The sequence below is a fragment of the Telmatherina bonti genome (genome assembly GCF_933228915.1).
Source record: "Telmatherina bonti genome assembly, chromosome: 4".
Lineage (NCBI taxonomy): Eukaryota > Metazoa > Chordata > Actinopteri > Atheriniformes > Telmatherinidae > Telmatherina > Telmatherina bonti.
The window spans coordinates 14,723,100-14,867,278 of NC_136622.1; the positions used below are offsets into that span (position 1 = coordinate 14,723,100).

Below are 144,179 nucleotides of genomic sequence, written 5' to 3' on the forward strand. Positions count from 1 at the left end.
TGTCCTTCACCAACAATTTGAGCAACTAAGTAAAACTGTATGTGCGGGAGCAAGATTACGTGCCTGCTGCGAGGAACCCTGAGGACTTTCATATACTGGTACCTGCAGAGATCTAAGCATAAGATCTAAACTTGTCCAGGTGGAAATGTATACACTCATTAATCCAACGGGTGTGATGACAGCTATGTGCTGAAAATCTGATATGGTGTTGGAGAACTTTAAGCTCTGATCCAGGATTTTAGTTGGCCAAAGGTCTGTTATGTTTGTGCCCTTGTTTTTGTGTCAATATTACTGAAACTTTTTTCTACTGAAATTCCGAGATCTGGGATAAGAACAACATGCGGGTATAGCCTCTTTTTCTAAGCAGTACTCCACTGTACTCCCCTGCAAAATAGGTAATATATATATATATATATATATATATATATATATATATAGCATAACATGGGTGTTGTGAGCATAAAAGTCCAAGTGGCAGAACTGTTTTTTGGGAGTCTTGTTTCTGGCCGTCAGACATTCTTTTTTTTTTTTTTTTTTTTTTTTTTTTTTGTCTTGTCCAGCATTTAAGCAAGCAGACTGATGTTCTGGATGCTGTGTTCTGCTGAGCAAATTTATTTTGCCAAGGGGAACTTTTGTAGATGTAATGATCCCCTTGTATTTCTTGATTCTTATTTTATTTTTCAATTTGTTTTGGATAATAGCTTGTATTACAGAGTTTATGCTGCTGGACCCGACCGGAAAGGACAGGAAAGGGGCAGAAAGAGAACAGAAAAGAGAACATAAAAAAACAAAAAAAAAACAAAAGAAAGAGATCAATGCATACATGTATATGCACATACATACCCACCTACATATATATGTATATACACTCGCACATACATTATATATATACATATATACATACATACATACATATACACATACATACACATGCATACACACACATGTACACATACATGCATACATAAAGATAGATATACATACATACATATACACATACATACACACATATATATATATATATATATATATATATATATATATATATATACATATATACACATATACATACTCACATACATACACATACATATACACATACACATACACACACATACACATACACTCACACATATGCATACATATATACATATCCATACACATACATACATACACATACACATACACATAAGTACACACACATACCCACCCACACACATAAATATATACACCCACACAAGCCAACTCTAGATTCGTGGAGAACAAAACCGTTGACAATCATGAGGACCAGAAACTAGCAAGTTAAGTCAAAAAGACAGAAAGAGAGGTACCTGCTGTTAGTGAATAAACTTGCTGGATGACTCAGTGACTGTGACACATGCAGAACATTCATGCAGAACATTCAGAGTGGAACGTGTTTAGAGAAGAGTGATCATGCCAATGTGACCCCGCCCGCCTACAGCTAGAGGAAGGCCAGGAGAACCCAGAGACCCGGGTAACCGACAGTCACCCCCAGGTACAGATCCCAACCCCCCCACTCCAGAGCCAGCCATGCATCTGCCCAGGAGGTGGCGAAGGAGGTGCCCAACCAGAGTCCCCCGCAGTCAGGGGGAACAGGCCCCAGCAGGCCCAGGCCGGCAAGGGCCGATCCCGCCGGGCACCAGCCACCTAGGGCAGACAGAGCGCAGGCCCCAGGGCCCCAAGAGCCCGTGAGCAGCCCCCCGCCCCCGCAGGCAGAGGGCACAGCCCACACCGACGGAGGACCAGGATCCCCAGACCGCCACCCAGCGGCAGCCAGGTCGCACCCCAGCGCACCAGCCGCGCCCCCGGGTACAGGACACCACCCCCCCACCACCAAACCACACACACATATACATGCATACCCCCCCCCCCCCCCCCCCCCCCCAACACGCACTCCCCTCACACATATACATGCATACCCCCCCCCAACACGCACTCCCCTCTCAACCCCCATCCACACAACCCTCTGCAATCCATGCACATCATCCATCACATATACAACCCCACCCCACCTCTACTCACTCACCCATACCAAGTCACACGAACCCCAATCGCCCCCGCCCCCACACACGCTCACCCCCCCCCCCCACACACGCTCACACCCCGCCACCCCATCCCTCTACTTCTACCCAACCACACATGCCCCACCAAACACCCCTCCACCACCCATAGCCCCCCTCCAAACTTCACCCTCACTCACACATCCCATTCCGCATATACACCCCCCCTACACACACACACACACACACACACACACACACACACACACACCCTCACTCCTCCAACACAGGCACACCCCAATACAACCCACGCGCCAACATACCCCTCCACACACACATCTACTCATCCTCACACATCCCTATCCCCTACCCACCTATATCCCCAACCCTAATCCCCCCCCCAGCCATCCCACCATCCATCTGTAACCCCATACACCCACTCCCACACATCCTCACCTCACCCCTCCATCATGTCCCATGTGAGATACCTCAGAGGGGGCAGAGGACAGGATGGCCCCGATCAGGGCCCCCATAATTACCGCCCACCACTCCCAGCGTCCCCCCCACCACCCCACAGATGCAGCCGACCCAGCACCCCCCCAGGGCCAGCGACAACCCTCCTACAGCCAGGCCAGCCCAGACTTAGGCCTAATGGACGGCACTCTTCCCCCACCCGTACCCCCCCCCCCAGTAAAGCCCCGAGAGCAGGGGCATGAGAAGACCCTATCGTCCCTGCCTCCCCCCCGCTTATGACTGATTGTGAAGTATGTATTAGTTGCAATTAAAACTGAGGGAAGTGCCACGCGGTGTTGGGAGAGGGACCACCTAAGCAGCCCCGCCCACCATACACCGCATGCTCTTCCCCCTGATCATGTGAGTCGTCAGTGTTTTGGTGTTTGGTGTCTAAGTGTAATTAAAACTGGGAGGTGAGCCGAGGCTGGGTGCAGCGATCAAGACCACCTTGATGGCCTTTCTCACCACCCAGCGCCACGTGCACACCTCCCAATACCCTGCCTGTGTGTGATGGGGAGCGGGGAGGAAGAGGGGTTGAGGGATTTAAGTCTGGAGGAAAGTGAGCTTTCCTCCAGAAGGTGAGCCGCCCGCAGCACTGGGCATGCCCCCTACTCCCAGGGCCCCCCAAGGACCAGGACAAGCCGGGGACAGCCATCCCCGTAACCAGAGCCTTCGGCGACTCTAACCAGAGAGTCATCACCGACCCAAGAGGGGACCAACTCACCACATGCAGAAGGGGGGCACGAGGACAAAGAGGAGGCGGGGCGGCAGAGGGGGAATCCCAGACCGATTGTCCACCGCCCCCTCACTCACAGAGGACACCCCCACCTGGGGACATGAAGTCCCCCCTTGTCCACACATCGGCACTTCACACTGTCTCAGCACACACCTACAGCCACACACACACGCCGTCAGACATTCTTTGTGTCACATCTAACTAAATCCGACGGTGAACTCTGCCTTGGAGCAAGCTACTTCTGTAGCATTGGTTACCATGGAAACTGAGAATAGATGCACATTGAGGAAAAGTAACTGACTCAGACAAGTTAGACTTTTAAAAATATGCAAGGCTTTTTCTCTGAGTTCTCAGAAACTGTGGAGCCCAGACAGCTGCTGATTGTCTAAAAAGGACCAAGCTGGAGGGAGGCTTTGTGTGTGAGTGTGCTGCATGATGATGCAAGTTGGAATTATAAAGTGACTCTGAGCAAAGCAGCAGAAAAATTGGAACTATACTGAGGAAGCTTTTGAGTAACACAGAGTAGTAAGCCAGGTGTATCCAGGTGTAAAGCGAGCAGTAGGCAGGACTAACAGGAATCAACCATACTCAGGAAATGAAGCACAAACCGTAAACACAACACACAAAAAAACCTGACATCTCAAATCCATTGTAACACAAACACAACCAAATCCCCATAACAGAAATCCACACATACCTCAGCAGGAGCAAATTTGTAGAATATCAGATTTACCAGAAAACAGAAAATAAAACAAATAAAAACAATAAAATAAGGATAAAGAACAATGTGTGTAAAATTGATATAGATGAAAGACAGATGTCTGGCCTTCTAGCAACATAACCATGAAGACCTGGAAAGAAGACAGACTACACAAACCCCCAAAAGGCCGATATGAAGGACACATGGCAGATAAATAGGAGACAAAATAAGTGGTGAAACTGAGGACAAACTTCCAAATTCAATAATATGAGATGGAACCAACAGACAGAAAATAACAGGTTTAAAATAAGATAGGAGGGTTATTCTGGTGTAGAAGCCTGAGTGGAAAAGGGATATCAGAAAAAGAAAGGAGAAATTGTTTTTAAAAAGATGCATGAATTCAGCTTGAATTTATTCCTTTCTGTACTGTTGTGGTGTACTAAACACACAAAAAGAAAGGTTTCATATATTCCAAATGTATACATTGGAAGCTAAAATAGTTCATTTTAGAGGTTGTTCTTTCTTTCTTTCCTCTTTCTTTCTTTCTTTCTTTCGGGTTTAAACTCTTTTACCCTAGCTTGTTTTGCTTTGCAAATGACTAATTGAATATTGTGGCTAAGGTCTTGAAACTGCATTTCTGTTTTCACTCCAGCAGCAGCAGAGGCTGAAAAGTGGGTTTTGAAGCTTTTGAAAGTACTAAAGTGCAACAGCTTGCCAAGCAATGGGCTGAGTCACTGGTATTGATCTATGCTTTCAACCCTCAGATATATTATTTTCATCTTGCACTATCAAGTAGAAACCCTTTTAAAATGGTCACATTATCCATTATAACTTAAAATGCTGCCCCCAAAAGATGAGGGCAGCATTGACTCATCCTCAACAGGTATTACAGATCAATATGCTAGAAAATGACTCTTCTTTTTTTTTAAACAGTATATTCAGATAGAATAACTAAACTGTACATGTACTAGTTCTGCATCATGTTGCTTGCTTTCCCCTAATGAATTGAATAACTTTTAATACTTCAAACTTTAAAAGACGACATTAATCCAGACTCAGTCTCTATAAAGTCTTAAAGTTTTCATTTTAAAGTAGCTGCTCAGTCATTCACCTTTCGGTTTCAACTGAATCTCACCCACGGTGTCCTGAACAAGCTTGCACATGTTTTGCCAACCTCCAGTCTTTACTTTAGATTCTTTCTTTTTCTTACTCGTGTTGTTTTTTATTTAGGGATTATAACAAATATACAAATGTATTCTTAAGAATTCCAATGTACTGTGTATGAGGGCTCCACGTAGAAAGGTTAGGGATTATAGAGATTTGCTGCAACATCTTTGGTTGTATATTTTGGGGTAATAATTGGATAATAAACCAACAATCAATGTGCATCAAGTCTTACATGTTTTTGTCCATCCTGTAAGTGTGAAAGTCCTGCTGTGGGCTGGCGTGATTCATACATTTTTGGCAATATGCAGTAATTATTCATGACAAGTAACACCTACTATGTGTGGGAGGGAGAAAAACGAGTCATGTTGACATGTTTCAGCAAGCAAGCCGTCAGAGGATTTACATGGAAGCTCATGATCTGAACATGATTGTGTTCCAAGTTATTTCCCACACAGAAGATGGGACTTCCTGTGATTAAATATTCTCCTGCAAAACATGATCATACGCTGCATGGCCAATAGGACACGTGGAAACTGTAAATGACATATTGTAGTTTAAAAAATTATTTATTACCAGAAGCGCTGTTGAAATTCTATCGCAAGAATAAAACCGGAATTTGTGTGATTTCCCCTTCGAAATAAATTCACTACATGGTTATAGTGATTAAAATGTGTTTTTAAAAGACAATTATTAACAGAAATGTACAGATAGTTTATTAGTTGAGTGTACTTGAACGAAAATGTACGTTAAAAGGTTACGTAAGACGTACGTCAACGTCGAAAGTTTTGTTTACAGAGCACACTACAGTGACTACACGTTACAGCTATATGTTTGTTTTATTAACATGTCTAATCGAGGTTTAGCTGACTTTGGTGGAAAAATCTGGTGAGTGTTGGGAAGCCAGTGTTTCCAGTAAAATGCTGATTATTAGCTGTCATTAATGTAAATTTATCATTTTTAACAAACGGCCGGAAATTATTTTTAAATTTGCAAACCGGAAGTAGATTGTAACATGTCGCACTAGAACGGTGTTGCGCTTCACTCTCTTAGCGAGTGACAGGCGAACAGTTGGAGGGAGGGGGGGAGAAGTTTTCTGTAGCTTCGCCTGCTCCTCTGCATCATGGAGGCTCAGACACATTTCTCCCGTGAGGAAATCAACAAGACGGTGTGGGAAGTCCCGGAGAAATATTCTCGGCTCAGACAGATAGGTACCGGGGCGTACGGCTCGGTGTGGTGAGTGAGTCTTCTTCTACGCTGCATGGAGCGCGTGTGCTTGTTGGGACTAAGCTGTTTGTAAACGGAGCTCTAGATCTGAGCCCAGCATTCATCAACGTCATGCATGCAGTCTGTGGTGGGCCTAGGAGAAACTGCAAAACAACACATTGTCAACACTAACGACACAGCCAGGAACAAATCATTTAAACTAATTATCATATTCGACCACATCCTTCCATTATTTGCCATTTTTAGCCTGCTTAGCTCGAAGACTACAGATTTCATAATATGTACAGTACCTGTGCGTTCAGCTGTATGACAGTACAGTGGAGAGGATACGGCTGTAACATATATATTTTGATGTATTTACAGGTAGGCCAATAAATGTCAGGTCGAGGGCTAAGAAATAATAGGTTTTGTAAACAACTTGATAAATCTTACTGAGTAAGCATATTGTTTATATACCTGCCATTGTGATCAGTATGCAAGTTTACAATATATATTTTTTACGTTTATATGTTTTGTCCTGAAAAACCTAACAATGTTATTTCTTTGATTAAAATGTTTGGAAGTTGCTGCTCTTAATGTAACCAATTGGTGTCGATCTGATCTTATAGATGAGAGACATGATGTGCTTAGTTGAACTTCTGTTGATGTTGGCTTTCCTAATGCAAGTCAGTAGAGGGACACACAGTGTTTCCACTCTGAGAGTTTGGTATTATGTTATTATTGTTGTTATTATTATTAGTCTTAGAATTTAACTTTGTTTAAATGAAACATTAAATGGGTTTATGTGTGAAAGAGCACAATATTTTATCTTAATTTATTTTAATGCACCTAGCTGGTACAATGTTTTTCTTAAGCCATTCATAATAACTATAAAATTAAGCCATGTGCAACAAGTGAAATATTCAATGACATCACCGCGATGTGAATTATGCAAGAAAGTTGATAATTATATATGAACAAGGAATAAAACTGTATAAGAACTGTATATTAACAATTGCATTGTTTGAACTATTTTTTGTTGTTGAAACGTTTCACACTTTATTTCCTAATTTGTAAACAAATAATTTTTCCCTTGGGATTGCCAGCTAGTACAATTAAGTTGCTTCAACACATGGTTTTCTCATGTAGAAAAAAAACTGTTTTTGCTGGAAGTGATATTGCACGTACACTTGACATGTCATCCTTTCTTGTTAAATTCCTCAACTAAAAAAGCCATTTGCACAAATATTGCTAGAGATATGTAGAATTTACAAATACACATACTTTATTCTGTTGTGGCCACTAGGTAAACCACAGACTGTGTACATTGATAAGTAGTGAAAATTAAGAAAAAAGTATGCTTACCATGGTGTTAAACATCATAGTGTGAGAGTTAAAATCTGTATAAGCTTAAGGTAGGTGACCTTTAAAAGAGGCATCATCTTATGAACATGGAGACCTTTATAATGTCATTAAATTGTACTTCTCCTATAATATGTCACGTGGGAAAGAGGAATACAGGAGCACAATGAAAATACTGAACAAAGGTATTATGTTGTTGTTTTATGTTCTGCAGACTTTGTAAGTGTTTAGTATGAATGATCTGCTGTATACAGCAATGTGAAAAATGAAATCGCAGCTTATTTCAGCTAAAATGACATTGTCTTTACTAGACCCTGACATTAGGTAAACCTAAGATGAACAACAACACATAATATAAGGCAATGTCATTATTTATCTAAGTTTTACTTAGATAAGTTTTATCTATGTCATTATTTATCTGAGTTTTACTTAGATAAATAATGCCAAAAACTAAGCCAAAAAGCAGAAGCACAGTGTTACTGATTCCATAGGAATGAAGAGGATAAGTAGGTGCTCCTCGTCATATGCACAAGTAATTAATCAGCTGGTTCAAGCGCCTCTATAAAACATTAGTTTTGGCATTTAACTGGTTTGAAGTATTCATTTGACTGTGTTAACAGAATGTCAGGAAGGAAAGTCATCAGCAATTTTAGAGATGCAACTGTTGCTACCAATCAATTTGGGAGATATTCCATCAATCTTCAGTCCATCGTTCTACAGGGAGAAAGTTTTAAAAACACTTGGAGTATCAGCACAAACACTTCACACCAACTGTCACCACAGCGGTGGAGGGCTGGTTATTTGGGCTTGTTTTTCAGCCAAAAGACCTAGACACCTTGTAGTGATTAAGTCGGCCACATACTCCTCCGTATACCAACGTATTCTAGAGTCAAGTGTGATACCATCTGTCTCACAGCTAGTGTTTCCCTGAAACTGCCCATTCAACTAGATCATGTTCCCAAGCACAGCAAAAAATACACAAAAAGATGAATGAAAAAAAATTAATCAGATTGGTGCTCTGGACCAGTCAAATCCAGACCTCAATCTGGTTTACATGCTGACTGTCCCTAAATTAATCCTGCAAATGCAAATGAACTAAAGCAACATTGGAAAGAAAATTGAGCCACTGATAACGAACAATGTACGAAAAAATTGAAAGAGGGTTACTTTTTCTTTTTTTACATAACTCCATGTTACCAACTAAAATATCCTACTGCATCAGTGTCAAAAGCACTAGACACAAGTGATTTGTAAAATATGTGTTGGTGGATGTGCCTCCAAATAGTCTAACAAGCCTTTCCTCCCACATATTGGTACCCTGCAGATCACTGCAAGCATGCACATCAAGAGTTACCCAACAATCACGTGTCAAGCCTGAGAAACAACAGATTACCATTCAGTTTGAGCCCACTGTCTACTCTAATGCATCTCCTGCATCTTTGTTACTGCACGCAAACCTCTTGATAAAATCAGAATGAAATTGTGATTGAAAAGAAAGGCATATATTTAATAAGATGAGTTGTTCCAGCATGTTTAATGTCTTGCTACAGCTCAGCAGTAAATGAAAAGACTAAAGAGAAAGTGGCTATCAAGAAGCTCCACAGGCCCTTCCAGTCAGAGATCTTTGCAAAGAGGGCCTACAGAGAGCTTCGACTGCTCAAACACATGAAGCATGAAAACGTGAGTTAAAGCCCATTTCATTTCCTGTCTGTTTCAGTGGACTGTAGATTTTACATGTGTTTATGGACTTTAAATAGATTTTTTGTTCATGTTGGAAGTGGTAAATCATGTCTTTGTTGTAACCATGCTTCTTTGCAATGAATCTTATTCCGTTGTAAAGTCTGTTTAAATGGTGACATGTGTAAGGAGAATGCATTTGTGGGAGGAGCGGGAGAGTGAACCATGTAGGATAGGCCAGTTTAAAAATGTGCCCAATCTCAGTTCATTCTACTATTGACTTTAGTTTGGTGTTTTTGAAACAAGATATATTGGCAATTTAACTATTTATGCATTTTACAAACAGGGGTCTCAATACCATCTGGAAGAACCACATACAGCCACAACAGTCTACCACATTCTCATGCTCTTCACCAGCACTACTGGGCACAATTTGGCTATTGTTGTGTCGGTCATTCTGCCACAAAAGGGTCAGAACTTCAGTCTGCTCATTCCATGCTCTATATTCTCGAAGTGGTCTCTGATAAACCCCACTCTGTAGATCTGAACACTGTCATCTTAGTAGATGGTGATTTTTGGTGGATGCAGTGTAATGGTGTGGAGCAGCATCTTTGTCACATGGAAGAACAAGACTTGTCATTACTGGAGGCAATATCAGTGGAAAAAGATGAGATTCTGCAACCAGTGGCAATCCCATACTTCCACAGTCAGGGGTGATATATCCTCAAAGATAGCATGTCCAGCAGCAAAAGCTGTTTGGCATTGGCAGAGAAGATCTGGCAAGTTTTTTGTGGCTGCACCCCACATACCCAACTCTGTTGCTTGTCCAACAAATATATTTTCCCTACAAGTGCGGCACCATTTAAAAAAAAGTAATAAACCAGCTTTCCAATTGCCAAGAAGCACTCTTACAACATAGAAATAATCAAACAACAAAATCAAATTTCCTATTTTGCCCCAACGTTTCTGGATTGTTTGGTCTGTCTCTTATTCCATATAGGTAATAGGACTTTTGGATGTGTTTACACCTGCCTCCACTCTGGATGACTTCCAAGACTTGTGAGTATGTTTGACGTATAATTAAGCCCTCCAGCAAATAAAGATATGAACACTTATGTTCTGTAGGTTGAGCACACACCTGTAGTCATGCTTCTGGCATATGCGTCTGACAAACATCTTCTTTGTGACTATTCTTTTTGCAGAATTATATTGGATTATTTTGTTTGATATGTTATAACAGAGTGCCATAGCAACTGAAGAGCCTGGAAAAGCATTTGGTCTTTTGCTTTTTAGGAAAAGTGTTGGCATGCATTTAAAAGAGCATTCTCCTAAAAGCCTCAGATATCTCAGTGTACTGTATTTTCACTGGATTTGAGGTCTAAACAATGACTAACAGGTACAGACAGATATGGATTGGTACCGAATTGGTCAAAAAGGAACATTTTAAGCCTAATTGTAAAGATGGAGAGGGTGTCCTGAACCCTAACTAAGAGCTGGCAGCAGCAACTCTGGGTGAGGCCTGATGTGTACTGATCCAACATTAAGTTCGCAAAATAACTGTGTAATAGATATTATGAAATTACACTTAAATCTTTCATTTTAATATGGAAATGCAGTACTTCTCAAAAGTATAGGCACATTTTCCCATTAAATCTAACAGGAAAGTGTGTCCAAATTTTTGCCTGGTGTTGTATATCACTAGAGGTGATTTTCAATGAACACAGTGACAACATACACAAACACCCTAACCTTCTTGTTAAAAATATAAAAAGACATGGATTACAACATTGTGAAGGGGTACAAACAAGCAGCAACCTCCAGCGGTTAAAAGTGAAGCCTATCCAAAAAAAAAAAAAAAAAAAAAAAAAAAAGTGAAGCCTAAGCAGAAGTGCATAAAACTGCAGTTCTCCCTTCATCCACTCTGCAAAACAGAGCAAATCCCCATAGACTCCCATGTTAAAAAGGCCAACTTCACAGCAGACAAACATGTTTACAGCCTGGTTCAAAAATCCATTTTCGGTTTAATAGGTCAGGTTTACCTTCATGACAACTCTGGGGGAGTGAATTTTTTTCAAACTCGCCCGTTTAAAAGTAATCTCGAAATTCAGCATATTTAGGGGCGTGTCTTTTTGATTGACCGGTACCCGATCTCCCGCTTCAAGAAGAATGCAGAACAACCGCGGTTTTTAGCCGGTTAACATCGTGACTTAGCTTTTAGCTACAGAAAGCCCGGAGTTTGCCCGATGTCAATCATCCACCATGACACTCACAGCTCCCCTCTCAGCTCCACCTCTTTGCCCATATTTGTATTTTCCGGGCGAGACAACACACACATGCCCCTGCTAAGATGGCAATGGTAGGAACCGCCCACTGAGCTTCAATTCAGCTCTTCAGAAACCTATGGGTGACGTCACGGAGTGCTCTGTCCATCTTTTTATATACAGTCTATGGGTGCAAATTTGCACGGAATCTTACTCTTCCTCTCCACTGTTGTCTTCCTCTGCCTCTCAGCTATCTCGTGATGCCATACATGTTTACTGACCTGTCAAAGGTGCGAGGTCATCTCTCTGAAGACAAAGTCCAGTTTCTTGTCTACCAGATGCTCTGTGGGCTGAGGGTGAGATTCTCCCCAAATTTCTCAATTTTTATTCGAGCATCATAGTTACATTAGAAAAGTGAATTGAAGCACTAACTTGTTATGGGTTGATATACTGTAGAGTACATTGGTATTACACGTTTAATGCACTTCCGAAAAGTAAAATGCGTCAACGTGCAATATTCTCTGAGGGAAAGTGCTGAAAGTTCTCTCAACTTTCAGTGGAACCAGATGTGCATATTAAACTTTGTATGTAGGCTGATTAAAAACATGCAACATGCCATAAATTTTAGTTGTGCAATTAAAATGTTTTCATCCTGCTCTGTTTGTCCCTTTGCAGTACATTCACAAGGCAGGAATCATCCACAGGGTGAGTACAAGTCAGTGTGTCATTGTAGACAGCTGAATTTAAAAAATATATACAGCTTAGGAGCATCTTTAATGATTTGTCTTTATTTGGCTTAAAAAAAATTAACGCGTGTGTGCTTAATGGTGCAGAGTGTGTTTTAAAGTGCAGACAGGCATTTCTTCTTGTACTTTAGGAATGTTTATTTTAATTAGTCATTGTCATATCAATCCCTGCCCCAGCAGGTAAGAGGAGATGACTACTTTGATGTATGTACGGCATGTCTAGAGATGTTAGTACACACCCTTTAGCTCCGGGGCTGAGCCTTATGAGTGTGTGTAGAGCAGTGAAACAATAATGCTACACCAACATTTCTGTTGGTTTAGTTTCAGTTGTTCCATACTCCTTAAGACTTCCCCAAACATCTAGGTCATCCATCTTTGTGACAAAGTGACAAAAAGTCTCTAGGGTTTTCGTAAGAAGTTATAAAAGAAAACTGTCCCCTGTAAAAGTCTAGAATTAGACTGATACACCCCTTTTCCAGAATTCTCCTGATTCAGAAAAAACAACTTCAAACAGGATAAAGAAGTGCTCGTGATGTTGAGGCGGTGTGAAAACGTAGCTGCCCCAACGTTCTAATGCTATAAATAAGCATACTACAATGCACAAGCCAGCTTTGCCATTTAGTTGTGAATCTGACTATCTCTCTAACTCTACTGACTGTTAGTGAGTATTGGCTGTCCTTAAAGTCGCTAAAAGTAGCTAAATGATGCCATTATCTAATTTGCATAATCAAACTGGTACATAGCTGTAATGTATAATGCCACAGAGAAGAATAATTTTGTGGGAGGTTACCACCCTAAATATGTTTAAAACCTAAAAACCTTATGTTTTTTGCTTTATTAAGTATAGTTTGGTTTCAATTTGGAGTCTGCAACATGTCCAGCATGTGGACTGAGCCTCTTCTGGGTGCTTTTGGATGTGAGAAGGGCATGCACAGCAATGCTGCTCATTGGAAGTGAATAAAAGATACTGGCTTTCACGTCACTCTCCAAAACTCTCCAATAGCATCAGAAAAAGTCACTAGATTTGTTGATAGTCTCTTTTTGGGAAAAAAAAAAAAGTCACAAGTGGAATCTAAGCACTCGCTAAATGTTGTAACGAAGTCGCTAAGTTGGGAGCACTGGTTGTTTCATGGAGGTACAGCTTCATTGGATGCCAGAATTTGGGGTGACTACTTAAATTACGAGAAATAACAAAATGAGCAAAGTTTATAAGCAAGAGTGCAGATGTTGGAGAGGCCACACCGCAACGCAAATGATCAGTCTTGTGCTGAAGGGCCAAGTTGGTGATTTCCTTCCAGGATTGTTTAGGGACTGTTTTGCATATATACTAAAAGAGGTGCACACTGTGGATGAACTTTTTCAAGAGTAAATTCACAATAGTTAGAGGGCTCTGCACCCTGACAAACAACTTAAATGTGCAGCATGTAACAAAATCAAAGTCAATGACAGAAAAGTTAAAATATAATTTAAAAATTTTGGTATCTAATCACTTTCCTAAAAAGAACTTGTGTTTTTTCTCCTACATTGAATCTACATTGTACTTGCTGTAGGTCCACATGAAAATAGGTTTATATCTGGAAGTGTATTGGCCACTGACTGAGATGTCCATTCATAGGCATTTGAAGTCATTTCAATGCCCATCTTCACCACTCGGTGTCAGTAATTCTTACACACTGTGTCTTTAAGTTGGATCAGTGAAGACTTGGTGGATTAATTTTGTGATTGAGATGAGGATCACTGCCAGCAAAAGCCTTGTATTTACAAAGAGTTTTCATTACCAGTGTAAAATTGGATTAACAAGCCCCCATCAGCAATCATTTTACAACATCAGAGTAAATCATATTTCTAACCTCCAACCAATTGAAGCCATCAAGACCTTTAAAAACATAGATAGTAATTATATGTAAGAAGTTTTATGTTTAGAAAAGATATTGATGTGGAAATTTATATCTTACATACATTTTCTTTCATGTTTTTGAGTAAACAACAATTGAAAATATGAATTATAAAATTGTGTAATCATCTTGTGGAAACTGCTTCCAGTTGTTTACTTTTATTTTTTAATTGATGGAAGTGCCATAAAACCTATTTAGTTAACTACTGTGTAAAAGACAAATATTTTGTGCTTTCTGAAATGGTATTTTTAGATATGCAAATTCTTTATAACCTCACCAGATTGCATGGATTTGTATGCTAAGGTGAACATGTTTCCACTCTTTAAAATAACCCTGTTCCTGACTTCTAAGATCAGATAATTAAAAGATTTTTTTTAAAGATTCAAGCTATTTAATGTTTTCTTCATTGATCAGACTTGCATTTATCACAAAGCAATCATAACATTTTTGACAGATACTGAATCCAAATATTCTCACTGAGTTAGACTTCAGAAGTGGAAGATGTAGTTTTCTTGTTTTAATTATGACATTAAAAGAATTCATTCAAGATTGATATTCATTGTTTTACTTTTATTCTGTTAGTGTTTATTGAATGACTTACATGATCCCTTTGATTCAGTATGTTTAGTTATATCTAAAAAACGAGTGTCTGTTGGAGTGTGAGCATTTGTTTGCCATCTTTTTTGGTGCTTGTGTTTGTAGCGTAGAAAATTGTGTTACCTCGTTATTAATCTGTTTCTTTTTACCAAACAGTTATGGTGTTAAAACTCACTGACAGTTTCACAGTGATCACACATTGTGTCAGAATTTGTTTGCAGAAATGCAGCAGTGTTCTTAATGACGGGCTTGTAGCTGAGTCACTTTACTGAATTAATTAATAAGATAAAGAATAAAAGAAACTCACTTTGCTTTTGCATTTAGACAAAGAGCTGAGCAATGCTAATGGGAACTTAATTCTTAAACCGGCTCTTATAAGAGTTTTTGGTCTAATTACTGTAATTTCTTGTTAATTAATGAGTGCACCAAATAACCCTTACTTAACTTATTTCCTTTAACAGGATCTTAAGCCTGGGAACTTGGCAATTAACCAGGACTGTGAACTGAAGGTTTGCACATCTGACACCTCGGCACTTACATAATAAGGTTGAGGTTAGGGTATATTTGGATATCTGATCAATATGGCAGACAAATATTCAGATAAATAAGATAAGATAAGATAAGATAAGATTAGATCAGCTTGATTTGCATAAACAAGCATCTTATAAATGCAGTGCTTATGATCCAGACTGTGATCAGATTTTTTGATGCTGATGCAGATCCTGGACTTTGGGCTGGCTCGCAGTGCTGATGCAGAGATGACAGGCTACGTGGTGACCCGTTGGTACAGGGCGCCTGAGGTCATTCTGAACTGGATGCACTACACCCAGACTGGCAAGACAATAGTAGTTGTTACATATTCTTACCTTGCTGTTGGCTTCTCAGTGATGTAGCTGTTTGATGTCTGTCATGTGAAAACATCTAATTTTAATTGAAGTTTGCATGATACTTTGTGAGTCAGCAACTTTTCTGAACCTTTTGTCAGTTCCTAAAGTGCATCTGAGGATTCACGATATCATTCTGAAATTAGATTTTTTTTTTTCCTTCACCTAAATCTGTTAGCGGTTGGAACAAAAAAGCTTGACAGCAGCCTGATTGTGCTGAGACTCTGACAGAATTGTCAGTGCAGTAAGACCATTACTCCCAGGATTTATTGTTCTGTAGGAGATGGTGGTTTTTCATTTTGTAAACAACTTCTCCAGAGATAAACGAAGCACAGAAAGCAGGCTTATATCCTTCACAGGGAAATATTATATACCAAACATTCCCCAATGTTATCAGCACAACAGATTCAGCTGACTCTAGTGAGTAAAAACTGAGCTGTGACATTAAATGCTGATTTCCTCATTTCTACTGCACTGGCTAAGCTTAACACACCGGTGTGTATTATATACTCTGGTTCTCACGGATGTTTCTCTGCTTTGCTATTTCTTCTAGTGGACATCTGGTCTGTGGGCTGTATCATGGCAGAAATGATCAATGGAAAACCCCTTTTCAAAGGAAAAGACTGTATCTTTTCAAGTTGCTTGTGCATTTCTATGCCTGTGTAATGTCGAATAATGTCTTTCATTAAACGCACTGTAGGATTTTCGACTAACTATTGAGCTTTTTAAATCATCTTATTAAATGTTTGTTGTAATAAAAGATAAAAGCCTACTGCTATCATTTTGATGAACACTCTAATTTTGACGCAAAATGGAACACAAAAAGTAATTACTGTAAATTACATGCAGAAAAAGCAACACATTCCCTGAGGCAGACTCTAATTCCACTCATGCTTCACTATAATACAATTATATTTTGCACCTGATCCACATTCCAATCCAATCCAATCCAACTTTATTTGTAAAGCACTTTAAAACAACCACAGTGGACCAAAGTGCTGTACAGAAGAATAAGACATAAAACAGCTATACAATTAAAACAATAAACAAAAACAAAACCAAAAAAAAAAAAAAAATAATAATAAAAATAAAATAAAAATAATAGTACATTCAACATCTCACATGGTGTCAAAAGCCAAGGAGAAAAGATGGGTTTTAAGATGAGATTTAAAAACAGACAGAGAGGAGGCCTGTCTGATGTGGAGAGGCAGATCATTCCATAGTTTAGGAGCTGCCACAGCAAAGGCACGGTCACCTCTCAGCTTGCGCTTCGTTTTAGGTACACTCAGGAGCAGTTGATCAGCTGACCTGAGAGAGCGGGGGGGTGTATAAGGCTGCAGCAGCTCGGAAAGGTAGAGCGGGGCAAGACCATTGAGGGATTTAAAAGTAAATAAAAGAATTTTGAAACTGATCCTAAAACGTATGGGCAGCCAGTGAAGTGAGGCTAAAATGGGGGAAATGTGCTCGTGTTTACGTGTGCCAGTTAAAAGACGTGCAGCAGCATTTTGCACATTACTGATCTATTGAGCCTGTAAGCAACAGAAACACAACTTAATCCACTTTTCCTCCGGTAGTGTCTTTACTTTATATTCATTGTTTTGTTGTTTTTGTTTGAGGCTCTCTGGAAGCCATTCTTATTTCACAGCTTCTTTGTGAAGATTTACTTATTAAACCAGGTTATAAAATCTTAACTGTAACCCTTTTACTCCCAGACATGGACCAGCTGACTCAGATCATGAAAGTGACTGGAGTCCCTGGACCAGAGTTTATCCAGAAGCTGGACAGTCCAGAGGTAGGACTAATTCCAGTGTGTGTGTGTGTGTCATGAATATATAAATATGCAGATATGAAACAAACGCTGCCTGATGTTCAACACAGAAGTCAAATCACGTCACGGTTTCTAGATTTAGTCTGACATTGTATTCATTACAACTGATTTCCTGGAGAAGGCGTGCAAATCACTTCAGAGAAGCAACACAATTTCTGTAATGGTCCAAATTGAGCACAAGTGCACATTTTGTTGAGTGTCAGTGCATCAGGACTGACAACAATGTGCACTAAAAATGCATTTATGGCACCCTACTTGCTTTTTTTCTTTTAAGAAAGTGATGGTTTGTGTCACATTTCTATTCTTCTCATTTTTTAGTTTTGATTTTCTAAGTTTCTTTTTCATTTAAACAAAATAACATTGAAATGTATACGATTAAGTGCATATTTTAGTGGGTAATTCAGTAGGTCATCCTTAATTGCATTTTGTTTTAACAATGTGAGGTTACAAGAACATCAGGACAAGATTCCATAATTAGCTTTACTCATAATCTGATATTAATCAACTGATATGCAATGACTATACAATGACTTATTGTTATGTTCATTTTTAAAAGGATCACTGGTTCCCAACTGCTTGCTTACTTGGGATGCATCTTCTCTTTGGAAGATTTACAAAAAGGTTAACAAAGCTTGACAATGGACTTGCTAAAGCTAACGTTTTTTGTCTGTACAAAAGAGTCTAAAACAGCAGAAATCTGAGGAAAAAGATCAGTGTGTTCAGTGTGCTCACTGACCACCCTCCTGTACGCCTGTAAGTCATGGGTCACCTACTTAAGTGGCTCCATCAGAGCTGCCTACACTCAATAATCCACTGGAGTGACTTTGCCACTAGTGTTCAGGTCCTCTAACAGTCAGAGATCACAAGCCATGCTGTTAGTGTCATCGCTATGGTGGGAAAAAGTAATGTCTCCAGAATGAACAATCATCACCTGCCCAAGATCACCTGTTTAGTGGTGAACTTTCCTCTGGTAGTCATGGCATTGGAGCACCAAAGTAGATGCACAAGGACTCTCTGAAAAATATCCTTGCATTATTGTCACATTAACCACAACCAGTGGTCTGTCCTTGCTCAAAACCACATCTACACAGTACAGCCTTCTCCTCCTTCGATGCTACTCACAGGGCCAGACTTCAGGAGAAAAGAAGGAGGTGAAGGGAACTATAACAGAACAGCACCCAGCAGAATCAGGCCTCTCCTTCAGGCTCAACACTAATAGTTTCGCCCTGGTTTATGTTAAAATGTTTAGCAGTTTTCTTCACAGTGAAATCGCCACATGTATTAGGTCTCATTCCAACTTCACTTTTTAAAACATTGTATGGATCTTTCAGGGAAGATGCTCTGGAACGTCATGAATTATTCTCTTCTCTGCTGCCTTCAAAACAGCTGGTGAAGCCCCTGCTGAAGAAGAGCAATCTGGATTTTGATGACTTTAACAATTACAGACCTGTACCCAACCTGCCATTCTTAAGCAAAATAATAATTGGAAAAAAAAAAACAGTTTTTAAATAACCATCGTGTTTTAGACAGGTTTTATTATGGATTTATTTTAAGATCCTAATATATTATACACAAATATATAATATTGGTGTAATGCAGATTCATGGAAACTAAGTCTTGGGGCTACTTAATGGGCTATTCTTGGCACTCTTTTTAACATCTGTAAAGCCCTACATTTTATTGTATGAAAGGTGCTTCATAAATAAAATTTGATTTGATTAGAAAAATAATGCACTTCACTGTTACATGTCTGCATCTTTTTGTCTCTAAAACAGGCAAAAAGTTATGTTAAGGCCCTTCCTTGCTATCCCAGAAAAGACTTCTCAACGTTATTTCCTAGAGCCAGTGTAAATGGTAAGTTTAACTGGAAACTTTTCCTGCCAATACTTATTTTTTCACTTTCAATAAATATAGCCTGCTGTTGTGTAAAGTACTGGTCCACTGCTGCAGGCTCCAGTCAAAGATTTTTGTTTATTATGATGGAAATAAACCATTATGCTGCAAGTTCATGAAATTGTTTTCTCTTGTTCTGAATACTTGCAACATGCTAGTCAGCAACAGATTAAATTCCCCAAGTGATACATTTTATGTCCCTGGCATAAAAGAACAGTGTAATTACTTCTTTTTATGCTCTTGTGTGAGTGTGTGTGTGTGTGTGTGTGCGTGTGTCATTATGTGACATTAAATTGGTACAAAAACAAACTGCATAATGAAACTGTCAGATTTATTTTTGCCTGCTGCAAATGTTGCCAGACAGCAAACAACAACGAATCTCTCATAAATGGTCTAAAATGTCAAATCTGCTTTAATTGATGAGTAAATGTCTTTATTCCTACTTTGACCAATTTGCTGCATTTGCAGGTATTGACCTGCTGGAAAAGATGCTGGTTCTGGATGGAGATGAGAGGCCAACAGCTGAATTGGCTCTAGAGCACCCATACTTTGACAGCTTGCAAGACCAGGATGACTTTACGGAGGCAACGCCATATGATGACAGTCATGATAATGCCACGTTGACCCTGGATGAGTGGAAGCGTAAGTAAAGAAAAACTAAAAAGCAGAGAGAAAGAATATAAAATGGATTTATAGCAATGCATTTTTTAATGGATAGCCTGTGACATGTACATTACCTGTCAAAATTAGGACACACTTCCCCATTAAGTGTAATGGGAAACTGTGCCTAAACCTTTAACTGGTACGGTTTGAAGCTCTTAGGATTTATGTTTTTAATGAGTATCAAATATTGGTCACAAATGCTTGTTCTTACAGTAAATGGTTTGAAAAGTAATAAAGTAATTCCACCATGCTTTGCTACTGCATCAAGTGTTTTATTTTCATAGCAACAACTACAAATACTGCTGTCCTGTACAGTTTGATATCTAAATGAATCTAAAGCAATAAAAAAAAAAACAAATAGTTTCTTCTTTTTTATTTTTCTTTTAATCTCAGGGTTATGTTTCAAAGAGGTGAAAAGCTTTGTGCCATTCCCACGACGGGATTCCAAGAGAAAAAACACTCTTACTATGTCTCCATGATCTGTTGAATGCGACGTCACTCCTGGTGCCCCAGCCTTCGCAGCATACAGCCGATGGTGCCCGTGTATATTCCAGCCCTGGACACTATTTCTTTTACTTTTGAAGTATTTAGATTTTAAATCAGTGTTCAAAAAAGTGATTATTTTAAAGTTATCCCTCTTTTTTTTTTTTGTAATGTGAAATGTTTTCCTAAATGTAGATTGTTACACGTTCCCCTTCAGTGAAAACTGTGTTGCAAAGTAATTGTGATTAAATGCTATGGGGTTTCATGTAAGATTTACTGTAATATTGGTTTCCAATTAAAGAATTACAAAAGATGTGTGATGTCATTTTTTAAAAATAATCTTTTCTTTTTTTTTTAAATAATTTTTTGCATTAGTTTTACAATATACAAAAAAAGAAAATTAAATAATAATCTTTTTTTTTTTTTTTTTTTAAAGTAGTCCTATGAAGGCGTTTTAACACACTTACATACATCAGCATCTGTATTATATTTTACAATCTCGCATTTATCTCCTGATATATAAATATTTTTCCCACTAAAAAAGACAAAGAACAAGTAAATCAGATAACAATTCCCAGCAAAATAGCCTTATAAAATTAAAAAGAAAAAAGAGAGGCCCCTTCATAAATAACCATTATAAACAGGTTAACTGTTGATAATTGGTGGTTTTAATAATTTCTTTAATAATTTCTTCCCATCATTTATAATAGATTTTGCCCTAAACATGTTATTTATGCACACAACTGTAATTTTCCAGTATTATTGTATTGTATCCAGTATTGTAATTGTCCCAAATGACTGACATTCATAAAACAAACAAGCTGCTATAATAAGCTTGTTTCCTTTTCTCATAGTGAATTTATACAGATCATTTCATGAGCATGTGTTGTGCACATTTACTGTAAAAAAATAAAAAATAAAAAAAAGTGACTCCACCTGAGTGAGATATGGCCAAATATTGTTCAAAATTTTTATTTAAAGACAATGGTTTGAATTTAAACACTAAACATAAGTGAATAATGCTATTCAAGGTCCATTTTCTAACTTATCTGGCTAGACCCTGTCAACAGGCTTGCGCGCGAAAATCGTGCTCTGATTACATCAAGGGGGCAGGCTGTAGTTACTGAACTTTTGCGAATCTGTTGTTATCAATTCAACCTACGGGCTACCATCAAACGGAAGTGATTCATCCCGCCTTCAAAATAAACGTTAGCATTTATTTTTTTTCAGTCGACATGAAGATAGTTTAAAGTAAAATATAACTTTTAAATTATTTTCAGATTGAAATATAGACATAATATAATGAAGTAATTGGAAAAAAATTTGAAAATAAAGCTAGCTATATCAATATGAAACATTTAGTAACTGATAGTAAGCTATAGAAGTGTGTGTGTGTGTGTGTGTGTGCATTTATAAATGCAGACAGTCTTTAGACTTTCTGTTCACACAGAAAGCCAATCTGTTTTGATGGCGAGGAAATAGAGAATGTGAAGACCTAGAGATACCTGGGGGTGGTTCTGGACCAGAGGTTAGAATAGTAGGCCAATACAGACTCCACGAACAGGAAGAAACAGAGTCGCCTTTTCTTTCTTTGATGTCTGCAGAGACCTGCTGCATGTGTTCTTTCACAGTCATTGCAAGTCATGGGGGGGCAGCATTACAAACAAGGCCTGCAAACGTGTGGACAAACTGGTCAGGAAGGTTATTTTTGTCCTAAGCAGAAGTCTGGACCCTATCAGAGCTGTGGTGGAGCAGAGGAGAAAACTTCAGGGTATTATGGATATTAAAAGACAACCCCTCCATGATACCCTGGCAGGACAGAGGAGCAGTTGCAGTAAGAGACTGAGAGGTTCAGAAGCTCCTTCATTCCAGCTGCATTTAGACTTTATTCTTTAATTCAGGGGTGACTAAGTCCAGTCCTCGAGAGCTTTAGATGCAACCTCTGTCCAGCACAGCTGAGTCAAATAGCTGAATTCCTCTTCTGCATGTCATTCAGCGAGCCACTTTTTTTATTCAGGTGTGTTGGAGAAGGGTTGCACCTAAAAACAGCAGGATGGTAGATCTCGAGGACTGGACTTGGGCAATCAATTTATCTTTTTTTTTTTTTTTTTTTTTTTTAAGGAACTGAATTTTCCCCCTGGGGATGAATAAAGTATCTATCTATCTATCTATCTATCTATCTATCTATGTGTGTGTGTGTGTGTGTGTGAGACGTGAATGCAAATACAATAATCACATATACATACAGACTTAAAAATTTCGTCAGTTTACTGTTAAACGCGTACAGAAAAAGAAATACTAGTACTTTGTAATGCATTTCACAATTTATATCACTTAAGTTGACAATATACTCATAACAGCTGTTAGATGTGTGTCCCAGTTCATATCTACATCAAGTCTTCTCTTTTGTATAAATTATTGAAAACTTGTGGGTTTGGTCTAATGTCAGATATGCTTTAATATTGTCAACAGTACACGTTGTCATATTTTCAAATATAAAGGTTAAAATAAAATAAGAATATCTTGAAATCACAGACCGGAAATCGTTTGCCTCTACTATGGCTGGATTCGCTTTAGCGTCTACTCAGGACTCCAAACAGCTAGCCAACTAGCCGAAAGAGGCTAGTATGTTAACCTTATAGCATAAGCTGTCTCTCAGCTTATTAGTGCAGATTTAGAATTTTTGCTTTCACTTTGTCTTGAAAATTGCTTTCAAGTCTCCCAAATGTCGTCACGTGAAGAAAGGGAGGCGTTTTAAGATATAGAAGTAAACGGGTGTATCGCAAACTGATTGCTATAAGCCTCGGCAGTGTAGCAAGCGAGACGTCCGGCTAGGCAACCATTACAGCAAAGCCGCCGGCAGTCGAGGACTCCTGTCATTATAGGTAAGATATCTTAAAATTGGTATCCTATTGTCCTTTCTACAGTGTTGGGACGACATTCACCTTTATTTCTATTTAATCTTGGGGCGGTTTAGTATCTTACTTTGAATGTGTAATAAAAATAAACTAGCTAATGTTAGTATTGCCCATCTTTTAAAGTTAGCAGGCTAGCTAGTTATTTTTACTTCTCACGGCACTTTATGTCAGAGAACGGTCACATTACCATGACATTCTTATCCCAAATTAACATAAAAAGCACCTAATCTTATTTAATTTCACAACTGTTAATATGTAAACAACATTGAAGCGTTTAATAATGTTTTAAAACTGTAAATATGGCTGACATTTTACTCCTGAAATAAGGGCAGTGATGTGCTGAGGCTGTGGTATTTTTTGAAGCTGATTGGCTATACGGTTACTTAGTCAACTCTTTCTGAAAGCTGATTGGCTGTATGGCTACTCAGGCAACTCTTCCTGAAAGCTGATTGGATATATCCGTAGCGTTGAAGCAAACACACTGATCGCAAAACATTTTCGAGATAAAGTCGAGAAAATAAGCGACTAATCTTTTAGTTTTACAGTCTGCATGCATTTTTATAGTAACCACTACCCCTCGCTTGACAGTCAGCGAACTGTCACTGTATTGTTTGATTCATTTAGATAGTTTGATTGACTAAAGTTTAGTGTGTGAAGCAATGGTTACAGGTCATGCTGCTAATTAATATTAATAGTACTACAGTAATCTACAGCAAAAAAGTTTTTGATTGATTTAACATGTCAAGATATTTATCTTCTGTTGCCTTGAATTTGGGTGTTGCTGTGGTGAAATTTCACATTTAGTCTGCTGTTTTAAACAGATAAGAAAAAGGTAGTTGCCCTACATTTATATGAAGGCCAAGTAAAAAACATTAATAGAAAGGGGCATATTCTGTATTAACAGCATAGAGACAGGGATTATGCTGTGGCATCATAAACAGCTTTGAACATTTTTATTTATTTATTTATTTATTACTATCTTCACTGATTCTCTTGCATAACAATTCTCTAATTCTTACTTCTTTTTTTTCTTTTTTTCTTTTTAACTAACAGGAGGGAAAGTGTGACTAGTGGCCTATGAGGAAGCCATGTCGAAAAGGCCAGGGGGCCGGAGGAGGGAGAGTAGATGTCAAAAAGTCCAATGGGACAGTTGGCGGGCGTGGAGGTGCCCGTCAGCGATCTCCATCCCCTTACAGCCTTAAGGCATCTCCAACCAGAGAAACGCTTACCTATGCCCAGTCTCAGAAGGTGGTTGAAGTTGAACTGGATGGCAGGCTTCACCGCATTTCCATCTTGGAGCCTTTGGAGGTCATTACAGAGGATGAAATGATGGCTCAAGATATCAGTGAGTGTAACAGCAACAAAGAAAACAGTGAAAAGTCATCCTCCGTGACCAGCAGTACCCAAACAGCCCGTAAACCCGTCACACCAAGAGGCCGCAGGAAAGACTCCAAATGCTCTTCTGTCAAATCCTCGCAGCCTTCCAAGAACCATCGGGCGAATTCTCATCCCCAATCACCTGAGAAACTTAACACCTCACACCATCATCACATGACTCTCCCTGAACCTAAGTTTTGTGTCCTGGAAACCTTCTCACCAGTTGAAGCCCCTCCTCTGCCCGCAGCATATTACCGCTACATTGAACGTTCAGCTGAGGAGCATGAGACTGAGGCAGAATACGACATGGACGAAGAGGACGCTGCCTGGCTGGAGATGGTAAACACTGACCGGACATCGGAGGGTTTCTCAGCTGTCTCATCAGACACTTTTGAGCTTTTAGTTGACCGATTGGAAGAGGAGGCATATAGAGAAGCCCGCAGTCGGGCACCTTCACAAAGCACTATTGACGACGATGCCTTCTGCTGTGTGTGCCTGGATGACGAATGCCTCAACAGCAATGTCATCCTTTTCTGTGATTCTTGCAACCTAGCTGTGCACCAGGAGTGTTATGGGGTGCCCTACGTCCCTGAAGGCCAGTGGCTATGCCGCTGCTGCCTCCAGTCTCCTCAGAAACCCGTTGACTGTGTTCTGTGTCCAAATCGCGGTGGAGCTTTCAAACAAACGAGTGATGGCCGCTGGGCACATGTGGTCTGTGCTATATGGATCCCTGAAGTTTGCTTTGCAAACACTGTGTTTCTGGAACCAGTGGAAGGGGTCAGTAACATTCCCCCAGCACGCTGGAAACTAACTTGCTACTTGTGCAAGCAAAAGGGCCGCGGTGCATCTATTCAGTGCCACAAGGCTAACTGTTACACCGCTTTTCATGTCACTTGTGCTCAACGTGCTGGTTTGTTCATGAAGATTGATCCTGTCCGGGAAACAAACGTGAATGGCACGACGTTCTCCGTAAAGAAAACAGCATTCTGTGAGGCACACTCTCCGCCAGGACAAGAGACATCAGACTATGAGAGTGAAGGACGAGTGGTGGGCAGCAGGGGGAGGGCTAGTAGAGGACAGAGTGCTTACACAGAGGGTCCAACTTCTCCAAAAAAAGGCAGAAAGTCTGAAAATGATACCAAGACAGATAAAAAGAAAGGGAAAAAGAATACAGAGTCAACAGCACAGCAAACTGGTTCCCCTCAGGTGATTGTTCCTCGGATACCCACAAGCAGGTAACTGTATCTCTTATGTCGAATAAATATTTTAATATGTTTTTAGAAATACTTGGAAAGTTGTTTTTCCTGTCCAACATTTATCCAATATCTTTTTTCCTTTCTTTTTTTTTTCTTTTCTTTTCATAAAATCGTCATGTCATTTAGCCTAAGATGAAAACAATCATTTTAAAATCATATATTTGATAAGAATTTTGTTTTAAGTCAAAAATCAAATCAAATCCAAACTTTATTTATATATCACTTTTCATACAGATGCATATCAAAATGCTTAACAACATAAAAACAGTTTCACATTTGCACACACGCACGCAACCGCACACACAGCCCAAACATACACCCCAACCCTTCCCCTGACCCTTTATGCCAAAATAAAAAAAACTACTATAGACTACTATCTATCTCTGTATCTGGCTTGTCAGTTATATTGACAGTAAGATAAACCTGTGTCTCTCTCTGTTTTCCAGGCTGAATATTATTTGCAAAGGAGTCATCCTCCAAAGGAAAAGCCAGTTTATGCAGAGATTGCATAGTTACTGGTTATTGAAGCGTCAGTCGAGGAACGGTGTGCCGCTGGTCCGGCGTTTGCATTGTCACGTTCAATCCCAAAGGAATACAGAACAGGTCAGGAAAAGAAAAGTGTCTGAACTACTTCTCTTGTAATGACGACACTTATACATACATTTGTAAAACAGTGTTTTGGCTTGTTCTAAACTTTTGTAGCCTGAAGTGGATGAGAAGATTTCTGCGGCAAGAGAAGCTCTGAGATATTGGCAGAAGCTTCGGCATGATCTGGAAAAAGCCAGACTGCTGGTAGAGCTCATACGCAAGAGAGAAAAGTTCAAAAGAGAGCAGGTAACACACTGTTGATGGATAAATCATATTCACAGGCTGGGATGCTTCATGTTCAATCTATCTGATTCAGAGTTTCCATCTTCTGAAGGAAGTTTGAACGTTTACAAATTACTCTTAAAAAAAAAATGTTGCTTAGAAAATAAACAAGTGATAGGCAACCCTGGACCTCCAGGCATTTATCCTGCATATATTAGATGTTTCCCTGCTGCAACAAACCTGATTCTAATTAAATGGATATCTGGCAAGCTCTGCACAGGTCTGCTATTGATCCATTAATTTGAGTCAGGCGTGTTGAAGCAGGGAAGCATTGAAAGTTGGCAATCACTGCCATACCGTTATTACATAGAGCTTCTAATGGTTCTCTGTAATTTGGAGTTGTCGTGAGAGAATAAATGGTGTTACTGGTTCTCATTGCCTCAACTAGCATGAACCTTTTGTAGTCTGTTAAATATACTGTTTTCTTGACATTACATGCATTTCTCTTGCAGGTCAAAGTTCACCAGGCAGCTCTAGAGATGCAATTGACTCCAATGCTCGTGCTGCTACGCTCCACTCTAGACCAACTTCAGGAGAAGGACACAGCCCAGATTTTTGCTCAGCCTGTTGACATAAAAGAGGTCAGACATTCGTTCTGTTTGTGGTTAATATAGTACAGATAATAAGAGACATTTACACACGGGTTTTGCTTTGTCAGGGAACTTGGAGGCCCTTCTGGTTGTGGAAAAGTGGCTTTTTCTGTTTTTTTACTACAAATATGTCTTTGATAATGTGACACCAAGCGATGTAATGATGTATGTACAGTGTATTTCCCAAACATTAGGTTGCTGTGCTCACACTTAGCCGGAAAACACACAGTACAAAGGCCAATAAACGCAGTGGGGGACCAAAGTTCTTGATGTTTTTGGGGGTTTCAGAAGGTTAGCTACAGCATTAGCCATGCTAGCTGAACTTATGTTACACTGCTGTCAATCACAAACTATGAAATTAAAATGCTTTATCTATCCCCAGAGGGAAATTGTAAAGTTCAAGTAGTTTTTATTATTATTATTGTTATTATAATTAATTGACAGTCTTTAACTGACAAGATATGTTTGTTTTTCCACTAAAGCTTCCAAAATTGCAACATCATGCATGCCGAGTCACTTAAAAGAGCATTTATGGATTAGAAAAAAGTCTGTCTGGAAATGAAATTCTTCTCCCTGAAGTTTTCAAGCAGACACTTTGCAGAATTAGTCTGCAGTAGTTTAATTCACCAACATCGTATGTTATGTTTTATAATGTCCACTGAAGTACTGCTAGTATTATTTTGGTCCCATGAGACATTGTTGGTATTGAGTATTAGTTCATAAACTACAGTTTTTGTCAACAGGTAGAATCTATAACTTAATGCTTTTTTTGCTCAGATAAACTGAAATCATTCAGAGACTGAGACCTCAATTATGAGGCATGTATGGAATGGAAATTTTGGGATACTATTACACCCCTATTAATGATATAATGGAGCCTTGTAGTATTTACTTGCAAATATCAACTGAAATCAATGTAGGTTAGAGAACTTAATGGGACTTTCATCATCCATTTGCCCAAAATAACAAATTTCAGATCACATCTCTGTAGGATGCAAAGAAAACAGCTGTTGAAATACGCCACCTTTCCTCACAGCTTATTCTTTTCCCCTGGTCCTACCTTCTGGTTGGTCATAGTGGGACTTATACCAAACATCAGGGGCTAAAAAAAAAAAAAAAGAAGCTGTCTTATCAGACACCAGATCTCAACGAATGGCTTATTAATGTACTGTACTCATACAAAGTGGTCTTTCTCTTTCATTGTACAGTATGTTTTACACATGGACACATTTTATGTCTTGTCTTCAGGTACCAGACTACCTGGACTTTATTAGCCAGCCAATGGACTTCTCAACTATGCGCTCTAAGCTTGAAAATCACACCTATCGCTCAGTGGCTGACCTGGAGGCAGACTTTAATCTCATGGTATCCAACTGCATCCTCTACAATGCCAAAGACACGGTCTTCCACAGGGCAGCACTGCGTCTTCGGGACTTAGGGGGAGCAATACTGCGCCATGCCCAGCGACAAGCCACAAACACCGGACTGGACCTGGATTCTGGCATGCACCTCCCAGAGTCACCCCAGAAAAAAGACTTTTACAGCTGCACCTGGGAGGATGGTAAGTCACAATGCTGTTACTGTAAACGCTGTTGTGTTTACTTTTTTTTATTTAGTTTATTATTTTTTCCTCCTCTGTTCAGTAACCTTGCTTTTCTGACTCTTGCATCAATTTACTGTGTCATTGCTTCAGAATCTGCCTGCTGAAGATGATACTTAGTTTTTCATTTAATTACAGTAAATTTTATAAACTACGTTTGTAGACCTTACATTTATCTGTGGTAAACCAGCACCCACTGTATAAAAGTAATGGTCCACCTGTTGAGTAGAATTTACTTTGCATGTTAAACATGATTATATTTACATACTGTGGTAGAAGATGACAGATCCAAATGATTGTACATTACCATCAACCGTCCACACCAGCTTCACTGTTGGAGTAAAACCTTGCCATGTTCAGTTGACAGCGTGCTGGATCCAGACAATCGACTCCATATGACAGTGGAAGAACAACTGAAGGAGCTGCTAGAAAAGCTGGACTTTGTGACATCCATGCGTTGCAGCGGTGCCCGAACTCGCCGCATCCGCCTCCTCCGTCGTGAGATCAACTACATCCGCTACAGGCAGGGTCAACACCCCCGCAACAGCATCCACAATGGACATCTTAAAGAAGATGACGAGGATGACGAGGAAGACAGCGGCAAAGAAACTAAGGCAGACGATGGCCTTTCTTCTTCAGATAAAGGTGGGTGACGAAAAGCACTGGTGTGCCAGCAGTCTGAAATTGCCAGTGCATGAACCTGTGAAAGCCACTTATTTTGCAATGAGACCAGTTGTGAACATGAGCTAACGGAACATTGTCCTCAGGTAATTGAGCCAGGGTCCCCCCCACGCACCAACCCCAACCACCCCACTGTCTCCAGTCTAGTAAGTAGGGGCCCACAGAGTCTCGTTAGCCATGGCTGCCTCACAACTCCTCTCTCCCAGTGCACTCTGTGTCTGCACCTCCTCTGTACATCACTCTCATGGACTCACCACTCTCCATTGGCCATGTACAATCATGCCATATCATCCCACTTCTGACTACAGACTAGTCCAGTTGAACAGTCTATGCCAGCATACAGGTCGACAGCAAAACTCCTGTGGTTTTAGTCAGGAAAAACCTCCATGCTACCATGTTGCTGGTGTACAGTTGTGAGAGCAACGTTATTTCTCCACTTGTGTTGATAAGGTCTTCCATATTAAACTGAACACTTCAACTCTTTTTGGGCTGTTTTTAAAGTGTAAGAATGGAAAAAATGAATCATGAAGTGACACCATTTTCCAATGTGAATAACACACCACCGCATCACACTACATACAACATCGACGTTCAGTCAAGTTAAATGCTGAGTAAGATTAAATTTGATTTGTCTGCTTAATATTTCAGAAGACCTTAAATCCACTTCTCCTCCAACACTGGAACCTACAGGGCCAGCTCCTCCTCCGCGACAGGGGGATGCACTTCTGGAACCTCCCACTCTGCGACCAATCACAAGGGAGCCCCAGTCCCCCAGCTGGCCCTGCAAGCGCCTTAAGATGGACAGTGACCTCCAAACCAGCGCCACGGAGAACATTAATTGCACTAAAGCACAGGAGCGGTCCGCAACACCGCCTCCCACTTTGCACAGTGAAGGACATGTGATGGCCAGTGGCCTGCCAGGGCTCAGTGTCCCCCCACGGTCCACCACCGGGGGAGTTGGACGACGGACCTCTGTATTGTTTAAGAAAGCAAAAAATGGAGCCAAGCTTTTCAGAGAGAGGGACAACACTTTGTTGAATGGGAAGAGTCTGCGGGATGAGAATTCAAGTAACTCTACTGCACCCGATTCTGCATCCAGCACTCCTTCCTCCACACCTTTGTCCACTCCATCCAAGACCCCCCAGAAAAGCCCAGGCCCCCCCACGCTCAGTGATCCATGGACACCTAGACAAGATATGTGTCCAGATACAGAGCTGGGCAGGAAGCTGAATCATACACTGGAACGTGGTGAGGAACTTTACTGAGTTACTGGTGTTCAACATGTTTTCTAACCAAGGTTGAAGGTTTTCTGCTCAAGGAGATTTAGTAAAGTATTACTCAAAACACTCGTGATTTGAGTAATCACTGCTGAAGTATGGAAACAACAGACTGACTTGAAAGCCCAGTGAATGAAAATGTCTGTAAACAAACAGAATGGTCTTTTCATTGTCATCCATGTTCAAAGTTTTCTTTATTGCTTCCTTCTGACTTTCTGAGCTTCAGAAAAGGGAAACCATTTGTTTTTGCACTACTAATCCAATCTGTGACTTCTCTGTTCTGCTTACAGTACTAACAAACGGCTGCGACAGGCACAAAGACGGCTGGTCAGACTCCGAGTCCAGTTCGTGTCCAGTCCTCCACAAAGAAATGTGAGACATGTCAACCAGTTTTGCTTCTCTGGTTTTTTCTAAACACTGACTGCTTTTAAAATACAATGTATTGTCCCACAGTAACTCGCCTCCCAAACGAAGCCTCGGAAAACCATCTCTTTCCAAAGTTCCTCTTCTTGAGATAGTTAATGGGGATTCGGATTACACTGGTATTTATCTTTTTGACCTCAATTCTTTTGACATCATATCTAACTTTTACTCTGTTCTTTGTGCTATCATTCACTAAATGGTTTGAGTGTATTTTTCTGTCTTGTAGGCAACTGTAGCCAAACATCAGAAGATGAGACAGAACTAGAACCTCTAGATCTGGTGTGGGCCAAGTGCCGGGGATATCCCTCCTATCCTGCTCTGGTAATAACTTGCTTTACCACTTTAGATGAGCTGTTAGAAGATGCAAAGCTGCGTATTTTTTCCCCTCTAGACTTTTGTATTTATTCCAGATCATCGACCCAGAAATGCCTGAGGATGGAGTGTTGCACAATGGAGTACCGATTCCCGTCCCACCTAAAGATGTCCTTCATCTGGGGGAGCAGAGGCAGGAGGAGACCAATGAAAGACTCTACCTTGTGCTTTTCTTTGACAACAAGCGGACATGGTGAGTTTCAGACATAATCAGATCTATGAAGTGTTTGAGTCTGTAGAGATGTTGCAGATCTTCCAGAAAACTGTAATAAGTTCAACATAGCAGTCTCTAATCAGACAGCAATTATTGGCTTTCTTTGTTATGAGGTCAAAATATTTTTGTTCTTCAAGCTCTTTCTGTGTTGCAGGGTCAACAAGTGCTCCCTTGCATGGGAGCGCTTGTTGACCCTGCAACAAAGAGTGACAGGGTTTTTGTAATTGAGTGGTATAAAAATGATTACTAAAAAAAAGCAACATTCATTATGGTTCCTTGCATTATTAAGTCAAGCAACAATTATAACTTCACAAAGCCATTTAGTTGGAGCTCTGTCCTCATCCCTGTATGCAAGATAAGGGAGAAAAATCTATTTATTGACTGAAATTTGACTCCTCTAAGATAAGTGATGATATGCATCCTTTTAACTTGTTGGTGCGAGGCTTTTTGTTTAGGTTTTTTTTTTTTTCCTCCAGTTGAGTCACAGACTGTAGCAGATGGTACATTAGTACTATGTCAAACAATGCATTTATAGGTCGCTACTCTCATGTTAACTATGCCCACTGTTGTTTGTGGCTTGATGTTACCAACTGCTGCTTCTCCTTCTTTGTGCAGACTTCTTCTGAAATGAATGCATCAAAACCGACAATGAAAATAATGGTTCAATTGCTGGAGTTCCTAGACCAGTTTGAGTCCCAGTTAACATGTACATGCAGAAGAAGTCCTACTTCAGACTAACAGATAAACAGGATGTGTTAGTTGGAAAGCTGAAAATCAGATTTTAGTTGGATAAAAACACTTTCAGTCTGACCAACATGATAATTCTTATTCATCTTCTAACAGTGTCTCATATAGATGCACACATTAAGATTAAAGATAGAAATAATATTTTATTTTTTTATGGGTGGGAATCCATGCTTTACTTCATGCTGTAGTATTTCTCTTTTTAATTTGCATAAACTACTGCATTAAGGCATAGTGGTTAACGCTGTGGCCTCATGAGCCTCGGCTGGGGGGGTGAGGTTTAAACAGTGGCCTTTTTGTGCAGAGTTCTCCCCATACATGTACACGTGGGTTCTCTCTGAATACTCCGGCTTCCTCTCACCATCTATAGACATGCATGTTAGGTTAATTGATCACTGTAAATTCTCCCTGGGAATGAATGTGAGCATGAATGTTTGTCCCTCTGTGTTAGCCCTGTGATTGGCTGGCGACCTGTCAAAGGTGTACCCTGCCTCTTGCCTGATGATAGTTGGGACAGGCTCCAGCTTCCCAGAGACCCTCAATTAGATTAAGCAGAATAGAGAACAAATGAATCAAATGTGTTTGACTAAACCAAGTCTACAGTCTTCAACATTCCTGCTCTAATAAGCTAAATCTCTGTCACTTGCATTGTAGGCAGTGGCTTCCTCGAGACAAGGTGACTCCTCTGGGTGTAGATGACACAGCTGACAAGCTGCGCATCATGGAGGGCCGCAAGTCCAGCATCCGCAAGTCTGTGCAGGTGGCGTACGACCGGGCCATGATCCATCAAAGCCGAGTGAGCCACAACCACTGCTTCGTGGCCTCTAACTACCTGTAGAGGGCGACTGTGAACCTTGTGCAACCCTCCTTTTGCCACTGCAAGGTTCCTTCTCATGAAAGCAGCAGGTGGGCAGAGTCCTGCTGCCAGTTATATTTGTATTCACACTGGGGGCCGTCGAGGTTGCAGCACTGAGTCCTAAACTGTTGTTGGTTATCGAACCACTAGTGTTTGACACGGCGCAGAGCTGCTTGCCTTTGTTCAGGATGTGTAGAGTTACCTTAAGCCCCGTGTTGCTGCAGTCGGTAGGATAAATTTCCCCATTCAGGAATGTATCGAGGTATCCGATTACTTCAGCTGGATGTTTTAAATCTGTCTGGATCTAATATAGAAGAGCTCCCACTATTTTGTATAATGCTACTGCCAAGGGATCAAACTGTCAGAGAAGAGATTTTACATTTTTATGAACTGCAGACGACTAATGAATGGATCACTGCCATCTTTTATACAATAGTTTGTTTTTGTTTTTGTTATTTTAAATACATTTTAATCTTTTTCAAAAGACTTGTATATTTTAATGGAACACTGTGTACATATGTATGTGTATTATCAAACTCATTTTAATTTAATGTTGCCATTTTAAATTGCGTATTTCAATCAACCCACAAGTGGCAAAGCGAGGCTGTGTTTACTTGTGAAGCTGAAATAATTCCTGACTTGCTGCAGTGTACTTAGCTTGTCTATAATGTAATTTCATTGTGTTTTTGTGTGTGTATTATGTATATTCTCAGCATACAACACAATGAGCCATTGTTCTTTATATTTGAATTCTCTTTTTGATACAGAGAGAAATAATTTATTTATGAAAGACAGAACTATAGAAATAAAGCTATATTGGTTAAACTGAGAAATCTTATTTAAAACAAATGTAGTGAAGTTAGAAAAACATGCAGCCAATATTTTAACACATAACTTCACGTTTGCTTTTTTTGATTTTTACTCAAGACCAACCATCATTCTTTGCTGTTGACCCCGTTCATGATTTTATTTATTACCCCAGAGCCCTGTTTTATCAGTGGAAAAAGTACACCTTCAGCTTGTACTACTGTTAATTTACTTTCTCCCCAAGTTATGTCTAAGCAATTATTTCCTGATTTTGGGAAATAAAACGTTGAATTTAAAAAAAAGTTTTGTGTACTTACCTTGATTTTTTTTTTCTACATTTAAAGTCATTCATGTTGTTTATATCTTACCGTTTTCCCAGCAAGGAGGCAGGACTTTAAACTGGCATGATCTAAACTTTTTTCCATCATTGAACATCAGTCAGCAGTTTTAACAATGTTACACAAAGTGAATAGTATTCAAAATGTGTATCTTTGCTAAATGCTACAAGTATAAAAAGAGATTTAAAAAACTTTTTTCAGCCAAGTGACAGAAATCTAAAAGCACATTTCAGAAGCTGGTGTATAATAACTGCAGGATTGAAGTCAGATGAGAAAAATGTCAGTTTTTCGACATTCCACCTGCTTATCCAACACTGTCCCATTTACAAAAGGTGAAGAGCTTCCACGCTGAAAGACTTGTACATGCAAGTCCTGAATCCGCAGTTGTGACTGGGAGCTCCAGAGATGACGGCCATAATGTCATAACTTCCCGCATCTCATCTCCGTCAATGTCCGCCAAGTTGTTTTGTCAGGAGGAGGTAGTTATGATGGAGGGTCCTTAGCTCCGTCAGTCTGCCTAGCAGACGACCAAATCGCTGTGCTCCCCCTCGTGGTCCTCCAGCCTGGGTAGCACACACTCTGGACAGAAGTTCCAGGATCAGTTCCTGCATTTTCTCAACACAGCTGCCTGCTTGCAGGGACACCCGGTCTGCACATCAGGACCACACAGAGAAACAGGTTCAAAGTGCTGCAGAAGATTAGAGCTGCTCCTTGTGTGTGTATCCCAACAGACTGAAAAACTTAAATACCTTTTTAACCGCTTATATCAATGATTATTTGCTGCTTAAGTTATGGAATTATTAGAAGCCACACAGGTAAAAACTACAAGTTTGTGGTCTGACCTGAGCAGAGCAGGGCTGTGGCAGTAAGCAGAGCATATTCCGATTCTGCCACTTGCAGCACTGCCATACTCTGAAGAAAGTTGAGAACCGGTCCAAGGAGATCCTCCCTGTTTCCTGATGATATTGACAAATAGGAAATATTTCATTCACAGAATCACTTTTTTTTTTTTCCACTAACTTTAGGACCAGTCAGAACACACGAGCTCACCTGAACGGATCAGTGTCCTACACTGGATGTATTCCTTAGACTCTGTATTTCTGAGCCAGTTGTGTGTCGGCATGCTGAAAAGCTGTACGACTAATAAAAAATTAAAAAATAAAACAATTAAGGATTGCATCAAACATTTTAATGTGCTGTTCTGTGTGTGTGTGTGTGTGTGTTTTCCCATTCTTGTCTGGTTGTGATTTATTCACCTGGACTGGGGCTTGCTGGATTGTAAGAAAACTGCTGAGCTGAAAGCAGGAACATGACCTCCAGCGAAGAGACGGACAAGAGTGCGCGCTGGTCTGTGAAATCCAGGAGGTCAAAACCTGTGTGGAGGGCGTCATTATTTATATTTTCATAATTGTTCTAGCATTATTATACTTAATCATGAGTAAACTGCTGACTATACTAAAGAATTTTAAGTAATATAACTATGGAGAAATTTTCAAAAAGCTTTCATTCTCCATATACTGTATGAAACTGTTTCTTGTATACTTTCCAATTATATTTAATGGAAAAAAAACATTTAATGTTCTTTGCTACATTAAATGTTGAGGTAATTCAGCATGGTAAGGTAGTATATGTAAATACAGAAGAACGTTGTTAAGAAACTTAAGTTGTTAAAATTCATTTCTGTAAAAATACCACAATATTTGATTTAACAAACTGTAGTTTTGATCATTTGTTAAGGGTATCTACTTTGTCCAAAACTCTGGAAACATTTAACTTTATCTCACTGCCAACATCAAGTACGTCTGTCTGGACTGGAGTGAAACTGTAAATATCTTGTAAGGTCTGCCATCTCACATCTTCAACTATCAGTAGTCCAGGAGGAGAAAGGATGAGATTTGTGGCCTTTACAACACTGTTCCATCTGTAAAGCACGGCAGTGGGAGTACAGTGATGTGGAGCGGCTGTGCTAACCCATTACCAACAGAACATATGTCATATCACTATAAGCCAAATGGCATTTTTTCAAAAATGTGGCAAAAAGTTGACAATTTTAAGGTATATGAGTGACCGCTGAACCTTTCTGACTTTAATCATGTACAATATTTGGTGACAAAACTAAAAATGCACGTGTGAGCATGGAGTCATGACCTGACTAATCTGATTTCATTTGCAGCAAAACTATGAACCCTGAACTCAAGTCAATGTGTCTTCTTCCCGCCATAAGCCCGACAGTAAAGACAGACACAGTAAACAACTTGACAAGTTTGACTCGCACAGTGCTAACTTCATTTCTGTCTTATTTAACAAAAGAACCAGAAAGAAACCCTAATGGTGTAATGGATAGAACAGCTTGATGGAGTAACGTGAAACTGTAATAATATATGGTTTAAAAAAAAAAAAAAAGTAAGGTGCTTTTATCCATAATATTAATTAAGAAAAAAAAGGAGAAAAGATTCTAAAGTAACCAATAGGAAAGTTTGTCCAGGTGAATGCGCGGATGATTACTGATCGAGTAATTTGTGATCGACTACTTTGGTCGTGGACTATAAAAACAGCTATGAAAAGGGTGCTTTAGCATAACATGGTAAAAAAATGCCATGACTTGAATATTGTTTCATTGTTTTTATTGAACATTGATTTTATAGAGTGTTTCCTTTAAAGTTTGTGTTTTGAGAGTTTTACCTGCTGATCGTCCCTCAATAGATGATGTCTGAGATAAGGTATGGGAAACGTGCTGCTCCTGCTCGTTCATTACAAGACTGCATGTGACAGCAGAAGCATCGTGTCTGTTTTTCATTATTCCACTTTACAGGGGTGCAACAACGGCACTTCCAAATGTTCACTGACTAAAGAGCTGAATCTGTTGCAGTTGTTGTAAAGCAAAAGGCCTTCCTCAGTCTGCACAGCAAGCTGCCACTCCTCTCTTTTACCTTCTTTCTTATTTATTTACCTTCTAATATTATCCACAATTAGCTTTTCCTTTGAACGCTGCTAATGAGTAGATTAAAGACAGTTTTCGACCACTTTTACCTGGTACTGTCCTGGCAAACTGCAGCAGTCTGTGTAGGTGGGGAGATGAGACATCAGACAGGCTTTCCCCTTCATCTCCACATGGCCACTCAAACACCTGCCCACATAAACAGGAGATACAACCTGAGGATAATATAAGCGCTGTTTAAGATGGAGTGGATTTATTTATGGCTTGGCACAACCCACCCAGCTGCTGCTGTCCTGCTCTCTGTAGAGACGATGAGCCTCCACCATCCTGTCCACCAGGAAATTCTGTTCTCGTGTTAAGCTGCCAGACAGAGCCTGGAACAGATGGAGGTTAATGCAGAGCAAAACTAGAGTCAGATTAATAAAATCAGTTCTTCGTGACAAAACAAGGGAGAGGCGCTTTGAGAATTTAGATAAATGAGAGAAGCGGTAGGGAAGAAGCATCCGTCTGGTCCATCTCCTCACCATCACTAATTAAACCAGCAATCCAAGCACCGTATTCAGAAAGTTAGGATATGTTTACCTATTCCTATTCATATGAATAGGATGAGTCCGACTTAATGTGCTGAAACATAACTACTCACTTCTAAAGAAAAAAAATCACAGCAGTCTGAAGAAGCATCCTTAAAGTGAACCACAGTCTTCATTTTTTCAGCATTTTAAAAAGCGATGAGCTCAGTGAATCAGATGTTTTACATCTGAAGTTAATGTCAAGGGAGCAAGAAGGACTCACAAATTTCAGTTCAGTCCTCTGATAATTGCTGTTAGCCTCAGTGTGTGGACACTGCCAACATCAGCATAGGAGCTCAAACTCTGGGAAACAAGTGCATGTAGAAGATTCACATGCAGACCCAAAGTGAGTTATTCATCTGGATTAAACTGCTGCTGTAGACTGAAATAATGACATCTGTTCTCCTGAAGCTCTCATCATCTTAGTCAACCAGCCAATCCGAGGGGGAGGGTCATACCTGCCCAGGTAGCCTGCTGGTAGAGCTGACTTTCCTCCTGCCTGTGTTCTCCTCTTCCTCCTGCCTTTTTCCTTTTCCTCCTTTCCTCAGTCGTTTGGATTGGCACTGCACCTCGGTCAGTAGACCTTGAAGGAAAATGAAACACATTTTCAGAGCAGCAGAACGATCAACAGAGTCTCATTTAGGAATTTTTATGTTCATCCTGATGAAACTGTTCATTTCATGTCTACAGAGCAGACGCTTCTTACACTCAGCTAGCATTCCCACGGCCCGACACTTCCTCAGCCGGCAGTCTTGGCACTTCCTCCTCATGTACATGTCCATCTCGCAGCCGCCACCACTTTTACAGTGATACACAGCTTTTTTAGTCACGCTGCGCCTGAAAAAACCTGCAGTCAAAAGAGAAAATGAGTGACTGTAACTTTAAAACACATCAACAGATGAAAAAGAATAAGTGATGAAAGTAATACCTTTACATCCCTCACAGGTAAGAGCGTTGTAGTGATACCCTGAGGCTTTATCTCCACACACCACACACAGTTCATCCTGACCTCTGCCCTTCCCTCCCGTCCCCACCCGCAACCTCCGCCCAAGAGGCAGGCCCACCGCTCCCAGCCCCTGCGCCAGGCCGCCACACATGGGCTCAGGGCTGGGATCACAGGGGGCCTCCAAGCAGTGAGGGCTATACTGGTATGGAGGATGGCAGAGCTGAGAGGAAGAAGAGGAGGATGAAGGAGAAGGGGTGGAGGAAGGTGGAGAGCCATAAAGGGAGAAGGGCAGGTTGGTAGGGATGTACTGTTGTTGGCTATAAGGGAGCAGCTGGAAGTCAGGCTCCTGCAGGGGGTATCCCAACGGGTCGGCCAGCATGTCTGAAAGAGGACATAAAAGGTTTCAAACCAAACATTTTTCTTGTTCTACCAGAGATTTAAAAAAAAAAAAAAAAAAGCTAACATCAATAGCTGTAAGGTAAATAAATCAGAAATCAGATTTTATTCCGTTTTCACTTATTATACTCATTTTGAAAGAAGAATAAAAGTATAAATAGTGATTAAACAGGAAATTTACATTGTAAAAAAACATATTAATCCACATCTGGAAATAGTGTCAACATGTACATTTTCCTTCCGTATGAGTTCTTTTGGCTTTAAACTACTTCACTAATTTGATATGATGATGACTGGAGCTTTTCTGAATTTCAATTAAGCATAGATCACCTTTATTGAAAGATTTTAATTTAATTAGGAGGAAAAAAATGTGACTGAGAACCACAAACAAAAGAAGTTAGAAATTATCAGGACTTATACTGCTGCTTTTATGAAAAATAATAATCCAATATGTGCTGTATCTACATTTACAAGGATGCACAACATGTTTAAAACATTTAGAGAAACACATTTTGTAAAAGGAAGTTATAACAGCAACACAGAATCAACCACTTTAGCAGCAATGTTGCAGGAAACTTAATATTTAAAGAACGTTTTTTTTCCCAAGTGTAATTATTCTTGACCACCTCTGATGTGTTTAGTGATATATTGTGTCTTCAGACATGTTTTCAGTTTTGTTCGACATAGATGTGTTTTCTGTCTTTTCGCCATGTTTAGTTTAGGCTCTATATGTTTCGTTTTATTGACTCATACGTTGAGAAACCCAGCATGACTGAAACCTGTCTGCACAGTGAAAGATGCACAGTGACGCAGGTCAAAGTCAAGGAGCAAGATAGGATTGGGACTTCGTGTGACTCATGTGACTTTGCTGTTTTTATGGTTCTTATGGGATGAAATAAAAAGCTGGGAGTGAGAACTTATGAACTTGTTCAGACTGCTGAAACAGGATGCAGCTGAGGACTCCTGGTAACCCTTTATGATTTTTTTTAATCCCCTCTTTTTTTTTCCCTGGAAGCTCAAATCAGTCTCCGATGGCCTTTCGTGTTGAGGCAGCCTGAGTGTAGGTCAGCAGCAGCTTGTGTTTTTGCGAAGTCCTGTCTCCATTGAGAAAACATGTGTGGCCCTTGGCATCCTATGAAAGCACAGCTGGATGAGAAAGTCTGGGTCCGCGGTGGGACCTGTCATGCACTGATTAAATAAAACCCACCCAACATCCCAACAGTCACGAGTCTTTGCTGAAGATGCACAGAAGATGTGATAAGAAGTTAACCTGTTTTGGTTGTCTCTGCCCAATAGAGCTTCTTGTCTTGATGTCAAGATCTGCTCATATTATAATGTGGAGAAACCAAAAGGGATTCTTATCATGCTTGTCATACATCTGTGTCTGCATGCATAGATGGTATCTGTCAAGCAGAATCAGGATAAGAGAAAAAGCCAGATGTGACACAAAGTGGCCTTGATGATATGAGCAGATACTTCTGCCTTTAAAACGTTATTGAGCCGTTTCTGGCAGAAGAAGCAGAGAAACAGAAGATGGGAAACACTGCCACCTACTTGAACAAGTTTATAACTTGTATTGCATCAATATATGTATTCATTGTTACATGGATGTTCCCAACTTATTTCTCTATTCTTGAGGATAACAGATTTATTTTTTTCTCTTCCAGGCTGAAGAAAAGGTTTCTAAAAAAAAAAAAAGGAAAAAAAAAAAAAAAAAAGATTAATTCACCCACTGACACATCTAAACAAGTCTATTATCTCAAAGTAAAAATGTGATCAACTTGTGATCTTGCGACGATAAGTAGTTTTTTTTATCTTATATGTGGAAAAAAAAAATCAGAAAACAACTGAATAATTCATCAAACAGTTTAAATAAAAGCAACAAAGTTACAGATTCAAATCTTTTTGGGATGACTTGAGCACTGTGGGGCCTATGAAACTTGATACATCACTATCTTTAAATCAGGTCATATCTATCTGATCTGGCAGCAAGAGGCTTGTTTTCATGTTCAGATGTTCAGATATTGCAATGCTTTTCTTTAGAGCAGGCATTTCTAAATCCGGTCCTCAGGGGTCGGTGTCTTGCAGGTATTGGATGTGTCTTTGCAGCAACACACCTGATTCAAATGAATGGATTCTTGACAACAAGTTGTGGAGATCAGTATTATTTGAATCAGGTGTGTTGCAGAAACATCAAATACCTGCAGGACACTTGAAATGTCCCTGCTTTGGGTGCAAATGTGCTCTGCAGGTCCTCACAGCTTCATTACTTCAGTCAGATTTGCTGCTGCTTGCAGTGGAGTTCTCACAGGCTTTTTCTTTGTAGTCACAGAAAACTTCCCTGCCATACAGGAGTGAAACAAACCTCTCAAAATGCCAACCAATACTATGTCAGACATACTACTGATGCTACTGCCTACTCCTAGGGGTGCTCTCTTACTTCACAGTGTCCCCTTTAAGATGCTAACTCGTAGAATTGCCAAAGCAAATCATATGAATTATGTAGGAATTATGAATCCACAATGAGATCCAATCAGGATACTTTACTTATCTTATTTATTGAGTTGTTCCTTAGATATTTCCACAGCAATATATGAAAGAAGAGGGACAACCCATGAGGAGAAAATTCACAAGACTAAATAAAAAAATCTGATGAAAAAAGAAAAACTGTGAGTGGAAAGATATTTACACAAGCAACTGCAAACATGAGAAAACAGAAAACTGGATTAAAACTATCAGAAATCTCTGCACCTGTGTGGGTAAATTATTCATGCGTTCCTTTTAAGTCTGTTGTGGGTTTGATGTGGGATGATAATTAGGTACAGATTGGGCTCCATAAATGTTTCTACAATCATTTGATAAATCCAAGCTGCCTTTATTTATTAGCTTAACCTCAAAAGCACAGACACCCCAACAGAGGTAAAGTTAGGGCTTTCCTTGACATCCCACTTGGATAAGAAAATATGACAAAAGTGGGCCTAAATGCATTTGAATCCATGCAGAATTCAGTATCAGTACATGTGATCAATGTGTGCTGTTATCACTGAGCCAATGTGGATTTATTTTTCAGCAGTGTTGGAGAAGAATGCATAAAAAAGCTCTAGTAGCTCTTGGAGACCGGACCTGAGCACCGCTGCAGTAGACAATCCCACATAGGAACAGTACATTAGCCTTTTCATCACCATAGTAAGCCCACACATGTTGAGTAGGCGAGTCATTTAGATGAGATGACCAGTGTTTAGCAGCCAGTTACATGAGCTTAACTCAAGCAAGTTTGTCCCAATTTAAGATTAAAAACTGTAAGAAAAGCACTTTGCTCTGTAGTTGACAGATAATTAATCAGCAGGGATTTTATGTGAGGCACAAAAAGTCAGTTTAGTAAATTTGGATGATCTGATGATAATTATATTAATGTTGACTTTTACAATGCATTGACCTTCCTGGAATCCTGAAATAGTTTCTCTGCACAAAATAATAAACCTTTTTGTCTTTTTTGATTTAAAAAAAAAAAAGTCTTCAGTGTATATACTAAAGCATTCATTTATTCATCCATTTTCTCAAATGCTTGGCCCAATTACGGGTCTTGGGGAAGCTGGAGCCTATCCCAGCAGCCTTTAGGCAAGAGGTAGGGTACACCCTGGACAGGTCACCTATCCATCACAGGGCTATAATGAAAAATTCTAGTAAAATATTATATCAGAAAAATAATCACCTAAAGATCATGTATTAAATTACAGAATGTGCACAAACCTGTTTGTTTGCTGATTTAATTTAAACTGTTCACTCTATGTAAATCAGGACCATCTTCAGCCAAAATGTTTCTTTTAGGTGTATTTTTAATTCAATCCTTTTTATCTGCTGCCTCAATAGGCGTTAAAAGATGTTGTATTGAGCTTAGAAGTTATAAACCTTGAACGTGTTCACCTATGAAACTTCAACAAGTTGCCAAATGTTTATTTCCCCGACATTAAACAATGGTTCCAACATACCAAAAAGTCTGAAGCCCAATATTTTAATCCTACCTGATAAAGTAAATAAAAATACAATCATTCAAACATATTGTCAAGACTTTGAGGCCTCTTTTGTTGGCTGAATGATCCATGAGTGTATGACAACAGTTAAGGACATTGACATAAATCTTGTTAAAATGATTTATTTCTAATTTTGCCATGTAAATCCCAAGGGAGGTTTGTTACTGATAAGTGTCATATCTATGTCCATGACATCAGTCACATGTGGCCTGTCATATGATATGATGAGAATCTGATGATGATTAGTTGGACAGATCGTATTCCTACTATTTTAGCATCTCTTCACTGCCTCTCTGTTGATGCAGAAATAAATATAAAATTATTTGACTGGATTATAACCAGACGTAGTTGAACTGAACTTAATTGATGCTTAAGCTTAAAAGAATGAAGGTGTATTGATTGTTTCATAATTGCACCTGAATCTGCCCTCATATGGGTGACTCTATCTGGGAAGAGCTTCTCTTAATCAATACATTCAGTTTCTTTTCCACACTGAGTGAATCTGCCCTTTAGCAAGTCACATTACAGGGATTTTCAAGTCAATAAAAGATTGTACATTTGGTCCATTCTAATTCAAAGATTGAAAAATGAAAATTGTGAAAAGGTATCAGCAAGGTTCTTCTGTCTTATGTTATTTTAATCTTATGATTTAAAACTTTTGCTTTTCTGATGCACCAAATCTCCTTTTAAATGACTCTCACGACAGTTTCAAGGGAATTGATCTCTTCATGACACATCAGTCTGTAGTAATTCTGCAAGTGACTGAAGTTCTCTTTTGCCATGTCTCACTTGTAAATCTTTAGTCTCAAGTGGACTGTCTGTGCACTGATCATTTCAGAAGTCCTTCTCTTAACCTTCCTTTGTCCTGCTGTTCCTCTCCTTTCTCTCGCTTTGTATCCAGATGTTTCCTGTCATTACCAGACTATTCTGGCAATTGGATCGAGGGGAGGGGGTCCCTGGCTTTCTCGACGTGTGACAGAGCTGCGGTTCACACTGTTTGTAAACCATTCAAACGCTGTCTAAACACTCCTTAGCCTCCCTTCCATCCCACGCATGCTGGGGAGCCAAATGACACCAGCAAACTACCCCCCATGGCTCCCCCTCCCAACAACAGCCAGAACTTGTTGATGATACTGTTCAATATAAATAGATCCTCTGATGCTCGCCCAGTCTCCCTGCATGCAGCGAGCCGGCTGAATCTCCTCAAGAGCTGTGTTTTTTTCCATGACAGTGCTCAAAGGCAGTAAATAAAGGACTAGTATTCATTCATCAACTGTCAGGGTGAATGAGATGAGGATGTGTTGCGTACAGAAGACAGTCGCACAATAATAATAACAAACTGACTCACTTTTCTTTTCCTTTGGATTAGTTCTTATTACACAAACAGATAAATACCAGGACGATGGATTCTGTGTTGGACTGAACCTAAAAAAAAAAAGCTGAAACAAAAATTAAGTCTTTCCACAAACGTAGAATATCTATTAAATCATAAATCAATGTTTTTCAACCACTGTGCCGTGGCACACTAGTGTGCAGTGAGAGATTATCAGGTGTGCCCTGAGAAATTACCCAATTTCACCTAACTGGTCTAAAAAGCCTGCGATGAACTGGCGAGCTGTCCAGGGTGTACCCTGCCTGTCACCCAAAGCCAGCTGGGATGGGCTCCAGCTTCCCGCGACCCTGAATTGGATTAAGCGGTTCAGAAAATGAATGAATGAATGGTCTAAAAAGCAGCTTTGTGTTCATACAAACCGGCCCCAGTGAAAAATAATCAAATTCACACTTCTTGTGTTTATCTGATTTCTATTCAAGAGGCTTTGACGAGATGGACTTTATATTAATAATATGGACTTTTTAAAAAACAAAAACATTTTGGTTTATAATGTGCCTTGTGACTTTTGAAAAAAAGTGAAAAAAAAAAGTTAAACATGACATGGTGAAAAAAAGTGTGCGTTGGCTCAAAAAGGTTGAAAAAACTGCACGAGATTAAGAGTACAAAACTTCACAACTGCAGGTAGATGAGAACAAATGTTTTGGGGTTTTTTAGCGTTGCAGTAAATGAAATAATAAACTGTCATGTTGTCTCTGAACGTTGGAGGGTCAACACCAGGCACATCTTCTTCTTCTTAGATCACAGGTGAAGTGAGGGAGCATGTCACAGAAAAGGCTGTTTATTCACCATCAGCCTGTAAAAGCAGCAAGTTTTGTAAATTTGCCACAGGGTACGCTGTAAAGTTGTGTTCCCTTTGACCTTTAAGTTATATTTTCAACTATGTAGAAGAATATATTACATCTTATTTATTGTGCTGGAATGAAGGCAGTGCTCCTGCATCATTTCACTGGATGATCGAGTCTAAAAGTCTCTACAAGTTAGATGCTTTTGAGCATTAAATCAGGTAGGACACTTTGTAATGCATTCATTCTAGTGTTAATTTAAACATATGTCAACATTTTACCAACAGCAGACAGAACTTTATACATTGGGGTAGCCTGAGTTGAATTTCTGTAAACATAAACAAATGATCCAACACTTTATTTTCAAGAAAGAATTGGAAGAAGTGAGAGTAAATACCTAAACACCAGAAGAAGAAGCTGAAGAAGACACAGAAGCTCAAGTGTGACTGTGGACTCACCGTAGTACTGGAGCTGCTCCGTGGAGCAGTAACCATCCGAGGTGGAGAGAAAACCCCCTGCTGAAAGGCTCATCTCAGGCTCAGTCCACTCTCTCATCTGGACAGAAAAATCCTCTCTCCAGCTAGCCACACAGGATCTACAGTATCTTCACACACACGCAAAAACATAAACACACCCAATTACTTGGATGGTTCACATAGATATGGAGGATCTGGGAAGTGAATAGACATTCCTCAATTCCCAGGATGTGTTCAGGTCTCTTGGCTGTCCAGGCTAATATTCCAGCAGCCTTTAAGAAAAGAAAGAAAAAAAAAAAGGAGAGGGGAAGAGTGCAGCTGAGGCTCTTCGTCAGTGGTGGATGGAGTGCTGGAGGAGGGTCTTAAGGTCCCAGGGGGGTAGACAAAAGGGAAAGTAGGGACACCCAGGAAGGCCATGGCTGGGACTGTGGTCCAAACAGCTGGACCTGGCTGTGACTTTATAGATCAGAAAACAGCAGGGATGACGGGGAAAGATGGTGACCTTTTGCCTCCTGGGCAGACTGAGAGACATTCAGCACTCATGGTGTGTTTCTGTGTGTGAAGGAGGAAGCTCGTCTTCAAAAGTAGAACATAACGGTGTCAATAAACCGTGAACGTTTTGCCATTGTTTCTTTTTTTAAACATGCATTTTGCAAACTTTATGCTCTTCATGAATCTTATGGGAGTTTCAATCCAGATCCTGTTCTTCATATTGTTTTATTTACGCTGTGCAAGTTCTTCTCATCTCTGTCGCCCAGGCTTTGGGAGTCTGTTTACTCTGCCTTTTGTTTACCACTGTTCTGTTTGTGCTGCTGCTAATATTGGACAGCCGTTAGATTTAAAGGATCTTCAGGACCTCTGGCTCCCCCGCAGACAGTTAACAAGAGCGAAAGGAGTCGAGGCCTGAACCCCCAGAAGAAGACGGAGGATTGACCTCAACATGGGTCTGTAAATCTCAGAGCAGGGCCGTTTGACATGCAGCATGCTTACTGAGGATAAATAGTGTCCTCCCGGCCTCCTATCATTCCTCTCAATGCCTGGCGGATGGCACAGGGTTAGAGGGAGAGCCAATCGCTCTTACTGAAACTGGAATTTTTCACTGGTGCAACAGTGATCAATCTCAGTGAGAGATGAAACAGGAATGTAGATGTGAGATTCAGTCTGTCTTTCTTTTAATGAGCATGTCCAAAGGGAAAATTTGTACATACAGTATGTGGTCAGCACACACTGCTTCAGATGAGTCAAGTTTAAGGGAAATGAGGGGTAATCAAACAGACATTTGGATTTGTTGGTGAATTGTCTCTGTAGGATTAAGAAAACCAAATGTTATATTTTAAAGACCTTTTAAACTTCAATTGGGAAGTAGTTCAAATCAAACTCAGAGAAATCAAACTAAACTCTAGCTAATAAATCTGTAATGAAGCATGATCCCACTGTCATGGACAGATTAAGTTTGGAGCGATTTATCATCTGATTTATGAGGTTTGACTGGTTCTTCAATCATCCGCCATGTTATAAGCTCACGGGGAGAAAAATATATATTGTATTCATATGAAAAGGGAAGCCCATCCCATGGTGTCTGACATGTGACAAGAAGTAGGGAATCAAAGAAAAACACTTCATTTAACAGTGTTGTCTTTTTGTTTGGGTATAATGTGTCTTCATGCCAAAATCTAAGATTATAATCTCTAATTTAACTACAACTGGACTCCTCTGTAAATTCAAGATCAGATCGACTGATATTAAATAAGATTTGCAAGAATCTCACATTTCAGAGGAATTTTTGCAGGTAAATTCTGCAGCGGCTGTTGTCAAAGTATCATTTCTGCACCTGAAAAATAAAAGGCACATATTGCAAATATCTGCAAGAGAGATATTCCAAGAAAAAAAAAAAACAGAATAAAGCTAAATTTAGTCAGTAAACATATAGAAAAATGTTAGACCTTCCTGTTATGATCAGATTAGAATAACAAATTTTTGTGCTTAAAGATAAAGATAGGCCATTTTTCAAAGGTCAAAGGTCAAGTTTGTCAAGTGAACATTAAAAAGGGGTCACTTTCCATGTTCACATAGCTGAAATATGTTTGTGTCAAAGACAGTACTGTTTGGGTGTTCTAATATATATAAGAAGCAAACACTTTCCATGGGATCTCATATTTTATAGTTAGATTGGAGTTGATATAATCTTTCAGAGCTACAAAATGACTTTCACCCAGTGTAAAACATGGACTTATGGCCAAAAAATCCCTTACTAAGCGTTGTCCTCCTTCAGGGAGCAGAACTTATAAAGAAAACAGTTATTGTTGGACTTTAAAAGCATCTAAATGAATGCTGGTTACTTTTCAGATTAAGGTCTAAAAATAAAAGAACAGGACTAACAGCCCGAATCCTCATGAGGCCTTTAGTGACCATTGTTATTTCTAACCTCTATTTAAACAAAAATAAATCATACTGAGATCAAAGATCTTGCTTCCAAGAGTGTCCTGGCCAACACAATATCCTCACCAGTAATACACACTACATATACACACATTTTGCACATGCAAAACAATGAAACAATGTTTACATATAATTAAAGGTGAATGAGGATGTCCAAAAAAATAAAATAATGAAAAACAAGATGGATATCACCAGTTAGAAAGTGCAAAGGTAAAAGATGATTGATTACAAGAGGCAAATCTTATATCATCTGCCTATAAGTCACATAAAATTGGCTTAAATTTATTTAAAAACATCAGATTCTTTGGAACAAACATGAGGAATAAATCCAGAGTATTTATTTGATAACTTTTCACACTTCCTTGAAAAAGTTAGATGTGGAGGTAACAGACAAATAACAAGCTTGTAAACAAGAATACAACTGTGTCCAAGTCTGCAAGTTGACAAGGATGACCAGCACCGACATACAGGCGGTGGGGAGTAAGCCATATTAAGTCAGTTTTACAGTGTACGGAAAGATTTACCAGCATTTGCTTGCACGCACACACACACACACACACACACACACACACACACACACACACACACACAAAAGGGAAAAACACCAACAGCTTACTAGCATCTGAGTTCAGCAAAAAAGAAAAGATAAAACTAAAGAGAAGGTTTCAGACCAAGAGACGGTTTTAGACCACGCTGCTTAGTTCATTTTAAAATGAGAACCATTATAAAGCATCTTTTGAGCACCACGCATATGCTTGGACCAAAAACCAGGACAGACTCGTCACAGACCGATCATGACATCCTCTGAGCAACTCAGTCACATGAAAATGAAATAAAATCAGCTCTCTTTAAGATCCTTTTATAGGCACCCTTGTAAAAGTTAATTTGTCAAATCTGGTTCTCACTGAATTTCATGACATCCTAAACAAACTGTAAGCAAGAAGCAACTTTATAATGAGTGTTTCTATCAACTGCTTTCTGATATCCTGACTTACTGGTACATTATGATCTATACAGTATGGTGCAACATTAAAATATGTCTGACAGATTGCTGACAGAGTTTGGCAGGTTTCCAGTGCAAGAGTAGAGGTCGGTGATTATCATTTCTCTATGAAATGCAGTGTGTATCTTCTTAACATGTGTGGCAAGCAAGTCACAGTAACAATGAATCATCTGATGGTCTCTGACCTGTGATGAATGAAAGAAGAGGGAGAAGGCAGCAGCAATGACACTGTCTCAAAGTGATGGGGACAATATCTGAGAGCGTGCAAATGTCGCCATGGATCTTCTGGAGGTGTCACACTGTTGGACACATTGTTGAACGCAAGCCTAGCTATGAGTACTTGCCCCCATGGGAGATTAGATACATGAAGGCAAGATGAGGAGGGTGAAAGACTTTAAATGCAAATGCGCATCAAACTTAGTATCACAGAAATCTGAAATTTGAATGTATCTATACATACAGACTATATTATACATATATATATATATATACATATATATATATATATATATATATATATATATATATATATATATATATATATATATATATATATATACATACATACATACATACATACATACATACATACATACATACATACATACATACATATATATATATACATATATACACATATACATACATATACACATATGCATGTGTGTATATATATATATATATATATATATATATATATATATATAGAGAGAGAGAGAGAGAGAGAGAGAGAGAAAGAAAGAAAGAAAGAAAGAAAGCAGTTAAAACCTCACTTATGCACATGTACTAAAGGTGGGTGGCATTTTCCAACCCTGAAACTCATTCATCCGCGATCACTCACAGCTCAAACTTTGAGATTTATTCAACACATCATAAATCCTGTTGAGGATATCTTCTGCATGTGATCAGCTCTTGCTCTTATCAGGCAGCTGCTGGCTGGTAGCTGCAGCTCGATAACAACCGGTTCTGTTTACAGATACTCACAGGAAACCAGCGCTTACATTAAAATGGCCTCTGGATTTATTGAGTAAAGTCCATAGCTTATGTCTGGTTGGGAGGGGGGGTCGGGTGCATTTAGCTATCATGAGGAATGTAAATCTTCAAATTCTTACAAAAAGAATACACTTTTTTCTTTCTGTTAAGGATATTGTACTTTACATTTTACAGTTTTTCCCCATCGTGCTGGTTTAATGGAAATTTCATGCTGAAGTTAATATTTTACTGTACATTAAGCTCCTTGTAAACAACATCAGACTTGACTTTCTTACATCATATAAGCAAAATGGACTCTGAATAGTGCCTGTGACCTTAAATCAATTTAAAAAAAAAAAAAAAAAAAAAAAAAAAAGAGCAGAAAATCCCAGGCTACAGCTTATTTACTGCACTAATAAACCATTGAATCATAAAGTTCTCACACAAATCTTCTGAAAGCCCAGTTTCATGAAATAAGAGGCTGTGGACTCACCGCCGATGGTGGGAGCTTCTCTGCTGTGTAGTCAGAGTTTCAACGTTCTGTAGCTTTGTCTTTCACCTTTTTTCATGTTGACAGTAGCATGGCCTCTGTTCTCACACACACACACATACACACACACACAGAGTAAATAAAATCGTTCAAGTAAGATGTGTATTTTGGTAGAACATGCAGGATCGTGACCAAAGATCATCTGTTCCTGTAAGAAAAATAAAAACTAAGTTCAGAGAAGATTTGTTACGATGAAAAAACTGCAGAACAAACCTATGAAACAAAAACACAGAATAAATTACAATTAGACATTTCTCAAGTGTTTTGACATACGAGAACTTTTTTTGATCAAGCTGGTGATTTGAACTGGGAACCACAGACACACTCAGACCCCCCCCCCCGCCCCTTCCTTCTCTGCATGGAGGAACTGGAACCGTCTCATTAAGAAATTCCCAGCACAGTGTTTATAAACAGTCTCTTGTTGTGCGGTGATGGATGGATGCGCCCTATCACTGGCTCTTCCTGCTGACTGCTTAACCCGATTAACAAACTCTGTCTTTCTGCCACTGTTTCATAACCACACATACACACACATTCACACACTTACTGAAGTCTTGATACTTTCTGCACTATTTCCTCGGTGGGTGGGCCCTTACTGTTTTCAGTGTGCGTGACTGCGTTATTTTTAATAGTCAGTTGAAACTTGTGTATGTGTGGGTGTAATGAGGGGAGGTGGGTGCAACTGAGAGGCCAACGTGGCTGTTAATGAAGAAAAACAACGTGGCTGTCAAGGCCTCCCATGAGCAGGTCAAAAATAAGCCACTCGGGGGTGGATGTCACTGAAGGTGAGAGGGTCACAGGTCAACTTTTAAGGCCAAGCGCAGACCTTGGAAGAAGTTGGAAAGGAGCTCCCATGGGGTTTTTCTTCTTAACAGGATCACTTACAATTAAATGCTTAAAACAAAATAAGGTTAAACAGAAAAGACTCGGTAGGATTATCCCAAAAACCTCAAATCAAGACTTGACCCAAACTGAAAGGACTGGAGACATTTGTTTAATCTTTACAGTACACTGACCAAACACATACTTTTAACATTTCTCAGAGTACAAAATCAGCACTTCGCATCAAAATGTGCAAAACCGAGAAGAAGAAAAACGTGAATTAAACAAAGGTGCAAACATCTGTGCTAGGAGACGTAACTTATCACAAGTACAATCAAAATGGATCAAATTTCTGCATTTTAAAAAAGAAAATAAAATCATAAAGCCCCAAATAAAGAGCAACTAAACTGCACAAAAAAAAAGAAATTATACCAACATGCTTTCACTTTTTCTTTCTTTTTTTTTTTAAACCCCCCCCCCCCCTTTCTTTTTGGCACTTGGTGAGACTGTTAATTAAAAGTGACCAAATACAAACATATCACAGCATTTACTTGTCTGAACTCAGAAGAGAAAAGATTCCAGGTAGTGGAGGTAATCTGAAACACCATAAATGAGATCAGACAGAGCTGCATGCAGTGGTTAGCTAACCGTCCAAGTGTTTGGACATTTAAAAGCACCATTATAACTAAAATTACAAAACCAAACTAAAAAGACACCACCTCTTTGCGTGGTAAGGTCAAGTTTCTGGCATGTTTACATAGTTTGACATTGCACTGAGAGTTCAGGTTAAGAGTAGTGCCCAGAAAAGTCTGACAAGCAAAATTCTGAACTGTCCCTTTAAAATGTAAAACTAAGAGCACAAGAAATCACCAGAGTGAAGAATTTTATCTGCCGATGTGATACTGAAGATAAAAACACATTGTAAACATTGAAGAAGGCGAAGGCGTAATAAATAAAGCTACAAAATCAAACTAAAGATTACAGTTTTTCCTTCTTTTTTTTTTCATCCTGACATGCTGGAAATGCAATTTTGACTGGAGGGGAGTTTTTACTCCAATCCCACCAGTAGATTCTCAGTACGCTGGTTTAGCTCTCCATCAGAGGCGTCCTCTCGTCGTTTCTGATGTTCATGTTGACGTTCTGGGCCAGAGTCTTGCGGTAAATTAGGAACTGTACAGAGATCTGAGTCATAGAGTCAAGGAAGCCAGAGTCATTTAAACAGGCAAAATGTACTTTTTCCAAAACAAAACAAATTATGTGATGACAAGGGAGAAAGGTTCACAAAATGTAAATAGACATTACATAATAATAAAATGAACAGAAATGTTGATTCATCATTTTAAGCCTAGTGAATGTAATTGCTCAGAATGGAAACCGGCTGGAAAATGGATGATTATTCTTCCTGTTCATCTTTAATGCTTTTCAATGAATAATGATCCTGAGCTTTGGTCCAAATGGAGAAGATTCCTTACTAGTCAAAGCTGGAAAACTTAATAGATCAATTATCCTCACTGAAGTACTATGTTAACACACAGACATCTCCAGCGTTATCAGCTACGCTTGCTTCATTTTAGTTTGTTTTCTTTTAACTCCACAGGGGCTAAAAGATGATTTCAGCCCTTTGTCTGTTCCATCTTCAATGAGGTCTGAGGTTCAGGATAGACTGGGCAATTTAAAAGGGACTTACACTTGACCAAACCGGAGTCTTCGTACTGCCACAGTGAGCCTCCAATAAAAGCAGAAAATCTGCTAAAAATGTGTCCAAATGACACATTCCTGCTGTTTTAAGCATCATAGCTGTGAAACAATCAGAAATGAATTCTTCATGGTTCTGAATAAAATCTGTACTGCGCTCTCATCCAACCTTGGGCCCTTAAACTAAACATCTGAGCTTAAAAGCTACGTGTTTATTATTTTACATGGCGAAAGCTTGAATAGAAAATGAACAAGAATTGTATTTCTACGCTCACTGTGAAGATTTAGTCCAGAATTAGTTATTGTACATAAAAACACTGAAAGCTAAAGACTGGAGACAACTTGTCAGACCTGATCCAAGGACAGGGTGCTTTTTAAGCTCACTGATAAACATATTATAACTCATCTGTTGAGTCAACAGAAGTGGAAATAAACACCTCATGGTTTTCATACACACTTCAGAGAATTAAGCTGGTTAATACTTTGTGGCTTTTGCACAAAGGTGCTAGACTCAAAGTGGCCTCTTAGAGCCAGTAGAGTGCCACATACACCTGCATGTGTTTGGACTTTGGATATTAAATACTGATTCCATACACACACACACAAAGTCACAAGGCTTAAAGCCGTCTGATGAACAGTCCTCTCTTCTAGCTAAGCGTTGCCTAAAATGTTGCATGTACCTGAGATTACCAAGAGCTCTGAGGCACTGCCGAGGGCGCTTTGTTTATCGCTTTCAAAGGATACAATGAGGTCTAAGGAGAGGGTCCCCAGGCTGCCGATGAGCCACGGAAGGTGATGAACTAGGTAACTTTTCTCAGCCTGGCCCTGATCAGGGTTCTTCAGCAAGACACTCAGTCCATATGTAGTGTTTCCCAGGATGACAAGTGCAAACAGGAAGTAAGAAACCCCTTCTGTCGACTTCCTCTTGTACTGGGGGGGGGGGGGGTGAGAGAGACAACAGAAGAAGATGTGAAAAAGACAAAAATCATTTTTCAAAGAAATCGTTGGCTTTCACGGAGCTGCTCCATGTTTATCTAGACTTAAGGTGTGTCTAGACAGCAGAGGGAACATCACCGTCGGATTACAGTCAGTTACATTTTTACTTGCTCAGATTTCAGATCGCAGCACTGAATCTTGCTTGTTTCACTTTGCTAAACCCTTCTTTCGTTTCATCTTCTGAAGACATCAACTGCAGTAAAGCATTTACTGGTTTATCAAAGTCTTTGATTACTGTCTGGTCATCAAGCGATAGTGTTTTATGGGATTGAAGAAAAAACAAAAAGAAATCCTCCAAAGAATATTTACAACTCTAATAATGTCTGGAGTCTTTGATTAAAATCAATGACAGCACAGCTTGCAGGTTTTCTACAATGAGAGCTTAAAATAGAAAAAAAAAAAGGGGGGGGGGGGGTCTAGGATGAAATGTCACACAATGTAGAGACACTGTTGACCTGCAAAGCTAGGTACAGAGTTGGAGGAGCGATAAATGGTTCAGGCTGCAAAATAATAGAATAAAAGATTTGGTGGCTTTGTGACGACATCTTTCTACAAAATTCCCTCAGCAGACAGCAAAGAAATTAACTCTTATTTTACCACTTCATCAGAGTTTGACCTCTAAAAATACAGCCTGAAGGACACGGACTAGCTCAGCTGTGATGATGAACTGTGACAATTTGACAACAGAATATTTTTCTGGAGGACAACTCATACCACCATGATTAGACCGTTAACGTGCACACCGCCGCATTCAGACTAGCCAAACAAAAAGTTTAAGGTTTTCCCTCCCATTAAGCATGGTTAACCAGCTTCAGTGTTCAGCAACACTGTAACAGTATCTCAATAACAAGCTGTCACACTGACATCAACCCAGCACAGATATATTCTGTTTATTTAATCATCAAAGGAACTGTGTGCCAGCCGGTTCTGAAAAGGGTGAGTTTAAAGTTCTGAAAGTCAAAGGGGTTTGTGTCTCTGGTTTATTACATATTTATACCTTGGTGAGTGATAATATTAACGCCGTCTGGCATGCATTCGTTTTGTATATATATATATACACACACACACACACACACGTCGTTCAGCAAGTTAAATCACTGTAACGTCACTCTGTTACAGGCATCGCCATAGCAACGCCTTAATCAACTGATTCAGATCAGCTGGCTTTTGATACGTGAATGGCAGAAATGCGCTGTAGCTTGACAGCGGTTGTTTTGCATCAAAAGCACATCGAGGCCAACATAAAATAGTTCCTATACTTTAGCATATTTAGCAAGTTTAGTTTAAAAAAAAAAAAAAAGATTTGTTATAAAATGTTTACTGTGTGGGACCATGGTATAAGCAGATTAAACAACATAACACCAGAACACCACAGAAATTCTGCCTGATTCTTATACCTGAGAGGCTCTGAGTCTCTGAAATGCTCCTTTATACCCAGTCATGTTACTGGCCTGTTGCCCATTAACCTCATTAGTTGTCAAAAGCTCCTTCACTTGTTTTTCCATTGGTGCCAGTTGCTTTTCCACATGTTTGTTGTCCCTGTTCCAACTTTATGAAGTGTTGCTGCCATCAAATCTAAAAAAAAAAGTCTATATTTTTCCACGAAATGATCTAATCTCTCAGTTTGAACATCCGATACGTTGTTTACAATACTAGCTCCAATGATCATTTTATCCATTTAGCATGTGGATTGATAAGGGATGTCTACCACCTATAGAGCACAGCAAATTATGATTATTTTAATATTATCATTATTAACCTTATTTAACCAGAAAAGTCAGATAAAACAAGACAAACATTTGTCACATGTGTAGCAGAGCCTACTCTGTCAGACTTACATTAGTGTACATCTGCGGGAGTCTGGAGCAGAGGTACAGCACTGATGACACTGACCCAATGGAGAAACCAATAATCTCTTTTGGGGTAAAAGCCTAAAGTGACAGAGAGGTAAAAAGATTAAATCAGCCAAAACAATCCTACATAACCAGTCCACTTCACTTCCTTTACTGAGATCAATACCTTTACAAATACACTGGCCTCACCTGAATGGAGCTGGTCTCAGTGGTTGAGAGCAAAGATCGACTTGTGAACCCAGAGGAAATTATTTCAGGTGAGGGGGCTCCATCTGGGAAGCTGGTGAGGCTTACAGTGAGGCCCAGAATACAGGAAATACCCACCACATTCAAAACCCTCCTGCCTGTTGGAGAGACAACTCGGTTCATTATCAATAGAAAATCATCTCAACACATTCCATCAGACAAAGTCTACCATGTCAAAGGTCCCCAGTAAGGGAACAAGCTCTCTGGCATCATTAAGTCATGTGAGGATCATTACAGGGCATGCAGTCTGGACTAACGGAAGATCACCTTTCCTCAGTACTGATATGAAGCGCTTATTCATTATCAGAAAGTCATCTAAAGAAATAAACAGTACTTCAGATGCAACTAAGTAGCCTGGTGGGATAAAAAATGAGCAAAACAAAACAAAACACTCACTGTCAGCCACTCTGTTCCTGATCTTGTAGTACATGTACATGGCCAGCATCAACAGGTCAGCTAGCACGTAATAAACTGCCGTGTATATCTGGATGACAAAGAGAAACACAGAGAAAGTCAGTGTTAAAAAAAAATATTGATTTTTCTTCACACAGACCAATTCATTGACATCAAGCTAGAATAATAAAAAACAACAAAAACTCATGTTTGCCTGTTATGATAAAACAGTTTGTATATAAAGATGATCAGTGACAATCTGATCAATAACCCGGACCAGTTGTAACATAATGAATAATGAACTGGCAGATGGGAAGTATGAAGAAAGGCTCTTGAGCATGAGTTAGGCAGAAATGTAGAGGCTCGGTACGGGCTTGTATCAGTCTCCAGAAATCACGTGAAATCACCAGTGGTTCCAGTGCTGGTTTGGGGCGGGAGTCACTTCTATAACCAAGTTTGGTTCTTCACAAGAGTCACCACAAAGCCACATTATTAAATCAGTTCAAACTCTAGTTTATTTGAGAAAAAAAAAAAAAAAAAAGAAAAGAAAAAAGATTCAGCGTTTGATTCGGGTTCTCAAAAAATGAGAATCTAAGTTAAACAAAAAATTTCTTCTCAATGAAATGAAAGCCAATATAAATGCGGTTTATCCACACCGTTTCTTAGGAGTGATCGATGACAGCTGACTTTTAGAAGTAGATGTTTATGAGCGCACAGAGTAGCATTTGCACATGCAACAAAAGACAAACCATTAAACAGGAGGAATATGAAAGAGGAACAATCACCTTATATTCTTCCACTATATGTATGATTTCAGGTTAAAGTTCAATTTTTATTGTTCTCTCTTCAACACTCACTAAATTCTACCATGACTTGATTTGTAAAAATAAAATCTGTATATTTTACTTGTAACTGCTAAGTTACAATAACTTAAGTCAGAGATGTCGAAGTCTGATCGTGGCTGTTTTGCAGGGTTTAGACGTTTCCCTGCTATGCCTGATTCAAATCAGCTGGATGAAACAGCTGGTTCTGCCCAATGACCCGATGATTTCAGTCAGACGTGGTGAAGCAGGGAAAACATCCAAAACCTGCAAGAAAGTGGCATTCGAGCAGCAGAGTTTGACACTCCTGACTGGGTCATTCTTTACTCTGATGCCAGCATGGGACCTTTTTCATAACCGAATCTAGTGTTTGGTGACTGAAAGCCTTGTCCACACGTAGCAGGGTATCTCACAAAATGAAGATATTTTTCTCCGATTTGGCCTGTCATCCACACAAAAACACAGATTCATGCAATCAAAAAACTGTGTTTTAAAAACCTTCCGAACTAAGTGAAGATTTGCAAATCCTCTGTTTGCACGTCTGCATGTGGACACATAAAACTAGGGTTTTAGGCTTTGAAACATCACTCTGTGTGACAAAAAAATACCATGATGTCCCACGTGTGACTTTTGTTTTCAGCTGTATGGACGTCCTCAAAACTGTGTTACCGTTATCCATTGTCCAGATGCTTTGTTTGTTTTTACACTGCTGTCAGTACCGCGCCACAAAGGCGAAAGACGAGATTAAGGACAGTTATTTTCCACCAACTAACCATATCATGTTCGAGGCATATTTAAATTTTTGCAGAAGCGACGTTGTGAGATGGAAGATTATTCTGATTGGATTGGATTAGGGGCACTACTGCCACCTAAAGGTTTGATATTTTTATGAATATGCTTTACAACATGTTTATGCAGATTGGTGTGGATGTATTTGATTTGAAAAACAAGGTTGTGTAGACTCATATTTAGCTTTACAAAAACCCAGCTGTGTGTGTGCATGGTCTGAAATAGAAAAAAATGAGAAAAATAAATCAGTCCTGCAGTCACTTTGGTGGGAAGAAAAATTTAAATAAAAGATAAAACAATAGCAACTGAAGCATGAATCCCAATATTTAACTAATGTTTGGGTTGTAAGTGTAATGTTTTTAACCTTTCTCATCAGTCCAACAGAAATGGGTGCAACAAATTTTGAAATAAAGGGGTAAAAAAACACACAAACAAAAAGATAAAATGAAAATCAAGACAGGATTAAAACACCTTACATGCTGATCTTCCTGACCATATTTGAGTCATTTATCCAATGCTAAATGGATATATATTCCTGTATCGTGGAATTTTTAATTGTTGGTGAAGGTGAACAAAATGATGCAACCAACTATAATGTGCTCCATCTCTGTGTGCAACTTTTTTTTTATTTCAAGCCATTAATGACTTAATAAAGTTCAATGCTTTATTTGAACCTTCAATCGATCAAATAGAAAAAACTGTTACTGGCTGAACAAATGCTAAACCTAATGCGAGGTACTGAACAACTAATTAACATAAAACATTTGTGCATTACATGAAATAGAAATGCAAGCACATGACCATAAGCGGCATCATTCTTTTGAACTGAAAAGTTCTTAGTCAGCAAGAGATGACTTAAAACTTTCAAAACTTAACTTTCCAACACAAAGACTGCATCACAATTTCTTTATACATCACCTGAAGCGGAAGCTGGTCTGCCAAAAAGGACCCAACCAGATTGCAGGAGTCCCCTCCCAACCACAGCAGCAAAAACCAAATAGAGAGAGCACTGTCCATGTTCCCTTTTCTACATGAGCTGTAGTATTGTCTGCATTCAGAGAGAACAGACACAATTCTAACACTCAACCAAAACATCTATAAGTAGATTAAAAATTAAAATGCAAACACAAAACACTCACGGTAGTGACGACACCATGAAACACAGGATAGACAGAAGGCCTATGTAGATGCTGGCCATGTCCCTCCCATCCTGGGCACATTCCCCAAGCCCTTCCCAAACCCATTTGGATCCATTAGGACACAAGGAGGTAAAGTTTCCTGCAGTGGTCCATCCAAAGGTGCTCCTTGTGAGGACTCCGTTAGTCCACATATTCTGCTGGTGGAGACAGGCTAAATTAGTTCCTCATTATGCTGTTAATAAGACCTTCATATCAAAGTTTTTGTTTTGTTTCAGCCAATCAAAGGCTAAACTAAAAACATTACAAATCCTCAGTTTTCACTGATACAAACCAGTTAATAAATTATGATTACATTTTCATTAAAAAATTAATATTAAGTTCAATATTGTCCAAGTGTGTCAACCATATGGTGGAAATGGGTCATTTTAAGCACTCCGTCGCTCACTTAAAAACAGCCGGTTAAGCATCAATATAAGCATCACATATGGACAAAAAATATTGAAATAAGTCGTATTTTCAGATAAAGTTATCGCCAACGGGTTCAAAGGTTGATGAAAGTCTAAAATCTAAATAAAAACAACGCGTCTAGAGACGCAGCCTGTTGTTGATCCACTGGTCAGATCAACACAGGAAAGAAACTATGTGCAGTTGCTTTCATACATTATACAGATAAGAAACAATAACTGCACACTTAATTTAAAAAAACAAAAAACAAAAAAAAGAATAAACAAAAAAATATTTTTTTTAATGTGCTAAATAACTTGTTAGCCACTTAGCAGGTTAGCAACATCAACTACTGACTAATCAATTTACTGTCGCACGTTTGTCGTTTTTCGACAGAAACCATCTACAAAGCAATCCACTTAAAAATGAATAAAACATCGCGTTTATCTTGCCTGTGTAGCCGCTGACAGGGCGATAGAGTCCTGGACAGAGCAACAACCTCCCGCAGACTGGGACAAACACGGAAGCAGGTAATAAACAAGCGAGGCGGAAGACTCCGAGCTGATTGGTCGATTCCGTGAAACGTCACTTACCGCGTCATGTGACTTGAGGTCCATGAGGCGAAAAACAACAACCCACATCCGCTCTCAAATGTGAGCATTTTTATGAGACCCTGGACCAAATTATTTTACTTTTAATCAATCAAATTGCATTCTGTAAACAATCGCCTTTCTTCTCTTATTCATTAACATATCAGTGTCGTGACTGTTTACTGTAAAGCTGTGGAACAAGTTAATGTTTTCATGTTAATCTTATGTATGACGAACGTATATTTCACATACCCCCATCACATATCAACAAAGCCTGTTAAAGTGTATTATTCCCCCCCGGCATGGTAATTTACTAATTAGTCCTGAGCCGTCATAAGTTGTGACCTCGTACGTCCTTCTAACTTTGCACTGTAGAATACAGTTGTGAAAAACAAACCTGTATGATCAGATTCATTAATCTGTTCAGGTGTGAAACCAGTCGGAGCAGTAAATACTCCAACTCCCATTTTATTTACAGTGTAGTTTTCTGTCATATGTAGAGAAAAATTGCGCTTTCATATGACAAGTAGTCATATGAAACTTTTCCCTCTACAAGACGTCAGACATGTATAATTCAGTCACGAGACAAACCTACCTTAGAAAGACCTTTAATCCGGCGTCAGACGCTGAATCAGGGTGGGAAAACTCATTCACTTGCTAGTTTCAAAATATCGGAAACGATGCAAAATCTGTCAGCTGATACCCTGTCAGACTGACGACTCAGCACCTAACTTTACAGACGTCAACTCGTGCAGTTTTATGTCCACATTGCATTAAATTCCCTAAAACAAGCTTGACTGACACTTTTTATCTGAACAAACTTGCCCTCATGTTAACATTGACCCATTTTTGCCCACCTGGACCACTTTCTGAGATATCCAGTGTTCGGTTTCTTTGAAACCTTTTACTTTCAGACCTGGATAACATTTGCTGGTTGTTGTAAACCTGATTAATTATGCAACAACAGCTTATTCCTGTTTATGTACCAATTTACAGGTGACCTTGTTGATGTCCTCCGGAGAATTCTGGATTACTGACATGTTTCCACAAGGAAAATTTACTTAACATTTTAATGTGTTTGTCATTGAGAAGTATATCCCACATAAAACTATGTGTAAATTAAACCAGAATCCTCCTAATATTTTGTAGTTAACTTTGAATCTATGTAAGCCCAAACTACCACAAACAAATTTACTATGAAATATTTCCAGAACATATTTTTTTATTGATGACGCACCAAAACATCTATACTGTAGGAATACCTTCAGAGGATTAAACTCTCTTATTCATATATCATATCCACAAAGTTAAACAAATACTTGGTAGACTCCATGTCAAAGTATAGATATAATACATCAAACAGAACAGGGGCTTTAAACGTTTTATAAAGCAATTGTCACAACAAATCTACAAATGCAAATGGATGATAGAAAACAAAGAACCAATTGCCAACTACTGGGAAAAAAAATCCTACTTCAAAATCTGTACAAGTTGAGTGTCCATGAAATGCAGAGAGAATGCAGTTCGTTCATCTTCCAGTCCTTAAGAGTTTTCAGAAAAGCCTACGTTGACAGTTCTTGAAAAGGCAACAATGAGCTATAAGAGTTTGTATAGAAACCCTCTTCTTGTTTGTTGCTTCCAAAGAAAGGTAAGTGTGGTACAGGAGGAAAACAGTTTCTCCATCTTTTTTTTAGTCCTCTTGTTTCCGTTGATGGTTGTTCTTACTTGATGTGAACAACTTTTTCATCCGTTTTCAAGCGTTTGCGCCTGGGCTGTATGAAGTCGTCCTCGGAGTCGTCTGTGTCATTCCCCTGATCCTTCTCCTCCGGAGACTCGGGTTCTGGTGTTTCGGGGAAGATTTGGCCTGGGAACATCTCCTGTAACTTCTCCTCAAAGTACAGGCTCACTGCCTTGCCAGATATCGCCATCTCTGATCCCACCTGCCAGAGGAGGAACAGGAGGAAGATGTCGAAGAATAAGGGTGTAAGGAAAAAGGTGAGAGTACCATTTAATGGGAAGAATGATGGGTTGAGGCAGGGAGAAGGAAGAGGAGAATGAGGAGACAAATTAGATTTGGTTAAGACTCCTGGTGGCAGGGAGGCCGCAGCTCAACCATGCTGTACAGAGCAGGGATATCCTGCCTTCCTGTCCCACTGTGGCTCCATGAAGCATTTTTTTCTACAATCAAGTGTCATGAAGGTCATCTTCAAAGATTTTCACCAAATCCAGCAGATGATGACAAACAGTTTAAAACCTTTATCTGAATTTATCAAGATTGCTATAGTCCTTTCATGTCAACACGTTTGTGCTGACATGCAAAGCAATTCTGCATGTTAAGAAGTCGTAAAGCCAAATCAGCATCCATCAAACCAAAACTTGTCCTCGCTGACCAGACCCTGTAATGATTTCAGATTGACACTGTTTATTCTGCTCGCTTTACAGCTAAGTACCTCCAAGTAACACCTGAAAGATGAAAGAAATCCGGCAGCCTTTAAGGTCGTTTATGAGAATTAAACTCAATTATCCCAGAAAACCTTGAACATAAAGTAAAATGTAGATTTATATTTAATTTCTTCCAAAATTCTCATTGTTTGAAGCTAATAGTCTGAGGAACTGAGCTTCTCTGCTACTGACCTGCTTTAGACAGGGGGTCATCAAAAAGTGGTTTCATTGTTATGACACGTTAAAAGCAAATTCCCCTTAAAGGTGCAGTGGAAAAAGTCACAAGACCGATATTTGGCTCTGATCTGAAATCAATTAGTGCAAAAATTTAAAATTCAGAAAAATATGATTAAAAATTTTTAAAATCATATGATCAAATAAAAATATTTGTGCATTTAAAACTTTCACATTTTTATCAGATTTTATTCCATCCGTCTATACAGCATATCAAACTCCTGATAACTCCAGAAACACTGCTCTGAATCGCCAATCCCACATTGAAAGTTGTTTCTTCCTTCGGGTTTGTTGCATACGAAGTCTTACACACTTGTTTCTGAAACGTCAGTATGTCTTCATAGAAATGCTGAGTCATGTTTTTCTAACCTCTTCATACATTCTGACATGTTATCAAGGCAAAAAGTGATTTTAAAAAGGAGAGGTTTGAACATAGCTTGTCTGTGTGGAGTTTGCATGTTCTCCCCACATATGCACTGGTTCTCTCCTCCCACCCACAAGAGGATATTTATTAGGTTCATTGCTATGGTTAATCAATCACTTATCACATGTAAGTTGCTTTGGATAAAAACGTCTGCCAAATGGCTGTGAAATTTAAACATGTAAAAGACTTTCACTGACTGATGTGACTTGCTGTTCTTTTAGCAACCATGTTGGAAGACACTTCCTGTGACAGTATAAATAAAGTCCCTGTCTCGTAAAGGTCAGGTTATTGGTGTGCAGAGAGCAGATAAGTGAAGAGATTATTGAAATGACTAAAACAAGGTTAAGCACAGTGTAATGTTTTAACACCTGGAAGGACAGCGAACCATTTCTATTAAGAAAAACCATTAAGAAGAAAATTCTTCTCATAGACAGCATCAAATCATCGAGCTCAGCAATCTTTCATAGCTGAACATTTTCACACTCAATCAGGAGATGACCTCAGAGAGGTGTAAAGGCTGGACTCTGGAGTGATGAATAAGGATGGTTTCGTCGAATAGGTTTACATTCACCTTGATCCTGATTCTGATCTGACCAACTTTCTTTTAGATGGGTCCCAGTTGAGAAACATTACATACCTAAAATCTGAATTCAATTTACTGCCTGAATAACCTGCACGAGCAGGTTTTTATACCAACGTTTCTTTTCCCCTGGTGCCACACATAGATTTCCTAGACTACAATGCCAGGATTCATCGGGTTCAAATGATGAAATTGTGGTTCAGAGAGGATGAGACGACATTTCCATACACGGATAAGCCACAAGTCCAGGTCTTAACTTCACTAAAAATGTTCAGAATTTGCTGTGGCTTGGCTAAAATGGCTGCAACTCAGGAGAGAAATTAACATGACCCTTCTTAAACTTACTGAAAAAGCCTCATGGTGAGTCTGTGCTGTAATCAAAGATAAAGCCGATCTGACAGAATATTAAAAGGATATCTTTGTTTTGCTCACACAGTGCATTTTCATGACCCAGCGGTCTCATCTTACACTCATCTTCATTATTATATCAAGTTACCAAACCTGAAAGTGAAAACAAGTGGAGGCGAAATAGAAACAGCATACCTTTGTGCTTTCAAAATCACAGAAAAGAAAAATGTATTTTACAGGACTTCATTTATAGTTTTTTAAGCCCCTCAGACACCTTGTTACCTACTCCATCACCTCACTGGCAGGCAGTATGAGCAGCAGTCGTCTTTATGCAGTTTACATAGTTCAAATCTGCATCACTGCCAATGTTGGCAACTCATGCTTTTTGCTAGGAAGTGTAAAAAACATTTCTTGGAGTCTCAGTGGGAGGGTACAGGACATCTTTGCTCTTTTGGAAACGGCTTACCTGCGTATTAATCTCTTTCTCCTCATCATAAACCTGGATTATTCGAGACATCTAAAAAGGGGCAATAACATTACAACAAAGAAAGTGAAGCAGCAGGGGGGAAGAGAAGAGTTTACAGCACAGGCAGGTTAAATGATAACAGATAAGAAATCTGTTTTTTTTTTTTTTTTACTGTGCTAAAACATGGAGGTGTGAATCACCAAGTCAGTGCAGAAATTTACAGCAAGCAAAGATCACAAGTATTATTTCATTTGTATGTGTATTTTTTAAAGGTTAGCTCCTACAAGACTGATTTTAAAGTAAATTCTATAAAATATATTAACTAGTGTCACAGCACAAGTTGTCCTGAAGAACAACAGTCCCATGACTGCATCAATCACATATTACTGGGAAAAATAAAAGTGTTTAATCCAGTACAAAATATTTTAAATAAATGTTACTGACTTTTCATTAATATCAAACGTTCATATAGAACATAAATTAATAGCTGGTGAGCTAGATTATCATTGTAATGCTGGATCTACATAACGGTACGTGTTGCATTTGTAAACTGAGATATAAGCCTGTTTGTTTTCTATGTTAAAAAAAACAAAACAAAAAAAAAAAAAAAAAAACAAGTTCACAGATGAACTGAAAATTCACACTATATTTCCAAAATGTGTTGGCATTTTTGGAATTCCACCTTACATCACATTAGAGGTGCTTTTACTAATTAAGCAGATACTTTTATCCAAGGCAAATAGTACTTTTCATTTACATTATATCAACTGTGTCATCTTCCAGTTACACCACAGGGGTAATATCCAGCTGAAATGTGTGTGGCTGTGGGGCCTAAGCTTTAGTTCAGTTCTGTAAACTTGTCAAATGTAAATGTCTGTATGTCTAACCTTGGACGAGCTGGCTTGAACCTTGAATTTCCCCTCGGGGATAAATAAAGTATCTTTGATTTGATTGATTGATTTTTCAGAAAATGATTTTATCAATATTAACAAGGTTCACACATGAAATCTTTACTTGCTGTTAACTGGAGTTACACTAAAATATAAGTATAGTGAATCTGCCGGGCACACTCACAGCCTGCACAATCACCATTAGAAATAAAATGCAATCATGTTTTTGGGCACTCTGAACTCTTTCTGCTTGTTGTTTTTTTTTAATTTTTTTTTTTAAAGAAAACAGAATCCCATTTATGTTGTTGGAAAGTAAAATTATGAGTATATCTAACTGATGGGATCTATATGTATGCAACTGTACTCTGTTTCAGAGGACACATGATATGGTGAGAAATTTGGACCCACAGCAGCAACTCAGGCAGGAAACAAAAACAAATGCATTCATTATACGTCACAATACATTGTAGCTCAAAAAAAGAAAATGCACAAAAATAAGTTATGTAAAAGTATTAAGTGATCACCTATTTGATTAAAAGACAAACACCCGGTATATCATTGAGATGCAGACAGTGTTAAGATTCAGACAGTGTTCCTGCAGCCAGTGCAAAACATGTACAGTGATCCCCTCTTTCGCTTTCCTCCACCCATGAGTGTTAGTAACTGTACAAAACTGCAAGCAGATCACAGTCTTTAGGCGACACTATCGCTTTTTTCTGACTAGGTTAGACTAACGTCTAAAGTGATGATAAATACAAATCTGGTTAGCGTCTTTTTGTTTGGTAAAATAATTTGGCTAATAAGTCAAATGACATTTTCTTTCAGGTGGTGGCACTATATCCGTCTAACCCGTGTCTGCATGCACACTCATAAGGAGATGCCACACACAACTTGAAAACTCATGCTGCTCACCTCATTGTACTTCGCACAGTTTTTGAAGATAAGGCGCATGTCGGACACAAACTCCTGGATGGACTTGTAGAACTGGGAGCTCCGTAACTGCAGCTTTTTCTTCACCCTCTTCAAGTCCATGGGCTGCTTAATAATCTTGTAGTAGTTGGGTACCTAAGTTTAATAAAAGTGGGTCAGATTTCATACTTAATTATTCCAATTGAAAAGATTTTCTTTTGCTTAGAAAATAACAGGCAGTTATTGGTATAGATTTAGAAACATCCTGTGCTGGACTGGTGACCTGTCCAGAGCGTACCCTGCCTCTCACCTGATGATTGCTGGGATAGGATCCAGCTTCCTCGCAACTAATTGGACTAAGCCGTAGCGATGCACCGATACCATATCAGTATCAGTATCTGTATCTGCTCAATACCATGTGTGTGCACTCGTACTTGGTATTAACCTTTTGTCAGGCAAGTGACTACTTTTGATCACTTTGTTTTCTTTCATTTTCAGCATAAAACACTTTTTTTTTTAAAAATGTAACAACAGAATGGAGGTCTTGGTACATACCTGGACAATTTTAGGTTAAAATGTCTAATTTCAAGGTATTTCATTAATTGCCCTATAAAGGGTTAATAAAAGGGTTCCAATACCACACTAGTCAAGCCAGTGCAGATGGGTGTGATGACATGCTTCGGACATGTTTTAAAAGAAGTAAAGGCCTTGAATGTTAAAATATGACATTTTTTGTTCCACTAAAAGCAAGATCTTTGTTTCAAACCAGCACCTGTGTAGTTGTATTTGGGTAAAATGTGTCAAATCAAATATGTAATGTTAATATAATTTTGTTGGTGAGGTAACTTAAGAAAGGAAAGGTAATTTTTTGCAATCTAATGAAATCTTACACAGTTATAACCACAATAATAACCATAGTGACAATAATGTTCACATAAACAGGTTTGGTATTGGCAAATATTGGTATCTGCAGATATTCAAATTTCAGATACTGGTATCGGATCGTAACTCTCAAAAAGTGGATCAGTGCATCCCTACTAAGCCATATAGAAAATGATAAATTAATGATTTGGAAATGTTAAGCAATCTGAGTTTTGTTATTTTACCATATGGTAAAATTGATTACCTATTCCCAGGTAATACATGTTCATCCCTTTTATGCAGAGTAAGGCAAGAACCATGGGGAGAGGGCAGGAAAGTATAAGAAATTTGTTACATTAAGAGACTGCCTGTCTTGATACGATGGGAATGCACATTCTTTTCTCCACAAGGGCTGCAATGTAATGTAAAAATGCCCTTTAGGTATGGTATTAAATCTGAATTTGCACCACCATCCTGCAAGGTTTTGATTAGTTGTAGGAGTTTTCAATTTTGCTTCTGAACACAGTGATTGTGTGGAACAATTAAACAATATTGTTTAATTTATCCGATTCCATACTTTGTTTTGATTGTTGTTCCCACTCCATTTCCTCTCCAGGAGGTGTTGTGCTGTCTGTAGCACTGCCATGAATTTAACAAGATTGATGGATACTACTCATGTCCTCCTTAATCCTCTGAAAATTACTGCTGCAATGCTGTTTTTGATTCTTTCGGCTTCTCATCAAATAATTCCATATCACTTTGATTCTCACCATAAAGAGCATGTAGCAACAGAAATGTTAAATGTGTGTGCCACACTGCCGTTTTCTACATAGACCATATGAGTGTCTCTTAGAGGCAAATGCAGAAACATAATAAAAGCAGCAGGCTGAAATTAATTGCCTAATCACCTGTTTTTAACCAAGCTGTCCCAAAGCCAACATGCCCCGCCAGCCAAATCCAGAGCTGCTATTTCTTTTTAGTGCATTTCATCAGTTATGGCATTCAAAAGTTAGATTTATATTGGGATTTTAACCAAACTAAAGTTAAAAAAAAAAAATGGCTGTGACACTGCTGACTGCCTAATGTGCACAACATAGATTAAAGTGCCGTGAAAGTGGAAGTGAAAATTTTGCATGATTGTGTGTATGGTGAACATCAGCAAATGTCTCATAACGTTTATGAGTAATCATGTAGCAGGACAATGTGTGTGTCATGTGCAAGCACTTACAGAGTTAGGAACTGGTTCCCTAAAGCCCATGCTGAGCTCATGGCAGAAAATATATAATAGGAGGCGTTCACATCTCTGGAGACAAAGAGAGAATTACATCACTCAAACGAATCACAAAAAGGTTCTCTGAAGATGAGGTGACTGAACTGACCCTCTGGTCTTCGCCACTCAGGCTCTCTTCTCCTCTCACTTTCTTGCTTTCATCACAGTATTCTATTTCTGGGTCAGTTAGACTCCGGCAAAATGTGCAGAGAAAGTCACCCCTAGGAAACATCAATCACACAGACCAGAATATTCAAAATAGTATATTACAAAGCCATAATGAGCCGAGACTGATATACGTCCATCTATGCAAAGTGGTATTATGTTTGTGTCTCTAAATTGTGTGCAGATGGAGCAACAGTGATGCCTTGAAACTGAAAAGCTACTTTGCACCATTTCATTATGTAATGAGTTACTTTGTGGCTGTACATGTACATCTTCATGCCACCATAGAAATTACTGTCCAGAATAATGCCTTTGTGATTGGTTAAAAAAACAAAAGTGTTTGACATGACTGCCATAACATGAGAGTAGTTTGCTGATCACTTACTTTGGGAAGATTTTTATGGTGGGTACATGGCATTTCATGTGGAACACTTTAGGACAGTGGTCACAACACAGTAGGTCACCGCCATTAATGCAAACTGCACACCAGTCTTCATTGGGGTCATCCTCTTTCCCACCGAGACCCCCCGTTGCCTCAGTTCCCCCACCCCCTGTGTTCTCTGTCCCCTTGTCCAAATTTCCATTCGTGAGTCCACTGCTGTTATGGGTGGATGAAGAGGTAGTGGAGGTCATAGTGGAAGATGATGTGGCGACACTGCCGCCGTTTAGTCCAGAACAAGGTGTCTCAGACTCAGGTTCTGTTTTAATGTGCTCCCCTAGAATCTTATGAGCATCATGTGATGTCGATACAACTCCCAGGGGACTGCTTTCAGCACTGCTCATCTGGAGAAGGGACAAAGAAAAATATATCCGTAGAAGATCAGTTTTTAGGGTAAATTTTATTGCAGTTTGTTATCACATTTCCTCTACTTATGACTTGCTTTAAAATGGCTTTGAAAAATTGTGATCATACCATGCAGGCACTCCGCCCAGCATCTTTGCTGCGCTCTGTCTTTAAAGAAGTTGGACATGTGTAACTCTCCTCTGTACCAGGCTCTTTCTTCACTCTGACCTGCTCTGTAGTGGAGCCACCTCCGGTCCCTGCCCTTCCTGCAGAGCTACAGCTGAAACACATTTTTTTTAAAAACAAACAAAAAAAAACCAAAAACAAATAAGGTAATTAATGAAACAGTTTAAACTGAGTGATATCCAACATGATCAAATACTCGTTGTGGTTTGTCTTTTGGCAATGAAACAGCAGAAGGATTTTTGTTTATGATAAACATTTAAATCACTGGTTATTATTGGTGTCACTAGCTGGGTTAATTACGCTGGTTTTGTAAACAAATAAAGAAGAATGTAGTGACAACATTTTAAATGATTAAAATGAGAAATACTCATTTGGCAACCTAGTTCATATCTTAACACAGACGGGAGAAAAACAAATTGTCTAAATTTACATTTAGCTGGGCATAATTGGCATCCTGCTGTTTGTATATTTTCTCCTGCTGTTTCCGATTAGCTGAAATATGGGGAAGACTTGTTTGCGTCAATATTTCATAAGATTTGAATGACTTTTAAGCAGTGTAACATGATGAGAAGGAGTCTAGACTGCAAGTATTTTGGATGGCTATATTTCATGTTTCTGAGGATTTCAGATTTGGAATAACTTCATTTTAAATTTAAAAAAATGGACACAGCATTAAAGGGACAACGGTGCGTTTTATTTATGGGGATTTAGATCAACAGCAACCGAACTGTGCAAGATATTAAGAGGTCTAAATGTCACACAAGGCCTAAGCTCCACAGCCACAATTGTGCATACACATGTACTACGGATGCAATGGGACTTGAAAATACCAAACTGTGCGCAGGACAATATGCACTTTCATTCCACAGGTTTTTGGTTTTGCAATAAATGTTGTTCTGGTGCTTTTGAAATGTTTATTTACTACAATAGAGGCCACTGAGTGCGTGCGCCTTTCCACAGATGAAAACTCGCTCCTGCAAGTCCGTGTCCTATCACTGTTGTACCCCCACCCACTAACTTCTCTCACTGGGACTTGGTTGTGGCTCATACACAAACACACAGAAACATGAAAATGACTACCCTTAGCAGAGTTGACAGAAATAAGTTTGAAGATGCACCAGCTCCATTCAAATATTTAATGTGGGATCATTTCAGTTTTTTCTGTCGACAACGAGGGCGTGAAAACAGTTAATGGAAATTTCACTGACGGAAAAGTTGTTTTTGAAACACTAAAGTAAACAAACAATATGCTCAAACATGTCCAGCGTAAGCATTCAGATACAAAGCTTGATCAACACCAGACAGCTGATCCGAACAGACAGCAGCAGCAGAAAAGCAACTGTCTGACTGACCTACCTGGCTTCTTCAGGTATGATTTTTTTTTAGGTGTTTTTTTTTTTGTTTGTTTACCTATCCTAAACAGCATCATGACAGCAGAGTGATGGCCTGGCTGCCATATTGTGATAAACAAATTAAGAGGAGCCTTTCGGGTATAGGGCTCCTAATGGTTTTTAAATTTTATATTTTATCATTATATGATTTATATCATATCAACAGTGTTATATAGTTACGTACAGTGTTAATATATTTAGTGATATAATTTGTTCCTCTTGTCAAATTGTTTTTGCTGACAAACCAAATATGTGATTTATAAAAAAAAAAAAAGAAAAAAAACAAATACACATATTCTCTTTATGCATAAAATATGTACCAAAACCAAACTAAAACTGAGAACCAAAGAACCTGAGGTCCAGTCTATAATGTGGGCCACCTGTACAGCTGCAACTCTAACATGTCTGCATGAAATCAAACTGAATTATTCTGTTCAACACAGTAGGGAAACATGCAGTAAAGAACTGATTAAACAAAGTCAGATTTGGATCAGTCTAAGAATCAGAGATGTATTCTTCCAATAAAGAAAAAAATAATCCACCTACTCTGTAAAAAGTTTTTTTTTGGCCAATTTGGACACAGTTCCATTTCCTGCTGAGGTTTGATGCATTTGGATGACCAAGCACAAATACAGCTTTTGCAGACCTCCTAATTCACAGTGAATCTTCAATAAATCATTTGTGTCTCAGTTCTACTGGAAGCAAAAGAGTACAAGCCTACTCCAAACACAAGCACAGCCCTCTCAACAAGCTTATGAGCTGTTCCCTTTTTACTATAGTTTCCTGCTTCCAGCTTTGTTTGATTCAATGGTTCAAAGCACTCTGTTCCTCAATTTAAATGGTTTCTTTTCACATGTTTGTTTTTTCCCCTTACATTTCCACATCTGCTTTTCACAATGTAAAATATTTTCGGTGAAGCATAATTTTTTTCCTTTACTTTTTACATTAACTTCACCTCTGTCAAAATGCAAACTGTGAGCTCTTCTGTATCTGAACAAAAGTTAGGAAGACACACAGCAGCCCAGGAACTATCTGATGTGAAATGCTTCTATTAACTTGAAATCTACGAGGACTATGTGCTTAAGGCACGAAACCAGGTTTATGCAGTCATGCAGGCGATGGTGAAACAACTGTATGGGAGCACATTTACCTACTGGTATTAGGACTAAGTAATAAACTAACTTTTACATTTATACCAGCATTTATTCAAACAAGGTATGAAATCAAACAATACAAATCGTGATTAAAACTTGGAAGGGTTTTATATGACTGGTAAAAGCGCTTGCTACATTATACCTGTGGCACTGACTTAAAAGACAATTAGTTCAGTTTGTATAATTTAGATACTGTACATCACTACACAGCCTGGAAATACACACGGACAGACAATGATTTTGATTCATATTACTCAGCCCAAGTCCATACATTCTACATCTAACATCCTACAGCAGTATGCCTGGAAAACAATTAGTAACTGCCTAAACTTATAGATAAGATACAATATTACAATTTCCATGATTATGTTGAGTTTTACAACTAAAATTTGCCATATGTCTGAATAAACCACATACATGAACAAATTTAACTATTGACTGAGGAAAAACAAAAACAGGATAGACAAGCAAATTAGCAAAATCACTAGTGCTTACCTGCCTCTGCTACCTGTGCTAGACGCACTGGAGGGTCGTGCTGGCGTGTGGGCATTAGACAGACCTGCAGACAGAAAAATGTAGCATGTAATGTGGTCAACTTTTCCAATATGTGTTTTTCTAACAGTAATGACAAGTGCTGGACATGACTAAAATGTTCAGTTTTGGTTAATCACATGATTTTATCGCTCATTGCATTGTTACATGTAAAATTCAATCATTTTGAAAGCAGAATATTGCACACTGGTTCAAGTGTCTGTCCACGTTAGGAAGCAGCATCTACCATAAATAGCTCATGCATACGGCACCACCTCCTTCAAAAGCCTATTCTCACTTGAAGCATACCTCGCATCCAAAGCTAGCTAGCTAAACTGTCTACAGACTGACTTTATTTAGCTTCAGTCACCAGGTGCTAACTAGCCTTGGACTATTCTGCTCAACAATCACACCAGACCATTTTAGAGCTTCCTTGCCACTCTAGTTTGCTTAGCACTAACCTCGACGCCCCACCAGGGCAGTCTGAGCACCGAGTGTTGGCACACCAGCTAATAATTAGCTTCTTCACAGTTCGCACAGATGCAATCTGCCTCTACTCCCTGCCTGCACATCAGATCGCGAGGGCCAACGGCCCTCACACCAGAGGCCACGGAGACTCGGAGGCCTGTCCTTGTCATAGTGGTAACAGGATATAGAGCAAAGATCCACACCAGGTCTGCTCAAGCTGCCTGGGGCTAGAAACCATTCGACTAGCTATTTAAGGTCCGTGGCTTGTGTCAACACTGTCCTGTGTTCACCATCAAAAGTCTCAATAGATGAGAAGTCCGCCAAGCTAGTCTGTCTGGACATGACTTGTACCTCCCTTCTCTTGTTGCAACTGTCAAAAAGGGAGAGGAAGGAGGGGCTGCTGTGGCAGGGATACCAGAGGCTAGCGCCAGCTGGGGTTCAACCTAGCTGCAGATCATGGACCTAAACTATGGAGAAGATGATGTTGCCACCTTGAATCTCCTCGTTTAAGTGTATTAGGAGAAGGATGACATTTTAATACTCCAAGTGAGCAGCCATGGCCATCTCTTGGCCTGTAGTTGTAGCTGAGACCACCAGATCCCGCGATGAAGGGAGGAAATTGCCCTTGGCCAAAAGTGCAACAATGCACCAGCAGGCCAACCAGGCCTGAGGGTTTTCATTCAAGCCCGACAGTTTTCAGTCAAGCCTGAGGGTTTTTATTCAACCCGATTGTTTTCAGTCAAGCCTGACCGAAAGGCTGACAAGGCAGTGGCGCTCTCAGTCAGTGTACTAAATGTCCTCTCCCTACTTAAAGCTCATCAATCTGAATTGTACGAGGATTTTGTGTCAACACAAGACCCCGCAATGGGAGGGAGGAGATACCAATCTCAGATCTCTGTCTCTGCATCCAATGCTCTGCGGTTCACGGGAAGACCACTGGGATCTATGGTGCTGCAGGAACGGGAACAGCGGCTCAACCTTGCCAACCTGTCAGACAGAAGGAGGGCATCCTGGACATGTCCATTTGTCAACAAAGACATTTTTGGTTCTGCGTCGGCCTCTATGCAGCGGAGAAAATGGAGGATGAAGCTCTCCAGCTTTGCCTCCCCTGAAAGCCTCCAGGCCTGTTGCCTCCCAGTTTTTTCAGTTTAAAATGCCTAAACAGGTGGGCTCATGTTCTCCTATTGGCCATGTGGTCTGTGTTGCTCCACCAGAGGAATACAGCAGTCACAGGCTGCAGAGAGACATTCATCCCATAGTGAGACATCACACTTATATTACTCAGAGAACTGGGGTTATATACATAAGGCCTAAAGTTTTTTTCTCCGCTGTAAGATGTAGAAGGCAGGAATCGTCTCTGCACTTATGGTGGAAAGTCTGTTTTTTGAAAATGATTGAAACCTTAAAGAAATAATAGACAAACTGTTTCTGGGTTTTCCACTTTCTGAAGTAAGGATGTAAAACCGTTTTTAGCCAGTAAGCACTTTTTTTTCTTTTAGTATGGTGGAGCACAATCTCAGCAGAGATGGAAGGGGAACAGCCTTTGATACATTACTTGCTCATGTGAGCTAGGCTCACCCTAAACATTTTTCATGACTGATATGTGTGAAGAAGGCCATCCCATGAAGTGACCTTGTCTGTATACGTAGTCAGGGCCAGTGGGTAACAAGCTCTGTTTTGCAAAGCAACTTTTGAAAAAAACGTGTTAACATATAAAATAATTCTTCCTGTCAACTAAATATTGCATTAACACAATAATATTCTCTTAATTTGCCCTGCTCTAGAAACAACATATAGTTCATTGGGGGTAAATCAGGAATGGCTTATAAATTATGTAAAATAATATCAATATATAAAATAATAAATATTAATGTTCTTTTGACCTTCATCTTCATAATAAGGCAAAAAAAAAGCATAATCAACACCTAAGCAGGTACCTGACGATCCCGGAGAGAGCGTGGATAGTCCAGGTGAGGGGTTCATGTCCACTGAGCCAAGCGGATGCTGTGCACTGGCTGTGATATAACGAGAAAGGAGGTGTCCTAGGTTGCTGGAACCAGCATCTTCCAACTGGAAGTTTAAGAAAATAAAAATTAGCATGCAGTCGTTACTTAAGAGGTCAACAGATATTTGGAGAAACATTACATTTATTTCACTTTGTGGCACAGTTTAAATTTTCCGAATTAATCCAAGTTAATAACATATTTTATGTTTCATATGTTTTGCTCATATAGTCACTCTCCAAAAGAAATAAATGTAGATTTACTAAGTTATCTGACATAATAATCTGCCATTTTACTTCTCAAACTTTGATGTTAATCGGACAAGAAAACAAAAGCAATGCTGAAATGTGCGCACCTGAATGGGCGGGATCTCAGGAAGGCATGGCAGGTTCTCAGGATTAGTGACCGAGGGGATGAGCTCAATGGGACCAATTACAGGGCTGGCAGGTCCACGGTGAGCATGGGCGCCAGCCATACTGGCACTGGTAGGACTTGTGGGATTGGCATTGTGCAAGGACGCCACTGGGAAAGGGCCTGCGTGTCCTGGGTTGGAATGCTACACAAAACAAACAAAAAAAAGATACAGAATACAGAAACAAAGGGAGGTCATTTGCCTGGAGTTTAGAAAAAGGACATAAAAAAATCTGTGCCACAGCAACGACTAGGGGTGTAAATCACAAGTTTGATCATGATACCATATCATATCGATTCAATGGATAATCGTACAATGTTTGCCATCCTCACAAATGTTGCCTCGTTAAGATTTTAATTAGATCTGATTCAAAAATTGATGACTGATATGAAACAATCACATGTCAATTCAATTTGACATTCAATATGACTTTCATTCATATGAAATGCCTAAAAACTAAAATATCAACATTTAATTTCTTAGCTCAGTCAGACATTTAAATAAAGAACAAATTTGTTTTGGGAAAAAAAACAGATTCCCACATTTCATATATGCACATTTTAAATGTTCACATAATTTAAAAGAAAAAAAACTTTAAAACTGAAAGAATTAACTTCTATTTGTAGACATTTAAATAACATGTAGTGTAAGCCTTTTTCTTATTCAGTCTAATAGCAACTTTTAACATTGGTATAAAAACCACAGTAATATAGTCTGACTTTATCAGTTACATTATAGTAATCATACTTAGCATTCTTCATCACTAGAATTTTTATTGAGCCATGTTCATAATTTTATTCTGCAATGCATTACTGATGACACTGCTGAATGACAAATAAATCCAAATGCTTATCTGAAACTAAGACACTTTCTTTTTAAACGAAGCAACCCTAAAAAATTGTTTTCCTTTGCACATCTGACAAGTGATTGCGATATTGACATTGGATAGATTTCCAATTGGATTAATGCTGTTGGATCACTGAATCGATTCAGATCGATGGAGTGTTACACCCCTAGAGACAACATGGCTTCATTTCATGCAATTGACTAACCACGCATGCTGCACAAGACACGAAAATCACAAAGAAGGAAAAATGTGCCAAACCCCTGATTGCAGTAAGAAACGAAACCTTTGGTGGCTCATCTCAGATTCTATAGACATCTGGACACAAAGAAAAATGGGCCGGATATAGTGGAGGTTTCTCTTACCTAGTCTCACATGCAGAAAATAAAGGTACATTTTCACAATGTTTTGTTAGCATCATTTACACAATTATTTAGCTTTATATGTACAGATACAGATGCGAGGCAGTGCTTTGCAGAGTTGAAATAAAGCATTTGCGTTCTTTGAAACAACTGTTTCAGCAGTTTTAACTCTAATATATACCCGGCGTGAAGCGAGAACTTTTTTTTTTTTCTCACGGCCACAAGAGCAAATGATCTCATTTTGTTATTGCAGAAGTGAATGGGGACAACTTGCAGCTTGTTCTCAACGCATCAAGTGAGCAGAACTCAGAACTGCATTTTTGCAAGGGGTGGGAAATTGAATCAAAAAATCAAATCTCTGGATTTTTTAGCTTCACAATTTTAAAATAGATTTTAACAAAAAAAACAAAAAAAAAACATTTTTTTTTTTAAATAAATTAAAATAATGCATTATAAAAAGTTTTGTCATTTCTATTGATCTTTTTATTAGTCTTCTAGGGAATTACAGCAGCAGAATGATCGTTTGGCTACTGTGTTGTTTTTTTCTAATTGAAATCAAGAAAAATGACAAGCAAAAAAAGTTTTGTATTTTTAAATTATTTTTTTTTGTCTTCAAAAGTCAGCAATATCAAAGAATTGTGAGAATCGCAATTAAAATCAAATTGGCACCCAAAAAATTGGAATCAAGAAGAATCGCGACAAAAGCATATCATCACATCTCTAATTTTTGCTGTTGCAATGTTGAATGGATTATTTTAATAGATAGCTGATTAAGGCGGAGAGAAAGAAGGAAAATTAATACAACATATGTAGCATTTAAAGACAAGGACCCCATCTTGTGCACAAGATATCACGGACAAAGTTTTCGCCCCTTGTGGAGTATATCACAGCCTTTACATGCATCTTGGGTATAGAATATAAGTTACACACCTATCAACATAGTAACTCACCAAACTGCCACTCTCTGTGTAAAAATGTAAATAGTTTTGTGCATTCTGCATTTTAAAATATAGCTAGCTTGAGGTTGAATGTAACACTGGTTGGGAATATTTAACCCTTTAAAGTCCAGCCTAAGAAAGTCAAGGCTGAAAGTCAAGTTTTGTTGATACAAAGTTCTTCTCTTTTTTTTTGTATATTTACCATTTATTACTGTGCGATATGACAAAATTATTGTAGTGTCTTCTTCATTACGGGCAGAAGACAAGTACAGAATTGTGTTAAACAAGGGTTTTAGGAATATTTTACGATAAGGTCATTCAAAATGTCTTAGAAACTAACAAATGTGATACATCTGGCATTATAGGTTTAATTTAGCATAACAAAAAATCATTAAAAAATGCAGAAGATTTTACAGGCAATTAAGAATTCTTAAAATGTGCACTTCTGATGCACTTTTCTTTCTGGGAAAAAAAATTCAAAACAAATTTTCTGTGTGAACTAACAAAACTGTAAATGTATGCATCCAGTTACTGTTCCCGGAATGAAGAGGAAGGAGGTACCACATATAATATGGGATTTCATGTTCTTGTACATCCTGGCTTAAGACGCTACAAATCATGTCTTTAGGAAAATGACATATGCAACCATCACCAATGTCATTCCTTTTTTGATAGCTGCTCTTCATCAAGCTTAGCTGAGAGATGAGGGGAACTAATTATTGTACCTCTAAGGATTAACGGTGTGTTCAGATCAAACGTGTTTTGAGCGTCAAGAGCGGCAGGTTTCCATGTAAAGTCTATGGGGAGGCGCGACAAGGGAGCGTCGAGCTTTCGCGCATCGCGTTTTGAGCATTTTGGGTGTCGGTGTTCCACGCGTCAAAAGCCAGAGATGGACAAAGCTGAACTTTGGCCACTCGACGCGGGGCGTCAACCAATCAGAGCGATCAGCTCGCAGCTCCTGGAGGATCCCTGTGGTGAACTCAGACATGGGGCTGAGATGCAATTACTCTGTGTAATATTTAGGATAACCATTCCTTGCTAAAAAGCTGAATATTACTGAGTTGGCAACGTAGCAGGATACGTTGCCTAGCAATGCTTTGTTTGCGGGCGGCGGCTCTCTGCTGAGTGCGGCTCTTGTTGCATTAACACTGACTATTACTGCCCTACGACAACGTCCTCTAGCTTTATTTATTAAATAAAACCATGCCATATCTCTACTGAATCCGCCATCATTCAAACGGACCCTCCTCTCTTTTCCGCCGCGTTTGCCGCTCGCTCCGGACACAAGCGGCAGACACGGCAGGAGCGTTTTGGGCGTCGGACACAAAAGTGGCAGTTTAGTGACCAGCGTCGAGGGTTCAGCGTTTTGAGTGTTTTCGACACTCAAAACGCGTTTGGTCTGAACACACCGTAAAAGTGAAGCCTATGCAGATGTGCCAAAAAATTGCAGTTGAACTCTCATCTTCTAGGGGTTCCAAAACAGAGCAAATCCCCATAGAGTTCCATGTTAAAAAGGCTAACTTCACAGCAGAAATAAACATGTTTACAGTGTGGTTCAAAAAAAGGATTTTAGGTTTAATAGGTCAGGTTTATTTTCATTAAAACTGTGGGAGGAGTGATTATTTTTAAGACTCATCCGTTTAGAAATAATTTAATCTTGAAATTTGGCAAAAATGGGGGCATTTCCTTTTGATTAACAGGTACCCAATCTCTAGTTGCAAGATGGCAAAGTGTAGCACATCCGAGTGTAGTACACTATAGCCAGTTAATTACGTGACTTAGCTTTAGCTGGCCTTCCTCCATCAGCTCTGAGGTAGCTCAGTTAGCTCTTAGATACCTGTAGCTTAAATGCTCATTCGCAGTTTTCCACTGTTAGAAAGGACATGGTTTCTTCGTCCAAGGTGTTAAATCAAGGACATGGTTTCTTCGTGCAAGGTGTCAAGTCTTTCTAAAAGCTTGGAGGACAGCTTTTGCTCCAGGATGACTGGCAGAGAAATTGACCAGGGTGTTGTGGATTCGCTAACTGGGTAGCTGAATTCACAGGGAACTCTCCCTCTTTGGGGGTGGCCCTGGCATTGCCAACTTGCAAGTACTGACGTGAGGTTTTGGTCTTGCATCTGGTCTGGAAACAACATTGTGCAATGCTTCAGTCTGATTCTCTCTCAGCTCAGACTTTGCCTGTTTGAGATAAAATAATTGCCAAACAGCTCATTTGGGGTCACCAGCTCATCCAAATAAAGAACCTTGTTCCTGTCTGGAACATTGAAAAGTCAGCCATGGGTGCCTCTGCACCACCGCTATCATGGGACACAAAGGATGTAATCTGTGATGATGCCGACCTCATTCACAATGCGTTTCAGTGGGATTACTTGTGCTCCAAACACTGCCAGATACTTAGCCTGATAAGTCTGAAGTATGGTTATAGAACTAAACGTGCAGGCTGTGGCGACTTGCGTCCTAAAGATTGTGTCCCACTGAGCTGCTGAGCATCTACAGTGCTTGGAAGGTAACATTGCTGGGCCGATCACACTGTGGTTGGGGAATGGGGACAAAAAAGCTGCCAAGCATAAACATAGCCAAAGGATTAAGTAATTCAGCATTCACAGCAGCATCCAAGTCCAAATACTGTCCATAGTCAGATATGGCAACACATAGTTAGACAAAAGCGTAATCCACAACAATATAGGGTACAAGTCAAAAGTTTTGGTTCATTAGCAGACAGTTTTACATTGTTGTCGGCTTGGGCAGTCATGAAAATCCAGAGAAGCACAATGTTTTCCAGGCAGGAGAAACAAGGGGGCAGTTCACCTCAAATTTTTCCACCATATTACATTACGTGAGAAGAAAAATAGTCCTGGCCTACTGGCACAGCAGCAGCAGCACAGCAATCTGATGATAATCCGTTGTGATGATTGTGTGACAAACCATGAATATTAAGGCTAATGTCCAGGACACCATCTGTCCTCCATCATCCCACTGAAACTGAGTTTCCAGAGCACCTTCTGGGAGCTCCTGTTCATTTTTGGCTGACCCAGCAATATACTCCATGTGGAGTGCCTAGTTATCCACAGGAACTTCAACTGAGAGCCCATTGTCTTCAGTCTGGGGAGAAGACATATCCTTAAAATTGGAGTGTCAGGGGTCAGCAGCTGCAACAATGGTAGTATAAAGCACTCTTACCAGAAACTTAACCTATATTTGCATGTCTTGCACTTCATTTCCCGATTTTTAAACCTTTGCATAACTAAAACGATACCATATATACAAATATACTGCTTGAGCTAGATGCCAATGAATGCAAACAATACATCGTTTAGAAGTTCACTGTCTGTGCAAGACATATATTAATAGAAGAAATATGATAAAGAGCCAGATGGGCTTGGAGTCTATTTGATAAAGAGCAGGTACAATTATAGTGTAGTTATTCTTTAATAGAGGTCAGAGTATCATAACTGTACCGCGTTTACTTGTGTCTAGATTGATATTTTAATGAAATATCTCAGGCTTCTCTGAGGAAAACCTCAATCAGCTCTATTACTCATCCTTTGCATAAGGGTATTACAAACTAGTACTTCCTCGCAACCAAGAAGATAAGGTCCCTTTTTAAATATATAGAGACTGCGGCTGGCACAGAATGGATACTGTTCAAAACAAAAAGAAACTAATAGATTTGCTATCAGACTTTGAGTTAGACGTTCCAGTACCTTAGTGCACTTACTAAGGAACCTGCTCACTAGTAGACAGTAGATGCTCCCATGGACAAATAGGGTTGGAGTCTGAAGCCTTGAAAGGGAATGGTAAAGCACAATACTTTCATTGAGCGCTGAAAGCTGGCTGGTGTGGACCATCCCCAGACAGATGGGGCATCCATTGTACAGTTCATCTCATTAAGAAAAAAAAATGAATATCCCTAAGGCGAACACAAAACTTTCGCTTCACTTGTTTAGGTGAGACATTTGGCTCCTTATCTGAATGCTGACCCAAAACTGGTGCTGTATGGGCAGGCACACAAACAGCAAGGCAGTGGTGGTTAACCCAACAAAAGCAGTTAAACATATCCAGAGTAAGTTGCAGCATTCTGGGGAAAACAAAGCTAGCCAGTGGTAGCTAGACAAAGCTGAGATAAAGAAGTGAGAAATGACCATGATGATGGTTGTACAGTATAGATGTTATACAAGTTCATTCAGGGCCCCACCCACAACAATAGAAGTAATTTGTCTAAAGGCATGATCACAGGGGTCTTCAGTCAGGACATGAGAGTGAAATATCCCATAATTTATATGTTGCATTGAGTCAATCCTCTGAAAGAGAACTGAGCACGGTTAAGGGCTCCAATTTTGTCTGAAATTTAATTACATATACCACAGACTCACTGCTTAAAATTAGCTCGCTCCTGTTTAAAATATTCATGTTACATAAAAATTGCAGGCATTTTCAGTGATTTTTACTGGTGTATATCTGAATGATCAAATAAATATTTCAGCAACTACAACAAATCCCAATAGTGTTGTCAATAAAAAATCTATAATGAAACTAATTAATACTAAAATGTAGTATCTATTTAGATATAAAATAAAACGGGTATCTGTACTTAAATGCCATTTTGGCATATGCCAGTTAAAGGACAGGACCAGCAGCCTCTATCCATTTCGCACAGACACTTCAGCAAATGACGAGCAAAAAAAAAAAAAAGTTTTATACATTTTTTTGTTTTTAATCTTCAAAAATCAGCAATATCGAAGAATTGTGAGAATCGCAATTTAAATAGAATCGGCACCCAAAGAAAAAATCGAAATCGAATTGGGACAAAAGCCTATCGCCACAGCCCAACTGGATTATATGCGGCGTATCAGGATGTGAGCAAGTTTCTTCAAAGACAGAATATGAATATAGAGTTTCCACTGTCCAGCACAAAAATCGGCATAAGCTAACTATGTGCCTGATTCTAGCTTACCCCCTCTTCCCATGCTTTATGGTGGGTTCATTTAACGTGCTTGCATTTTCGAAAAGCTCTTTTTTTTTTGTCGCTTAGAAACATCAAATTTATAAATCAAGTCAAAGGTCGTGCCTTGCATATAGTTATTGATGCTGCTAGCATCCATAGTTACAGTAATATAGCCATGTAGCCAGACTTACACAACACAGTCGTTTATATCTGGCAATAACATGTCTTATAGTCCCAGGCTGAGACTGATAGAAGAGGACAAACGGTGAGACCTAAAAAAAAAAAACCACATACACAACCCCACTTGCCAACAACAATGGAAAAACAGACATCTAATCACACACAAAAGCTTAACGCTGGGGTAGGTAATGCTGGGGAGCTACCAAGGTTTGAAAGTGGCACCCTATCTTGGCTCCTCTTCCTCCCTCTCCAATCAATAATCTGGTTTTGCTTCTTGCGTGATCGCAGCTTTTTCCGCCAACAATTTTCTCTTTATCAGCAGTTTAGCGGCAGGATGAAAATAAACCAAGCTGGGTCGGGGAAATCCTTCCTGCATATTCTCAGCCATGTTTGCCTTCAGAGTTTCTTTTTCACTACTTTGTATTTTCATCCTAACACGCTATTTATATGCAGGGGTGTGGCTGTCAAGGATGCTCTGCAGGAGGAGGAGGAGAGCCGGGAGAAGAAGCTTAAGAAATTTAAGAAATGAACAACTTGAATTCGGTCCAAAAGTTTGGATTGGTTAGAGTTTTTACAGATTTACAGTAAACTGAGGGGTCTAACTATTTTTCTTATTGTTCATGATTACAAAATGTATAGACTACGATTAGGACTAGGAACCACTTCACCTAGAAAAAATGTCTGAGCAAGATTATCAGCTTGACCAGCTTGTTTCTTCTAATTACTTGATGTGTTCTCAACTATTGTGAATAAAAAGATACTTTGGTTAACAGGTTGAAGTTTCTTTTAGCTTTGTGTTTTTTAATTTTTCAGTTAGTTTGAGAAGACTTACAGCTGCACAAGCTAATAGAGCTTGTTAATATTTTATTTAGACTATACAGTTAATGTCTGCTCTAATATTTATCTATATTTTGCATTGTACAAGTGTGAGGTTATTTCTGTGGTGTTTTAACTTTAATTTATGAAACAAGAAGAAAAAGTTTTTTCTCTATCTCTGTGTTATCAAAAATAGTATTGAGTATTGAGCACCATTGTTAGAATCAGTATTGAGCTTGCAATTTTATTATTATGAAAACCTTAATCCTAAATATGGTATTTGGCAAAAATAAAAATAAAACGAGAAACACAGAAAGTGCTAAAAGAAATTCAGGCTAAACAGACTTTTAAAAATCAGATTTCAGGCTGGATTTGTTTATAACTTGTCAGGGCTCTCTTTGACACTTCTGATGTCTGGTTAAATTAATGTAAATATCGGAAAAAAAAGTCCAGTTCACACCAAGTTTAATTTCAATTCAAGCAATTACTGTTGTAACCTAATTCTAACCCGCGAATGAAAAAGTTATATGCAATTTGATAACATATTTAAAAAGTATGTATATTACCACTAATATGTCTTATATAGTACACTGCTAACAACATATGAATTTAAAGCTTTACTGATTTTTTCTAGCGATGCAAAATTTCATAAAGGGAAGCACAATCTAAACCAGCCAAACACTGCATTAACCGTAATGTATTGTGTTGTATTGAGGAGCATAAGTCACTGAAAACACAGTTTTAGTAACTTTTAACTTTAAAGGCTAAAAAACAAAAGTAGAATTATTATTACTTTCTTTAATAATTCATTTATCTTTTTAAGAAATATATTTTTAACATTTGCACCTTGTAAGTGTATTTAGTGGACAAATTATATCAACAAAAACATATGACAATTCAATACTGCAATTTCTTACTCTTTGGCTGACAGACTGTGAATGCTCACACGCTCTTGAAATATTCTATTTGTTAGCCTAAACAAATAATATTTTAGGCAAGCTCTACCAAAGGCAGCGTGTGTCTACATTCTGACAGATCAATACTGTGTCTGGGGATGGGGAAAAATAACATATCACAAACAAAAACTTTAAGTGTTGGTTACTATTTCCAAATCATTACATGCACTCAAAAAAAAACGGGATACAAAAAAAAGTCTCTTAAGCCAGCTGATTAACTGCTGAAGACCAGTCCCCTGTTGTATCTATGAAGTATCTGTACTATAGCAGAACCGATATTTTTGGACAAACAGATACAGGTGGTATTTCAGTAGAAGTGTATTTGCACTGACCTGTCTCTGTAACTGAGGCTGCATCAGGGGGGAATACTGCTGTCCATTATGTCTGGGCTGCGCCGTGGGCATTCGGCCTTGTGGTGGTGGACCAGGTATACGCATGTGATGTGAGGAATACATTGAAGGACCAGGCCCGCCGTTTACCCCTCCAGGGCCTCTTTGAAGCTGCTGCATACTGATGAGTCTTGGAGGCTAGTTAAAAAAATTACAGACACTGTGTTAAAACATTTTAGCAAATTCTCACAGCTATACAAATTATTTAACAACAGGCACTCTAATAAGTCAGGCATTTACAAATACAAAATAATTCACATTTGACAATTCAATCATCAGTCTGAAGAAAGTGAACAAAATATCTGAAATATCAATTTAGACTATTTTTTTTGGGTTTTTTTTTTTTTAAACTAAATTCTGATATTAGGATCTTTTGAAGTCAGGAGAGAATTTGATCTAAAATAAAAGCATATGAAGTAAAGCAGTAAATATATAATGACAGAAATACATCCCCCCCCCCCCCAACTAGATTATCATTCTTTTATGTCAAAATCAAAAAGCTTTTCATACTTTTGATCCTTTTGTGTTCTAAAGAAAACAGAAGGTGGTTATTCCCACTGTGACTGATTATCAGAAAATAACAAGCTTTGTCTCCTTGAAATCAGAAGATCATAGAGGTGAGTTTGAAAGTGAGTGGTTAGCATCCTATTTGCTTGGGAGTTGCTGCAAAATGTACGACTCTATAACATTACCTTCAGAAAACAATTTTATTTTGCTTAAGATGATAAACTATTCCATTATGCCCAGGAAACATTGTTTTAATGTGATAACATTTTTTTCCATGAATGGCCGCTTTCAGCTTTAGTTGGTATATGAAGTGGTACATTGGATTTTATTCTACTCCACAGAGATTTGTCTGCTGGGTCATTAGTTTATTCCATACCTGCTGCTGGACCATGGTTGGGCCAGAATGTCTGGCATGCTGCTGGGACATTTGGGAGGCAATGCGCATCTGTTGTTGTTGCTGATGCTGTTGTTTCTGCTGTGCATAAGCCTGCTGCATGTGTTGCAACCGGAGCTGGGCCAGGTTAATCTGTCCTGAGTGTTTGCCCGGGTGACCTTGCCCTGGTGACATAGCTGGTCCTCCGACCATCATGTTAGGAGGCTGTGGAGGTGGTGGTGGTTTCTCAATTACAAGATTACCTACAGTTAGAACAAGATGGATGTCAGTGAGATCAATCAAAATGAAAACAGCTCTTGCTGTTCACAGAATTGAAACATTCATTCATTCTAATATCATGCTTATGAAAATTTCATGGTGTAATAAACATGCAAAGGCTAAAGGTAAAACATTTTCTGTCTTACTCCTGTTGACTAGAGTATAGCAACAAATTTAGAGTTCATCTGTAATATTGTGAAACAGAGACTGATAAGGGATACTGACAGAAGTTTACCTTACCTAGATTCACCACATTTTTGGCCCAGAAGGTAGGATCACAAAAGAAGCGCACAACTCCATTGGACTGTGGTGCTGGCTCTAGTCTAGCCTTGAAGAGCTGACGAAACTGGAACATAATCTGAATGCAATTGCAAAGAGATCTTTTTATTCCTTGACCATGGCCATATGAGAGCAACTAAGACCTTGTTTGTCAAAATCCTTTTTAGGGCTGCCAAGATTAGTTGAGTATTTACAATACAGTCAACTAATAGTTGACGAACAATTTAATAATCAACAACTCCCTCTCAAAACTGTGTTTGTAGCCTACGCTGCCTGGTCTGAACAGGGACACTCGCCGTCTCAGTCTCGATATTTTATCACTATTCAATCATTAAAAATGCAGCCGTGTTTGATGCCACAGACAAATTAAGTGACGAGAAATTTATTCAAGTATTTTTTTGTTTACTTTAGCCCAGTGTCTTGTTTTCTTTTTATTGCAAACTATAAAGTTAATTAAAAATTGTTAAGTGAGATATCATCTTTAGATAGAGCACAACAGAGATATCGCTGCAAGCTGAAATCTAATGATGGTTATGTAAGAGCAGCTGCATGCTGGTGGACTAAGCTATAATTTCCATATGATCTGATTAGTCAAATAATCACCAAAAATATGGTGATTCGTTGATTATCAAAATAATATTTTTGACAGCCCTAATGCTTTTTAAAAGCATAACTCTACAGTCACACTATAAATTCATGTAAATTATCTTCTCACTTTCTTACAGCCTTGTGTTAAAAGGTTAAATTCTCATGGCAGAACTCTTCCATGTTATAACAAAACACAAACAACTAATGTGGAAAACGGAAAAGAGAGAAAAATCTTTAACAATGTATCAAGTTCAGAAACAGACGCTAAACAAAATGCTATGCTCCTAGACTACATCTGAGCACAGATTTATGGGCCACATGCTAGTTACCATCCTATAAGAGAGACAACTCAAATGTTCCTGAAAATAAGAAATATGTTTCCTTGCTGATTTCAAAGTGTGTTATAAATACATAATAATTTGAAACAGTTAAGCATGTGGGCTCATGAGGAACATACCGGCCTCTTGCTGTATAGCAGAGCTGTGCTGCTGCCAGAGGTGATGGCCCACTGGCAGAAGTTGAGCACATGGTTGATCTGTTGGGCCAGCTGGGCGGTGTCCTTATGCTGAGCTACAAGCCTCATACTACGCTCTTTGGTCACACTCTGAATAGAGAGAAGGAAAGAGAAATATGGTTCTGGAATTTAAAATGCCTGAGCAAACCAGAATTATTGTCTCTTTACCAAGCCAGATCTCCATCCAAGCTCCAACAAAAGCAAATGGATAGCAATGGATTAAATCCTTAAGTATGAGATTAAAATGTAAGTGCTGTCTTGGGAGCTTATGTTATTGCAATAGGGAGGATGCTGAACCGTACAAACACACCAAGTTAAAGAAAAGTGTGTTGGATGCTTCGTCATATCTATACATATATGGACCAGAGTGCAGATAAACAAAACAAAAGCTTTTTGCCAACCTTGTATTTTCTGTTGTATAATTTTAGCGAAGTCAACGTTAACTTAACAGGTGAAATTACTATGATTTAGTGATGTCTAGTCATAAACAGGCACAGACTGACATCTCATAAACACAAGCAGTCAAGGTTGCAAAGCTGTTTTAACAAAGTTGTTTACTTGAAAAATGATTTTACATTTTGAAGGGCTTCTTTTCACTTACCTCCAGCTGTTGCAGCAAAGACTTCCCCTTTTTGTTTATTTCATTTATAAGGGTAAATACTGCAATTTTAATCTCATGCTCCACCTTTCTATGTGTCTCATTTAATTCTTTTAACCTGGATTAAAAAAAACAGACACACAAAAAGAGAGAGGGAGTAAATGCTTGGCTTTAAAATGCCAGCCACAATAAATACATTCAGAAACTGTGTGTGTGCACTGCAGAGACTAAACTTACCTGTTTTGTACCTGAGAGACAGAGTAATGAACATAGTTCTTTTTTTCCTGTAGCTTCGCCATATTAGTCTCAATGAATCCTTTATGGTTCTGGAAAGCTTCTTCCAGAAACTGGTATCTGGGAACAGAAGCATAACAAGTCACCAGTTTGTTCTGCTGAAAACATTTCCCAGCACCACAGGTAAACATAAATGACTGGAATGCCAAAATATAAAGCACTTTCACAGCAAAAATAAATAAATAAATAAATAAATAAAAATAAAAAAAACCCAAAACATAATATAAATAATGACAGGAAAGCATGTCCCTTCATTTGGGTTTGCTCATCACTTTTACTGCAAAAATGCCACTACTATCATTTGCCATCAAACGTAAATGATTTGAGACCGCAAATAAATTACTCTCATGTGTGTTGGAAAGAAGAAAAAGAATTGTGTGTGTGTGTGTGTGTGTGTTTGAGGGAGGGGGGACTACATATGTTTTATGCTGCTACTTTTCCTTTTGACTGTCTCTTTCCGGGGTTGCCACAGTGAATCATCTGCCTCCATCTTCATGACACTGAACTGTTTCACATATTGATTTGGCACAAGTTTTAGATTGGACACCCTTCTTCACACATCCTCCTGCATTTATCCAGTCTTGGTACCAGCCCAAGGAGGACACTGGCTTGTACTACTTTCAGGCTACATGCCATGTTTTATGTTGCCGAGGCTCCAATTTTCATTCAGAAATCTATATTGTGAAAACCAGCATGGTTCAGGATTTAAAGGTTTCCAAACTTTATAACCCGACGGTCTACAATGGCTTACCATTTTGTGGTTTTAAGATCTGATTTTTTTTTTCCATTCTATAAAACATTTACAGTTTTATCAGCTGTGTCATTAACTATTATCCATTTAGGTATGCATGTTATAATGTGCTTCAACAGAGATCACTAGATAACAAGAGGATGTATGTATGTGTATATGAAAGGGGAAAAGGGGTGGAATACATTAAAATCGTGTTGCTTGCACTTAACAAGTGGCCAATGTGATTGTTTTAGTGTTTCCCTACCATTATTTAGGCAGGGCAGCCCACCTACCAGGTCATGTTCATTTATTTTGATCTGGTTTTCACGAAGCCACGAAAGAATCTATTTAAAGTCTCAGCATATAAAGTTTATACTGAGTCTTTCTATTAAAACAAAACAGTCAGAGCTGCTTTCTGTGACATGCTCTCTGAGTTTTGCCATAGTGGAAACACAAACAGACATGTGTGCACAGACATTCACCAGCAACGTGAATAGAGTGAAAAAATCCTTTACCACCTGATAATCAAACAAAAATAACAGTTTTTAAACTCTACCAGTAGAGCTCATCATCATGGAGCAACCAGAGTATTTTTCTATGTGGTGAAACGTTAACACTGTGCACATCGAACGCGTACAGCCGAACAGGCTGAATCTACAATCATTGTATGAATTTCTAAGTCATATTACAGCTTAAAATGGATCCACTATTCTATATAGTTTCAAACCTCAAAATGTTATCTGATCTGAACTTTAGAATATGTGCCGCGACCTAATAAAACAGTTTAATCAGGACATTTATGGAGTAACTTCTTTTCAGTCCAGTGTTTTTTCATCACAACATTAGTCAGTGATGAAGTTTGGAATTGTGACATGACTTCACAGCAAGCGATCATATGACGTTTAAATGAATTTGTCATTACCACATGTTATTAACAGTGTCATAGTTCATAAATGAATAATTCAGCACCACTGCTTTTAAGTTTGTTGATATCTATATTCACTTCCAGGTTATTACACATCTCAAAGCCCCCTCACCCCCTAAAGGCTTTCAACCTGGGGGGGAAATGCAGTGTATTATCAGCTTTTTTCAGACCTACACATCTTACCACATCGCCAGGCTGACCTGAGCATGCACTGAACACAAAGTTTCTAAGAAAGAGCACCTTTAAGATCCTTGCAAGTGCTTTTTAAGGCTTACTAAAGCTATCTGAAACCAGTTTCTGCCAGCTGGGCTGACATCCTGTTAAAGGTTTATCTGTCATTTGTGTAAAATAGTCGCAAGTATTTTACACATTACAATTTGTAGTTTGTTACCAATAACATTAAAAAATTCAGCCACTGCAGAAGTTTAATTTATTACAAATATTATGGCAAAATATTGTCAGTTGGAAAAATTTTATTGAAAAATAGTGTTACCTTACCAGATAAAGAAAATGAATGAAAAACACTGACGGTGTTAGTAATAAACGAGTTGCATGCATGCTGATATACCTGTGCTCCTTATGCTCTAGAAGCTGGCAATCCCTACAGGTTAATGTGTCACATGTCTCGCAGAAAAGTTTCAGCGGCTCCTGTTTGTGGATGGGACAGAAAACAGGCCTTTGTCCAGCTGTAGTGACAGACTCTGTCAAAATATAGAAGAAAAGACATCAGTGATGCTTAAATGCAGAGGTACAGGGAAGCAGGTTAACCTAAAAAAAAAAAAAAAACCAGCTGAATAAATTAAAGTGCCTTTACACATGAAGACTAAAGGATTTCTTACGAATGTGTGGAGAATTAGATCCAGACTTTCTCCACAGCTGCTGTTCACATGTGCATTTCACAGCAGGATAGTCTCCGAGGGGGACAAATTCTCAGTTGTAAATGTACCCTGAGTAGCGTTCGCTACACTTTGAAAATCAGTGTTTTGTTTATTGACACCTACAGATGAGACTACCTGCTGATAATGACTTTACTTTTTCCTATCAGTGGTGCTGGTGCACTGGCCTGAAAACTTCAGGAACAACAACACAAATATTTGGATCGAAGCTTAAATCAACACATCATCACAACACTGGGTCTATAAATTGCACGGTAATGACATTGTTGTGAAGTGGTCCTTTACAAATCAAGCTCAATTGAATTGAATATATTATTATATCTTAGCTGAAATACAAATAAAACATTTTAGCAGTAAATACTCAAAAAAGAAAATCAGAACTTATTGTAATGTGGTGACTTCTCGGTGGTAAATTAAATCACAATGCAGACGAAAAAAACAACACAATAGCGAGACCATCATTCTGTTGCTGTAATTCCCAAGAAGACAAGTAAAAAGATCAATAAAAACAATAAAAACGACAAAAAAATGTTTTATATAATCTATTATTTGCATTTATTTGGGGGGAAAAAATTTTTTTATTGTAAAGCAAAAAAATCCCAACATTTGAATTTTTCGATTCAATTTCCCAACTGAAAATGATTAAAAAAGGGGGATTTAAAAGCTAAATTTTGGTGACATTTCTGATTTAATGTATAAATTTGACTTGCAAAAGCTAAATGTTTTGGTAAATCAATCAACATGAAGAACCTGTTTGCTGTAAAGTGATCTTTTGAATAGCAGTACTAAAAAAAAATGTGTCAAACATTTCCAGTAACTGTGTTGAAGGGAATAAACTGGAAGAGTGGTGCTGCCAGAGGGGGACTGTGTAAACTACAGTGCTTGTGGTGCCGATTCAGAAGAAGAAATAGTAGTCTTAATAAGAGACAAACTTCAAGAAATTAAAAGTTTACCACACTGCCACAAAAGAAAATGAAGGAACCTTTTCTCCCATTACTATTTATCGTTTAAAACAATAAGATATTTCATCATATCTTGGAAGACATTTGTTTCTCTGTTTGTGAGTGTTTACTTCCTGGCTTTAACTTGAAACACATAACATTTCTGACATTGCTTTATAAAACAAAAACAACTTCAACAAATGAATGATTACTCATTGATTAAAGAATTTCTAAGTCATCATTTTAGATTCGTACAACAATAGTCAATCCATCAGTGAGGGTAAATGTGATCTCACCAGAGGCAGCTTCAGTGTCTTCCTTTGTGCGAATTTTGTGGTCCTTGGTAATTTTGACTCTTTGGTGAGCCTCCACACAGGTCTTACACAGCCATTCTCCGCACTCTACACAAAAGCCTATAGTCCCGGCGTTGTCTTCACAACTGGTGCAAACCTTGGAGAGATGACAGTAATAAGCATTTATAATAACGCTGCATTAGAATAAGAAACAGTCCCTCTGCTGTGTTGATATGGCTCCTGTGGGTTTTATGTGCTCAGGGATTTACAAGAAATTGCGAATGGTAAATATAAATAAATATTCATGGATGTCTATAATTTATTGACTTATGTGAAGTGTGGACTTCAGTGTGTAAAAACAAGAGGTCAGGTGGTGCACAGTGCTGTTTTATGGGTGGCACAAGAACAAAACCTAAAAATCCTGGATTTGGACCTCAACACTACTGGGAACCTTTGAGGCTTGCTGGAGAAGACCACAAAAATGTGACATTGGCCAGAACAAAAAAATCTAGATTTTAAGGAATGTTGTCACAATGCAAAAACATATAATAATGCCACAGAAAATAATCAAAAGTAAATGTGATTCAGCAAAATATTGGTGTGGATGTTTAAATGGTTCTGGGCCGATATCTACCAAACAGACTCTTTGCCATTTTAAAAGCTAAAATTAATGCTTTGCTCTTGTGGTTTAAATAAATTACAACAAGTAAGTGTATGATCGTATTCTTGTAACAAAATTAAACTCATGCACTTCTGACTAATAGTTTAAATGGAAGCCTTAATCTTGTTTTCAGGCCATGAGATTATGAAACTCCAATATACAGGAGCTTTCCAACCAGCAAAGGTTTAAGCAGAAGCAATTCCACAAGGGGAGCCATTTTCACATACCTGTGCAGCTTTTTCATCAGATGTGCTGGTGGCCTCTGTGGTATCTTTAACAAAGTAGTTGTCAATAATGTCACTTTGTTTGTAGTCCTGGTGGCAAACTGCACACCGCATAACATTTACTGGACAGAAAAAGAAGGAGGAGAGAAACAAGTCAAAAGGTCTGGCTTTTAAATACAGCCTTGTGTGATATCTGATTGATGACTGAAAAACAGAAACAAAGATAAACCAATGGTCTGTCAAACTATCACCCAATTTATAAAGCCCTTGCACTCTCATAAACATGCTCTACTTAAAACAGAAGAAGCACTGAGTGGACTTTCTCCTCATTTCCATAATTTCCTTTAGGTAAATTCCTCTGATTAAAATTTCTTGGCTGTGTGGGAAATCTACGCCCATTCATTGGAGCTAATCGATTTAGCATTCGTCTCCAGAAGATTCAATCTCATCACCGTTGGCATTTTTATTAGAATATTAAATCACGTGGCCAACAACAATGACTGTTCTATTTAATCATTTCATTTGGCTTTCTTAATGGAATTAGAGGAATTACTGCTATAATCATACACGCCAACAAATAATTAGTTTAACGCATTAACTTTTCCATTTAATTTCTCAACTCTAATTTAAGTCACAAAATTAAACTTTGCAGAAATATTTTAAATTAAGTCAGCATAATATGTTGCTTCTCTCCTACCTCATAAACCCATAAATTCCCCCTAAAGCCAGACAGCCGAGGTAAAAACCAGTATAAGCCAGTTTTAGCCGGTCTGCACCGATTTGAACAGCACACAGCTGGTTTGTGTAAGCTCCATCTGCACAGCCCCCTCTGAGAATGGTTGTGGAAACAGCTGGACAGCCTGCACCCCACAACTGCACACATCTGTCACTGAGCAGTACAACTGGAGCACTCCATAACCTTCTCTACGTCTGCATAAAAAAATATTTAGTTAAAACCTCTATTCGTTTATTTATATAGCAGATTTACCTTTAATCATTTATTTTTTAAATTAATTCAAATTTAAATTCAGTTTTGCTACAGATACAAAAAAAACTGTTCTTAGTCATGACAATGTTTTCACAAAAGCATTATGTATTGTATCGTGAAAAGAGACTGATCAGTCATAGCAAATTTAACTGGGAACAAGAAAGTATATTCTTTCAGGTACCTCTGAATTTCCAGAGGCCAACAAGTGCTGAAGGTTCAACACCATTATCATATTTTATTCAAAATTTTTACAATGCTTAAAAAAAGGCCAAATACAAAAATTTAATTTTTTATTCATTGTATAACTGAATAAAAATAACCACCAAAAATACCCATGTAGGAAAAACTATTTCTTAATAAACTCTGTAAAGGTGCAGGTCATCATTTCCACATGACTTCAGAAACAAACAAATAAATGTCATGGAAAAATGTATCTCTCGTAATCCGTCAAGACAATTGTTGATTTTAGTGGAACATTTTATTTTAAAGTAATTGCTCAATGAATGTTCATTAATTTGTACTTGGCTCAGCTCACCAAGCATCAAGTTATGCACATGTATTCTTTGCCCGCGACACTTGATAACTGGGAGATGAATTGATTTATTTTTACTGTTCTACAGTTTGTTTTTTTTTAAGATGAAAGTTGAATAAAACTGATTAACATTATTGATAGGTAGTCAGAACACTGCTGGAATGACCTAATGAGCAATAATTTATGTAAAGTCAATCTAATAAAAACTTTAAATCTTGTTACACACACACAAAGAAAACCTTACATAATTTGGCTATCAAAGTAAAGGAGGTTGATTAATCATTTCCTGATAATGCTCTCACAAAGAACAGTATTATAGAAAACTACAGTGCAATTCATAATTAGATCAAGGAGTGCTCCTAAACCAAAACTTCCAGAAGCTACATCCAGACCCAGTAAAGTGTGTCCAGTAAGGTTGATCAAAACAATATTTACAAAATCTATTTCAAATTCTCTGATTCAGTCATATAACTACAAGATCCATGTCTTAAAAGGTTAAAAAGCTTAAAAAGGAAAAAATGTTTTACTAACAAGGATAGTATTTCAGTGCTTGAGTAGAAGCTACACAATCTGATAATTTATGTAAATAACAAGATAATACTTCCCAAATCTCTGCTGACACAGAATCAAATATAGTCTTGAAAACAAATTTAAAGATACTTTGTAAATCTAATTGGCAGGGCATGTGGGCAAGTGCAACTGTACATGCATTATTGAAAGTGGAAAAAAAACCTAATTAAAATGCCATAACGAAGCTGCTTCATAAGAGTGTTTTAAATTAAACTTGGAAATCAATACATATTGAGCATAGACTGCCATGGTGCAAACAGCTTTTACATTTGCTTTTACCAGTCTTGCAATTAAAAATCAATCTTTTATATGTTGTCAGCTGTTGGCAGACATCTATGACTGATGTTTAATTCATCAAATTAGCCTTTGGTAGTCAAAATATGGAGGGAATATTTTTTTATTCAACAGAAAGTAAGAAAGAAAGAAAATAAAATCATACCAGTAAAGCAAATATGGTGTTTTTTGGTTCATTTCACCACTTAAACTTTTAACTTTAACCCATGTCCACACTAAGTATTTGGCACAAATGCTGGGCTGCTGTTAACTGAATCTTGGAGCAAAAGCCATGTAACTCCTGTCAATCAAACTTTCCAAAAATGCAACAACATAATGAAAAGTGTGATCAGTGCATCATTAACAGTGGTGAGGTAAAAAAAAAAAAAAACCAAAAAAAAAACCCTATTATATCTGCTTACAAAAACAATTTCTGCACTGAATTAATGACGGGAAGTAAATTCAAAGACCTTTTATTACCCTTCCTATTTTACTCTTAAAGCTTTTATAAACTCCTGAGAATAAAATACAGTTATAGATGTTCAAATGACAACAAAATGCCTCACAATTTTAAGATATAGTCATTTCAGATGCCAGAAAAAACACATTCATGCATAAACAGATTGCTTTGCATCCATCTATAAAATGGCTTTCAAAATCTTAACATAATATTCATGCAAATAAAAAATATAAACAAGAAATACTAAGTTAAATACATTTCCAACCACCACTCCGAAAATAAATAATGCTGTTGCTAGGGGACCATGAGGTGGCACATAATCAATAATTGATCAGCATCCACTGGTTTTCTTGTAATCAGGCTGTTTACTCTCACTATTTCATTAAAAATATTTTCATCTAAGTGACTATCTATCACAAGGTTTGATTTCCACAGTTCACTGCAGCATGTCCACATCAGTCAGGTGGGAGAAGCAAATGGACCGATTTCTAAAGCGAAAGCTACCCTCTGTGAAATCTAATAGTCTGAAACTCAACTCTGTTCACCTGCATCAATACTGTGTTATGTTTCGACCATCAATACGTGAATCCCATACCGCTAAAGCCTAAACTTTCAACTCCCGACAGCAAATAATCCTCGCCTTTGACAGATTATACGTCTGATTAACAGGTAGGTTTTTACATGAGACACTCACCAATGTGCGTGTCAGTTTGTCCGTGTGGCCCAGGCACCTGTACGCTTATCTGCCTGTCTGGCTGCGGGATGCATTTCAGGCAAAAAGTGTGCAGACAAGGCAGAAGTTTGGGTTCACAGTCTCGGCTCTGGAGACTCTGTTTACACACTGCGCACGTATCCAGTAAATTAATGGTAGCTGAAACCGGTGTAGCGGCTGAGGCGGTAGGAGGGGGGGACATTTCGGTGGCCGGTCCGCCACCCGGAGCATCCACGGCGGGGACGGTTTCAGTTCCCGCTGGCTCTGCAGTGGTACTACTGGACTCAGCCGGGCTAACAGCGGTGCTAACGCTACCATTGGCTTCTTCCACCGCCGCAACAACAGTCCCGCCGCTGCTAACATCCCCTCCTTCTGTGGTGGGTGTTGGTGCCTCATTAGCACTCGGGGGAGGCTCGGTTTCAGCGTCTTCCTTTGATTTTGGTTCTATTACGATTACAGTATTCTCGGTTTTAGGATCCGGCAGCTCGGTTTCTTGTGCTGGAGGTACAGAGTCCGAATTGGCAGACGGTTCCATATCCTCCTCGCCTTTGTTGTCCGCCATCTTCCTTCCTCTTACAACCACTGCACGTCCTGCGTAACTTCTCGAACCAGGAGTACGTATGATTACGTCGTGACGTCAAACAAAAACTATTTGCGTTCTATCTATCTATCTATCTATCTATCTATCTATCTATCTATCTATATATATATATATATATATATATATATATATATATATATATATATATATATATATATACATACATATATATATATATATATATATATATATATATATATATATATATATATATATATATATATATATATATATATATATATATATATATATATAGATATATATAAATAAAAAAGGTAAATGTAGATAGTTTAGATACAATTAACTTAATTCAATATTTACTTAATTTATGTCCCTGCGATGGACTGGCGCCCTGTCCAGGGTGTACCCCGTATGTTTACTTTAACGTTTCGGTGCTTATCACAGAATATTAAAGCAAAGTTCTTGAAGTGAGGTTACTTAACTTAAAAGTCTAAAAGAAAGAGAGAAAGAGGTGGAGGGGGTAAGGGGGGGGCTAAGGAAATGAGTCTATAAAGCCCAGCTGGCCATCATATGGCTTTGATTTCCTGTAGAAATCATATAGCCTTCTATTAAATTACAGCATTATTAAGAATTTAAATCTAATTCTAAATTAATGTCATTCAAAAGTAGACATAAAAGTAGTATTCACATCAGATGGTTTGAGATTACAGCAACAAAAAGGAATATTTTCAAACATCTGTACTTTAAAGGCTGGCAGCTGCCTGTCAAAATCACAGACACCGCTCAACTATAAAATAAGAGCATGGAATCTGGATAAATAAAGAAATATCTTATTTATACAAAAGTTACATTTCAGAAATAAGTGCACATCATCAAGTTGCTTTTTTGTTTGTTTTGTTTTTGGTCAATTCATGATTTGTTTAGTTCATTTGTTTGTTTGTTTGTTTTTTTTACTTAGGTACCATAGCTGGTTGCACTTTTCAACATCAACAATGTTTGATCAGATCCAACTTAACCATAATAAGAGACAAACTGAATCCAAGCACATTTTATATTAAATACCATATTAAATAGCAGCAAAACAAAAGAGATGATTGTTAACTTCAGAAGGAACAAGAATAAACAAAGCACTGTTTCTATCCTGGGAGAGCGGGTGGAGGTGGTGGAGGAATACAAGTATCTTGGAGTTCAGCTGGACAACAAACTGGACTGGAAATGCAACACTGACTACATCTACAAGAAAAGTCAGAGCAGACTGTACTTCTTCAGGAAGCTGAGATCGTCTAACGTCTGCACCAAGATGTTGCATATCTTCTATAAGTCTGTTGTGGAGAGTGCAGTCAGCTTTGCAGCCATCTGCTGGGGTAGTAGCATCAGAACCAGAGACTTGAAGAGAATCAACAAACTGATCAAGAAAGCTAGTTCTGTGCTTGGAGTAACTCTGGAGCCGCTGGAGCTGATTGTCCAAAGAAGAATGCTGCACAAGCTGATGAAGATGATGGAGGATTCTTCACACCTTCTCCACAACAAAGTGTGTTCAGTGAGAGGCTTCTTCAGGTCCGATGCAAGACTGAAAGATACAGAAGATCATTCCTGCTGGCAGCCATCCGCCTCCGGAACAAGACCTCCTGAAATTAATTATTATATACTACAATACTGAATTTCCCTTTGGGGATTAATAAAGTATTTTTCATTCATATAATTTCTGCAAACCTTTATGGTATTTGCCAAGTCGTCAACTTAAATGATTTTGTGGTGCGGGTTGGGGTGGATACTTATTTAATGCAAAGCGGAAAACCTTTTGCTTTTTGTGTTCTGAAAATGAAATGATTTTCATCCCCAGTAGATGTCGCAAATAGCTACCACGCGTCAGTGTAAGTAAAAAAAAACAAAAAAAAACCTTTCATGCTGTTGCAGGGAAAGCAAGCCGAAAAACAAACAACAACAAAAGAAGACAGTATTCGTCTTTATAATTAGTTACCTCAGGGTACTTTGAGTAGTTGATGTCTTCTCATGTGTTCAAGTCAATGCTATGCAGTCTGTGGTTCAAATCACGGTTTTAAACAAAAGAGTGAGCAGTATAAATATTGAGCAGTAGATGGCAGCAAAACGCCATGGATGCGTCAAGGCTATTCAAACCAAAGAAGAAGAAAATCATGCCTACGCTAGCTGGCTAGTTAGTTTAGCAGAGAGAAAGGTAAAGTAGCAAACTTGGCAACATTTACACAGGTTTAAAATGGCAGGGACTGCTTCGGTAGCCGGTGAAGTGTTTGTTGATGCTTTACCATATTTTGATCAAGGTTATGACGCGACAGGTGTTCGAGAAGCGGTGAGTATATTTAATTTAAAGACCAAAATAAAATCTAAAGACAGGTTGTTAGCTGACCATGCTACATGAAAATGGCAACACTCGATCACCTGATTTGGGATAGTATAGTTAGTTATTAAAAACAAGTTTATTATGTAATTGATATAACTTTACTGATACTTTAGAGGTTAAAGTATCACACACGTGCGCACGCGTTAAATAAACAAATTTTAGCTTTTGTTTATTATGTAGTTTGTGTCTAGCTACGTTTCATGTCTATATTAATGCCTGCTTGAAAATACGTGGTCTACAAATTATACCATCCCCAAAACACAAAACTGAAGGAACCAGATAAAATTATTATTAAAACATTAGAATGATTAGATAGAAATGAATGTCTAAGATTTTGCTAAACAAAAATCTTAAGGCATCTTTAGTGAGAAGTCTGCACATTTACCTTTGATATATTTGCAAGGAATAAATCCTCACTCAGGCTCTGAATGTGTCCATATTTCTGAAGCGCTTGGGAAAAAAAAAAACCCAAAACAAAACAAAAACATTTATCAATTTATTTCCCCGTGAGAAACAAATTTTCTATGGCATTAAAACAATGCTTTTCTTTTTTCAGTCTTCTTTTTTTTTTTTTTTTTGTCAAAAGCCTGATAATAAAAAGCCTGTAACTTAACACTGACTGAAGAAGGGGTGTATGAAACAGTGTTTTAATAAAATAAGTATTTAATCATATTGTTTGTTTTCTTGTGTATGGATGTAGTACTAAGATACTTTTTAAAAATATTTTTTTATGGAATATTTCAAAATGGCAAACACGTCACAGTTTCTTCTATTGCAAACTAACTTAGTCAGGAGAAATCTTTGTTTAAACTTTTACTACTGTTTTCTTTACATTTTACAATAAACAATTAACTGATCGTAAATTTAGATCTTTTTTATTCAGCGGAATCTAAGGAGTACACTCATAGTCAAAGTCTAGTTTGATTATTTATGATTTTCTTCAATGTTTTTTTCCCATCTTGTAGGCTGCAGCATTGGTTGAAGAGGAAACCAGAAGGTACCGACCTACAAAGAACTATCTGAGCTACCTACCCACACCTGACTTCTCTACTTTTGAGGTGACAAACTCATTAAACATCTGAGTGCTTCTTTGTGGTGTCAGAAAGTGCCCCAGAAATAACAGCACTTTCCTTTTTCTTTTCCTTTTACCCTTAAGACCGAAATTATGAGGAATGAATTTGAGCGGTTAGCATCTCGGCAGCCCATGGATCTCCTGAGCATGAAAAGGTAAGCCCTGTTCAGCTCAGGTTCAAACATCTTGCAACTTGTGCTCCTTCTTTATGTACCTCAGAGCAAGAATTGCGTCTGCCAATAAATTGCATATAATTTAGGTTACTTCATTTATTTAACTGAGAAGTCATTTAAACTATTTATGTAACAACTGGGTTCACAGTTTCCTGACCATAACTATATCAGCATATATCGGCCACATGAGTACAAATATCTACATAAATAAATAAACATAATTGTGTGATTATTTAATTATTTATTCAAAATGACTAGAGATGTTATATTGGCTTTTAATTAAACATCTATAACTGGTGTCAGAAGTTTTTTTTTTTACCATTTTTCTCCGTCTTTCCAAATGTTGATAACTTCTTAAAACACTTCAATTCTTCCCCGTGAAGATATGAGTTGCCGGCACCCTCATCAGGACAGAAGAACGACATTACCGCATGGCAGGAGTGTGTGAACAACTCAATGGCCCAGCTGGAGCACCAGGCAGTCCGCATTGAGAACCTGGAGCACATGTCACAATATGGAACTAATGCATGGAAAGTCTACAACGAGTATGTGACCGCAGGTTTTCCTCTAACATGTTAACATAGTGTATAGTTGGACTGCTTGGTCTTGATTTGTCTTCTTTTTTCAGTAACTTAGCCTGCATGATTGAGATGGCTCAAAAGGAACTTCACAAATTCAGGTGAATGATGGTTCACATATGATTTCGCTTTCTATAATTTTTCTTTTACCTGTTTTATTTTACATTTATACTTTTCATTTATTTCAATACACAGGAAACAAATTCAGGATTTGAACTGGCAGCGTAAAAACGATCAGTTGGCAGCTGGAGCCAAACTTCGAGAGCTGGAGTCTAAGTATGTCACTTGAAGAGCTTATATGCTTATTTTACTGTGTGCTAGCAATATACAGGTTAGCTTTAACTCCATTTAACATCTGTTTTGCCCTCTTCACAGCTGGGTGTCATTGGTCAGTAAGAACTATGAGATTGAGCGGGCCATTGTTCAGCTGGAAAATGAAGTTGCTCAACTAAGACAACAGCAAGGAGATGAAAACAAGGAGAACATCCGACAAGACTTCTAGGGCAGCAGCACGTTCTGGCTTCACAACAGAACAGCCTGGGTTTTTTTTGTTGTTTTTTTTTTTTTGTTTTTTTTTTAAGTAAAGTGTACATAGTTTGTGACTGCATGATTTTTTTTTTTACACTGATTTAATAAAATTAACTTTTTTTTTTCCTGAGTTTGTTTTTTTTTTTTTTTTTTTTTTTTTTGTCGTTTTTATGTCTAAGCCGATGCCCTTCTTCCAGTGCAGTCGTCATTCGCTGCAAAGCTAGTGGATGGACAGTACTGAGAAGTTGAGGATAGGGTTAACCTTTTCTGAGATCTGAGGGTTCATCCACCTAACAAGGTTGATTTAAAATCACAACTTTGTTCTGTCACTTATCTTCCCTTTTTCCACCTCGAGTTGAAAAACATGTTATATCATTTTTAACTATAAAGTTTTATTGCAGGACATAAAAATAACACCTATGAAACAATGTTATTGATTTAAATAGTAAAGTTCCATCCTTCCATCATTTGTAACTTCTTCTAATGCAGAGTTTCCCATCCCAACAGTTATTAGGTGAGAGGCAGGGTACATCCTGGACAGGTTGGCAGTCCAGCAGAAAATTACATAGTTAAAATGCAAAAAAAGTGTGAACAGCTATGCATAGCCTCACTGCATCCATGTGAATTAGGTTAAATAAAATCAAAGTGCTGCCAGCCAGTCAGATGTGTTTGTTTAACTGAGGGCAAGTTATCCTGACCATTTGTTGAAAGTGGAAGTTGGAATGCTTTGATCCTCTGTAGCACTCTGGTTGTTCATCACAAAGCATAGACATCAGCAATGATTTTACTGACGCCCATCAATCTGGGAAAGATTGCATTGTTCCCAAACAGTCTGGAATTCTTTATTCTACAGTGAGAAGGATTATTGACTCAAAAAAGAAAAAAAAACTTTATAAAACAGCTGTCTATCTTCACAGAAGCTGGCATCCCAGCAAGGTTAGACACTGCAGTGCTCAGATTAAAATGAAAGGTTATATCTTAGACAAACCTCAGTAAGCACGTTGAATGTTAAAGTTCATAATAAAATTACAAAAACACTGAAGATTTATGACCTCTTTGGAGAATTTTCCTGGAGGAAGAACATGACATCACAACACAGGTTTGCAAAGATGCATCTGAATAAACCAAAAGGCTTTTAAAACTTTCAGACCAACATGGAGAGGTTCGGTTTTATGCACAGCACTGTTTCTGAACACACATAAGCAAAATGCTTCATATCAGCATATTGCTGTTACTGAGTTGACCATAAGCTCCTCAGAGTATCACTAAAGCTTAGCTGACTGTGAGTCATGTGATTAGGACGGTTTTCCTAATCACGAAAGCACATTTTCAAAAGAAATAAATCAACAAGCTGCAAGGATCCAATGACCAAGTCTCACACATTTGAAGTTTTTGGCAGCAGGGTTGTGCATAAATTATTTGTGAACTTTAACTGAAAAATTCACTATGTGAGACTGATATTTTTTTCTTAAAAATGAACTTCAAGTCATTGCTGCTAAAGACAAGTTACAGATTCACTGGGTTTTCTTCACTTTTCCACATGCTGCTTCTACATTTTGGTTCTGTATTATAGAATATGACCACAGAGGTCCTGCTATTATACTACTGAGCTCATAATCCCCTCATTTTAAAACCTATAAATGGTAAGTTAACGAAAAGCAACATCCACTCAGTTGAAGTTTGGCTAATCGACCAAATAAATGGACCACATCTATAAACATGACAGCTGAAAACTAGTCAAATACAGACAATGCTGCATAAATTCTACAAATTATACAATCCAGGTGCATCAAATACATCTTTTACTCATCTAAAATTACCTGAGTTTCCTATTTCAAAGTGGACATTAAATATCAGTTTCAGTATCCGAGGAAACAATACGAATGTTCACAATCTTCCTCTTTGACTCCCCAAACGTGTCTATGAATAAAAGCAAGTTTGTTTTCTTTTCTTTTATAGAATTGTGTCATGCACATTTGACCTTTTGGGGTATGTGATGCCATCCCTTTATTTTCAATACTTAAAAGTTTTATTTTTTATTTACTTCACGTTTAATCATTGCTAGTGACTGAATTCTTACTTAAGGCCAGAAAAAATGTTTTATGATATCAGAGCTGAACACTTCCTGATGAATTAATCTCTGAGTCAAAACGCTTGCTGGTGTCTAATTTGAGGGAAAAAACAAATCAAGAAACTACATTAAGAGTGTTCCTTTAAAAATTACAAGTCAATAAAATATTGAGGAATGTGTAATATGGTGTTTACTTCACAAAAAAAACAGGAAATCATTATTTATTATACTGTATTGCCACATTCCTTACAGAGTTAGCATTACAATCATTTTCTTTCCTCTTTGTTCACATACAGAATGACATGAGTGTCTGAATAAACATAAATTAAATCTGTGGCAAATAAAAAAAAACCTGGCTGCACAAGATGATCTCCATGGCTGTAATGAAAAACCAGACGTCCAACATAGAAAAGATCAAGGTGTTGTAGGTGGACCAGGTCTCAGGAGTTTCTATACACACAAACCAGGAACTGGACTAATACAAAATCCAACAAAAACCACTCAGTCAAAGTCTGTCACGCTGTCTCTCACAACTTTCACACATCTCACTCACACAAGTTTGCAGGCACCGTTATACCCTTTGCAAAGAAACTATAGGGCTCTCTTTAGGAAAAATTATCCACCGTGATAGAACCGCTGAATTTGATTATGTGCAAAACTTTGTGGACAGCCACCTGTAGCAGGAGTTGCAGTGTAAAATTTAGGCCATGCTCAAGTCTATATACTGAGAGTGTTGAGAGCTGGTACTAAAGTCACAGCTTCTGGCAGGTTCTGGTTCTGGTCCTGGGCTCCTTTACTCTGGAGAAACTTCTGCCGGTGCCTCTCCTCCTGACGCTTCTTCTTCTCATGTCGCTGCTGCTCTTTTCTCTGCTTGTTGGACAACTGGAAACAACAGAAACAAATACATTTGAAATATTTACCTAAATATTTGTTTTTCAAATATTGTAATGCTAAACCATGAAAAAAAAAGGAAGAAAAAATGTAACAATACTGCATGGTGTCTTTATTAAACGCCAAGGTCACAGTATATGAAAGCTACGACTGATGTAGCAGAGGATGAATTCAACCTTTGGTTTCTGCACGTTGCTGCCCTCTGCTGGCTGCTTGTGCTCACTGCAGTCTGTGGCAACAGCTCTGCAGGCTGAGCAGGATCCTGAGGCACACTGGCCCTGGCAGGGCTGGCCAAGCAAAGAGCCAACAAGCCATTCAGCATTTATTGTTGCTGCACTCAGCTGGAGCAGGTTTTCCTCATCACCTGAGACAGGAAACACACGCAGTAGGCATATGAACTGAATCAGTCAACGTGATCTATTGTTCTTCATATCACATAAACAAACTAACAGATATTAAAATAAAAATTTAGCTGAAGGGATGAGCTTAAAGGCGTGAGACTTATAAAGTCTCTGAGTTAACTCCTAACAGTTTCGTTCTTCTGTGACATGAACAGTGAAGTGTATCTTCTGACCGTGGATTCCTCGATTCTTGATTGAGCTCAGAATCACGTTTTCCTCTTCAGACGATGTTGGAGAGTGTTTTTTTTGTCTGTCTCTCTGACCATCTCCAAACTCGCGCTGATGGCCATGAGAATTCTGCAAATTCTGCGAACAGCAATGAAAAGGAAACAGCAGCAATATGTCAGTCAATGATGACTTGGAAGGTTTACAAATACAACGTTTCTACCAGTTCAAGTCAGACAAACATGATGATTGATAAACAAAAGCTATAATGCATAAAGAAATTAATTTCTCAAGTAATTTAAGGTGTGATAATGTCACTTAAATGTTAGTGAATTAAATAGTCATTGTATTTTATGTACCTCTATGCGAAGTTGAGCAGGGCACTCAGAGTTATCTCCAATCCGCCTCACGCTGTCATAATGATCGCCATAGCGATAGGCAATATGCAGTTCTCTGCACACCTGCTTCTCTGCGCCATTTATCTGCGCAGAAAACACAACAAATACACTGTAACACAGTACAGATATGTGGACATCACAAGGTAAAGAGTAGATTATCATGGGATTTCATGGGAAAACTAAGCCTCCACACCTACCTCCCACAGTGGTGTGTTCAGCTGATGAATGACAACTTTCACTTGTTGACTACGAGCAAAAGCTACGATGGCGTCGTTGCCAGCAAACGTACCCGGCTGGGACAGGTTAGACACTGGGGGAAAAGAGAAGATAGAATAAACTATTGATAAGCCAGCTCTTGTGAGCTTTCCATGGTAAACCCTCCATAGCATTCAACACTTTTATGGTCATTTACCATGATCACAGTTGTAACCAATTAGAGCCCAGCGTGACACATAAGATGCATACAGTTTCTGAGACATTTGGCATCATTTAACGGTAAAAACTTTGCTAAAAATCCTGTGGAACACAATCTGATTTAGTCTTCTGCCCCTTAATGAAGCCCGAAAGCAGCAGATGACAAGCACTTAAAGAAATCATATGGTAATAATTTTTAAATATCTCAAAAAACTTTACTTTATATTTGGACATTTTGTTAAAGGAACAAATAAAAACCTCATATTCCAAAAATTGGAATTTTCTTACGATCTTTTCATGGGCTGAGTATTTCAGGAATAAAGTGGTTATATAAATATTTATAATTGTGACTAATGTATTTAACTAAAGCATGACTAATTAATCTTTCAGTTGCTACACAGTCATCACTACATTTTGGTAATATAACATCATGCAGAAGCCATCTGTGAGTGAAACATTAGAATCTGATGTAATCACAATATTATTTTATTTCTACATTTAAATCTTTCCATGTTCCTTACAGTGCTGTGCGAAGGGAACATCATCCTCAACAAACGGTTCAAAGTCTTGTCGATGGGACATCATATACTGGACAGTCTCCTGCCGAAGGCGCAGGTGACCTCGAGAGTGACCCTCCAGCTGGTCACCGAGAGCTCTGAACAAGCAGTTCCTGTAGTAAACAAAGACAGAATAGAATAGTAAATTGAAGTCAGACTGACTCGACTTGTGCTTTTATTAGAGAAGGGACTGACAGGAAATTGTCAACAATTTGACAAACACTGATGCATTTACTTATATGTTTCTGTGCACACAGACAGAGTGAATGATGTCAATTATCTCAGAATAAAGACACATATCAAGTTGTGAGCTAGATTAGATGAGAGAATTCTTGTATCTCACATTGTTACTTTTTAAGGCCATACTGTACCCATACATCAGCACCAAATACTCAACCACAATAAAAGCAGGGACAAACTATTACCAAAAAACAGAAAATTGAAGAATGTACTGAAATAATTTCCATCTACAACTTTCACATCAGAATATACTTCGGGGTGTACTGTCTAATTAGGCAGATTATTAATTAAAAATGAAAAAGAAACATAAAAACTAATATTAAAACAATCTCTCAATACCTTTTACTATGGACTGCTAGAAATGCACTTTCTACAGAGACACGATCCTGTGATCACAATTGTCTTGTTTCTGTATATTTTGCTGTGTTTGAAATGTTTTGGGACAGTAACTTTCGATCAGAAAGTGCACAGATACCCGCCAATAACAGGACATGAGGGGCTTTGAAAATAGCTGCTTTTAAGATACAATAAAATGTCACAAGAATTCATTTTTCTTACTCAGTAATGGTTTGTTTATGCATGTTTATGCAATTATGTTTATCTAAATTTTCAGAGAAACAATACAATAAAAAAAATTCTGATTCAACGGGAATTCAGAGTGCAGAATTCACCCAGTAGCAGAAAAGAGAAAGTTGTGATATAATTTTATACAGTAGTACAGTATATAGGACATTGTGTGGACTATATCAAACATGCTTAATATGAACAGAACATAAAGAAGTCCAGTTTTATGATTCTTACCCATCTCCAGGAACCTCTCTCAGCTTAAGCCCCAGTGCCTGGAGTTGGTTAGAGAAACTGACAAACTCTGCGCCTTCATCACCATCCTGAGGCCGGTTCTTACGGTCTTTCACGATGGCGCGACGTGCTGCTCGCTCATCCCTCTTGCGTTCCATTTCACTCTTTTTATTGCTCCGCACAGGTTTTCCCGTCTGTTTCCTGGACATGTTGCTTGTGATTGTTTTTTTGAGCCCACAACACCAAAGAATGTCTTCTTATGGGAAAGAGCTGGCTCTTCATTAAAAAACTGCCTCTCATCAACAACCTGTTTAAAAGACACAAAAGATATTTTGTGTTTTTCCCAATATCATAATATAAATTAGTTGACACTAAAATAAGTCCTTCAGTAAACAATCGTTGATATACCAACATCCAACACTATAGTATAGTTCCTTTATTATCTTACTGTATGTAAAAGGGCTACAAGCCTAGTTCTTAAAATATTCAGATCTTTTCTCAACTTATCCACACTATAAAAACTTTTTTTTTTTTTTGTAACTGTTCATTTTATTAAATTTGGTCTATTTGATATTTCTGACCTGACAGGTCTCTAGTGTATTTCAGGACCAACACAGAATCAAACACCCAAACACGCTCATATTCAATCCTGAGGAAACTTTATAGCACGTGGGGTGGGAAACTCCTCAAGGGCCGTAGTCTTGCAAGTATTAGGAGTTTCCCGGCTGCAACACACTTGATTCAGATCAATAGGTTATTAGCAGACATGTGTAGAGTTTGATGTCAAGCTCTGCACAAGTTTGCTAATTAAGTCTGAATCTGAGTCAGGTGTTTTGCAGCAGGGAAACTCCTAACACTTGGACAACGGTGGCCCTCAATGACCGTAGCTGCCCACTGATACATGTCTTTGCACTGTAGAAGGAAGTAGAGGCACCAAGTGAGAACCAACACACATGGAGAAAATGCATACTCCACACGGAAAAGCCCCTGTTCCAACATTCCCAAACCAGCCACCTTCTTGCATACCGGTGAACCTTTGTAACTAAATATTAGAAAAATAAAATGTAAAAAGGTAAAAATGACATAAATTAACATTTAAAAATGTTTTTTTTTTTTTTCTTAACCTGTAAGTTGTTTTTAGAGCAGCTTCTTCCAGAATAAACCAGTTGTTTGCTTCAAAATACACAAATTTCCAGTAAAGTGAACATACACTGACTGGATCATTCTTAACCTCTTACCACTCAAGTTTTTTGTTTTATTTTGTTTACGCAAATATACATTTTTGTTCTCCTGGCTATCTGTAATCAGTAGGACTTGATAAGTAAACCTATGTCCTTTTTAAGGAAAAAATATATTGAGAAGATTTTCATAGAGCCTTCAGTTTCATATATATTAATAAATCCTTAATCTAGACTAAAGATTAAATTTTAGCATCCTAATTGCTGGTTATAATTTTATAAATGGCATCGAAACCCATTATATAACGGATCCTTTCAACATTAAAAAAAAAAAAAAAAAAAAATTCTTAAAAGTTTTTTTGCAGAACTTTCCCTTCACTAAATAAAGACTGTATTTAAATGTTTTAAAAGGCTGTAGAGTTGTTCATTCAATATAAATATTAGTGCTAAAGGCAAATTGTTTTGCCACACAAAAATTTCCCTCTGGGATTTTGCTCTTTCCTTCAACGAGTAACAGAGTATTTGTTATTTCATATAGTAAAGCAGTTCATAACACAAAAGTTTCCTATAAAACATAAACTAGTTTGTCTCAGGCTGGGACGTTACTTGATTAATAGTAGTATCAGTCCTTCAACCAAAGTTTAATCAGCGTCATGTTAGCTGTAGCTCGAGCTAGCGAGAGGAAACGAAACGCGACTGGATATTACGTAACAAATCATACATCCCACTTCTAACGCACATAACTGAGAGCATCAAGATGATTTCATCCAATCATATTTACCTTGATTAATCTGTAGTCGGGGTATGTGTCTAAGCTTTACTTTTTATGTTTTAGCTCGAAAGAAAAGAAAAATTGTAGTGATTGTCCGTTTTTGTTTACAACTGGCGTTCCGCATGCGTATATCCGTATACGTCAAAATGTACGGAAGAGCGAATGGGACAAACTGCATACGCGGTTTAAAAAGATTGTTAGAAATGCGTTTCTTCAGGGAAGAATTATAATAGATAAACGAAACTAAAATGATATAGAATAAAAGCAAAAACAAATTAACAACAGCAAAATCTATCTATCTATCTATCTATCTATCTATCTATCTATCTATCTATCTATCTATCTATTTTCATAATCAGACTGACTCAGGACAAAAGTAGGAGGTTGAGATACAAATTTGTAAGAAATCTTGCCTCTCGAAATCGCTCCACCTTCTGTCACTCTAGTAAGACTACTCACCACAGCTCTTTGTAATGACTCCACACAGTTGGTGAATAAAATGTGTGGGAGGAGTGGGTTGAAAAACAACAAACAGGATGTTTGCCATGTTTGAAAAAATAAAAATAAAAAGGACCAACAGACAGAATAAAAATAAAGAAAAAGTAACCTTAACATGTAAAATGGCACAAGTGGAAACTGAGAAATTTTTAATTTCTGAAAACAAGATTAAAGAAAACTGCACAAAGCTTTTTGGCGTGACAAAAAAAGGGCACATATGTTAATGTTGGTGCATGTATGTAGATTGATTCAGTTTTACATAAGTTTTGACCTATATTGAACAGATGTACTAACCTAAAGGCTATGTAAGCCTTTGTGCATGTGTAACAATCAGAATCACCTGAGTTGCACAGATGAGCGACTCACCAGGAGTGACTAAAAGGCATGAGTGAGCAGGATGTTTGTGCATTTCTTTGTATGCTAATTTGTGCAGACTTGTTTTTCCTACATGATGGGATCAAAAATCTGATTGTCTACTTATTTAAGAGCACTTCCTGTGGACATGGGGCTGGCCATTTTTCCCTTCTGGGTTAAAAAAAAATTACAATTTAGAGACAAGAGTTTGATTTAAGGTCGATGTTAGAACTATATCATAGTAAGGTTCATAGTAAGGAACACACTGTGGTTTAACAATCTGTGCAGATCTGGTCCCTGGGGTCCACCGTCCTTTTCGGCTTTAGATATTATCAGATTCAACACATCTGTCTCACATCAATTGCTCTATAGAAGGCTTGGACAAAACTTAACAAGATGTGAGGAGATTCCTTTAATTTTTATTCACATGATAAAGTAAAACATCTAAATCCAGCAGTAAAGTGTCCCTTTAAGACCAACATTGTACATTCGTAGTTTAAGACAAACATTAGCATTCAGTATTGATTGTAGAGGTTGGAGAACGCATTGTGTCTTAGTTCCAATGCTTGTCCGACGTGTATGTGAGAGTATTTAAATTAGTTAAATGGAAAGATAATAGGACAAGTTCTTAATAATACAAAAGTTGTAGCCTATATTACGGATGCAAACTTCTGTCCTTGAGAGTCATACTCCAGCAAGTGTTAGGAGTTTCCCTGCTGCAACGCACCTGACTCACATCAGACTTAATTAGCAGACTTATGCAGGGCTTGACATCAAACTCGACACAAGTCTGTTCATTTGTGACAGATTTGTTGCAACAGGGAAACTACATACTTGGAATGTTTGTTTTTGTTGACAAAAGTTGGCCACCCCTGGTGTAAATGATCATTTCACAGTGGTTTATGTTCATTGTTGATGTATGAACTTATTAGTTAGTCAGTTGGTTAGTTAGTTAGTTAATTTCACATTGTGGATGCCAGCTTGGTTAAACTTAAATTTAATTAGGCTACATATTCCAAAATGCCTTTAAAGGATATTTCATTTGTTTGGGCTGCTAATGGGATTATTTTTAGTTTAGTCTTCAGAGTGCTGAAAGCCAGATCATAACAGACTAACTCTTCTTGCTTATATCTGCCTTGTATTTGCAGCTGCACTCATGATTGTGGTTATTAGGCTTTCTAGTCCTTTTACTTCAATGTTTACATTACTCCCATTCCACCCCCTGCAGATGTTAATTAGAGGCTGGTACACAAGTGCCCTGCATGTTCTTCCATGGGGGCAGGTTGTAGAAGTGGAACAGTCTGCTTGTGGGTGACAGCAGATGTTTTGCAATTCTGCACCACCCAAGAAGCATTGTTCCTCAAAGAAGGTAGTGAATTATTTTGTTAAGATGTATTACGTTTAGCAGACAGTTCTGATAGGCTTGAATATGTTAATACCAAAATAATACAGATTTAATCCTATGTTGTAAATGGGTATGCAGAGTTGCTGTCCTTGGTGCTGAAACAATGAACTGTTTTTTGGTTGTTGTTTTTTTTTTTTTAGATTGTTTGGATAAGGCTCATAATAAGAGAAACGTTCAAATTTCACATCCACATTTCTTGTTGTGGGTTTTTATTACAACTATATTAATATCAAAAGCTATTGTCATGAACAACCTTCTCTTAAAAAGGCTGAGTGAGGTTTTTTTTCCCTACAGATGCCATGATATTTGCTACCATATCAACATCTAGCTATAATTTAATGTTTAGGCATTAAATTATCATTATTTAATTGATATTCTATTTGAGGTATCAGCAAACCAAGAAAGGAAAAAATTGAATTAAAAACCGATTTAAAAAAATGTTTTTAACAAATTATTTTAATATGTTTTATGTCAAATTTCTAATTAATTCTGAAAGCATAAGTGTAACAACAACAGAAGTATTGCAGAAACTGAAGAGAAAATTAGTGTGTACGCTGTGTTAAAAGGGGTGACGCAGCTGGAGAAAAGAAGGTTGAATCATCACAAAGAGTGCCATGCTTGAAGTCCGCTCTGGTGAATCTGTAGGTAACCACTAGGCTATAAATAATGAGAATATAACATTGGCCCATGCCATAGAGGGAGCTTGCAGTTCTTCCCCCTTATACCGCCTACTGTACACATTCTCTGGCACACACGCGCACACGCAGTAGAGGTGGGAGTGGATGCTCGTGTAGTTGCTGGAAGCCAGGATGGGATAATCATGCGCGTCTGGCTCCGAGCGTCGATGCAGCTGCTGGTGGACACAAACCGGACTGGGGGCGCAGGGTGGGTCTAGTTGGTGGACTGCTATTTGGACCTCATGTCGACGTTATCAAGCATTTCGATAAAGACAAGGGCGATGGCCGCGAGAGGAGTTGGTGCAGCTCTCTGAAACGTCCAGGCGAGAGAAATCGAGCGTATTTTTCCCCCGATGGAGGACAGGATTCACCAGCATTAAGCGCAGACCGGCTTTTGGAAGAACTTGGAAAAGGAGAGGAGATTTCAAATCACCCCTTGGAGGATATCAACGGAGCAAATAATTGGTTTCATTTAGGTAATGGTTTTTAAAAAAAAAAAAAAAATCGGATAGAAAATAGAAACGCATCTGGAGGACCGGATCACTTTTGAATCGGTAATTAGGATCGGACTGCCTCTGTGGATCGAGCAGCAGCCGCATCCGACCAACCGGGGTGGGTGGGTGGGTGGTGGAGGGGGGCATTACTTGGATGGAGAGGGCGCAGTGAAGGCTGAGAAAACGGCTTGCCGTGTGTAGGAGGAGACGGTGGGGGGGGGGGGAGGGGGGGGGGAGACCGGGCAGTTTGAAGGTACGGGGAGCCAGGAGCGGCGCGGCGGCTCCATGAGCGGCTCCTGCCCGGTGAGAGCGCCCACAACCCAGCCGGAGCGTCTCCACTGCCGCGGGTAGAACCCCGGGCGACAGGACGGCGGTCACTTTGGAAGTTTTGATGCATATGATCACAACCACCATGATTTTTATGATTCTTGGTGCTTCAGTTGTAATGGTAAGACATTCTCATCTCCCCTCAGCTACAGTGTGAATTTCCGATCTCCTCACTGGAGCTATGTGAAATCTTAAAAAAAGAAAATGTCTTGTAAATGTTATCACTTGCTTCAAGACACTACAGGCCTATCAATGACATGTGGAAGTAGGTTAGCCTACCTATAATTACCTGCTGTCATAAATAAATAATCTGAGTCCGTTTGCAGGAAAGAGTCTCCTCATGGAGTCGGGAGGATATGTAGAGGCAATTGTCTGCCTTTTATGATTTCATTGTTCTTATTTATAAAGAGAAGCCTTATTAAATTTCTTTTTTTTTTTATTGTGTGCAGTAATAGCCAGGCATTTTGCTTGACATGTCCCAGCTGAATGGTGTGGTTCTTTGCAGGCGATAGCCTGTTTAATGGACATGAACGCACTACTGGATCGCTTTCACAACTACATCTTACCGCATCTACGAGGGGAGGACCGCGTCTGTCACTGCAACTGTGGAAGGTAAATGCCATCATCCTCTACCATGTCTGAGGTAAACACGGCGGTGTGTGCTTTCCCCTCCTTTTTTTTCTGTGATTGCATCTCTCTACCCCCCGTCCATTCTTAATTGCTAAAGAGGCCTTGGAAGAATTCAGGCAGTGAAGCTCCGCAAAAGCCAACCTGATCTCATCCTGTCTGCGCTCTCACATAGCAACTGATGTTTCCATAGAGGTTGTTCCTATTCGCTCTGACAGATAGTCCGATCGTCTCGTTTAATCGTCGGGTGCTTTAGCCCTATTCATGCACCGGGCTGTGTTTTGCTGCAAATACGAAGGTGTGTGTGTGTGTGTGTGTGTGTGTGTCGGAGCCATAAATAGGTAATGAACTATGGGCAATGTAAGGCCGTTCAAAAACAATCTGAGCATCAAGTGCGCTGTGCGGCTCACACAGGCCTATGCACGATGTCGGAGAGAATATAAAAGCAGCTGGGCCAATTATGAGCAAATGAGGGCTGAAGTGAAGGGGTTATAGCTTAAGAAGGGGCTCAAGGCATTGGCTGCTCATCAGCCTACCTGCTGTTGGCTCTCCCAGTGAGAGTGTGTTTGAAATGTGGAAACAACAGCAAGACACTCATTATTTATATATGAATTTGGATTTAATTAGAAGTATCATGCAATTTCTTCAGCATTAAGCATATTAATTAGCAAACAGGACTGTAGGGGTGCATAGGAAGAAGTAGGCCTCTGTGTTGTTGTTGTTTTTTTTCTTTCTTTTTTATTTGGACTGAAGTCTTTATTGTGCCGTAGTGGATATAGCAACAGCAGTGAAGCAATTTTTAAAGTGAGAATCCTTTATGTGAATGCACACTTTATACTGATATTGTCCTCAAATTTTAGATCCGGCATGACCCATGTCCTGCAGGCAACCAGTTCATGTTGATGCAAGCTGAACAGATTCACATTAAGACTAAACAGCACCATAGTGTGCATACTGCAGCGAAGGGGCTGATGGGTTAGAATTCATTCGCAGCATTAAGAGTCTAGTTCTAGTTTTCCCCTAACCTATAAATTCCAGATGTGGGTCATCACCAATCACATCAGATTATACTTGTTGGAGAGGGATGATCCAAGTCAAAGTTTGGGAAAGGCCTCATACCCAGATAGCATGCTAATCAAAAGATATGAGTTTGAAGCATGACCAATAGTCTTACTTTAGATTTATAATCTTGTGCCCATCTTGCTGCGATTGGAAAATCCCAAACTAATAGGAAGAAAAGCTTTTATTAATTTGGCTCCCCTTTCTTTAACACCAATGCACAAATGAAATGCCTTTCCATGTTACTGGATGACATTTACAGTCAAACCTCTGCTCCTCCTGTTAGCGCTCAGGTTACCGGAACCACAAAGTGTCTTTCAGTGACCTGGAAATGCTTGCGAGAGTCAGTCATCTGTATTCGCATAAACAGCAGAGACATGGGATATGTGGATGGAGTGAGGGAAGCTTGGGTTTTGCCTGCCTGTCTTTCCATCCATGAAGCACGAAGGTGTTGGGACGCCTATAGTGCTCACCTTTTCAGGCACTGAGGACACAGCCACTGTCCTTTTATTTGGCAGTGTCTGCCGCTTTGATTTGGAGGCCATCGGATGCAACAGAATCCTCTTGAAGAGATTGAAGCCTGACCTACAGTATTCAGCTCTGTAGCTGTGAAAATTCCTTCAAGCAGAGAATGGATCTAAATGAATGTTACTTAAGTTTTTCCTACCTAATATTCTTGTTGAATGATAGAAATCTACACACCAGAAATCAATCTGCACAAGAATTTGCGGAGCGCAGCTTACTTCAGAAAGTTTAAATGCATCAATAGAGCATCAAATAATCTGTTATTTTGTTTCCAAGCATTTGTGCAATAACCCTTTTTTTTGTCACAAAAACTTTGGCCTGGCTCTTTAAGACAACGTTTTGGCATTAATGGACCTGAGTGACTGCTTTGCCCAAGGCCAGAGGGGTCTAACAATGGAGACCTGATCCTCCATATAGGGCCATATTTCTCGAGTGAGATACTTACTTATCTGTAAAAACTTTTTATGTTGTCGTTAATTTTCTCCTATACTTTAGTGTTTCTGCTCAACTTCTCCAAAAGATCTGTCAGTCAGACGACTTGTGAAGCTTTTCTTTATATGATATAGATATTCTGGGCGTGGAAATCATTTCCATAAATGCCAAACAAACAGGAAACTAATTCCACCTAATGTCCAGTGACTATAGCCACAAAAAGGTGAGCATATAGGGTAGATATTAACAGCAACATTTTCCAGCAGGTTTTGTGTGTTTCATTGACCAAAAAATATGTTGATGTAATTAATTAGTTTACAGTATTTATAAGGGTATACTCTTCTTTATTTAATTCAGTTAAAACAGCTTGTTAACATGTATAATGTACAAACAAACAAAAGACTAAATAATAATTGAACTTGTTGTTCCTGTAGAGCTGAGAAAAACTGGGACATCATTGTCTCCTGCTTTAGTAATGATTCAGACTTCCTCCTCCAAATTCATCAAACTCAGAGATATTATTCAACTTTGCTGCAGCAGACTATCTTAAAATTCCTCCTTCAGTCCAAACCTGCTATTTTAGTTTCTAACCTGTACTCCCTGAATTCAGACATTTCAGCTCCTACTGTGCTCCTGTAAGTATTTGTCAGAAAACTGTCATTAATTGCATGCATGTTATTTAATTGACACAAAGCCCTCATCTCTTCCTCGGACAGTTAGTACAAAAAATAAATAAATAAATAAATAAAAGGTTTTCATATCAAGTGAAAGTGTGCATTTTACCGCAGCAGAGCATGATGAGGGAATGTGTGCATATCTTGGTGATTGCTGGACAACAGATGCCGCAACATTGTGGACTATGATGCATGAGGTCTGGTAGGTGTAAAACAGCGAAGTGACATTATTCACTCATCTGTGAGAGCTCTAAGATCTGAACACAAGTTTCGCAGTAATCATAACTGTAATTTTTTTTGGAGAAAATAAATAGATAGTTTCCAGAAATCTAATTGGTTTCCAGATCATTTGTTAAGGTTAAAAATAACATCAAAAGGGAAGAAAATGTTCACATAATAAATGTTTGTGATTAAGTTAACTAACTTGCTCATGGCATACACTGAGGTAATTATTTTATAATTTCATCAAGTATCAATTTGCAAGACAGGTTACAAGGGAACTATGTAAAGAACCTGAAAAATAACTGAAAAAGTAAAAATAAAATAAAATGTTTTTCTCTTTTCATGCCATCAGATGCTTCTGCAAATCTAAAATTACAAGTCAACCATAAAACTTTCTGCCTAAAGTGCAGGCTGTGGACACCCATGAGTCCTTAAGAAGGCTTCAGGGGTTTCCTGCAAAGTGCGGATTAGTGCAATCTTATTAAAATTTAGAAATCTCCTGAGGATGTTCTGAGTTAGAAGGAGTATGTGAAAAATACATCCAGTACATACAGTATGTCTGCTCCTTCCATCATCCTTCCTTGTCTGTCCTCACCCTAGGCATCATGTCCACTACGTAATCCCGTATGATGGGGACCATTCCTTGGTGGATTCCTCAGAGAACTACTTTGTGAGTGACAGTGTGACTAAGCAAGAGATGGACTTGATGCTCGGCCTGCTGCTGGGCTTCTGCATCAGCTGGCTGCTGCTGTGGCTGGACGGAGTCCTACACTGTGCTGTCAGGGCCTGGAGGGCAAGCCGGTACTACGGTAAGCTGTTTGCCTTTTAACTGCAACAGATTCACACGAACTTGGCTGCAATCTCTAAAAAGCATGGAAATCTTCTTTGATTCATGGTAGCTGTAAGGTGTGACGACTCTGCTAAATGACTGAAAACCAAACCAAATATTATAAATAAAGTACTGATATAAAAAGCAAAGCTACTAACTAGCTTGAATGCAAGAGAATGAATACAGTCATCCACTGTGTCTCTGCATCTTTTAGTGCTTGCCAAGTTATCACAGCAGTTGGTGGAGCTCTGGAAAATGACCCCCCCCCCATTGCTTGGCCCATTTTTGGCTCTTCTCACCAATTTTTTTATCAGTTTACTGTGACCTCTTGGAAGTCTTCCAGCTGTGTGATGATTCAGACACAGGCATATCACAAGCACCAGTTGAGGAAAAGCCAAATGTATAGAGCTCAAGGATGTCTGAAATGATTTCTTTTATTCGCTTTCAGGACGAAGGTGACCAAAGGGGGAAAGAAAATCGCACTGCTTTGATATAAACTTTAAAAACTTATCAAACATTACCGCTTATTTAAAAGTGAAAAGATGATGATTAATATCTCTACTATGTCTTAAATTGCTGACTAACACTGAATTCCCCACAGAAATGAACCCCCATGCGCCATTTTTACATTAGATTAAATGGCATATATTAGTATAATCGCTGAACTATATTGCTGTGCCTTGGTAGGTCATTTAGTATAGGCCCATGAGCCAAAATGTTGAGTTAGCAATGAACAGAACAGAAAAAGCTTATGCCCTTGTGAGAGTTGATGCCAACTAAAATAAAGCTCCTCAGCAGGTTTTGTTTGAATCACATTTCTGCTTAGTTTTAATTAAATATTAGACATTTAGTATTTCAAGCTCGGTCAAATGTAATACCTTTGCTTGATGTAAATGACAATTTAAGTCTCAGGTAATCCCATTCAGGATGATCTTGCACCAAAACAAAAACCAATGCAGAAAAGTAAAATAGAATGGGAACAAAAATAACTATGATATGCAGCCTTCAATTATAAATAAACTGAACAGAGAAGCTGCGATGGACTGGTGAGCTGTCCAGGGTGTACCCTGCCTTTCGCCCATAGACAGCTGGGATAGGCTCCAGCTTCCCCGCGACCCTGAATTGGATTAAGCAGTTGGGAAAATGAATGAATGAATGAACAGGGAAGACTAACAAACCACCTTGCAGGGTGAAAAGGGGCTAAACAGATCATTTAATGACTTGGGGGTTTTGTGAATATAACAATGAATAAAAATGTAGGATAATTCTGAAGATATTGGGATCTTTGAAAATGAATCCTACAAAGAATATTAAAGGTATGATGCGTGAGAGGTGCCCACACTGTGTCCCACGGTGATGATAACGTCTTGGAAATGAGTCAGTTTGCTCTGAGAAAGAATCTGTAGCAGTAATCAGGTTCACATGGAGTTAGCCAGTCATGCGAATGAGACTGGTATGTTGGCTGTGGAAAGAGTCTGGGATTTAGTTAATATTTTCACTACTTTTGGGGAGTTATTAATCCAAAAACAGGTTTTTGAAGTTTCCGTAGAGTGTTGTTGATTTGTATCCTGCAACGATAGCAGAAGCATCACAACAATCAAACCAACAGGTATAACGTTAGCTGAAGAGCCACTTTACACCATTTTTTAAAAAATATTATTTTTTATTCTTTTAGATGGAAGTGTATGATGACAGAGATGTGAGGGTTAGGGTAAGTGACAGTTATCAGGAATCATCTAAAATAGGGCTTACTTTGACTTGTCTACACTACAGTCAGAATGAATTGATATTAGGGAGGCGTTTTGTGCCTTTACTTTTGGAAAGAAGCTAAACACTAAAAGAAAATTAAACCAATATTTTTAATACATTTTATTATCCTGTAGATCTGAGAATTTGCTTGAAATATTGAAAAGAGGTCATGTCTTACCAGAAAGCATGTAATACTTACATTTGTGAACTTGGTGGGTGAGAGTGCCAGAGAAAGGTAACGTAAAGTGAGTGGGAGGAAGTGAAGTAGAAAAGTACAATCACTCTTAAACATCATGTGGAATGAATCTTTTCTGTTATGTTACATAAAAACAGTGTCACACAGGCCTGTGATCTAGTTGCATCCTTCTTCCTGATTAATGTTTTCAACCAAATAAACACTAACAAGACACAAAAAGAAGATGTTGTCATCTCGGAAGATGTATTGTAGAAGCAGGACTTCAGTGAGCTGATGAAAAACATGAATGAGAATAAAGCTGTGTCAGTGTAGGGAACAGGTAAAGGAAGATTAATTCATTATTTTTCTCCATTTCTGCCACTGCTTGTCTTGATGTCTTAACTTTCACATGACAGTGGGCGTGAAATTTTGTTTTATTTAATTTTACATAGGTTGTTTCCCCCATTAATGTCTTATTTACAATTATATAAAAGCAAAATAAATAAATGTATCGTAAAAATATATCAAATAAAACTGAGGGGCAAGAAGTAAAAAGAAAAAGACTGGAATAGAATAAACTACAATTATATATTAACGAAATTAATTACAAAAAACTGATAACAGTAAATAATATATAAACAAAAAATACATACATACATCAATAGAGTGAATTATTTAAGTGATTAATGAATAAAGTTAAGAAAATAAAATACATTTTAAAAAAGACCACAAGTGGTTTGTCATAAATTTACAACATCAAGGCATTAAGAAAATTTGAAACAAGTGAAACACATATAAATGATTGTAAGAAAGTATTAGAATGAAATAAAAAGACGTAATATGTTTTATTATAGCAAAGCTTTATGGCAATAATTGGGTGGAGCCACACTAGCTGTTTTCCACGATCATGTGCTACTTTATGTCCAGAAATAATGGGACATATAAGTCTTCTATGGGATGAGTTGTAATGTAACCATCATCATATTCAGGGATGAACAGCAGTGGTACAAAATCTTACACGAACAAGCCTAGTAGTTGTCATATTCCTCAGTCGCCACAGTTATGATCATTTCTATCATTTTGACAGAACTTCAATGAAAACAAATGTTAAAACAGTTGTGTTGTGATTCATTTCTAAGATGGCATGTGTAAAAAAAAAAAACTAAAAAAATGCACAAGCGCATTTACATCAAAGTGTCTTCTTTTCTTTTCAGATATAAAATAATTATAACCTTTTTGCTTACAACACAACACAATCATGCTGTTCTACAAGCGTGTTAAGTCTTTTGCAGTGGGACATTGAAGCGACACCCTCAATACCAGAAATCTGAAATCAAAATCCAGCATCTTTTTCAGTATTAACAGAGTAAATAAAAATAAATATTTCTGCTCTGCTTGTTAATACATCAGGTTCTAGTTATTCTTCCTATAGACCTCTCCTCAGGTTGAAGGTGGGTGGAGCGCTGCTGATTTACTCCACCTCACCAGACTCCATGAATTATAAAGAAAGGCTGCCGTCCATTTGGTCGGGATGCTTATCAGCTGCTAACAAGGTCAGGAAACCTTTTTAAAAGGGACAGCAGGCAACATACAAGGTGGCCGGTATGATGTTGAATCAATATCAGTCAATTGGTTAATTCATCAAGTGCCAGTACCTCTTCCACGAGTGCTGCCAAGACAAGCCGTCTGAAATTAGTCTTACACACCTATTATCATGTGTTGTGTATTCCTGTTGTTGTTATTTTAGTGAAGAAATACATCAGCCAGTGATGTAAATTAGCAGTGGAAATGTTTAGCAACCCTGAATAAAAAGGGTATCTAGAAAAATTGCCAACAATCAAAATATGTCAAAGTTAAGAAGCAACAAAGGCTTGCAGAAAGTTGACATAGTTAATGGGATATCTCTAATTCATTAAATCAGTTCATAAACACCATAAGAGACTAATAAAACTCACCTGCGCTCAATTTGAATGTTGACATGGCAAGAATTAACCTATAAAAAGTGGTTTAAATATAAAAGGAATGGATGTATCCTGAAGACTAAAGAGCTGTCAGAGAGCATCACTAATGCTATTATTGAGAAAGACAACAGGGCAGTTGTCATCCATCCCAAAATCTCTGTTCATGAACAGCTTGTGATGTTTTTAAGAAGTCTGACAGTCATAAATCTGTTGAGCTGCACTCAGGATGTGGTTTTGTGAAAAAGCACAGGAGCAAAAGTTTGTGCAAATTGTAGGGGAAAGAATGTCTAGATCTTTAAACTGATATGGTGCGTACTGGTGTAGTGGTTTCAGCCCTCAGCCATACCACTATACCACTATAGCCTCACAATAATGTTCTATGGACAGAAGAAATACAAGTAAAGATTCTGGGAAAAGGAATGCCTCTGTTTATGAGCAACCAAGTGTAGCACATATGTTCAAGAAAACCATATAATCTCTTAAACACGCTACAATTCTTGTACATGGTTAAGATGAAGTGCTAATGTTTGCACTTGTACTGCTGCAGGAATGTTATGCGATGTGTAAAATAGCATTTTATTTCCCAGTTTCACTTCTATGTATTATGATCAACGCTATTATCTCCCTCTTTCTTACTTCTTTAGGTCTTTCACACTGTGAGCTCGCTGAATGGCCAAGTTTTAATTTTTATTTATGTACAGGCAGACGGAATGTCTCTTGACACCCACCTTAGATTAAACAGATTTTAGTGGAGGTTGAATGTGAGACAGAAACATAGAAATATCATGTGGGAACCACTTAAGCAATCAGAAACATTCAGTCGTATAAACACACCTTGAAAGTATAGATCTCATATGCTTCCTAGCTAAGGCTTTTTTACAAGTGTAAGAAAAAGGGAGGAGAAATCTTTCTGAACTTTGTTTAATCTGTTGTGACCTTGCAAAGACTATCCAAAGATTTCTACTCCCTGGGAAAGCTCCTGAGATCAAAATGCATTTTTAGACCGGCACTATTACAGCAAAGTGTTTAGATGGGAAAAACACGTTGTTGAACCTTAGAGGAGAATGTAAATCCGCTAATTGGACTCCTGCGTTGTGAGGGATCTTCAGTTCCCAGCTGTGAAAGAGCAGCAACAACCATCAGCAGATAGGTGGTGCAAGGGAAACATTTTCAAACATCTGAACATGCAATTAAAGGGTGCCAACAGTGTAAGCAATGGCTGTAGGTGTCATGCTAGCAAATAAAACTAAGAGGACAGTGAGGTTGTCTGAATGTTAGTGCTTCCATCTGGCTAGTTTGGCAGAGAAAGGTACACTGATTGAACTCTTTTAGTGGTTAGCATTGTTGGGGTATGAATGACTGGATGAATAAATAAATAAATAATTAGATAAAGCCAGTGGGAACATCTCTGCATTAACATATTATGGAGATCTGTGGGATTTTCACATTGTTATGTTCATACTGAAGATGATAAAGCATGAAATGTGTTGACTGGTGCAGAAGTCTGGCCAAGCTCTTTTATTTATTTTGAATGAACACACTTATGGAGCGATGATGAATATTTATGACGACACCCTCAGCGAACAATGTTTCAAAGCAGAATTATAGAAAGCTGAATTATAGAGATTGAGTTATTTCATTCTTCCTATCTGATGCCCTGTTAATGCTACATTCCTAAAAGAAATTATGTTTAAATCCAGTTGAGAGTAATATCCTATCTCACGTCTCTGAAATATGTATAATTCCTCTTCCCATCTCCTGGCAGATGAAGGATGCATGTTGTGTTAGAAAAAAGGGAAAGGATGGGGTAGATTTAATGAGGCAGAACATGTGGTGTATTGTTCACCAACGCCACTCAGCATATGTGGTCGTTGTAAAGACACGAGCAAGGAAATAAAAGGCTGAGGAGCTATTAGACACTCCCTGACAGCACACAAGATTCATTTCTATGCACTAAGAAGATGCTGAGTGATCAGCCAAGTTTTAGCATCCTGGATGGCAGTGTTTTAGTTTCCTGCGGTCATGGTGGTTTCTCAGGTTCTTCCCACCCTGCCATGATGAAAATCAATCGGGAAAACACTAATAAACCTTTAGCATTGCTTTGGCACACTTTAGTCGAAGTGAAAGAATCTGAATATTGGAGCAGAGCTGTTCAGTAGATCTGAATTTCTGCTTTACTGCTCACAATATCGGAGCATCCTTGCAATGTGGAGGTGGCCTGGATCCTCAGTTTTAAGAATAAAGTAGGTGATATGTGACCTGGATACGAGTACGGCGTGGAAAATATCCTCAGGCAGTATGGGGAAGCGTCAAGCCAAAGATATGACAGTTATTACATAGGAGTCATTTTAAAGTCCACTATTTAGATTAAGGATCAAATATATTATGCAACATTTGGATTTTTTTTAATGTGCTCTGATAAACATGGTACTTTTTTCATCTAGGATCTGCGGTTTGCTGGTGTGGAAGGTTTGGCAGGAAGGAAACGATGGTGTTTTCTTCAATGCATTAAAACTGTAAAATGCATCATCGTAAACATGGAAAACACCCACAGTGGGGGGAACATCCATGTTCAATAGCAACATTTATAGACTGGACATAAAGATTTGTCTTTTTTTTAAAAATTTTTGCACTCAGAGGGAATGCCCCTCATTTCTGTGTGTGTGTGTGTGTGTGTGTGTGTGTGTGTGTGTGTGTGTGTGTGTGTGTGTGTGTGTGTGTGTGAGTGTTGCTGTGACGTCAGTGCTAGGTCAGACTCGTTTAGCTTCCCTGAGATGAGGAGTGAAGGTGAGGCTGACAGAGCAGAGAAGTGTGTGTATGTGTGTGTGTGTGGGGGGGGGGGGAGTAGGATGGAGATGCTGTCATAACTCTACCCCCACTAACACACATATACACACACACTCTCTCCTCTATAGCTATAAATAGAACAAGAGAGCAGCTGGAATGGCAAGTGAGAAACACACACACACGCACACACACGAATACCCGTAGTGCATTGAGATGCACATTGATTCCTACTGCTCCCCCCCCCCCACCCCCTCTTCTAATTCCATCTCTTGCTCCTCCTTCTCCCCCTCCCTCCTCATTTATTAAATCTACTCCTGGCCATTTCCTTTACAATGCTTCCTGCTGCAGCAAGATTTTTTTCTCTTATCGCCAATTTGCCGTTAATATCTGATGCCAGAGTCTCTTCTGGGAAGACACTGGGGGGGGGGGGGGGGACATGAGAACTATCTCAAAAATGGAGAAAATGATGACTCGGCTCACAGCAATAACACCCCTCTGGCTTCCTTCTGCTCTAAAATAACATAACAATTGCATTTATGCCTTCCAGTTCCTGCCTTGCGTTTTTTTCATTCCTCCTGACTCTATCTCATCTCCATCCTTTTATTTAAATGAGACAAACCTGCCTTCGTTGCCCCTTTTCCTTTGGATACCCTTCAGAACAGTCCTTGTGGACAGCATACCCATTCACAGCTATAAATAACTCACTCTCACTCTGTCACTTCCTTTTTTTCCCTCTCTTCCTCCTCACCTCCACCCGACACCTCACCCCCACTCTTACCAGCTCCACCACCCCCCGCCCCCCTCTCCTCATGCTCATCCTCCAGCACGGCCATTTGCTTCCGAGTTTGGTGTCTGGGGCTCTCCCCTTCTTTTCCCCTCTTTGTCTCTGTGGACCTCACTTCGCCTCACTGGCTCCAGTTTATAACCTGACAAGCATGAATCTATGCTCCGCCATTGCCCTCTTCACATTATCCACCTCACAGCTCTATGTTTTGACTTTCTAAACCCATGCATTCTGTAAAGGATGGCACAGTGGTTGCTTGAGGGGCAATGACAGAAAAAAGAGTCTTAAATACTCTTCATTTTGACTGAAATAATGCCAGAACACACACAGTCATAAAACGCTTCCCAAAAACAAATGAGAGGCATTGCCAATGGACATGATGCCATTTAGCATCCTCATCCAGTGTTTCAATGTTCCAATCTTTTATCCCTCCTCTGTCACTCTGCCCTTACTGTAAAATAACCCCTACTTACCAGAATTAGAAGTTACAGCTGTGATAGAGCCAGGAGTGACAAGACAGACAAATCATTAGCCTTTCCTCTCTGTGGACTGCATGGGGCCCGTAACTCACTTTTATGCAGCTCCCCGTGAACTAAAAAAAAAACCCTAATGCATCTTATTGTCTTTTTTATTTATTTGTTTTTGTTCTTTATTTATCATTCAACTTACTGACCTTTGATTAAACTAAGATTAAGGTAACTATTAACACATAGCATTGCTTAAAAACAAACCAACAAATATATACATGTATAAATCATCTGTAAAGTGGAATTTTTCATACACATGTCATGAATGAAATAATGGAGGCAAAATCCAGATGACCAGGGTAGACATGAACTACCTCACTACCGCTGCTCCACTAGTTCACCGAGCTCACTGAAAGCACCAGCAGATGAAAACTGATTGGGTGTACACAGTTTGTCCTATTAAAAAGATTAGTTATTCGTTTTTTGTTGTTTGTTTGTTTTTTTGGTTATTTGTTTTTTTTAACTTAGGATATGTGTTTCAGATGACCCTCCACTATTCGCTTTAGGGTCTGGTTTTCAAAGTTGGTGTTTTCAGGTTCCTCAAGCTTCCAAAGCTTTCAAAATGTCTTTGTTCATGTGGCCTTAATTTTAACAATCAAATTGGCTCTGTACAGTCAAAACTTTATGTCAGGGACCCCATGTTGGGAACAACTGATGTGATTATTATCCCAACGTGTGCTCCATAAAAATTGCACATTTTGTGCTTTTTGTTCAGAGTTTTTTTTTTTGTTGTTGTTGTTTTTTTTGTTTTCGTTTTTTGTGTGTGTGTGTGTGTGGTACGGATTACTCTGTCAGATTAAATTCAGCAAATTTTCAATAAGATTCACAGTCATAAAAAATTACTTCTACCAGACAGTAGTGTAAGAAATTAAAGGCTCAAGTGCATCTTTAACTTGTTGAGCACTGTCATTCAGCTGGGTTAAGCAGCTGCCAGACTCAGGCCTTGCAGCTTGGGCTAACATCTTATCTCATCATTTAATCACCAAGGACAAAAAGCAGATGTACGGCTCCAGCCCACAAATAGTCAGGATTAATTTCTTAAATTTTTTGTGTTGTACACTGTTGGAACCTTCTGAGACTCTACTGAAGCGCTGCTGATGTATGCAGAAGTCCTCAGCCATAACACTGATAGATGCTTCTCCTTGAGGTGCTGTATAGGTGCTGTTCTTGCATCTTAGAGACACGTTAACAAGGTTAAAAACTTGATAGAGGATGATTTGGGCTATAAAGAGGTATGTAAGGCAGTTCAGGTACAGTATGTGGTGTTGCTAACATGTCCTCCAAGCAAAATGGTCACATCAGTTGTTTAAACACATTGCATTCCACATATAAATGTTTCCACATCAAAGCAATTTTCAAGTGTATTATTTAAGGAGTCACAAAGGAGAGAGGGGTATTGCATGGCACTTTTAACTTACGCACTGTTGTCATGCCCTCTTTGAGCTCTGACCAGTAACATTTATTAGTTAGGGTTAGATAATTTGATGGTTGTGAAAAAATACATTCTTTTTACAATGCCGTTATCACAATGTAATTGTGGTTTTGACTGCAAGATGTCATATTTTCACTGTTCGGGTATGTGTTGGCACATGAATACATATAACGCACTTATTTTCTGTATTTTGTGATACTTCGTTGCAAAAGAGGAAAGTGCAGCATAAATAAGATAATGTTTATTTATATAGCGCAATTAAACAACAGGGTGATTCAAAGTGCTTTACAGAGACTATAAAACATTAGAAAACAAAAACCATAATATAAAATCAAAACAAGAAAGCAAGAAAAAGGAACTTATTTTGGATAAAACTCTTTCATAACTTAATAAAACAGCAAAGGATAGAAGAGCAAATATACTATTAGCATCCACTTTTCAGTACATAAGAGCAGTACATATCAGGCTCTACATTAATGCATATTACTGGACACATTTAGGAAACATGTCATTTTCACTTTGTAAAAGACAATTCACAGTTCAGAAATCTGTCCTCTATATTGTTGGATGTTGATAGGTCTTTTCTGCCCCTAACTGAATAACCAGACTAAGAAGGATTTTACAGCATTGTATGTCTCAGTCCCACGAGTGTGCCATCTAGCTACTTGGCTATGATCTTCATAAGCCTGCATTTCATCACTTTTTTGCTCCTATCAATACAGCATAAGAGAGGAAATGTTGCTTTTATAGTCAAACTAAACTATTTTTCAAGCATACTTTAATAAATCTACTGATGTTTCATCAGCATCACTTTAGTTGTATTATTGTTTAACTGTAATATTGGCATGTATTATTGTTCTTGTGTGTTTAAAATATTCAGACTGAGTGACAATGGCATTGTTGTTCAAGGCCAGTGTGATCTGCTTCTTCTGCCTGATACAAGCTGAAGACCTTTTCTGCAAAGTATCTCCTTTATTGTTTCCATGATGTTTCTCATCAATATCTCTAAGGGCACACATGTTCAAGGCCGTAGCATTGGCTTATTAATAGTGTGCTGAGCTGGGATGTGAACTAGAGAAGTTTCTTGCTGAAGACGCCAAATTTTTCTATACATTATACAGAAGAAAAGCATGAATAATGCATAGAAAAAAGGAAAACAAGAAAAATTAAATTGTGCAAACATACAGTAAAGCTTTTAGATTTTTTTTTGTCAAAACCTTGATACAGCCTGTCACAGTTTCATCTCAATAATCAATTAAACTGACACTTCACAATGTAGTAAATGCATGTCAATGCAAGCCAGTACAGTGTCTGAAATTTTATGTCAGCCACCAGTGTATTAACTAAGAGTAAATTACAAATTAGCAGTGGTGACGGAAGCATTAACATCTTTTATCCCAATAAAAAATAATAACTAGAAAATACTCCATGACAAGCAAATGAAAAGTTTTACTTCAGTAAAAGTGAAAGGTACATAAGCATTATAGTCATAAAGTTACATTTTTATTAACTGTGATAAATGTTGTTTGTATTGATTTTCCTCCACATTCAGTTGCACCTGACAGAAAAATTTGACATTCCTAAAAACTTGCCTTGATGTTTTTTTTATTTGAAATATGATGAGAGTATAGTCTGCGATGGACTGGCGAGCTGTCCAGGGTGTACCCTGCCTGACGCCCACAGCCAGCTGGGATAGGCTCCAGCTTCCCCACGACCCTGAATTGGATTAAGCGGTTCAGAAAATGAATGAATGAATGAATGAGAGTATAGTTAGAAAGAAACAAGTATGGTGCTTTTGTATGAAGATAAAGCATGTTTGGAATATTGTATATACAGAGAGATGAAAACTGAAGGGTGGTAAGATGATTAATAATTATTAGACACTATTTGATAAATTGAAATGAAACTGGGTATAAATGGAATACTTACTGCCAGTCATAGACAGTTCATGATTGATCACATTTCTCTCAGATGTTTGTAACTTATTAAAAGCTAGAAATTAGGGGGAACACACTACTTTTGTCGTTTACCAATGCATTGTTTTTATAAGCCCTCATCTTTGAAGTATATTGACTATATTTAAGATGTCGCAACAGGTTTGTCATTGAGTCAGGGCACAAATATATTGCATTTAATCCAAACCTCTGGAATTCAATTAAAAGGGCCATGATTTAATAGGATAATACAACCATGCACACATATTATTTTGTTCTTTTTCTTTTTACAGTGTAACAAAGAAACATACAGAAATGAATAAAGATTTTTTTTTTTTTATTTAAAATGTTATAAAGGTTTTACGATTTGTATGAAGTTGTGCCCATTTGAACATAGAAGATGAACTAATAATCATTTCTATAATGCATCTTTCATTGGTTGCTTTGCATTAAAGGTATAGCAGATTAAAAAGCAATCTGTCCCAGAATTTCACAATCATTAAATTCTGATTTGTTACTAAAGCTACTACATAAATCTAACAGAGTAGAGAATAAAAAATTGTTTTTAAAAATGACAAAAAATTTAATTCTAATGGTTATAACTGAGCCAAAATTAAGTGACACAAGGTATTTCTTCTGTTTTTGGAAGCACTGGAATGAATGTCTGTCTTTACGGATGTTCTTATAATTATGTGTGTGTGTGTGTGTGTGTGTGTGTGTGTGTGTGTGTGTGTGTGTGTGTGTGTGTGTGTGTGTGTGTGTGTGTGTGTGTGTGTGTGTGTGTATAGGCTATGTGTCTGTAAATGAATGTGTTTGTGTGTGTTTTGTTTTGTTTTTTTTATTAATTATTATTAATTGCTGATATGGACCGATATGTCTGGAATAAAGAATAAAGAAAGTACTGATTTTTCCTTGTAAAATCTAGACCAATGGAATAAAAAGTGGATGTCAATTTAAAAATTCAAGTATCCCTAAATGGTATTTTAGTCATTTTATTGCATGAGTATTAAGGTAGTTCTTTCATTTTTAGAAGATTAATCAAAATATGGCACCAATGCCTTTAAAACTCCAATTTGCTTTAAATGTAAGTGGTGCACATCCTTCAGTCATTTTCTGACACAAAAATAAAGTTATCTTGTAAATCTGTATCATGGAATGTAATTGGTACATCAATCTTCTTAATTCTCTGATGTTTGTCATCTTCTTCCTTCAGACACTCCATCCTGGTCATGGCTGCCACAGTTCTGCAACCTACGAGACCTCCGTCGTCGAGCCCAGCTCAGACAGCTGGAAGACTCCAGTGGCAACATGGTCCACATCAAGCAGAAGCTCTACCACAATGGCCACCCCAGTCCTCGACACCTCTAACTCCAAAATTTAAAAATAAAAATAAAAAAATTTAAAAAAGAACAAAATTTTAAAAAGGAAAAACTTCCCTTCCCTTCCCTTCTCCTCTTCCCTACCCTCCTTGTGTTCCAAACTGCCCCATGGCCAGAAGTTGCCTCAGAGACCCTGGAAAACTGCCCTCCCACTGTTCATTATATGGCCCATTCAGCCCCCTTTGGACAGGATTTTCTTATGACTAAACTGGTTCCTGTCAGCACTTACAAAAAATTCCCAGAACGGAGTGAGATGATGATTATTTGTTGCCACTGAAATCTTGTCTTAAGTCTTAAGTCCACTGTTGTGGGAGGAAGTAAAACAAAAAACAAACAAACAAACAAAAAAAACATTTTTAAGGGTGTTTTTCTGTATAGAAACATTTTATGTGTTCATTGTTAAACTTGGCATGCTCTTTTAGAACAGGGTAAGATGTGGGCTGTGTATGGAATGGGGAGGCAAGATGTTTTTTTTTTCTTTATCGGGTGGGATGGGGGGTATTGGATGGCATCGGGTGGGGCAAATGAGACAGGCGGGTGGGTGGGTTTTGTGATGGTTAGGTTGCTGCTGCTGTAAATAGTTATAAATACAGAAAAGTGGGATTTAACAGTCTTTCAAAAAAGGTTGCGTGGGAGGGTGTGGGGGGGTGTTAGTCGTTTATCGATAGAAAACCGAATAATGGACAGTCTGGATAAAGATTATAGAGAAGGAACAGAAAGACAAGTCTGTTTGAAACATGGATGTGGAATTATGTGATTTCTGCTAAAAACACAGATTAATTAGCTTTGTTACTTAGTGAATAAACTGAATGTATTGATTTTTCCTGTAAATATGTGAGGGGGAGGGGAGTGCGTATATGGTTTTGGTTGGGGTTCTCTTTGCTAAACTATCATTATTTCATAGACAAGCGGAGAGAAATAAATGCCAGCCAAGATGAGTCACTGAACACACACACACACACACACTCACTCACACACACACACACACACACACACCCGTTCATGTTCCCCACAATGTGCTCCACAGCACAGTTCAATTTTCTTTATCCAATTTTCTCACACTTATCAGGAGCAACCAGCCTATCAGCAGAGGGAACCCTCACCCAGCCCCCCCTCGCCCTCTCTGTCCAGACATTGCTGTTGTGAGGATGAAATGTCTGTTTTATTAAAAGTGCCACTGAAGCACAACAGTGACCTCTGAAGTTTGATTGTGTCATTTCAGTCGTGTGAGCACTGATGAGAGAGTGTTTTCATAGCAAAAGGGTTATTTCAGTGCGCCGGTTACACAGACGGACTCGTTTTAGTTTATTGAAATTCAAGCAGATATTTCAAAGAGCACTGAATAAAAACACTTGTAGAGTGACTGACAGTGCAAACGATACCTCTGGGGATCTTAGAAAAGCCCTCCACTGTCATCCAATGGCACATAATGACATGTTTCACAGGCAGCAGGGGCATCTAAAAGTTCAGCTCTTATTTGATGAAGTATTTTATGTGTATCTCAGGCATCACCCTGAGTCAAAACATCTGGAACAGATGAAACTCAAAATGAACTGAGCACCAAAATGCAAAGATTAGCAGTATTTTTCTATCATTTAGTTTAATTTTAGATGATTAGTGCAATAGTTTTGGGTTTTCCTCAGTTGTACGGTTCAGGTCTTATTTACATTGTTTCAGGGATGGTAATAATCTCAACGTAATTCTTTGAGAAATTAGAGTCTTTGAGGTAGAAAGTTTGATGTTTAGCAAGATGTAGACCCTTAAGCAGAAGCAAATGAAAAAAAAGCAAGTGAAGCAGATTTATTATAAACCATAAACATAAGACTGGAGGTGCAGTGTGTACTCAGGTGGACTGAAGGTGATGAGGTGAGTTCAGGGATGAGAAATAAATACTGGGCAGAAGGTCAGTGCTTCTGGAAACAGAAAGCTGATTTAACTGATTTAACAAATTGATACGTTAATATTTCATTGCCGTGCAGGTAGACGTTATTTGTCTTGGTAGATGGATCCAAACAGTGTTACTGACTGGAGGTAGCTATGGGGCTTTTTATTCCTTGCTTCCCTACACATGATGATTGTGGTGGTGCTTACCAGGTGCTTCTAGCATCCAGGTAAGCTGCACGGTGGTGCAGCAGATAGGTAAGTAGAGGCATTTCCTGAGAGAGATGGAATTACAACAATCACAACAAGTCTGATAGACTTCACCAGCCACATGACAGATTGTTTGCCTGCTGTGAACTGGCAAAGAGTGGGGAGTGGAGACCAAAACTGGTAAGATAAACTGACAGGAAAATGGCAAGGCACAGGTGAGTGGAAAGAGTAAATCCCCACCATCCTGGCAGTCATGTCTCGGAAGAAACTGGATAATAAACAGGAATCAACAGGAAGAGACAGAAGGAATGAAACTATACAGCCTGACCTGTATATCAAAATGAAAAGTAGAAATAATAGTATATGGAATGTGCATTTAAAATCCTAGTTTGTATAAGGGGTATAACAATTTCCAGGTCATGGGAGGACATAGAGTGAGGAATCACAAATTAGTGTAATTAAACACCTCACTGTTTCCATCAGGAACCAGTTGATTTACTCTGAATGCTGCTGGATTGCATCGCCCAATCTTATGTGTATTACTGTAGATAAAACTCCATCTTTAGACGAGTAGGCAGTGTCCCTGCAAGACACATTAATTAAAAGTATTGTTTTATTTTGATTTTTATTTCATTTATCTTATTTAGATTAATGTTTTGTTTTAACGGCTCTTTGATTTGATTGTCAGACCAAACCCTGTTTGCATCTTCTCACATCAGTCAAACTCCTGTTGAGTTACAGCACAATAGGCTAAAGTGGACTTTGAGCTTTACCACATTTCCCATAATCAATGCACAAATTTACCAATTTAAACTGACAGAGACACTCTGCTTGTGCAATATTTCCTGAGCATTGAGATGCCATTTCATAAAAACAATGAATATTACTCAGACACCTCTGTGGTTTCAGTACCAAACACATTATACACACCATTATGCAACTCGAGCTTGCAAAGACATCTCTTGAGACCAGTGCTTTCCTTTGTGGTGGTAAATCAACTTAACAACAGAACATCAGAGCCTGCATCTTAATGAAACACTTTAAGGAGGCAGACTCAACATTGCGGTAGTTTCCTAAAATATAGACACACCAGTCTTTCCATATCCACCAAAGCCAATAATGCAACGTCCTTTCCTAATCAGCAAAGTCACTATAATCGCCCAAACCGTTGTGATTAATATATCTGTGGAGAAAACATGTGAAATCATTTGGATCTGACCAGAGACTGCTTCATTCATGTTGCACTGTGAACGAAGTAAAATCATGCACGAATGCAAGCTCTGAGGTCCTGTGATGCAAAAATCATAACTCAAATATCTGATTAATAACAGAGTGTCATTAACATGCACATAGCACTGAAACTGAACTTACTGTGACTTGTTTTATCTAGGACTGAATTAAACAGCAAGAGGCTGCAGGCATTCAGAGAAACATCAAAGAGAACAAGCTTACAAGACAATGTTTCCCTTAATGGTATTAGCCAGCTAAATGACAGCCGTTTGTTATGTAACACTACATTTAGACTTCCCTATTAACCTTTCAGAATCAATAATAAACAGCTAATTCATTGACTGTTAATGGAGAAATTAAAGTGTTTTCCCTGGTCCTCTGGTGTCATCCAAGAAAAATACCTTCATGTTGCTACATGGAGGCCACTTCTCCGCTTGTCACAGTGGCATTAATGCTGGAATGGAGAATTGCAGTATGTTGGATATACAGAAAGTTAACAACTTCATGATGTAACAGCATCTTTGATATATTAAATAAACAGATAAAGCACATAAGGGATATTGCAACACTATTATGAACAATGAAGTAGCTAATGAAATCCTAAATACACATTTGAAAATAAATATAACATGAGCAGACCAGAGACCACAGAACAACCCTAAATCGAAATGAACTAGATATTAAACCTTAGGTCATTAATGAGTTTTGTAAATCAACAGAACAGGTCTCCTTGCTTCTAAGTAACATCTCTGAGTAGTTCCTCCTCGCGTCCAGAGGTAAAAACCAGCACAGTCATTCCCAGAATACATGGATGTGAGAAGCAAATTACACATGATGAAACTGCTGCTCAGTTACTTAGCTCTCTGAGAATGGGGAAACTAAAAGAAGCTGCATGATTAAATATTTTTGAGCAAATCATTTCACTGTTAACAGCTGCTCATGTAAATTTATCACCAAACTTTATTATTAATTAGATTTTTGGCAATCCAATTATGATGTGATTGATATTGATCCAAATCCTGATTCCAGCAGGTGTCAAAGTCCTTTTTATGTCATCATATCATCCAGATTTAGTTTATCCAGTTACCCTTTAAGGCTGATGTAAAACAATAAATAAATAAATAAATAAATAAATAAATATTGTCTTATGTTTGTTATTACTTCTTTTTAAAACATCTCAAACACATGCATAGTGTAGTCTTGCGTTGTGTGTGCATGAACCCTTTAAGGTCCTGGTCTACCATTTGATAGAGGTAAATTTGCAGTGACTTTGATGAATTTCTTTAAAAAATTGTGGAAATGAACCTGCCTGAGACACCTCTACTAATTGGTTTGGGTATGTTAAGGACTAGCAGGAGAGATCATATTCCACCAGTTTTAGCCTCTCTACACTGGCTCCCTGTCAAATCCAGGATAAAGTTTGAAATTCTTCTCCTTACATATAAAGCGCTCCATGACCAAGCTCCATTGTACATATAAGATGTTATAGTACCATATATTCCAAAAAGAGCACTTCGCTCTCAGACTGCAGGTTTACTTGTGGTTCCCAGAGTCTCAAAGAGTACTATGGGAGGAAGAGCCTTTAGCTATCAGGCTCCTCTCTTCTGGAACCAGCTCCCACCATGGGTTCGGGAGGCAACCTCCCTCCACACCTTTAAGATCGAGCTGATAACCTTCCTTTTCCATGATTCTTATAGTTAGGATATGAGCATCTCCTGAGTTGGAGTCTGAACCCAACTGTCCAGGTTATGGTCATTGCTCTTATAGTTATGGGTAGTCTAGCCAACCATCAGTTATGTAGCAATAGGGATGTCGCCTGATGCACTGAGAAGTACCTCGCTCTACTTCTCTAATGTATTAATGTATAAATATATGACAATATTGCCGTCTCTAACTTATTTCTCCTTTTTTCCGCAGGTCTTCCTGAATAAGTGCAGTTGTACATGTTGATCTGTGTTTCCTGTCCTCTCCACTCCAACCAGTCGAGGCAGATGGCTGCCCTCCCTGAGCCGTGTTCTGCTGGAAGTTTTCTTCCTGTTAAAAGGGAGTTTTTTTCCTTCCCACTGTCGCCTCGAGCATGCTCAGGATGGGGGATCGGATCGAAGTCATGATTTGACACAATCAGTTGGTTTCTATTATAGGCTATGTATGAATTGGCTTGAAATGATGCATATGTAAAGTTCCCTGTGACCACATTGTTGTGAAGTGACACCATACAAATAAAGCTGAATTGAACTGAATTGAATAAAGCCCAAACTAACTGTTTGTTATAACACTACTGTCTCAAATTCCAACCATTTTACTGTTGTAACATTATTATTAACTTCTCCTTTTTAACATCTCAACCATTTGCAAAAAAACCCCAAAAACATTTATTTTTGTTTAATTCTTGTCCAAAATAAAAAGAAAAACACAGAGAAAATTTTTCTCTGGCCTTTTATTAGTGTGACAGTTAAAGGGTTAAGCTCTCCCAGCTGATATTGCAGTTGTTGTTTTTTTTTATCTGTGATTTTTATGGTATGTATTTCTTCACCAAGTCACCAACGAGATGATGTCCCCACCCTATATTCAGGTGTGTACATTGATGGTGGGTCACTACCACCACCACCACCACCCATCATAAATTATCATTATGAATTATTTTTTTAGTTATTTGGTTGGATTATAACTGAATATTTCTGTCACAGAATACTCTCCTGCTGCTGACATGGTCAGTAAGTCCAACAAACACATTTTCAAGCATACTCTACAATATTGTATATGAAGACCATTGCTTCTGCAGTCCTCCCGCGGTGACCATGAGACAAAAGATGACAGGTCTGACATGACCTACAGTGGCATTGAGTTTATCCCACCCTCTGATGAAGGCCGTAAATCTCTCCTCCAGCTCTGCTACTGCTGCCCCGCCAGGAACAGAGCATCATTATTGCACAAATTGCCTCCACTGTGGTGGTTACTGCTGCTGTTTGCCACTGGTATATTGTTTAACTGCTAACATACAGCCAGTAGAATATACTAGACAACGCCATACCATTTTGGATTAAAGAAAGTAGCCATTAAGCCCTCAGCTTCTATATTTTCAAGAACATTTTATATGCAAACACATAATTTTTGTTTAGCAAAAAGCCAAAGATGATAAAGATCAGAAAGCTTTTTTCAAGTTCTTATGACAGCAATTGCATTTTCTATTGTTCTCTGTCTTAACAACATGAGCAAATGAAGATAGATTATTTTGTATTTTGAGGAAAATTGAAAGCCACCAACCAGCTGTGGAAGGAGAGAAGAGGTGGTAGAGATAGATGGAAGGTTGGAGAAAAAGGCTGAATTGGTGAATACAGTTGGGATGTTGTGAAAACTGATGGAGAAGAAGGTTAAAATAGTGTAAAATGTGGTGTCAGGAGGATGGATGGTTGAAAGCAAAGAGTAGTTTCTTTCCTCTCTTAACGCTTTCCTTTCCTGTGTCTCTTCTCATTTTCATTTCCATTTAGTTTCTCTCTTCCTCTTCATGTTTCCTTTTATCCTTCTTCATCCACTCTTCTCTTTGTTCTCCTCCTTCTGCTATATTTTCCTTTGCTTTCGCTTCTTCCTTTTCATCATAACTTTGCCTTTGCTGTCTTTCAAGGCAAATGCCTGCAGCTCAGTAGTTTGCTGGATAAAGAGCTTGAGCTCCTCCTCATCTTGCTGGCCTTGTAGAACCACTTCTCTGGCAGCTCTTCTGTTTTCTTCAAGTTGTTCTCCTTTGTTGTCATCCTCAATCTTGTGGCTCCCCGTCTCTCTCATTTTCATCTTAATCAAGTTCTTCACGCTGTTTTCTGTCTAGCAGTGCTATCATTTTAGCTTTAATATCGGCTACGGCCTCCTCCTTTTTCCCTGGATGATGTGGTGCACCATCTTTGCTGGTCCTCCTGCAGAGCTTTCATCTCTCACTCTGTCATGCTCTGCCCTCAACTATTTCCTTATGTTATAAGAAGTTTCACTGAGTTTATTTTCCATGTCAAATGTCAGATGGCCTCATTTTTCTTTCCACAGTTCTACTTGATTGAAAGAGTTTAACTCCTTCATATTACAACTATGATTCTAAAAAAGTTTAAATGCTGTGCAAATGTAAATAAAAACATAACATAATTAAAATATTTACTGTAGTTTAAAATACTGATTTAATTCCTTAAATTAGGTTACTGTCAAAACTCATGTTTATATTTGAGGAGGCAGAGCTGATTTTCAGAGGAACTGGGTTGCTCCATTTAAATTCTTATCATGTAACAATATGATCACATGGTTCAAGGACAAGCATTAAGTAACAATATTCACAAAGTACAACACAAAATCTTTTGTGTTTTGTCAAGATTACTACATAATCAACTACATAAATAAATGTAATTGAAGAAAATGTATGATTGTTAAATACAATCAAATGGTACAAATGTTGAAGATATGGAAATAACTAAAAATGTATTTTTATTAAGCAAAGCGAATGTTGTTCAAAACAAAATTAAAACAACAAAAGGGAAAATTAAATCTCCAATCATCCTTGTCTTTTATTCCTGATTAAAGTGAATTACATAAATGGCCAGCATAACGTTGTGTGGATATATGTAACTGACCCTCTCCTATGGCAATGAGAGTTGTGAAAGTCTCATACAGAAGCTGCCTTCAAGAGATGTCGGATTTATACAATTCTGATAAATAAGCACGAGTTTATAATGATATAAAAGTGAATTAAGCAATGTAAAATTTTCTAAAATAAACAAAGCTGTTGGTATATTCAGAACTGATATCTTTACTTCAACTTGTAGAGAATAACATCTTCAAAAGGCGTTTGTTTTTACTGTAACATCCCGATGACCGAGCTGTTACTGTGTACATGAAGGCAACAACGACGACGCACGCTCTACGTGGATGCACAAAACAGGCGCGGCTTCAGCACAGACAAAAGTCAGCCTGTCTGCCTTCACTACAATTGAGGGGTTTTTACTCACTTAAACATATCCGGCTGGAAAGATGTCCGTGACTTGTCTGAGCCGAAATGTTCTGGCTTTTAGAAACTCTGGTGTGATGGTGGTAAGTACCAAATCAACCTATTTTATTCAGTATTTTGTAATATGTCTCTAATGAGCTTCTCTGATCATAATTAATGTTAACAACTGTGTTTGTGTTGGTTTATTGACTGTTAAGCTGATGATACTTTACAGTGTGTGACTACAGAGCCCGTGCAGGTAGCATTGTCACTGAACGAGATGGGTTATTTAACCTTAATATCAAGCAATAGTTTATTTATAAAAATATTTCAAATTACCCAATTGTATCCATATTTTACAACAAGTATTTTTGTCACTGTCATTTACGAATTACCATAGTACAGAGCAAAAGTAAAGTTTTTTGTATACTCTGGTATTTGTATAGCTAACCTACCAACACTGAGCAGACTAAGCTGTTTAGTTGTTTCCCTCCTCTTTGAAACTTAATCTAAAATGTGTATCAGAGCATTTAGAGCTCAAACGTTTAATAATAAGTCCACTCTCAAAAACAGACAAAAAGTTCATGTTTCATTGTCCTTTACGAGTCAGTTAGATAATCATAAGGCTGATGTGATGTAACACGTCCCTGTCACTTCCCCCAAGCTGCCTCTAGGGGGAGACTCAATACTTTCTAATGGAAAACATGCATTAAACTATAGGAATGTCCAAAACGAAGCATTCCTACAAGTACTTTTTTGGGTTGAACTTGTGATACATATTTGTGGGATGTTACTTTGTAATTTAATTCTAATTTACCTTGAGAAAATCCTTTTAGAAATTGTACAGTTGAAATGATAGAAAGAAAATGTCCTCTTATGTCACAGAATAAAATGACTAAATTCTTGTCATTCTTTTCCATTTTAACTGTAATTGCTGTAACCAGTGATAATGCCACATTATGATGTGTTTGTCCATGCATAACTGTGAAGACTTTTAATTGAAGATAAGGAAAGACTTTTTAAAATCATTTCCATATAACACAAGCTTTTTATGTTTTTTGGGGGTTTTTTTTTTTTTTCACCTCAGATGGTGCGTTATGCTCAGACTGCAGCTGCTCCAGCTCCTGAACCCAGGATTAAGAAGTTCCAGGTTTACCGCTGGGATCCCGACACCCCAGGAGACAAACCACGAATGCAGACATATGAAGTTGATCTCAACACGTAAGTCAGGACTATATCAGTTAACAGAACACTGCTGAGCAGTATTTCACATTGTCACAAATAAATAACCTATGTTGTGTTTAACTAATATTCTTGCTAACTCAGCTGTGGTCCAATGGTTCTGGATGCCCTCATTAAGATTAAGAATGAGATTGACCCAACACTCACGTTCAGACGTTCCTGCCGTGAAGGTGAGGGGAAGGAGGAGGAAAGACAGTCTGGTCTCAATGTGACCAATTTTCTCTTTTGACTCATAAAAGCAAATAAAAATGTGATACATCTTTTTAAGTGAATCTTTTTCCCAGATTTCCTTGATCCCTTATTTGTGATTTTATCCAGGCATTTGCGGCTCGTGTGCCATGAACATAAATGGAGGCAACACACTGGCATGCCTCAACAAAATCGACACAAACACGAGCAAACCTGTCAAAATCTACCCACTGCCACACATGTACGTCGTCAAAGATCTGGTGCCTGTAAGTACTACAAACTTTATGAGCACACATGCATGGTAATGGCTGAAATGAGTAGCAAAATATGATACTCTTATTTATGGAAGTAATCAATATAATATTTATATGATGCCTTCGATGAACATCTGTATTTCTGTCATTTATTCCACCAGGACATGAGCAACTTTTATGCACAGTACAAATCCATTGAGCCATACCTGAAAAAGAAGGATGAGACTCAGGAGGGGAAGGAGCAGTATTTCCAGTCAGTGGAGGACCGGCAGAAACTGGTAAGGAAGCCAGTTGTTATACCTTTGGACTTACTGGAGTGCAACACTAACAGCGACCTCCGCTTTTCTCCACTCTCCCGCAGAAAACCAGCAAAGTTCTTGACCTGTAGAGTCACAAAGTTTTATTGTTATGGTGATTACAGATGTAGAATAAGCTTGTTTCTGTTAAACTTAACAGGACGGCCTGTATGAGTGCATCCTCTGTGCTTGCTGTAGCACCAGCTGTCCCAGCTACTGGTGGAATGGAGACAAATACCTGGGACCTGCTGTCCTCATGCAGGTCAGTAAAGACACACTCACAGCACCATTATTTATATTTGGTTATGAGATAAAATATCTCAATTTCTCAGATTTAGTTGAAGAAAACTAGATGACAAGACATCAGCTTTACTTTAATGCAATAATCAACTTCTGGACTTTGATAACGAAGCAATTTTTAGTTGAAACAGTATTTCAAGTTGTGATGCATGACGTCAGTACATTACACAGTCTTACTCCTTTTAGGATTATCAAACTTATTAACAAGATGATGTAGATCTCCCACAGGCAATGGGACTCTTCCCAAAGGATTAAATAATAATGCTGAACACTGTCTTGTTATTTGCACAGGCATACCGATGGATGATTGACTCACGGGATGAATTCACAGAGGAACGTTTGTCTAAACTTCAGGACCCCTTCTCACTGTATCGCTGCCACACCATCATGAACTGCACTAAGACTTGCCCCAAGGTACTTAAAATCCATCAACTTGCAGTTTCTGACAGAATGAGGAGTTTTTCATTTTCTCACGGTCTCTTTGACACATTGATCTACAGGGTCTCAACCCCGGAAAGGCCATCGCAGAGATCAAGAAAATGATGGCAACTTACAAAGAGAAGAAAGCAGCAGCTTCATGAACATCTGTAAATAAAACTGGCTCGGGATCCACTCCTAATACCTCAAATTGAGTTAGGAGGAAGAGAAGAGCCAGCCTCAAACCTTTTTGCTACATTAGCACCTTTTATGATTTTAACGAATGCCTGAGATGTCTGTGAGTATGTGAGTGTGCGTGATTGGTTGAGGAAACAAAAGCTGTAGGACTAGGGTTCTGTAAAGATCTGTTAAGCAAAATGTATTGTGTGCTGCAACATAACGGACCACAGCTTTGGTATTTGTCTGCGTAGTTTAAAAAAGGTAGGATTGCATGATATTTAATTCAGGCTGGTGATATTTAACAGGGATCTGCAAATCCGGGTCTCAAGGTTGGGTGTCCTGTAGGTATTGAACGTCTCCCTTCTGCAACACACCGGATTCAAATAAAATTGATCGCCACAGCTATTTATCAAGTTCTGCACAAGTCTGTTAATGATCCATTCATTTGAATTAGATGTGTTGCTGCAGGGAGACATGCAATACCTGCAGGCTGCCGACCCGTCAAGGAACGGTGTTATATGTTGAGCTCTGTGTTAAGGTTGACTGTGTGTGGGGCTGTATGTGGAGGTTACACATATCTTTAAGCTTATATTGACTGCTGTTCCAACTGATATCACAATAAATGTAATGATGTATTTATGAAAAAACATAATTCTTTTTTTTTTGTAATATTTAGATGAAAACCACTAAGGTGAAGATTAAGTTTTCAGCGGTGTTGGTTTGTCTGTTAGCAACAACTCGAAAAGTTTTGGACTGATTTTGATGAAAATTACAGAAAATCTCAGAAATGGAATAAGGAATAATGTATATGATGCTGGGAGTGATCTGACTCCCCACTTGGATCCAGGGAATTGTGAAAGGAGGATGGGGAGGTAGGGGTAATATTCCTAGTAAAGCTAACTTAAAACTATTACCCACAGTCATTGGTTTAAAAAAAAAAAAAAGAAAGGGAAAAAAAAAAAGAAGAAAAAAAAAAAGATAGTGGCTTGGTAAAGGTCTGCACTCTAAGTGCTTCTAGTTTTGTTGTCATAATTAGAACAAGGTTCAGTGAAATTTTAAAACATTTTTTTCATAGCTGAATTTGATTTGTCAAAAGGGAAAATCACAGTGAAGAACAGCTTGTGGGATTTTGTTAATGTGGAAGATCCAACTGCAGACTAAAATGCTGGAGCCA

The 144,179-nt window shown here is 38.5% G+C and overlaps 9 protein-coding genes across 11 annotated transcripts; 5 read left to right on the forward strand and 4 right to left on the reverse strand.

The window, feature by feature from the left end:
- Positions 1–6,210: 6,210 nt before the first annotated feature.
- mapk13 (mitogen-activated protein kinase 13) lies at positions 6,211–20,932 on the forward strand. The gene is made up of 12 exons (XM_079238867.1): positions 6,211–6,370; positions 9,253–9,382; positions 10,380–10,438; positions 11,891–11,996; positions 12,316–12,345; positions 15,340–15,387; positions 15,598–15,712; positions 16,316–16,387; positions 17,475–17,554; positions 19,366–19,444; positions 19,952–20,125; positions 20,540–20,932. Exons 1-12 carry the CDS (start codon positions 6,258–6,260, stop codon positions 20,623–20,625), a joined length of 1,092 nt encoding a protein of 363 aa, XP_079094993.1. The 5' UTR covers positions 6,211–6,257; the 3' UTR covers positions 20,626–20,932.
- A 2,327-nt stretch (positions 20,933–23,259) lies between these two features.
- Positions 23,260–35,006, forward strand: brpf3b (bromodomain and PHD finger containing, 3b). The gene is made up of 13 exons (XM_079238859.1): positions 23,260–23,514; positions 24,601–26,159; positions 26,627–26,783; positions 26,883–27,014; positions 27,503–27,631; positions 28,889–29,201; positions 29,601–29,885; positions 30,570–31,169; positions 31,489–31,570; positions 31,652–31,740; positions 31,848–31,942; positions 32,032–32,186; positions 33,606–35,006. Exons 2-13 carry the CDS (start codon positions 24,625–24,627, stop codon positions 33,787–33,789), a joined length of 3,756 nt encoding a protein of 1,251 aa, XP_079094985.1. The 5' UTR covers positions 23,260–23,514; positions 24,601–24,624; the 3' UTR covers positions 33,790–35,006.
- A 392-nt stretch (positions 35,007–35,398) lies between these two features.
- nr1h5 (nuclear receptor subfamily 1, group H, member 5) lies at positions 35,399–46,562 on the reverse strand (the record flags this gene model as incomplete). Its single annotated transcript, XM_079238900.1, has 10 exons — positions 35,399–35,601; positions 35,795–35,908; positions 36,003–36,092; positions 36,209–36,325; positions 37,983–38,079; positions 38,169–38,264; positions 38,918–39,042; positions 39,166–39,306; positions 39,388–39,786; positions 46,466–46,562. The coding sequence occupies 10 exons, from the start codon at positions 46,560–46,562 to the stop codon at positions 35,399–35,401; spliced, it is 1,479 nt and encodes a 492-aa protein (XP_079095026.1).
- A 6,268-nt stretch (positions 46,563–52,830) lies between these two features.
- Positions 52,831–60,392, reverse strand: slc66a1 (solute carrier family 66 member 1; the record flags this gene model as incomplete). The annotated part of the gene is made up of 7 exons (XM_079239128.1): positions 52,831–53,451; positions 54,709–54,894; positions 56,799–56,891; positions 57,003–57,157; positions 57,456–57,543; positions 59,981–60,110; positions 60,202–60,392. 7 exons carry the CDS (start codon positions 60,390–60,392, stop codon positions 53,356–53,358), a joined length of 939 nt encoding a protein of 312 aa, XP_079095254.1. The 3' UTR covers positions 52,831–53,355.
- Positions 60,393–62,565: 2,173 nt separating this feature from the next.
- Positions 62,566–98,409, reverse strand: trim33 (tripartite motif containing 33). 3 transcript variants are annotated; one of them, XM_079239193.1, is made up of 21 exons: positions 97,803–98,409; positions 94,289–94,407; positions 93,404–93,557; positions 91,839–91,971; positions 89,559–89,675; positions 89,325–89,439; positions 88,667–88,813; positions 87,583–87,700; positions 87,067–87,326; positions 86,127–86,321; positions 77,859–77,915; positions 76,697–76,897; positions 76,276–76,408; positions 73,835–73,898; positions 70,738–70,888; positions 70,210–70,607; positions 69,769–69,880; positions 69,618–69,692; positions 67,532–67,684; positions 65,730–65,780; positions 62,566–63,175 (listed from the first exon to the last, which is right to left on the reverse strand). In XM_079239193.1, the coding sequence occupies exons 1-21, from the start codon at positions 98,380–98,382 to the stop codon at positions 62,957–62,959; spliced, it is 3,552 nt and encodes a 1,183-aa protein (XP_079095319.1). In that variant the 5' UTR covers positions 98,383–98,409; the 3' UTR covers positions 62,566–62,956. The 3 variants fall into 3 exon arrangements, with proteins under 3 accessions (XP_079095319.1, XP_079095318.1, XP_079095317.1); XM_079239192.1 differs by lacking the exon at positions 77,859–77,915 and having other exon boundaries at positions 97,803–98,385; XM_079239191.1 differs by lacking the exon at positions 65,730–65,780 and having other exon boundaries at positions 97,803–98,385.
- Positions 98,410–100,562: 2,153 nt separating this feature from the next.
- On the forward strand, positions 100,563–103,120 carry bcas2 (BCAS2 pre-mRNA processing factor). The gene is made up of 7 exons (XM_079239208.1): positions 100,563–100,711; positions 101,728–101,820; positions 101,919–101,989; positions 102,391–102,552; positions 102,636–102,686; positions 102,781–102,861; positions 102,961–103,120. The coding sequence occupies exons 1-7, from the start codon at positions 100,619–100,621 to the stop codon at positions 103,085–103,087; spliced, it is 678 nt and encodes a 225-aa protein (XP_079095334.1). The 5' UTR covers positions 100,563–100,618; the 3' UTR covers positions 103,088–103,120.
- A 2,271-nt stretch (positions 103,121–105,391) lies between these two features.
- Positions 105,392–111,133, reverse strand: otud3 (OTU deubiquitinase 3). The gene is made up of 8 exons (XM_079239206.1): positions 111,008–111,133; positions 109,052–109,355; positions 107,975–108,123; positions 107,237–107,349; positions 107,001–107,123; positions 106,650–106,782; positions 106,252–106,439; positions 105,392–106,066 (listed from the first exon to the last, which is right to left on the reverse strand). The coding sequence occupies exons 2-8, from the start codon at positions 109,255–109,257 to the stop codon at positions 105,902–105,904; spliced, it is 1,077 nt and encodes a 358-aa protein (XP_079095332.1). The 5' UTR covers positions 109,258–109,355; positions 111,008–111,133; the 3' UTR covers positions 105,392–105,901.
- A 3,684-nt stretch (positions 111,134–114,817) lies between these two features.
- Positions 114,818–131,838, forward strand: tmem240a (transmembrane protein 240a; the record flags this gene model as incomplete). Its single annotated transcript, XM_079239212.1, has 4 exons — positions 114,818–114,874; positions 115,259–115,365; positions 118,893–119,101; positions 131,684–131,838. The coding sequence occupies 4 exons, from the start codon at positions 114,818–114,820 to the stop codon at positions 131,836–131,838; spliced, it is 528 nt and encodes a 175-aa protein (XP_079095338.1).
- Positions 131,839–140,099: 8,261 nt separating this feature from the next.
- Positions 140,100–143,642, forward strand: LOC306755003 (succinate dehydrogenase [ubiquinone] iron-sulfur subunit, mitochondrial-like). The gene is made up of 8 exons (XM_079239207.1): positions 140,100–140,231; positions 141,215–141,348; positions 141,454–141,539; positions 141,688–141,824; positions 141,974–142,090; positions 142,269–142,370; positions 142,700–142,822; positions 142,909–143,642. Exons 1-8 carry the CDS (start codon positions 140,172–140,174, stop codon positions 142,987–142,989), a joined length of 840 nt encoding a protein of 279 aa, XP_079095333.1. The 5' UTR covers positions 140,100–140,171; the 3' UTR covers positions 142,990–143,642.
- Positions 143,643–144,179: the final 537 nt, after the last annotated feature.

What these genes read in the sequence shown, in the direction of transcription:
- otud3 (XM_079239206.1), bottom strand. Translation starts at nt 109,257, where the DNA reads ATGTCCAGGAAACAGACGGGAAAACCTGTGCGGAGCAATAAAAAGAGT. An exon ending in TGTTCCCTTCGCACAGCACT is followed by an intron (nt 107,350 to 107,974) that starts GTAAGGAACATG and finishes CTTTTCCCCCAG; the next exon opens with TGTCTAACCTGTCCCAGCCG. An exon ending in CTGCTCAACTTCGCATAGAG is followed by an intron (nt 106,783 to 107,000) that starts GTACATAAAATA and finishes TGCTGTTCGCAG; the next exon opens with AATTTGCAGAATTCTCATGG.
- mapk13 (XM_079238867.1), top strand. Translation starts at nt 6,258, where the DNA reads ATGGAGGCTCAGACACATTTCTCCCGTGAGGAAATCAACAAGACGGTG. An exon ending in AACACATGAAGCATGAAAAC is followed by an intron (nt 9,383 to 10,379) that starts GTGAGTTAAAGC and finishes TATTCCATATAG; the next exon opens with GTAATAGGACTTTTGGATGT. An exon ending in TCCTAGAGCCAGTGTAAATG is followed by an intron (nt 19,445 to 19,951) that starts GTAAGTTTAACT and finishes CTGCATTTGCAG; the next exon opens with GTATTGACCTGCTGGAAAAG.
- trim33 (XM_079239193.1), bottom strand. Translation starts at nt 98,382, where the DNA reads ATGGCGGACAACAAAGGCGAGGAGGATATGGAACCGTCTGCCAATTCG. An exon ending in AGCACAGGTAGCAGAGGCAG is followed by an intron (nt 70,889 to 73,834) that starts GTAAGCACTAGT and finishes AATGTGTTTCAG; the next exon opens with CTGTAGCTCTGCAGGAAGGG. An exon ending in AGAAAGAGATTAATACGCAG is followed by an intron (nt 63,176 to 65,729) that starts GTAAGCCGTTTC and finishes CTCCTCTGGCAG; the next exon opens with GTGGGATCAGAGATGGCGAT.
- brpf3b (XM_079238859.1), top strand. Translation starts at nt 24,625, where the DNA reads ATGAGGAAGCCATGTCGAAAAGGCCAGGGGGCCGGAGGAGGGAGAGTA. An exon ending in CAGCTGCACCTGGGAGGATG is followed by an intron (nt 29,202 to 29,600) that starts GTAAGTCACAAT and finishes TGCCATGTTCAG; the next exon opens with TTGACAGCGTGCTGGATCCA. An exon ending in TTTGACAACAAGCGGACATG is followed by an intron (nt 32,187 to 33,605) that starts GTGAGTTTCAGA and finishes CTTGCATTGTAG; the next exon opens with GCAGTGGCTTCCTCGAGACA.
- bcas2 (XM_079239208.1), top strand. Translation starts at nt 100,619, where the DNA reads ATGGCAGGGACTGCTTCGGTAGCCGGTGAAGTGTTTGTTGATGCTTTA. An exon ending in CGACAGGTGTTCGAGAAGCG is followed by an intron (nt 100,712 to 101,727) that starts GTGAGTATATTT and finishes CCCATCTTGTAG; the next exon opens with GCTGCAGCATTGGTTGAAGA. An exon ending in CTTCGAGAGCTGGAGTCTAA is followed by an intron (nt 102,862 to 102,960) that starts GTATGTCACTTG and finishes CCCTCTTCACAG; the next exon opens with CTGGGTGTCATTGGTCAGTA.
- LOC306755003 (XM_079239207.1), top strand. Translation starts at nt 140,172, where the DNA reads ATGTCCGTGACTTGTCTGAGCCGAAATGTTCTGGCTTTTAGAAACTCT. An exon ending in CAGACGTTCCTGCCGTGAAG is followed by an intron (nt 141,540 to 141,687) that starts GTGAGGGGAAGG and finishes GATTTTATCCAG; the next exon opens with GCATTTGCGGCTCGTGTGCC. An exon ending in TCGTCAAAGATCTGGTGCCT is followed by an intron (nt 141,825 to 141,973) that starts GTAAGTACTACA and finishes TTATTCCACCAG; the next exon opens with GACATGAGCAACTTTTATGC.